The sequence below is a fragment of the Pithys albifrons genome, chromosome Z (assembly GCF_047495875.1).
Source record: "Pithys albifrons albifrons isolate INPA30051 chromosome Z, PitAlb_v1, whole genome shotgun sequence".
Classification (NCBI taxonomy): domain Eukaryota; kingdom Metazoa; phylum Chordata; class Aves; order Passeriformes; family Thamnophilidae; genus Pithys; species Pithys albifrons.
In genome coordinates this window covers 40,359,489-40,503,667 of record NC_092497.1, presented here as the reverse complement: position 1 = coordinate 40,503,667, position 144,179 = coordinate 40,359,489, and the positions used below count along the sequence as shown (strand labels likewise).

Genomic DNA, 144,179 nt, shown 5'->3' with positions numbered 1-144,179 from the left:
CCTTTTTGCACAGACTAGACTTCTGTGCACTTGTTGCTAAAATAAAACCACCCAAACCAACCAAACAAATAAAAAAACAGCCAACTAAAAAAAGACAAGTCCAGAGTCAGCTTTAAACAAATATAGGCTCAGTTTGTAATCAGATCAAGCCAGATGTCCTATCAGCTCGAATTCTTTCCTGTTTACAGAAGAAAAAAAATTCAAATACAATTCAGCAGACTAGCTACTGAATACATACATTGCCATTATTTTTAGTTCACTAGTGATTATTAGAAGGATTTTCTTCTTAATTACCTGTCACAGTTAAAGAAGTCTATGTTTGTGGATCATCTTGGAATGAAAGTCATAACAAGTTTAAATGCAAAATATAAAGCATGTTAACCTATTATATGAGAATGAATATATATTTAAAACTGCTCAAGAATCATGCAGTGCCCCTCTAAGTTTCGGTAATTTTCTCTTTCTTGGGGCTTTGAAAAAGGTCCAAGAGCAGCATAACTTGAAACTTTTGTCTTTGATTAGCTAGTTAATTTCATTCCCAGAATTGCTGCAGTAACTTCTCCCAGACATTTTTGAGAACTTTGGTTTACTTTTTCAAGTGTGTAGCTGATCCATATTTTTATCTCTAGCTTTTCAAACTTATTTCTCTCATCATTAAGATAACCTGTGTTTTTTCATGACCTTTATGCAATGAAACACTAGCATTTCTCAATTTCCAACAGTACAGTTGTTAAACTACTGGCATATAGCATTCACCATTTAAATTAAATTTGCCACAGTTTGCAGTTGTGATGTGACAGCAACCTGAAACTTTTGAGGGAGATTCCCTCTCTGTGGGAAACATCATTCTGTGGTCTGATTTGGAGCAGACAATTCGAAACTGTCAGTAAAAGTGGGTGATTTCTTGGCAGCTCTCTGCTGAACTCATCATAGAATCATAGAATCGTTTTGGTTGGAAGAGTCCTTACAGAACATCTAGTTTCAACTTCCTTGCTAAAGGCAGGGAGACCCTTCTTCATTAGACCAGTTTGCTCAAAGCCCCATCTAACCTGCCTTAAAAATTTTTCTTCATATATTGCTGATTTTAGGGACCCTAAACATGGATAGAGGCAAGTTTAGAAAGCAGACATAGTTTATTCTCCACAGGGTACAAGATAGAAGTTTTTAACTAATCAAACGCACCGAGGAGTAAAAAGCAAGAGAATTTGCAGATTGAAATCTACATAAACCCACTTATCTAATACATAATTACCAGTTGCCCGTTGCATAATTGGTTCATTTGCACAACCTGGTGTAATATGTGTCACTGTGTCTTTGTGGGCCTCTTTGAGGGTCTCTGGTGTTCTCTGATGGTCATCTAGGGAGGCTCCCCCTACTCAGTTTTGAGCAAAGTTCAGTTCAGGATGCACAGAACCCAATGCTGAGTGACAAATAAAATGTGATCTGCAGCTCTGGGTTAAACAATTGTCAAGAAGCACACAAAAGACAAAAGCTTTCCATAAACATTCAGCATCATCTGCTCTAATACACCTGATCACATCCTTTCACATTGAAGAGAGGGGTTAAAGGTGAGAATGATGCTCTAATCCACCTGATCACATCCTTTCACATTGAAGAGAGGGGTTAAAGGTGAGAATGATACTATCAGGTTCCATCTGCAACAGAGATCAAAGGAAGGAACAGGGATAGTGAATTCTGCTTAAAGACTCAGAGCTTAAAGATACAGAGAATTCTACTTAAAATACAGAGAATTCTGCTTAAAGACATCACATGCATCAGTGATTCATTGTTGTTACTCTTCATTTTTCAACATGCACTGGCTCTGTTTTAAGTACCTACAATATACCACATTCAGATTTCTTGGTGACCATGATTCTCTATTGAGTTCGTGTTTTATATTAAATTGAAAAGTGATGGGGAAGTATCATATGACTGTTGCCATAGGGAGTTCTGCCTGCCTCCGTCTTCTTAAAAGAAGATACAGACCTAAGGCAAGACCACAATAGATCAAAATGATTACACAGTTTCCTTGGGCTTTCATTCTAATTTTGGGTGTGGAGTGGACATGTGCCCAGATGTGTTTTTTTTGACAGCAGTACTAAAAGATCAAGCACTTAGCTCTTATGCAGAAAATATGCAATTGCTAATTGTTTTTATACAGAATTTCTTTCATAAGATATGAAGATATATTGGCATTTTAATTTCTGCTTTGGTTTCAGACTGGTGCAGGAAAATCATTAATTAAAATATTCTACTTACTGAAAAGATAGAATCATAGAACGGTTTTGGTTGGAAGACCATCTAGTTACAACCCTCCTGCCATGAACAGGGACACCTTTCGCTAGAACAGATTTCTAAAAGCTCCATCCAACCTGGCCTTAAACACTTGCATGGATGGGGCATCTGCGACTTCTCTCGGCAACCCGATCCATTGCCTTGCGACCCTTGCATTAAAGAATATCTCCCTAAAATCTAATCTAAACCTACTCTCAGTTAGAAATCATTTCCCCTTTTCCTGTCTGTAATGCCCTTGTAAAAGGTCCCTCTTCCATCTTTCTCATAGTCTCCCTGCAGCTACTGGAAGACTGCTTTGGTAAAAAATAAAAGAAGAAAAAAGGGAGGAATTATGATCCAAAAGCAGCAGTGCCTTCTGCTCAGTAAAAAGAGGAACTATTTCCAAGGCAGCAAAAATGTCACTCAAGGGTGTAAAAAATTAACAAAGAAAAGTTTCAGCAGAGAGATTTCAATTCTTGCTTTAGACTGCTAAAGGGAGACATCAGTGCATAAAACCCCCAAATGTGAACAAAATTAATGTTTTGCAGATATGCACATTTTTAACATGCATAGAATGATAATGATGTGATAAAGTAGTTACTCTGCATTGTAATACTGCCAGTGACAGTTGGATCAAAGACAATGAAAAAATCTGATGATGTTTGTCACAGTGTGATAAGAATCTATTAATTATCATGCACTTTTGTGCGCCAACATGTTCATATATTATGCAGCTTGCAGGAGAGTCAGAAGAGGTCTGGAACACTGGTGTATGTTCAGGATTTGATTATGAATTACTGAATAAGTGGTTGCCCAGACTGTTCATCTGCATTAGGAACCTTCTAAAAGAATTTTCACCTAGGCAATACCCTCACAAACTGGATTTAGAGATCAAGAATGTCTGGTGCAAGGAGCTTTAGTCTTTTCTTCCATGCTTGTACTGAACAACCTACTTGGAAGGAAGAATGTAGAGCACGTGTGTTTCTTTCCCCCTTCAGTGGTTATGGTCAGGAGAACTTCTAAAGGGAAAATTCTGCTATGTGGGAAGAATGAACTGACATCTTCTAGAAATGCAACCCATGAGGATCTCAAGGAGAAGTATTTTTCTCTCTGCTTCTCACTTGCTTCAGCTCTGGGGTTTGCCTCACTTCAGAAAAATGCAATGCTCTTAGTGGACTCCTGGAGAGGGATGTGCCTTTGGCCAGATATGTCATTGAAAATCTGCAGTGAAAACAAACCAGAGCCTCAAATGGAGAACTTGAAACAGGTTTTGACATGTCACAGTAGAACTAAATCTTCTGGTTTAAAGGTAAACCGGCAGGAGAAATGAACCCAACACAAAAGAAGTTATAACTGGGAGTTACAATTTGATATTACAAATAAATGCAATGATACATAGAGAAATTGGTTTTAACCTACAAAACCCATAAGTATAACCCAGCACTGAGTCACAAACAGGATGACGTTCATTGGTCACCGTGCTGAGACTCACGTGGTCCCCTTGAATCCAAAGTAAAAGGAAGGGAAAAAACCTGTTTGTGCAGATGACAGTCACAGTCCTGTCGAGGTTCTGGTCCTCCTCTGGATATGATGAACCATCCCAGAAGTCCCCAGTCCCCAAGATTATACACCCTCTTGTTTGGGTGAGAATGCCCAGTACCTCCCCTAGGACGAGGAGTTCAGCAGTAACTGGAGAAATTTCTGTATCTAGTATTGCTATCAAAGTCAGAGAGCATGACAAGACTGAGATCTGAGAGAAGCTTGCCAGAAGTAAGCAGTATCATTCCCTGAGCCAAAGTATGGATCATTCTTGTAAAACTGGGATCAGAACTTGTTCTCAACAATGTTATGCAATTTTCTATAGAGGAGGAAAAAAATTCTTAAAGAATTTTGTGTTGATAGCAGGCAAAGAGGATGATTTTAAGTATTTTTTTTAAATCAGATAGATTACTTATGCCATATTTAAAGTGTATGCAGCTTAAAGCTTTTCTGCAGGACTTTTTAGCAGAGAAGAAAGGGTGAGCACAGCTTTGTTTTCTGTGGGTATCAGTCCAGTTCTATTACCAGAACTAACTATAGTTGAAATAAATAAAAACCATTTGTTACTCTAAATTAGAAACATCAAAAGGAAAGAAAACTATTGTTCTGAGACACAGATGCATTTGGCTCAAGGGGTTATTGCTATCAGCAGACAAAAGCTGAAAAGTGGCATTGTGTTTCACTGCATGTTGTGTTCCAATAGGCATGTGAATACAATATTGCTCACATCTGCATCACATGGCATTGGCAAAACATGAGAGTCCTGAAACACTGAGTACAGAGAACAATCCGTCTTTATGTTCCAGTAAATGGAACTTAAAATTGTGGAACTTTCAATTACAACACAGAGCAGCTGATAAAAAAAGCCCCATGGCTGGAATATTACTGGCTTTTTATATTTTTTTAATTAATCTTAATTAAAAGACAAACAGCTATGGGTTTGGAGAAGGAATCTTCCCTCCAGTAATGTTTCAGAGAGATAAGCACAAGGTAGGTTAGAAAAGAGGGTTTTTTGTAGTCGCACTGGAAAGGCCTTTGAGGGACAGCAGTATTGACTGTGGTAAGAATGACACTGTGTAGTTGAGGTCCACAGCAGGAAATGAATGATCTAAGCTGGTGAGGCATTATGTACATTGGACCAAGAATATACCAGGAGTTTTTCTAAAACTAGTTCAGAGCAGATGAATACTCAACTCTCATAGAGAGAATAACAAAGAACACAGCTAGAGGGACCTTTTTGAGATTATGTAGTTCATTCCCAACCTCAGGAACTCTTGAAAGTTTGCTAGCAAAAGCCTTTTTTTCTAGAAGATGCTGCATTCTTTCTGATATAACACAATCTTGCTGTTAACCATCTACAACACCAAAGACATCTAACTCATATGCAAGTTAGGATTTATTGCTCTTCTCCTGCATCCAGGAGACACAGGGAAATTATCTATTAATTTTCTCATTGAAGCGTAGCCCTTTAAATAAATATCCCTGTCATCTCTGACTCCTGTAATGACCCTGCAGTTTTTGTTTCCAGTTGTTAATCTTCTCTGAAAGCTTTCCACTAATATAATAGAGTTTCTAGAGTGTAGAGCTCAGAGCAGAGTACTCCCACTAGAAAGGCTTTTATTCATATGGGTTCCTTAGTCTAACTACTGGTAGTCCTATTAGTACCTCAGATGATGCCATATTGTAAAAGTATGAGTTGCAAAAGCCTCTTAATCTATGGGTCATTCCATTCCCATCTCCTTTCTTGCAAAGCTGTTACATAGATGTTCTTTAAGTTGAACTTCTGCAGTTGATTATTCCCATGGAAAAATAACATTGTGCACAGATTATTGCTTTGACTTGTCAAGATAATTTTACATGCTCTCTTTCTGCCAAAGTGGGTGCAATCTTTTGCACTTCTCACACGTGTGTGTGGCTCGTCTTCACGAACAAAGATTTGGGAAGGGCTGTCTCCATGTGGGTGTGCCCTTCCAGCCTGCGCAGTGGATTTTTAGGTGAGGCTCAGCATGCGCAGAACTGGCCCCACCGTTTAAGTCCTGAGGTCCATCTGCCATGGCTGAGCAAGCTTGGACAGTGACAGGGAAGTCCTCAGGACTAGAACCTACAGCACCTGGCATTTCCCAGGAAGTCTCCCAAGTACTAATGCGGGGCTGACCCTGCTTAATTTCAGAGATCTGACGGGATCGGATGTCAGGGAGGCATTTAACTGCCTACTTCTCACACATACAAACATGTTAAATGAGCAGTCTACTCAAGGGTTTGGAATCATTAATGTGAAAAAACCATTTGATATATTTTTACACTTTGATGGTGAAAGATTAAGAGCTGAGTATGATTTTCTAATCAATTTTATATTTGGATCATGGCAGCTCCCGCCTGAACTTTATTTCTGCAATACATTTATGGAAAGGCCATGAGACACACTCCCTAAAGAGATACTGCATCTATTGTGTTTCATCATCCCTTCCCTTCCCAAACCTTCCCTTTCCTTCCCAAACCTTTCCTTAGAATGCTACAAAGCATTATAAGACTTTTTTAGCCTTTGAGGAGGTTGTCTTTAGAGGGCAATCTATTTTCCCTTACCTGTAACTTTCAGGTGAGCGAAACTGGTGTCATGAATGCCAGACGGGAATTGGCTAAGAGAATTGACTATATGACATCTTGAGGCCTGTTTCTTCCCAGTTTTCCGTGACAGAAAATTGGCACTCTGCTAGCTTTATATAAGCCTGATGAATACAGTCTCCAGAGACTTACCACATAAAACTAAATTATAGGTCCTCCAACAAAGAGCTGGAACAGAGACAGACTGGTTTGTTGGTGAAAAATATATTCTGGGAAATGGAAAGAGGTTATTCATATATACATCTCATCCTCAAGTAAGAATTGATCCCATAATAAAATCTTAGTGTAGTCTCTACTTTCATATCTTCTTGGCAGTTGTATATTTTATCCTTTACCAATATAAATAACTTGTCAGTTTGCACTAGACTGCCTTAGTGCCTGTATGCTCTGCTGTCATTTTCCCACCTGAAAGCTGCCAATAATTTTCAGGGGCTTGGACACAGAGGTTGGAAGACAATACAGTTTAAAGCAGATTCCATGGAGTTGCAGGAGCCATTTGCATATCCTGGCTTCAGGCTGTGTGCACCTGTCGCTTTGCAGAGCACTGTAGTGACATAACTGCAACACCATTACAGAAGGAACAATGGGAGAATTTTGAGTCAGGTTTTAAAGACAAGTGCTTAAAGATGCATTGAAAAGAGATTAATAACTATTTTTCTTTGTGGCTGTCAGAGTAAAGAAATATTAGGAAAGGACTATAGAGGAGATAAACAGTTTTTGTTTTCCATTTTAACTGCATATGATAACTTCCTGTTTATGTCAGAGTTGTTTCCAGTTTCAGTAATGGTTTTCACCCACCTCACCCTATTGTTGTTACTATGCTGGCAGTACAAGAACTTAGTACTACTTAATACACACAGTTAAGAAGCTAGACTTTTGTCTCTACCAAAATTCAGTTTATCAGCAAGTAGTAGTTATACATAATGTATTTTTTCTTTTAATCCAGCCCTTGCATAGTATAGGTAGTGGTCTGACACCTTATTTCCATGTTTTACTCTGCACAGACATATAAAACAAGTGTATATAAAAACTATATGACAATTATCTTAATACTCCCATGAGGCTTTGACAGAATAACTGCTTGGTATGGAAAATGGACGGAGGCACAAATTGTAGTTATGGGTATACCACTTGTGAAAGCTGGGTATTCTCTAAACGTGTCAGCTCTGGTTTCAGTGAGACATATACTTTGTATCTCCCCTTTCCATGAAAAATGGCAGTTTCTAAGTTTCAGTAAATCTGAATAGTAGAATTTGTTATGCTACTTCCTGCTGTAACCAGCAAACAATGCAGTAAAGCACTTTGTTTTGACTTAGTGGATATTCTGGCATTATCTTAAGAAGATGTTTGTTGGCTTTTTTTTTTGTTTGTTTGTTTTTTTTTTTTTGTTTCCAATATCTCTTTGTTGCCCAAGTGGTCTGTTAAGTTTGTTTAACTTTCTCAGTGACTGGCCATAAGAGAAAGGCTGTATGGAATGCTAAAATAGGTGGAGATTTGATTTGTAAAACAATTTGTAAGTTCCCATCCCTTTTTCTGTAGACAAGAAAACATGTTCTGAAAATATTTAGGCTACAGATGTGAGCATTTGAACACTTATGATTAACAGCACACATAATGAAAAATAAGTAAACTCATTGTGGATAACCTTATGCTGATTTTTTTATTAAAAGTTGCATACTTCTGCCTTTTCTTTTTTTTTTATTTCTTTTGCCCACTCTTCCCAAATACAGAAATGTGTCAAATTCTCCTTGTACCTAAATGAAAATGTTTCTTTCATGATTAGGAATAACATGATCTTATTATTAATTTTTCAATAAATATATTAGTCTTTTCACCACTCCTGTGCAGTGATTTACCCTATAGTCACACAGACTTGTTTGACTGCTGGGAAGATATTAGGCAGTACATCCCAAAATTGACAGATGTCTTTCTTGCTACTATTGCCAGATCCAGGCTGCTATACTTCCAGTTTGACCTCTGGCCATGAGGAATGCAACTCATTGTCCTATAACAAGGCTATTGATTATGTTAAAACTTACATTCCATGTTAATACTTATCTCACTTACTCATCAACAGACAATATGGAGACCTTCCTAGCTTCCTTCATGTATGCCTGCAGGTAATGCTTCATATGCCTGAATACAAGGTGACAAGGTGAATGATAGTAGAGCAATAAATAATGAAATCTGAGACCCATCCTATATAAATGCAGAAGAAACAGACATCTGAGAAAACAGAATGCAACATCTAAAAAAGTGAAATCTTTAATTGCAAAATATGTATCCCACAGCTCAGGGAATTTCTAGAAGCTTGGTCTGATGCCACCTGCTTGCAGATAGGAGCTTTCCATGTCAAGAAGTTCAGGTGTTTTGCTTCTGATCAGAAAAAAAAAAAAGTCTGATTATGTTGAATGGCAAAGGAATTATGGTTGTGGAGCCCTGGGTTTCTCTGTTTGGAAATATGAATTCTTTTAACTATGTTATCAGATTAAATTCCAAACCATTGTAGTTTACTATTCATTTTAGAAGGATGCCAAAAAATTAACTGAGAGGCAAAAGTGTTTAATTTTTAACACATCACAATGGTGTAGGGGAATGGTAGACAACAATTACAATTCACACCTTTAAATATTTACCTAGCTTGGGCTCTATAGCCTGGATAATACCTAATTTAATCTGTTTACATTCGATTGTACTTTTAGAGGCAAACATCTAAGGTCAGAGGCACTTTTATTCATGGAAGGTGCTAAACTCTATAGCTTAAATCAATGAGTACTATAAATACCCATTTTATCAAGATATAATAAATCATACTATCAAGCTTTTAGCCCACGTCAAGGTTTCGTTCATAATGTAATTAATCACATACGTATGACAGGTAGGATTTCAACTACAACATTCTTGCAAACATAGCAAACTATGCGCAAATGGTGATGGAGAAACAAATGGGATCTCCTCCAGCTCAAAAGCGTCTTCCTGACCTTCAACAATTTTGTTATTCTAGTGAGCTTACTGCAGATGAAAAAGACTTGACTGTCTACACACTAGTGTAGACAAGCTCTTCTTTTTGATGTGTTAGAGCTGTATTTTGCATTAGGGACAAGTCACCCAAGTCTTGAGACATGAACGATGTAACTGCATTGCTTTTCCAACTTACAGACTGTAAATCATAATGGTACTGGAAGGTGGGATAGGACTGGCTCACATGCAGAAAGATGCCTGGCTCTACTAAGGGTAGTTAAAAGGAAAATGGAAATTATAGCACTCTTACAGCATGATGTAAAAACACTTTCATTATAGTGAATTGAGGGTGAATATGGCATAGAAGAAATGAGTCCTTCTGTGTGAAATACCAGGTGATGGTCTGTGGTCAGTGCACACCAAGCACAAATCTTGTGTTCTGGCTGTGTGCTGGAGTTAGAGTTTCTCGGAGAGCCTTGTCACAGAGAAAAGCACTGAGATATCATAGGTAAAAGAAGCACAGGAAAACTGAATTCTCAATAAATGCAATTATTCACCCAGATTTTGCAAGGGCATGCCAGAAAATGCAGAAGATATAAAACACAGTAAAAAGATAACAAGGTTATGTTTGCTCAGTCAAAGACATATACAGAAGAGAAATTTCACCTCATCAGTGTTTCTTTTAAGGTCTTGCAATGTTTCTCTAGCTAAACTGCTTCCATGATGTGCAAGTCTCTGCTGTAACAACCATTTCTGTGCATTGTAAATGGCTGCATTTCTAGCCTTTATTATGCATCTTTATTAACATGTATGGCAATTTTTTCTTCCAAAGCACCACACAAATAAAGTATTCAGCTGATGATCCAACTTCTTACATACTTCTCTGCTCAACAAGCTTCACTAAATAAACATTTTCTTTGACTTTCACATATTTATAGTTACACATATCTGACTGTAGTAGTGACACACCTGTGACTAAACAGCAGAGGACATCAAAACTACACAGAAAACAGGGAAAATATCAATTTGGTAATGATAATAAGGTTCAATTATTTTACCAGGAGCTGATAATATAGTGCATATGCACAGTAAATTTCAGTAATCATTAATATTTGTACTCAAGCTGGTATTATTAACTTACTGAAAATTTGAAATGCACTTGCTGCAATTTTCTGTTATAGAAAACAAGCAAACAACACGACAAAATTCTCAACTTTTTCCAGTCTAGTGAATTTTGCTTTCTTTAGCAATTGTGGCTTAGCTATTGTGACTGGAAGACAATGCTTGACTGAAACAGAAGCCTTGGAGAGCAGTGAAATACAGGACATTTTAGCACTAACAGGATGAGACAGCCTTGGGCTTGCTTCCTTTTGGTGCTTACCTTGAGACTGTAAGTACAAGAAACAATGCTGTGGGACATATCTGAATTGACTGGACAAGCAATTTGTACTTCCTAAGTCAAAGTAATGTGCTCTCAACAATTTTGCTTATCCAATTTGTATCTATCACGTTAACAGATCTGCAACCCTCACAACTCTCATAAGGGAAAAAACAAACAAACCTCAGCTAGAAGGATGAATATAGTAAAATACACATAAATATTTAGAATTCAGCCCTGGGGATATTACATGAACAAAGACAGAATTATTGTTGCTGTTAGCCATCTTGTCTGGGTCCAATAAACACATTTTTACAAAACACTAAAGCTTTTATTAATGAATCATAAATAGAGACCTCAAATGAACCATGAATATTTTGTGTTTTCTTTCTTATTAGGGACCAAGCACATGGGAAATGTAGGCTGACTAAATGACGAGAGCAGTGTGGGCCTGCCAAAGAATGGCAACACAAGAGAGCACAAGATTGCAGATGTACTTTCCTGCTGATTCATAGGATACACAGACACACAAGAGGAGAGGGATTTTTACACCCTGTCTTCTCCTCGTCCATGTTATTTTGCAATCAAAAAAATATAAGTATTTACAAACACTAACTTTCATCTTGGAGGCCTCCAGGGGTCTGTCCAGGGCTAACCTACAGGCCTAGTCCACAATCACTAGCTTCTGCCTCTAAAGGTTTCCTACACGAGAAAGCATTATCTTGTCTTTGCTGAGCAGTTAACACATAGTCACAGAATATCCTGAGTTGGAAGGGACCCACAAAGATAATCAGGTCCAGCTCTTAAGGGAATGGAGATCAAACTCTCAACCTTGTGTTACAAGGACCATGTTCTAACCACTGAACTAATCTCAGGGTCACTTAGACACAGAAATTAGATGTTACTACATCAATTGCTTCAAGGTTGACTGGTAGACTTTCATATAGCACAAAGTGTGCAAGTCCTACAGATCTGCAGTTTTCATTAAATATAATGACAGACATTGCTTTCTATAAAGCACAGCTGGAAGAGGAGATGGAGGCAATGCTCTGGAGTGGTATAGGACCAATATCAGAATCTTGGACAGCAGGAATCCCTGTATCACTGAATCCTGCATAGGTTTTATGGTCAGGCTCCTTATATTTTTCTTTCTCAAGGACTTCATTCAATGATTTGGCAGTAGAGAGATGGTAAAATATTAGTCTGGGTGGGTTTCCAAAAGGTAGGAGATGAATTTCTAATCCCAAGACTATGATGTAGGAGGTTCTTGAGATGCTGTTCCCGTTTCTGGCTCGCTTCTATAATGGTGTCTGTTCAGGAGAGGTTTCAGGCCCTGAAATGGAGAGAGATGCTCACCTCTGCTTGCTAATCTGGGGCACAGGGCACATATAATGTATATATATTTTACACTTGTGTTTACCTCTTAGCTAGTTCTTGTGTATCCTGTTCGGAAAACAGGATCTGCACAGGGAGTCTAAATGCTTGAGGCTGGTTCCCCTACCTGAAAGTTATATTTTTGCAATGCTCAGAATTGTGACACCAGAGTGGCATCGTAGTGTTGTATGTGGAATGTAACAGAGAGAGTAGAGTAGCTGGTGTTACTCTACATGGAGGTTTGATTCAGGATCTATTGAATTTAGTATCTTTTTAGTTACTCTCATAGGTTTTTGATCCTACTGAATATTGGATTTTGAGATTAGGAATTTGGCTTATATACTTCAAAAATAGAGAGCTAAAAAGTGGGCTCAAACACAATTCTGAAAGGCATGTTATACAGGGATTGATATTTCTCCTTGCACCAGCTGCAGTTTCATAGGGCAGGTAGTAAGTCCAAGACTTTTGCAAATCTGCAATGACTTGGAACCACTGCTTTTGGCGAGTTCATATATTTTCAAGGCATAATACTTGAGACTGGATTCTCAGCACCTTCTGAAGCTTGAGACTCTATAAAGTGGTTAAGTATATATGCCAAGAAATAAGACAGCCACATTTTAAAGCCATTTCTGTAAAAAAAAAAAGGTAATTGTTTTAAAAGATACAGAACAATTAAGTTCTTTAGCAAAGAACTTATGAGGAAGTATACGGATGGATAAGGCAAATGAACAAAGGGTATGCATATACATACGATGGGACAAAAAACCCTCCTATGTTACCTAGATCTCATTTCAATTTATGAACAAGAGATCTAGAAGAATTATTCAGTTCTCTGATGCCTCAGTAGTTTCCAGTTACTCTCCCTCACATTAAAATCAAAGACTTTGTAAATCACCTGCAAAGTACAAATATTGTCAGAAGCAGTTCTGAAGTAGAAAGGTAACTTTTTTCACAATACTGCACGCTGTAGAAACTATAACTAAATCTAAATTAGGTTCTCTTTTTTTCTCTTTGGCTTAGCCATGTTGGGAAGTATAAGAAAACAAAGGGAGTACAAAACAACGTCCTATGTATTTACAGATTGATATAAATAGTGCAGCTGCAAATATTGAAGTTCAATTTCTACAGTTTCACCTATATTTTTCTTACATTTATAAACCTACAAGGTAAGCATAACTATTTTTACGCAGATTGCTAATGATACTCCTGTTAGATGAAAGACAACAATTCAAAGGAGAAATTAATATACAAGAAGGATTTGACTTGTCTTTCATTAACTGAGTATGTCCACTTCAGAGGTGCTTCTCCTTCTGTAAGATTGGCATTTCTCAAAACTCTTCCTCCTTTCCTCTCTTTCATTAATCCTTTTGTATCTTCTCCTTTCATATAACCAAAATCAATATTTCCAGCTAAAACTGCTTCCCAAATTCAGTTCAATGAAGAACAGAGATAGAGTGCAATGGAATAGTAACTAAATCCTAAAATCCGAAGCTTTTCTTCTCACATCAGGCCAAAAAAAAAAAAAAGTTAAGCATGAGATTCCTTTTGTAAGGTAAAGAAAAATGTTGCAATAAAATTATCGACCAGTTGTCAGTTAAAAGGTGACTCAAGGACTCTATTCCCTCCACCTCCACTGCGCTGTTTTTTTTAATTAAACTACTCTGCAATTTCATATAGTTATGTATAAAACTCAAGCTACAATAGGCACACAGGATGGCAGGAAAAGGAAGAAAAAGTACACTGTACTAAAGAGCAGCAGAAACCTTTCTGTATATAGTGCTTGATGAAACTATCACTTCTGATAAAAAACTATTTATACTTCATGTTAAAATCTAATTGCTTCAATTGTCTAGCTCACTCAGTCATGTGAATAATCGGCCTCTAAAATCAGAGCAAAAAAAGCTTTTTATGTATTTAGTTCCCCTGAAGGTTTGCTAAGGGGAGTCTCTCTCTGACCACTAACTAGTCACCAAGCCATCTAGCAGGGATATTGCTGCCACATGCCTCACACCCTCACAACAGGCAAAATAAAAATATGCTATATTTCACTGAAAACTTTATTCATATTCAGCTACCATTTTCCTTTGTTTTATTTATTTACAGTAGGGTCTTGATGAAACAGCAGTAAGATTGTCAGGGTCCTGTGCATCCTCTTAGTACTTACAAATATAATCTGAAAGTGTATATGCAGAGAGAAAAAAAATCCCACTGTTAGAATTAATGGGTTTGAAATGTTTTGATGAAATGACCTGCTATTTTGCCTCAGTAAACGCTTTAGTAAATTTTAGTTCAATACTCTTACAACATAAAGGTCTATTTTAATACTTAAGAAAAATTCCATGGTTGGGTAAAACCTAGTAGTGATTATTTACTGCAAAAACAACTTTATTTCAGGGTCTTGTGCACTTCTACATTTAGAAAATCTAAGTGTATTAAATGGTGTTCCCTTGCTAACATCATTGTATTGACTTCTTCAAGGAAATACACTGACTTTTAGATAGGGCCTCTCTTGAAAGTGAAGAAAAAAATCAATTCTTTTCCAAAATCATATAAATCCAGGTGTGCATTACTTCCATATTTTATTATAGTTCTTAGTTTTGCAGTCCTAAGGTCAGGTTTACTGGTCTATAGTGTCACTTATCTTCCCAGGAACCTTTGTACCATATAGGCCATTTGTCAGCTGTCTGGCGTTAATGTAGTCTTAACCAAGAGGTTATGCATTCTACAGTTAGTAATTCAGCTATTTAATCTTGAAATGCATGTAAAAATATTGGCTGATATTCCCTCTTTTATTTGTTTTCCCTATATCCTATTTTACTGCAAAATCAGTATAGGATAACTATTCAAACTGTCCATCTGGATCTTTCTTTATGGGGGACTTTCTGAAAGATGTAAGATTAGGACTCAAGGCTTTGAGGACTCCATCATATCTGCTACTTAATTATACAGATGCTTGCCCTTTCACTAGCCAAATTCTCAAGTCTCTTGTTTTTGGGGATGCCCAGGACTAAATCTTGTGTGTAATGATCAGCTGAGCACCCAGGTCATGTCTATGTCTATCCAAGAACTATCTTAACTATTTTTTTCTACTTCTCTCTCATCATCACGGCCAACTCCATTGGACATTTTTGCAACTTAATGTATTTTCTCTCCTTCCCTCACTGCTCTTTTCAAAACAGAAGTGTTGCTACCTGCTCCCACAAATTCACTTATTAAATAATCTTCAGAGCTAGAAGAGTTCCTTAGCATGTAAGAAACCATGCTGTAGATCTGTGCCATAAAATTTTAAATCCCACTGAGCAGGATTTCTAATTGCCAGAATATAGGGTAAGGTTTTTTCAATTACTCTTACTGTTGAACAGAATAATTAAATAGCCATTGCAAAGCTCTGCAGACTAACAGCCGAGTAAGTCATTTGGGACTTGGAAATCTGGATACCAGACCCTGTGCTAATGAGTGTTTAAAGTTCATTCTATTAACACTTCTATTTCAGAAAACCCTCTAGGTTAGTGATGAAAGTATTGAGCTAAGAGATGCACATTAAAGCTCATCAAGAAGAGGGAGATATTGACCCTATTTCTTCTGCAGCTTGGACATGGGCACTGCTGCATCTTCTTTGTTCTTTTTCCACCACCTCTCCATTTTTGCAGAGAGTAGTGATGAATACTGTGCCTCAGGAAATAGTTTGGATCTGGGATCTATCCTGTGTACCGTATGGTAGTCTCTTATTTTCATGAAGTGTCACAGCTCCTCAGATGGCAGTGCCTGCTGGCTAGATCAGGTTAATGTTGCTTCTCAGTTTCACAGCTAAAATGACTAACTCTTCCAGCATATTGAGTAAAGTTTCAAGTTGTAATTGGCAGGTAGGTAAAGGTTTTGGATTATATTAGTGGCTAGATAGCCAAGAACTACTATAGTTCTGAGAAATACGCCATTTACAACCACTGCTGATGTGGTGCACTGTAGTTCATTACAGAGGTTAAGAGATGCCCTGTTGAGCAAGGTGGGTATTCAGCAGTGGAAAGTTTCACTGCTTAACAATTTTAAGTATACCATTTATGCTCTGGTGTAATAGAGGTGATCATTTTATGAAATTATTTTAAAGATATAATCAGGTAACAATGTAAACCATGATTAAGAAACACATCTTGAGAGATGGGCTGATTGCCATGGGATGAAGTTCAAAAGGCCAAGTGCTGGGTCCTGCACTTTGGCCACAACAACCCCATGCAGTGCTCCAGGCTGGGGACAAAGTGGCTGGAGAGCAGCCAGGCAGGAAGGGACCTGAGGGTACTAATTGACAGGAAGCTCAACATGAGCCAACAGTGTGCCCAGGTGGCCAAGAAGGCCAATGGGACCCTGGCCTATATCAAAAATAGCGTAGCCAGCAGGACCAGGGAAGTGATCCTTCCCCTGTACTCTGCATTGGTGAGGCCACACCTTGAGTACTGTGTTCAGTTCTGATCCCCTCAGTTCAGAAAGGATACTGAGGTGCTGGAGCGGGTCCAGAGAAGAGCAACAAGGCTGGTGAAGGGACTGGAGCTCAAGCCCTATGGGGAGAGGCTGAGGGAGCTGGGGTTGTTTAGCCTGGAGAAGAGGAGGCTCAGAGGTGACCTCATCACTGTCTAGAACTACCTGAAGGGAAGTTCTAGCCAGGTGGGGGTTGGTCTTTTCTCCCAGGCACTCAGCAATAGGACAAGGGGGCACGGGCTCAAGCTCTGCCAGGGGAAATTTAAGTTGGATATCAGGAAACAATTCTTTCCAGAGAGAGTAATCAGGCATTGGAATGGGCTGCCCAGAGAGGTGGTGGATTCACCATCCCTGGAGATTTTAAACACAGGTTGGACGTGGCACTGAGTGCCATGATCTAGTATATGGACTGGAGTTGGACCAAGGGTTGGACTTGAAGATCTATGATTCTATGATTCTATCATCTATTAGGAAATTTTCTGAAAGCAAGATATTCCAATATGCAAGCTACTGAGAAGCTACTCAAAACAGGTAAATCTTGAAATGAGAAGGGTGACCTAGGATTCACAATACTTGCTCATCTTAAGTGAGCAACGTTTCCAATTGATTTCTAAAATTAAGAACATACAGTTGCAAAGATAAGAGTGTAAACTAATCCCGATCTGGATTCTCTTCCAATAGTTTGTTGGGTTTTTTTTCCGGTGGTCCTTGTGCACTTCATCGATCCTTTGTCATTTCTCAGGTATCAGGATTATTATTACATCTTCATCCCTGTTTGGCGACGCAGTTAGCGCTCAGTTGGTTCACTAGAAAAAATTGACTGGCAATTTAATGGCCAAAAATCACCGCTTAAAAACTTCACTCTTGAGACGTTCAGAGAATGCAGGGATTCAGAGAAAATTAAGAAAATGCAAAAGGATATTAAACAGAATTTATAAAAATGCAGATGTTCCCATTGCCAAAGAATAATAATTTTACTTAGATTACTCTAAAAAGTGGATATTTACATCCATGATGAACTGGAAATGGTATTGCAATAGTACTTTTCTTAAATGCACGAGCTGTGAGGAAAAAATCCAAGCAGCTAATTAATATGTAGCCATTATTATTAACCATTTAGTTAGAGTTAGATGCTTGTTGTTAAATGCCTATACGTTTTAGAATTCATCAGTAGTAATTGGTTCAGTTTTCAGAATTGCTAAGCACCTGATCCAATTGTCAGTTTGGCAAAATATATAATCCAAAAAGTTCCAAAAGATCTGTCACACCTCCTCCAGCTGTTTGAGATAAAATGCTGGATGACTGAGTCATATTCTTCACAGATATAGAAGAAATAAATCTGTTCTCTTGATGCACTGTTCTGTGATAAGTACATTTAGGAAAACTGGAACATTCATAAAGAAGAGTAAACTGGGTCAATCTTTTCTCATGCCTTAACAGGATAAAGGATGTTAGAGTGAGCTCATCATTACTAATTATGAATCCTTTGCTTGGACTTTATAGATAAACTTGGCTTCAGCAAATGACACAAACCCAGAATCCTTAGGAAATTATCACTTTAATGTAGCAATAAATGAACAATTCTTAATCTTCTTTTACAAAGTCACTTGAGGTAGGAATATTACACATCACTGCAGGTAGCACAATGAACAGCTTCAGTATGCTGTCACAGATAAAATGCATACAAAAGTTATAGGATGAAGAATTACAAGAATAGCTTAGTAACTTTGAAGACACTGCAGCAGCCTTCCTCTCTCAAAGGCAATGCTGGACATTCCCTTTCAAGAAAGGTGCTTCTCTTCTAAAGGCAGCTAAGATATGGATAATTTCCATTGGCCAAGCATAGAAAAATACTTGTGAAAAAAAACTACATGCACTTTTCATTTCTTAAGGTTTTTAGTGGCCTTGTCTTGTAAAACACAATGTTGTAAAAATACACTTTTTTAAAATAAAAGGGCCTAAAATGCACCAGGAACAAAAGGAACAGCACCTCTGCTTTTTTCTCTTACCAAAAAAGTTAGCAAGTAAATGAAATATTAGAAATGGGAATATTCAAAATTTATAATGGAATTCTTTTTTTGCTAAAATGTGGACCTTTGCAAATCACATTCTTTGTAAGTGTCCTGCGTTGAGCTGGCAAAACACCAACTGTCCAGGACAGAGTGAAAGGGTTCCTCCTCCCACCAACCAGCTAAGGGGAAAAGAAGAGAGAGAGGAAAGAAAAACCCTCAAAACCAGGTTTATGCTGAAATTAACTACATGTATTTATACAGAAAAGAGAAAATTAAGAGGAAACTACAATATAACACACACTTACACAAGTTATGCATATACAACAAGGAATAACTTCTCACTTCCTAATTAATACAAAGCAAAGTCTATCACACTAGATCTGTAAGTACTCTAAGAGACATATAGCAAGAAACAGAAAGAGTAACAACAAAAATGTTTCTACTTCCCTGAATGCAAACAAAATGCAAGCAGATGCAGCAGGGGCACAGCAAGGCTTGCTTCAAGACAAAACCTGGGTCACGTCCGGCTTGTACCTCGGCCATGGCAGAACTGACTAAGCTACTCTTACACACTGGATTTTACACCCTTTGAGATGATGTAGTATGGTATGGAATACAATATTATTGGCTGGAAGAAGTCAGCTGTTAGCTAGCTTAGCCCAGCTCAAGTCATCTGACAATTTCAGGCCTAATCTGAACTTTAAAGCCTAACTTCTTGGCATACTTGGCTAAACCCATAACAGTAAGTCTAAGATCTAAATCAGAGACATTAGAAGGCAGATGGTATATCAATTTTGATTTATAACTAGTGTTTCAAAAAGAGATTTTGGAAGAGCAATCCAGCATATTATAGCATAGCCATCATAGCCAAACTACAGGACACAGGCTGAGCCCACAGAAGCTCTGCCCACCCTGTCAGCCTGCTGCATAGTGGAGATGCACTGAAAAGGGGCTACCAGTAGCAGAGCTATGCTGGTCCCAGTTCCGTGTGGACTGATCCAGCCACAGCAGTCATCAGCCTACTGTCACCCATTATTAAAATTCAGAATGAACACATGTCCTGTTTTCCTGCCCTTGTAAGCACTTGCAAGGAGAATGGACTATCCCTGTATCTATCACCAAGTCCTGAGCACTCTCCATATACCCAATGTCTGATTAGCTCCCGTCAGGGATAGGATACTTACCTAAAATTGGAGACTGGGCACTGCCTCCTCCACACTGATTACAAAGAGGGGAAGTCCTGGTGCTTACAGACCTTATCTGCCCTCTGCTGCTGAGCATGAAAGTAAGGACACGTCAGCCTTTCCTCCATCTGCTGAGGACCTACCTAGATCAAGTCTATAAAAATGACAACATCTCCTCACTTGTAGGGCTGTTCTTAACTGAGCAAGTACTTACATCAGCAAGACAGTTGTTGTTGTTCAGGACTTAGGAATTTGTATTCTACACAGATAAAATCTGTTCCCGTAATTATCACTGCCATTTAATTACTGACATTCTTGCATTTTAAGAGATTCAGTGACAGCAACACATGAAATTTAGACAATTTCTTTTGTGTGCATATTGTATTTCTGGCCAAAACATCACATCTTCTTTCTGTAATTACACTTTTCAATCCTTGTGTCTCAGATTTTTTTAAACATCTGCTGTCACATCTATTTTGGAATTCCAGCTTTTTTTATCCCTCGTTACCATTCTTCCCATTTTTCTATCATAGTTGCAGCACTCCTTCACAGTGATTGCTGTTTTGTTTTCATTTCTAGCTCTGCTGCTATGACTTACTTTTATATTAAAATCAGAGACCAATAGGCAATACTGATCCACCTAAATGGCTTTTAGCTGCTTATAAAGAAATTGCTTCTGAACATACAAGTGGGCATTGTCATGCAAGTTCACATTTTGCCTCTTAATAAACAGAAGTGACACTCTACCCTCCATGTGGAAACTGTGCAACTACTTCCAGTGCTTTAGCCAACAACTTCCCAGTGTGCTTGCAGCCCTGATGTTAGGTAAGTACACACATAGATGCAAACATATTAGCAGAGTTTGTGCCTACCATACAGCAGTCACCTTTCTGCAAATAAAAATCACTACATTTCATTAGCAAATCCCACCTATAATTGCATGTCTTTTTAGTAATGTTTCCAGTACTTCAGGTACTTAGTATCTTCACCCAGAATCCACAAATACATCTGCCACTGTCTTCCAGGACAGTTTTCAAGAGTAAACATTTGAACTATGTCTACAAAATACATGTGCACACCTGCAAAGAGACACTTCTGCAGAAGCACATGAACAAACATTCACTGGCATATACATTTGGTCTGTGCAAATACTTGCCTGTAGAAATGACAGCATTATACTGAAAACAGTTGAACAATGTTACAAGGAGTAAAACTGTAAACAATTTATTTTTCAACAGAGTAATTAGGTAATTTAGGTTCACATTAGAATAGATTTATGAATTCTTATCTCTGGTGAAACCACAAACAGTCAACATGTAGTATCATGTCAATACATTAAAAAAAAGTGATTTAGTTTTACAATAAAGAGAAAATAGATAAACACATAATTTCATGGTAGATAGCAGTATTATCTCCCTTGGTCAGCAACTCTATTGCTAAACTGTCACCCAGTACATTGCAAACTTCCAATCTTCTAGATTTGTCTGGGAGATCCAGTCCCACAGGACAGCACAAAGTGTTTTGAACAGAGACATTCTTTTGTCACTCTTTTGGTATTTTTCTGCATTGGATAGCTAGCTATTCATCAGCGCAGGAACAGAAAGGATAGTGTTCACCTTCAAGGCTCGGCTGCCAGACTTCAAGGGCATGAATGCATTCTGTGATTTTTTTTTTTGTAGTTTAACATTAAATTTAACAACCTCAGAAGGAGATACACAAAACCTCCTGTTCTAATCCCCTCAAGTACAGAAGGGAACATGAAAGGAGCATGAAAAGGGAGCACTAATTAATAGCTGATTGTTTGAGAAAGCAGAAATGAGCTTTATTGATTTATTCTTGTGAATAAATACAGCCAAACCTTTCTTAATATGGTGTTTTTCACTAATGTCACATTTCTCCTATTATAAATAAAATTGTGGATATTTGCATCAAAAATAAAATCTTTGTTTCTTTTTCTGTTATGCAAAATATGCTCATAAAGCATAAATAATAAAAATCTTGGTGACGTTGAAAAAGTAATTTCCAAAACTGAATTTACTTTGTTGAGTTAGTAAAGAGCACGTGCAGAGACCTAAGATCATTTTAAACTATCAGCCATGTAGCAGCTTTACCTCTTGGAATGACAGTACTATCAGTTATGTAGCATGTGAATGGGAAGGGCAGCAGGACAAAAACTTACCCTATCTGACAAATGTAGGTAAACTGCATGACAAGTGAGTGTGATGGCTTGTAGTGAATCCTTTTCCTGCATATCTAACAGGAGAGATAAAATGCTGATTTTAATATGCAAGACTAACAGTGACTGCATATTGGGGTAAAGTGTAAGCAATCCTTGCGTGTTAGAATAAATCTAGAGATTATGAGACATTTCTAGCAAATACTGTATGAGCCTCAAGACTTTAGGGCTTTGCTGAAAGTAGCTTTAGCGTCTGTGGTTCAAAGTGTTGCATGTTCCCCATAGCATTCAAATGCTGTTACTGCACTGACCAGATCTTAAATCTGACCATGAGTCTGGAAATTGCCAGCTGGCTCCTGTGGCTCTTCCAAAGGGGACAGCACTAGAAGTTGCAGGGCTTTGGTGAATTTGCACACTGTTCTTGGAGATGTGTCTGTTAAAGGGCCTCACTGCACCTTCTAAGGGGGTATTCTGTTCCTAGTCTGACTCTTTGGCTAGATCCACGTATCTTGTATACTCCCATTCTGAACAACACAATCAACTCAAATTTAATGGGCAGACAATTGTAAGGGGAGGGACTTGTTGCTCCTTCTCTCAGCTACAATACAGCTTGATTTTTAGGACCTGTTTTCTGAGATGGAGGACCTGTATGAGTTGTTCCCTAATGTATTTATGTGAAGAATACCCAGACACATCTAGCCTACAGCTAAGAGGAGAATACAACGCCTGATGGCACTTCAAAGAAAATGATTATGCTCCTACTCCTTTAGGAGGATGTTCTGAATACAGGAGTCATTGGTCAAGTGTTTGGCTTCCTCATTTCATACTCCCTTCTAGCTCAACTCTGCACATTGGGTTGCTAATGCCTGTAATCCATATGCTTAGACTCTGCAGTGTGGTTCAAGTGCCTAAAAATGAGGAATGTGGAGGTGCAGGTAGATGTTGCCTCTCCAGTCTTCAGAGAACGTGGCTTGCTGAATACTGGAATTGTGTCTTTGAAAAGAATTTTCATTGCCAAGTAGTATATAACAATTTGATGACTTGCTCTCAACACTGGCACTTGTATTGTTGTTTCCTGAGACAGTACAGAAAGACCTCTTACCAATGTGTGTTCATTGTTCTGCAGTAATGATCACAAAGGGGAAAATGGATTCCTACTATGTCCTGTGGGTGGCTTTCTTCTCCAGAGGATAGGCTTCTGTGGAACATTAAAACTAGTTTTATGCAGACCTGCTTAAACACTGATAAATTTTCAATATTAGTAAAATAATTCTGAGACAAAACTTTCAAGATATACTTTATAAGAATTACAGCAGAGATTTCATATTTAAAGTGAGAGCTTTTACATTTCAAACTTAGTTTTGATCTTCTGAAAATGTAAAGTGCTGGTTAGGATAAGAAACCAAAGTCCCACTTTTTGCATCAGATTACTCTAATGCAGAACACATTTTGAAGGTATGAAGATGTGGAGAATAATAATTTTTTTAGCAGTAGTTTTTCTGTTGAGAAATAGTCTGGTTATCCTAACTTTTTTAAGCAGTCTACAATGTTAGATATCTATGTTTAAATGCCACTTTTCTAATACAAGAACTACTAATCTCATATACTGGGTTGCAGAGATGTCTTTTACTTACGAGGAAAAAATGAAGTTTAATTATATAGAATGGTTCCTGAATGAGGTAAGATTTTATGGGCTATGTGAAAAGTCTTAAGTTCTTTCTCCTTAAACTTAGTTTTGGTAATTAAAACTGCCTAGTCTTTTCCTCAAAAACACAGCTAACTTTTGGTTTAGTTGTAGGGAAACACAAAGCATAAAGTAAAGAAGTGAGAATTATACTTCAGAGAACAAAAATTTTATAAAACTTCCCAGGACTGTCTGGAATATCACTCCAAAGAGTTGTTCTGTTTCTGAACTTATCAAGCCAGAGCCAACTTGAAGCACAGTTTGCTTGAACAACTCCCTACTTTGACACTTTGACAAACTCTTCCCTATCTTCTACCACCTGACCCACTGGTGGTGTCAGGTAAGGTAAGTGCCGTTTCCTCTGCAGTGGGGAAGTGAGGGTAATGTGAAGGGAAGAGGAGAAAAGAAGATACTGAAGACAGGCCTAGCTAAGAAGGAAGGAGTGAGATGGTCTTCTGTCAGTGACTACTCTGTTCCTCTTCCCAAACTTGTTTCTTTAATCAGCCATCTCATAAACTAGAGAAAAAACCACACAAATACAATTAAGTGTATATTGAGTAGTGGGACTGCAGGTAACACAAAACTGAACATTGGCTTCCATTATTTTCCCTGCTTCTATTTGTTCTGCAAATGCATAAACTTCCTACACATACTAAAGAGATGACTTCTGCAGTCAGGACCACAACATACATTGACATTTGTGTGCATTATGAACGCATCCAAAAAGCTTTCGGTGTGATGATGACAAGAGATTTGAATGTCCTGTGGAAATTGTAGAGTCTTTCAGGGTATTGGGACTGTAGAAATAAATAAAAAAGCTCCCAGTTAACAAAGAAAAAAGCAACCTTACATTTTATACATGATTCCAATTGGGAGGGCTGGTGACTGGAAGAACCTACAAGGCATTTAAGATTTGAAAGCAGTAATACACACCAAATACTTGTCAACTGATAAAAGCAAAGCCTATCTTTTACATTTTGCCTAATAAGGGACCCTGCTATTAAATAATCAAGAATGAACTTTCCAAATATAACACCAGTGCAAATCTATAGTTAACTCTATTCTCATGATAAAATGAAAGAACTGGTGATAAAGTACAAATGAAAAAATATTCATTTTTAAAATGTGGGCAAATATTACTTAGAAACAATTGCTACATGAATCAAAAATGACATTTTATTGAGACAGTGCTGCTAACCTTTTCAAATTGTGCACAACCAACTTGGCAAGGTATGATCTTATAGATGCAAGTGCTGCCTCTCTTGCTTCAGTAGGTCAAAGTTCTTTAAATACTGTATTCTGCAAAGTTAAAAGTAAATTCTCATACTTGATAATCCCACACAGACTCAAAGTCAGTCTGCGCTCTTGTGTAGGGAAATAGAAAAAACTGCATGATGTTAGCATTTTAGTAATTGTACTGAGTTTAAAGTTCTGTTACAAAATTTGTTAAAGTTCTGCACTAATTTGTGAAAGTAATAAAAAGTGGTCTGATTAAACACAATGTAAGAGTCACCTGCAGAGCACCTGCATCAGCGGGGCAAAATAGCATTAATGTTGATGCAATTAGCTAGCTAAGAAATTCTTTGTAGGTGGCATTATCTGTTGATAATGATAAAAAAGCAGAGGCAAGAACGGAAGTCATGAAGTTTGCGATACCTCCAAGTACTATAAAAATACACAGAAAAGATGGGAAAGTGAATTAAGTGAAGAAATACTTGAATCATATATTTTGTGGACTGCATTCAGTATTTTCAACATGTATGAAAATAATAATTGTTTTTAGTGAAAAAATAGAAGAATCCCATCCCTTAAAGCCTCTTGACTGGACAATAGGCATGCAGTAGTTCTAGATATTTCTTAAGTTGCACTTCCATGAATGAACATCCCCACTTTTGAAAACTTTGGTTACTGACTTAGAGCTGTTATCAATCCATTGTTCTTATGTTTGGTACCCTAAATATCACGGATAATAGATGAAGGTTTCAAACTGGAGTGAACCTGCATCTTCATTGGCGATATTGCTGGAGGAGTGGAAAAAAGTGCAGATCAGTCAAACTGTATGAAATCGAAAGCAGAAACAGTAAAGCAAGCAACCTCCTGATAAGTACCTGTACTATCTATATGGAGTCATGGTATTTACTCTTCTATCCCTACCAGTGTGGAACATTACCAAAAGGTCTTTGAAATGACATGTCCAGCAGAGGTGGGATTCCAGTTAGGGTATATAATTATGTGATATCAGAAGTTGCTGGGCTGCATGTAAGAGATGTCTTTGCTGGGTAAAAGTCCTGTCATGTGGTATGAAAAAGACAGTTTACACATGTGGCTCATATGGTCAGTTTCCATACCCAGCATCTTGGCAGATGTACTGCAGTCATTTGGTGTGGTCTCAGTAAGCATTTTTATTGCTGCATGGATACCCTTGAATGATCTTGTGTTACCCTATAGCTGTTGGTGTTACCTGTTTTACTCAATGTGACTCTGGAAGGAATCTTTCTGTGTATACACTGAGTTGTGTACCCAATAGCATTTTTTTTTTGAACCAGACAAGGCTTTTTCCTTTAATGCTTTCTAAAAACTCCAAGGTCTTGTGCAGCATATGCTCTGAGAATGGAATTTCCTAGGGTTTTTTATTCCCTTTTTCATTTTTTCCTTTTTGCTACTATCTTTGAATTTTTTGACCTTTTTATGAGTGCAGAATTCTCAATTATTTTAAGAGAAGTCTGGCATTAGTAGGGGCAATAGGGTAACAGCAAAAGTAGCCTTCTAATACCTTTTATTGTAGCCTGTAGGTGTTGTATCTCCATTGCATGTTGCTATGTGAGCTTTTCAGATGACTAGCCAATAGCCATCACTTTAAGTATTTCATAGTGATTTTTTTACTCTCGAAAACACATTTTTTCTTGTGCCTGTTCCATTTCCTGTCCTGTTGTTAGTATGGTTTTGCTCCCTACTGTTCAAGAGTATTTATCTTTTTTTTGCAGTTAGAGAGTTTAGGAAAAAAATCTGTTTTTCAAATATCTCCAATGACCATAATTATCATTGTGATAATTATGAGGTCGGCAGTAACTTCCTCTCTCTTACTTTATATTAAGGTGTGAATGCCCATGCATGTAGGTGCACACACACTTATGTGTAAACCCAACCTTCTTGGCAAAGTAGAAGCAGGACCTATGATAATCAGTAAGCACAGTTCCATCCAATATGCAAGGAAAAGGCAGGGAAAAAACCCAAAACTTCCAATCCAAAACAGATAATGTTTCTTCCATAAGGGTTCACTGTTACTAGTTTAGCATGATTTTGCAGTTCTGAGCTACCATGCTAATTAATTTGTGGTACAACAGAAATAACAACTCACTTTACATGACGAATACATTTTGTTTCTGAAAAAAATACATTTATTTTTAAAAGGGAATTTCAAAATTATTTTACAAGGGAAGATGTTAGAATAAATAGCATCTTTATATTCCATCTCATTAACCAGGGCCACAGAGGGGAAGGTTTACCTCTTTAGCTCCGAAAAAGCAAACTCTCAATAATTCTTAGCTTATACCTTGAAATTGTGATGACATACACCAGGCTGCACAAAGGAACTGAAGTAAAACGCAGCTGATCATTTTTATAACAAGCTGTGTGAAGAGTATGACCTCTTGTGTTAAATGTGGGAATATTCGTTTACTCACATAATGAAACAACCAAGCAAGTAGATTAAATATTTAAAAGGTGGTAATGACAGCACTGTCCTTGCATTTCTACAAATAAACGGGATAGCAGCAGAAGAGGTATTAAAATTGGGACTTGTGACTTCTGCATGAGTCAGAGTAATAAATGCAATGATTTCCTCATATAGAAATAAGCAATCTGATATTTTAGTGTACCAAGACTTTAAAAAGATTTTTTTTCTTCTTCACAATTCTAATATAAGCTTGCTTGATCGGAGTAGATGAAGTTACAGGACAGAGCCTTGGTGACTTCTAAATAAAACATGGACATTTACAAATTTCTTAAAAAACTTTGCATGGTAAACTGGGTCATGAGGACTTTATCTTCCGGTAAAGAGAAAGCTTAAAAGAAAGTAACTTAAACATTAAGGACACAGTGTGAACGGAAAAGGAAAGATGAAACTTGGGCCTATCTAATTGTTAACTAGTTCATAAAATATATATTTTGAAAGCCTGCTTCAGCATGGCTTTTATTCACAGAGTGATAGAAGCCTGGGTTCCCTGAGGTTTTATATTTCTAAGATTCATTAGATTCATGTGCGTTTGAAAACACAGGCAAAACAAGACCAGTGAGACAGAATTATAGTACAATGTTTTTTCAAATATACAATGCAGTATCTGAAGCTGTGTTAAACAGCCTGTTCATTCTTAAAAATAAAAGCACCTTTTTTTGCTTGGGCATAGGTGCTCATGAGAACTGAATGCAATGGTGAGCATCCAAGTACACTTCAGTATAATGTCAAAATGAAAGTGTTCATGCAGAGAAGTGTGTGTGTGTTTATTCAAAACTGGGTTGTTAGACAAAACTTGAATTATCACAAGGCATTATGATGTTATGTTTCACTTATGTTCCTATTTATGAGTGCTTTTTCAAAATAAGCTATGCTATATAAACATAGTCAAGTTTAAATTTTGGTCAGTCTCTAAATAATCTATGTCTATTGTAAACCCATGATATTTACTACATTTGTAAGGGTAGTTTGATTATGTAGGCGCTATGTGTGCTTGCTTTAAAAGGTATACCTTGATTAGGAATTAAGAAATTGAAGTATTATAATAGAGCATATTTAAAACCTTTGCTAATGGCAGCATCTCACTCATATTTCTAAACTAAAAGTCATTCAGTGGTTGGAAAGGAAATTGAATGTCATTGGAGATGCAGAAATTGTAAGGATTATAAAGACAGTGCTCCCCGACTGTGGAGGGAAAAGAGAAACCTCCCTCACATAATCTCGCCTAGGTGACAGGAATAACACAGCTGTAACAAGGTAAATCACTTACCGTTTCCCTCATTCTTCCCTTAAAAAAAAATCTTTCCTTAGATAAATGCCGAAAAGAGACTTTCCCTGATGCAGACATTGCTCTGCCAAAGGGAGCTGCAAGAACGATTATTCAGTGAGAGTTTGGTAGGGAAAGGAAAGGGATGAGGCAAAATGGTAGCTGGCAACGACCTGAAGGGGCTGCACGGGCGCGGTACCCAGAGAAGCGGCGCCGGAGCGGAGCGCAGCCTCCCCGTGAGGCGCTCCGGTTTCCCGAGAGAGCTCCTGCCTTCCCGCCGGAGCAGCTCTCCAGCCCCCAGGCCACTCCCGGCCGCGCCCGGGGGTGAGGCCGCGGCGGCGGCTCTCCCTTCTCCTGCTGAGGGAAGGAGCAGCCGCCCAAAGCCTTGTGGCGCCTCGTCCGTCCTTCGGGACAGAGGCGGGATGTGCCGGGAAACGCTCCCCGCTGGGGCCGCGGCCCCTTCCTCCGGCGGCGGCGGCGCGTCCCAGGCGTCGGGAGCGCAGCGAGCCTCTCGCTGTGTTTTGCAGGGCGGCGGCGGCGCTGCTGGACAGCTCCGGAGCGCGACGAGGCGCCCATGTTCCGGAGACGGCGCAGATGTAAGCGGGGACGCGGGGGGAGCCGCGGCAGAGCCCCTTTCCCGGCGGGAATGCCCGGGAATGCCCGGGCTGGCGCGCGCGGGCGGGCGGGCGGGGCGGGGGTCGCGCGCTGCCCTCACCTGCGCGCGGAATCCCCGCGCGGGCAGGGGGACCCCGCGCGGCTCACGCGCCGCCGGGCCTGCCCCTTCCAGGTGACGTAATGCCCGTTGTTTTGGTCCGCCCGACCAATCGCACGCGCCGGCTGGATTCTACGGGAGCCGGGATGGGCCCGCACTGGCGGCAGCAGGACGCTCCCCTGCCGACCATCACGCATTGCGCAGGGTGCACCACCGCCCGCTCCTCCTGCGGCTTTAACGGCCCCGGCATGGACGCGCCGCGCCACTTCCCGGCGGGCTTCGGCCCCGACCAGCAGCAGCAGCAGCAGCAGCAACAGCAACAGCAACAGCAGCAGCAGCAGCAGCAGCAGCAGCAGCAGCAGCAGCAGCAGCAGCGCCCGCCGGCGCCGGCGCCGCCGCACTGCCAGCAGCACGGCCAGGACAAGCAGAGCCTCCTCCAGAACCAGCACCAGCACCAGCAGCAGCACCACCAGCAGCAGAGCCCATGCCTCCAGTGCAACAACTGCGCCTATTACGGGGCTGCTGCGGCAGCCGCGGGGGATAACCTGCCGCTGCTGCTCCGCGCCTCCTCGCCGCTCTCGGGCGCCTTTCGGACCCACTCCTCGCCGCTCTCCTCCGCCGCCTCCTCCCGGCAGGGCAGCCAGCTGAACGTCAGCGAGCTCACCCCCTCCAGCCATGCCGGGGCGTCCAGGCAGCCTCACCAGTATTCCCAGTACCACCAGTGCCATAGCCTGCAGCAGGTAGCCAGCCCCAGCAGCACTGTCAGCAGCGGCAGCACCCACCACCACCACCACCATCATCACCACCACCACCATCACCAGCAGCAGCAGCAGCGCCGGGAGAGCAACCCCTTCACCGAAATAGCCATGAGCAGCTGCAGGTACAACGGCGGCGTCATGAGGCCGCTCAGCAACCTGAGCTCGTCCCGCAGGAACCTGCACGACCTGGGCTCCGAGTCGCAGCCGCTGCAGCCGCCGATTGCCAGCCCTGCCGCCACCGCGGCCACTGCCGCCGGCAGCCCCGCCGCCCCCGAGATCGTGGTCTCCAAGCCCGAACACAACAACTCCAACAACCTGGCGCTCTACAGCTCCTCCGGCCCCGGCCCCGGCCAGGGAGGCACCAACAACGGCGGGGGCAAGTCCAGCAAGAAGAAGAACCAGAACATCGGCTACAAGCTGGGGCACCGCCGGGCGCTCTTCGAGAAGCGCAAGCGCCTCAGTGACTACGCGCTCATCTTCGGCATGTTCGGCATCGTCGTCATGGTCATCGAAACCGAGCTCTCCTGGGGCGCCTACACCAAGGTACCAGCCCGGGCGACAGCCAGTCCGACCGCCCGGGGAGGGGCGGCCCTATCCCCGTCCAGGTCCCGCCGTGTCCCCCCGTCGGGCGGCCAGGTGCCGCCGGTCCCCTCCCCGGGGCCGGTGGGGCGGAGCGGCCCCCGCGCGTGGGTCTCTGAAGGACGGCAGTGTCTTTCTCTTGCAGGAGTCGCTGTATTCCCTCGCTCTGAAATGCCTTATTAGCCTGTCCACGATTATCCTGCTTGGACTCATCATCGTGTACCATGCAAGGGAAATCCAGGTAAGGTTTCCTTGTGTGGGTCAAGAAGTGTTGCTGGCTTAGAAGGAGTTGCGAGGCGGTTTGTCCAGAGCTGCAGCGGTGGTAAGTACTGGGTACACCCCGGTGGCTCAGAAAGCGAAAGTGGTCTCTTCATGCCTGCCAAACTTGGTGAATGGACCTCAGCCCTAGAGACAGGGCATGATACAGTGGGAGACAAGCCAGGGAAGTTCTGCCTGCTCCGAAATTCTGCCTGCTAGTGGCTGTCACCTGCAGTTAATGTATAGAATGGCTTAGCTCTAAGCAACAGTCTTTTATTTCCCAGTGACTAAATTTCAGACTATGTGTTTTCTCTTGATAGCATGCTTAATGGTCTTCACTGTGCAGGGTATGTAATCTTCACTGCATTGTCTCAGATCCGAGGGTACTCTAGGAGAGTGTTTAAGAGAAGGGCGAAGACTTATGTTTGACTTATTTTTTGCTGCACAGCCTCTAGGAATGTGACTAAAATCTGTCAGAAAGGGTAGGGCTAAAGGTAGGAGGAACATAATGGTCAAAGCTGTAGAAAACCTCACATATACTGTCACAGGTCCAAGTGACTTAATTTTATGTCAGTTGTAATTTTTTTTGACCAAGACATTTAAAATTTGGTATTTCAGCACAACCAAAACATACAACAGACAGATTTCAAAGTTTTGAAGTGAAAAATACCCTGCTTACAGATACAGTGCTTTTTCTTTTTCAGGTTAGAGATTCCTTGAGCTGAAAACTGAAATGTCACATTTCAAGGGCAAAGAAGACTTTTGCACTGGTACCAATCCCTTAAAAAAAAATTTAGAATTGTGTAGTACTCTGCTTCTGTGCAAATGAGTGCTGTAATTTCAACATGAAATGGTACCGTAGTCCCCTATTTATGGTGATGTTATGGAAGTGTTATGTTACTGAAGACCTTTTGGATCCTGTTGTGCAGTCCTTGCAGATGCAAAACTTCTTTTCCTGGCTTAGAACCCAGTTTCTCTGCATTAATATCTAAGATATTGAAAGCTGTTTATTAATATTGAACTCAATAAATATGTGTTCTGGAGAAAGAGCGTATTTACAAACTACAGAAGGACTCATGAAGAGGTTTCTTTTTTCTGTATAAAAATGAATAGCAGTGCTGCAGTGTGGGAGCCTTCTCTGGTGTATCTTCCCACAAGTAGTGCTTCAGGCATGAAGAGTAAAGCTGAAAACAACCCCTCTGTAAACGTTTATGTTACTCTATGCGTTTTCCAGAAAGCTTTTGTGGAAAAATTTGTGGAAGATAACCAAATAGTTGTAGGTCTGTGTTAAGTATCAGCTTATACGAAGTAGTTACTCCAAGATTCAATTGTTTGGGTTTTTTTTTCAGGTAAAGAGTAACAAATTTTCCTTGTCTTAGGAATAAATCCCTTATGGATCAGAAAAAGACAATAATAAAAACCTAAAGTTGTCATTCCATTTTATTTTTTAACTGACTGTTTTAAAGAATTTTCTCATATGTGCAAGTATATGAAAGGAGCTACAAAATCATGTGACTTAATCACAGTTAATCTAGCTTTCAGTGCTGCCCAATAGCATGGAACACATGTATACCTGCCTGTAAAACAGCAATACCCCATTATTTTAGAATGAGAGGCACCAAAAACTGCAGCAGTCATGGCAGAGCCTGGAGCGAGCTGCAGCTTCAAGGGATCCTGTCATTCACGTTGAAAATGAAAGGAAGTTCTTTGTTTTGAGGAGCTTGTTAGAAGGGCATAGTACCTCCCTTAACTCATAGATATCTTCTCTCTTTTGAATTTACACAGACTGTTTTTCTGCATGCACTAGACCTTTAAAAATAAGATGAAGAGTATGTAGGGCAAAAGCTACATCCATGTGACAGTCATTAAATTTATATTACACTTGACACCTGAAAAAAAGAAGTACCTTTAAAATACTTTCGCTTAGTTACTTACATAATCTTCCCCAGGCAAAACAAAATACTGTGTACTGTGTATTGATAATGTAATGTTTGTTAAATAACCTTTAAAGCTGCCTTCGGAAGGCAGATGTGCCTTAAATTCGAGCAAACACCCTGCTATGTGCAGTAGAATGAATGAGGTTTTTACAATAGAGCCCACAATGATTGGTTGTGTCCAGGAGGACTGTTTGCACCAGCTGTTTGTCCGTCCCGTTGCAGTTCGAACATTCCTTTCTAATTATTGTCTGAAATGTATTTAAACATTTGGTGTATTTTAAATAAGCAGGAATTTGTTGAAAGAGGAGAATTTGTTCCATAGAACAGAAGGGTGCTATGTTCCGCTTGTGTGGTGTCCTTCATACTCTGGTAGAAGCAAACCAACCTAAGCATGAGTAGATTTTTCTACAAAGCATGAGGCAAAAAAGTTTTGGAAATAAATTACTGGCAGTTTAGTAATTATCACTGATGGCTTGATGAATACTGAGAAACTCCTGGTGAGCTGAAATGCTGGTAAATGGAAACCAGGTTTTCATTCTTTTCGGTAATCTTTGGCCATGATTATTGGTGGGGAGATTCAGCAGCCATGCTCGGTGATGCCCATGGGGCGATGCCTATCAGCATAGCAGGTGGCTTTAGACTTCCCATTGATATGATGCTGGTTGCATGTATGCTTTGCTTTGAAAACAATCAGCTGGTAGGTTAAACCAGACTCTAGAGTCTGCCTGTCCCAAATCTTCTGCACATTGGAAGGGAAGTTTATAAAGGCTTACTAAGATTATTCCCAAAGAGACAGTGATATAGCGACGTGAGAAAGATGAATTTTCTGCTTCATGCTTTGCCGCGGTTGATGTGCGGTGTAGGAGCTGAAGCAGTCCCAGTGTCCCGGCGATTTCCGCGCCGCCTGTTCAGCACCGCGGACAGCTCAGCGCGGAGCGCCCGGCACGGGCGGCACAAGCCCATTCAGCCTCGAGTTCGAAACCTGTGAGATACACCGCTTTATGAGCTCCCTGAACTTACACAGAGCTCTGCATCTGACAGACCAAAGTCTCCAGAAGGGTGGTAGCTGCAGTATTTAGACAGGAATAACTGCAGGAATGCTGTGTAGTCTTGTGAAACACTGGAAATGTTAAAATATTTTCATCAAATAGGTTTTCAGTGATCGTACTGTATTAAGTTATTCTGTATAACTCTAGGAATTAAAGTGTGAGCTGCTATTAATTTCAATAAATGTGAGTTAGTATTAAGAATACAATGGAAGTCCGGTGAAACCATTTGGGTTTGAATGCAAATTCATAGCTTATGTTACCATTTCCAGAACAGAAGATAAAAATTACAAGAAAATTGGTTTCATGTCCTTCCCCTTTCTAGAAAAAAATTCTAATGAACAACAGCAACAGAGTTGCAGTGATAACCCCAAAATGTATGTTATGTTTTTGTTCCATTGTTGTCATGCCTATAATGCTGTTAACAACTTGGGAGAATGAATCGTGCCTTGCTCTCTCTCCAGGCTTGTGTGGTTGTTGATTCAGTTCTTTAGAGCAAGTATTTGAAAGATCAGTGGAAAAAATGTAATTCATCATTATCCCAGTCTAGAACAGGTTTTTCTCTGACTGTTACTCTAGTTGAGAGTTGGAAGAGGTGAAGGAGAGAAAAGCTAAAAAGACAGCATGATCCAATTATCATAATTTTTGATGTATAAATTATACAATTCGTGCATAGACAGTTTGTTACTTAATACTATTTTACATAATAAAAGCAGAAGCAGCATGTAACATAGTTAAAATTGTAGGTCCTTGGAACTTACTGTTCCATTCCACATTTCTCTAGTGTGATTTTCTGTTAGGTCCATAAATAAGATGGAACTCAAGAGAGTTTTGGGTGGCAGTTCAGATGGTAAAGCTGCAGTTTTTCTACTTCTATTGAAAAATAGACGTCTCTGCCTGTCTTTAGTACTGCTGGAGATAGAAATGCTTTTTAACTCTGCACTCCTGAAGTTCTACTGATGCTTGCTTCTATTACTCAGATCAAAGGATTAAAATCAAAATTATGTGAGATTGTCAGTAGGAAGTAGTTAATGCCTTTTGTTGGGCATTCCACCCTAGCCTAGTACTTCTTGAGAGGAATATATTCGCTGGAATACGTCTCCTTTAAGGCTGGATTGCTTAGTGTATGCTTTGTGTAAATAAACATACTGCCTGTGCTGAATAATAGTAACCTGAGTAAAGCTAACCTGTACTCTCCTGGACAGCATCGGAGCCTCTTTTCTTTCTCCTTGATGCTGATGCTGTCAGTCATACAGAACCATGAAAGTTATTGGTATGTGTTAGAAGTGAATAGAAATCTTGTTTGGTTTTGTTTGTTTGATGTCTGTTGAGATTTCTAACCAGTTCTAAAATGTGTTGCTAGTTCATACTTAGGTAGAATGTCTGTGGAAAGTCTTGCAAACTCCAAGGTTAAGGTTAAGCTATTGTTTTCACAGCAGAACCTCCCCAGGCTGCACAGAGGAAGCAGATGGTTGTGAAGTGGTTGGAAAATGTTCTGCTGATAGGTTTGGAGTGAAACATTTCCAGTCTTTATTACCTTTGTAAAAAGTTATCACAGCTGAGACACCAAATGTCATGCTGAAGAACCAAAAGCGTTCTTTTCTCTGTGCCTGAAAAGTTGAAAAAATGGAACATGCTTTATCAGGTAACAGCACACATTGGTAATAAATACATATCTTGGCCTGCTTATTGTGCAAATAAATCCCTTAATACGTGATGGTAATAAACAGTGTTTATGAGAGCTTCATCATCTTATTGGCATCAGTGAAAAGTTTTTCAGTAAAAATTTTACACTCAGGAACCAAAGTTGAGCTCCGTTATAGTTTCTTGTCATAGGAAGAAATGAGTATTCTGCAGATGAAATTATTTATTTTAACTATACATTTCATATGTATAATGAACAGCAGAAAATAATGTAGGAATTCAAGGACACTATGTTTGTCAAATTAACACTTTGGAGTATTTTTGTGGAAATACTTAGTTTTGATTGTGCTCAGTACATTTTTGATAGTTTGTGTGTGTAGGTCCTGTTGATGTAGAATAAGTTACAGCTGCCCCGGGTCTTTGAGATGCAGCACTGTAATGGATATGACATGAAAGACAGGCTAGAAAACCCCTTAATAGTGGTCAATCTCACAAGGCTGATTAAAGTTACATGTATATTATGCCTCCATTTCCAACAGGCTTCATTAGAACGTAGGAGGTGTAATGAAGCACTGTAATGGATATGACATGAAAGACAGGCTAGAAAACCCCTTAATAGTGGTCAATCTCACAAGGCTGATTAAAGTTACATGTATAATATGCCTCCATTTCCAACAGGCTTCATTAGAACGTAGGAGGTGTTACCTGATGGTCAGTACACTGAGTGCATTATTGTAACGTGTGAGAAGGTGTGTTATTGGCCCTCTTGGAGGATAGAGAACATTTTTAACCAGAGATAATAAATACTCTGGATTTGTATAAATTGTATAGCTTATCAAAAGACACTGTTGTATACAATCTTAGAGTCATTCTGCATGCCTGTCTTAATGTGAAAGTGTTGTACATGCCAGGTCTTTCAACTGTGGGGCCCTCAGATTAGAAAATTCTGTCAGGTACTTGACTGCTGTTCTGTTTTGTCTGAGTTTGAGTGAAAGTGTGTCAAAAGTGACAAATATACATTAGTGCTTTTATGATTTTGGTTCTGGTTTGTATGTGATCTACTAGATGTAGTTTCTTGGGCTTTGAGTTTGATTTGAAACATATTTCTCATCTGTTTTGAGCACAGACCAGAACAGGAATGGCTGCTGTTTAAGACTTGGTAGAATTTAAAAGGTGTGTGGAAGCTTCTATGCAACTTCAGTCAGCTCTTTTCCCCCTTGATGATGAAAGTTGTCACAATCCCTTACTAGAGGATGAAATACCGCTCTGGGCATATGAATCTCCTTTTAAGATGTGAATTGTCCTTAAAAAAAGAGGCTGTAGTTGATCTTGTAATTAGCTATCAGGTAGGCTGGATATATTGGTCACTATAAAAATTTTCGTTTATTAACTGAAAATAAACTATAAAGTATGCAGGAAACTAACTTTGTGAGGAAATCTCTGCAGTTCTGTTGTAGGGAAAAGAGAGGAAAATAGAGAAGTTACACATCGTGGTAGCACATACACCCAAACAGAATATAATGTTCTTTTTTATGCTTACTTTTTTGTTTGTTTGTTTAATAACATTAATAAAATAAAATACACTACAAGGAAAACATGAGTTGAAAAGCTTTAATTCAAAAAATGTGATAGGAGAAATACTTGTCTATTGATTAGGTTGTGTAAAATGACTTTGTCCCATTATTTTATTGAAAGCGACATGAAGAAATTTTTCCTTATATCTGTCAAAAAGTCAGAAGAGACTGTCAGGAGAACATGCTTTACAGCTTAGAAATAATTCTTTTGTAAAGGGATTGGTGAAACAGGAACTTCAAATGGGTTTATCTGAACCCTGGCTTTTGCAAATTTAGTTGTTTAGTTAATATCATACATAAATATTCTCACAGTTGCAGGACATCACATACTTGTAACTTACTGATTCATTCACCTTTCCTTCTTGAACACTCCCTGCAACCGTTCTCCTCCTTCATTTGTGCAAAAATAGTCCTTAGTAAACACACTTTTATACTGACATTTTAAACACAAAAGGTTGTGAATATTAAAACTCCATGAAGGAGTGAAGACGAGTGAGTACTGACTGAAGAGATGTGTGAATCTTCTAATATGGCTCCTCATCTTTCATTTTGGTGAAAGCTGATGGATCTTTTGGAAGTAAATTCCTTTTGAGGAAGTACTAAACCTATTCATGACTGATGGAAACACTCCTCTTAATTCCATATAAAGTAAGGCCAAAGAGTAAGCCTTAAATAACTTTTTTTTAATTGCTGCTCTCAGACTTTTTAAGAGTAATGGACTCTGGGTTTTTGGTTGTTTTGTTTGTTTGTTTGCTAGGTTGGTTGGGGTTTTTTAGTTCTTTTAGTTGTTGGTTTTTGATTTTTTGGTATTTTTTCCCTCTAAAGAAACGTATTAAAAAACCCCCAACATGTTGTGTCCAAGTGGCAACTTCAAACCTGTTGTGCATACTAATTCTGTGCAGCTTTCTTGGTGAATAGGGGAGAGCTGGATTCTGTGTTGTATAACTGACCAACAGAACTCTTTATTGAATTCTAATTGAGTACAATCACAAAGTTACTGAAGGCTGCAGGAGCCACTAGGGTCAGAAACAGAGAGTTAAATAGCTGTACAGTTGTGACTCTTTAATATAATTTGTCTTGCAAAACCACTGCTTTTAAAAGAACATATCTGAAATAAAAAAAAATTAAGAAGTAAATATATGTGGGCTCATATCCATAGATTTTGTTGTCACCTGTGAATAAAGAGCTTTCTGAGATTTCTTATCTGTATTCTGCAACAAATATTTTGCCTTGTGTTGTTTCAGACTGTAACTGTGTATCTTCCATAAACAGGTATACGTCAGCTCTCTGGTTTGATAGGTAGGTGTAAGATAGCCTGAAAAGAAGGAAATGCTTCTGTAACAAGTATTTATATTCTAGTTTTCATTGTCAAAAGGAATTAACTGTACAAATCCTCAGATTTTTTCCTGTTACTTAAATAATCATATATGATATTTTTATGAAAGGGAACACTGAGACCAAGAGTTCAAGTGTGGTGAAAGTAATCTGGGCATAACTAGATTGAAAGTTTAGGTGTGCCATTCTTGTAGTCTTATGCTTAAATCAGTCGTTTGTCTTATAAATATGACACTGTAGTTGCCATCCAGCTAAGCCTATAATTTTCAAGAGTTTTACTCCTGCTTAAGCGGATGTCCCAAAACTGTAATGTAAAATGAATACAGTGCTCTACAATGTGTTCTGATGAGATACTATTGGAAATGTTTATGAAGCATTTTATTCGTAGAATCATAAAATCATAGTATCTGTTGGGTTGGAAAAGAACTCCAAGACCATCAAGTCCAACCCTTGGTCCAACTCCAGTTGGTTTACCAGATCATGGCACTGAGTGCAACGTCCAATCTAAGTTTAAAAACCTCCAGGGACTGGGAATCCACCACCTCTCTGGGCAGCTCATTCCAATGCCTGATTACTCTCTCTAGAAAGAATTTTTTTCTAATATCCAACTTAAATTTCCCCTGGCAGAGCTTGAGCCCGTGCCCCCTTGTCCTATTGCTGAGTGCCTGGGAGAAGAGACCAGCCCCCACCTGGCTAGAACTTCCCTTCAGGTAGTTCTAGACAGTGATGAGGTCACCTCTGAGCCTCCTCTTCTCCAGGCTAAACAACCCCAGCTCCCTCAGCCTCTCCAGTCCCTTCACTATTCCTATTAAAATTGTTTATTCCAGCTTTCAAAGCTCTGCAACTTCTGTAGCATTACTACAGGTGTATACAGCCATTCACACCTGCCCTACTTCTGACCTCTCATAATAGTGCCTTTCACTAGAATAATACATTTTGTAGCAATTCTTCATCCTCAGTCACTTAACAAAAGTTTCAATCTAGGTGGAGAGCAGTATTTCTTGTTTTTTGAAGGTTGTTACACTTTTAAGAATATGATCTGTTGCAGTCAGAGAATAAGGTATGTCTTTAAAAATAAAAATGGTCTAGTAACTTTGATTCAGTCTGCACCATTGCAACTATAAAATCGACATACATAGAATTTGAGTATAAAGGTATCCCATGACAGCTACTACGTAACATGATCCTTATCTGAATGGTATCAAGGGTAAAGTCACTTCACACTAAGCTTAACTTCTTCTTGTGTCCTTATTCAGGTTTAAGCTTCATGGTAAAAGCCAGTAATTTGAATTCTGTTGTGATTTTCACAGTATGACAGATTAGAGTAACTAAACCTTTGTGTGGTAGGGTAGGCAAGTGTCCATCTGATTTATTGCCAGTTAAGTTTCAGTATGGTTTCAAGACAGTTTAATGGCAAAGTGTGTAAAAAGGATGTTGCTTGAAGACTACCCATGGTTAGTCTGACTTTCATATCTGGTTGTCAGATAGAAAAATGTTTGGTTCTCAATTGTTATGTGCAGCCGTGTGTGAATAGACATTTGTCTACCTCCCACAACAGAATGGGATGCAATGGAACCAGATGAGAAATTTAGCAGTGTGGCTGTCAACTGGTAGACCATTCTTTCCTCCTGTCACTTGACAGTTGGAAGGAAAATAAAAAGGCAGGCATGTTTTTCTTATATCCAGTCTGTGATCAGAGATGTCGGCTTATCCCAAATTAATGATTCTCGCATTTTAACTTTTCTGTGTGTATTGAGGCTGGTACCATCCTATGTTAATTGCTGAACATCTGAATTTTTGCTGCCGTGGTCTGTCCCACTGAGCACAAGAGTTGTGAAAATAAATCTTTATAAGATAGCGATGATAAAGAAGTTGTCAGCAATCAGTGCAAACTTATTTCGTGTATTTGATTTGCAGACATCTTTGAAAACCCAATATCTTTGAGGACGGAGCATCTTACATACTGTAAACTGGACAGATTTGATAAAGCTGTAATATTCAAATAATTAGTGGGCAACAAAAAGAACTTTGTGTGCTAAGACATGTACTAAGATTATTTTTCTTTCCTGAGGAAGCAGCTGCAGTCATAATTAGTAGTGATCAAGTAAAACAGTACTTTACCTATAAAGAAATACAGGTAAATGCCTCACAGTTTTACTTGCCAGGATGAATTACAGAGGCATTTCTTGCAGGAATCATAGGATCATTTAGGTTGAGTAAGACTGAATGCCTCTAAACACTTGGCATTAATGTGTGACTATGTTTATTAGGATTTTTAAATACACAAGTACTTCTAACTCTATTTCACTTTTCCTTCTGCACAATATATTCTCCCTTATTTAAGTGGTCATGCTCTAGGGCAACAAATACTTAGATTTTGTATTTCTGTATTTGGAGTGGTTTTGAACATACACTTGAATGGAGTTCTGATTAAACTGTTTCTGAGACAATAAAAACACATACAGGGATTTTATAACTCCTGTGATGGTGATGTTCACTCATCCTTATTGCTCAAATAAAAATGTAATCACGTTTTTTTAATTAAAAAAAAAATCAAACTTATGCAAGTACTTGAAGTATTTATGTTGTAAATAAACACTAAAGGAGGAACTGAAAAGACCGATTCTTGTGTATATGTTTCCCTACCAGTCATTCCTTAAAAACAAGTTCCTTAGTTTAGAGTCACTCTTGTACTCCTTTGGCAGAATTAATGATTTTTTCACCTTATCTAGCCTCAGATTCAGTGTTTCCTCCTTTAATTTCCGTTTACCATGCAAAAATATTGCAAGTTTCTTAAGAAAATGCATCCTTCTTTTTAATTGGTTCCAGTTTCCCCAGGAGCAATGAAACTGAGCATCCCTGAAGAGAGTGAGGCTTCTCTCACAGTGGCAGATGGCAGCTGTTTTGGGAGATGGTGTTTCTTTGTGCACTGATCTGTAGAACAAATTATTTTTAGTACCTAATGAAGAAAAACAAATTCTAAATGAAGAATTGTAAAGTAATTATTTAAAATTAACCACATAAATATATTGAAATGTAGATAACTTTCCCCAACAAATTTTGATTCCACCCGAAGAATATAGTATCAGAGTTACTTTATTTCTGAGGTACTTGAAATGGAGAAAAACATAACACAGACCATTATGTTTCTTAGTAAATACATTCTAATATTTAGTTCTGCAAAACAGCAGTTATTTTGTGGAAAGATGTGCTATGTTCTTCATATATGAAGTTTTGGAACTGCTGCTTCAATGCAAAACTAAAATCGCCCCTTACTTTGAAGTCAGCATTTCCATCCTCATACTGCCAAAGTTCAGTATCATAGTTGAAGCAGACCTAAAAGACTAGAAGAAATTTTTGAAGAGTTTTTTGTTGTTGTTGTTAGAGATAATTTTATTAGCCTGGTTGTTTGTTCAGTGTGGTCATGTGTTTATATTTGTGAAAGTGAACCTGAGCAATCCATTTTCTTGCATCTTTCCCTTTTAGATGTAGTAAAGCTGGCATAGTTAATGTTCTGGTGCATTCTTGCAGCCTGGAGAGTGAGCCAGAGAGGCCAGCAAAAGCAAAGCAGCATGCCTGGCAGCTGGTGGAAGCTGAACTCTCTGAACAAGTTTTAGTGTGGCTAGGTTAGGTTACATGCTGAAATGTTTTCTGATGCTGGCTACATGTCAAAACCCTTGCTCAGTCCTTAGGTTCCTGGGTGGGAAGGGATGGGAAAGCTGATACTGAAAACTATGTATCTTTTTCATCCCTTCATCTCTTGTCAATTGTATGAACTGCTGTTGTGAATTGCTCTGAAGCATCTAGTGTATTCTTTAGTAAACTATGTAGTAACATACATGTTCTTTTTATTTTCTCTTTCTACCTTGCTTTTTAAATGACAGAATAACTATTAGTGTGGAAAAGATTAATGCTATTTTAGTGAACTGGTCACATTTTCCCAGTTTGTATGTTTATGCAGGAGAACTATCTCAAATCACAGAATTGTTAGGGTTGGAAGGGACCTCTGGAGATCATCCAGTCCAGACCCCTGCCAAGGCAGAGTCATCTGGAGTAGGTTACACAGGAACATGTCCAAGAGGGTTTTGAATGTTTTCAGAGAGGGAAATCCATGACCTCACTGGGTGGTGTGGCCTGGTCCAGTGCTGTGCCACCCTCAGTGTAAGGAAGATGTTCCTTATGTTGAGGTGGAACTTCCTGTACTTTATTTCCATTGCTTCTCATCCTGTCACTGGGCACTGCTGAAAAGAGTCTGGTATCCTCCCATCCTCCTGTTGACACCTGGGTTTGATATATTTGTATGTATTGATAAGGTCCCCTCTCAGTCTTCTCATCTCTGAACTAAACAGGTCCAGCTCCCACAGTCTCCTCTCCTCATCAGAGAGTTGCTCCAGACCCCTTATCATCTTTGTGGCCTCCACTGGACCATCTACAGTAGCTGCCTGTCTTTCTTGAACTGTGCAGGCCAGAACTAAACACAGTACTCCAGATGTGGCCTCACTAGGGCCGAGCAGAACAGGAGTATCCCCTTCCTGGACCTGCTGGCCACTCTTCCCAATGCATCCTGAGACACCATAGGCCCTTCTGGCTCCCAGGGCACACTGTTAGCTCATGGTCAACTTGTCATCCACCTGGACTCCTAGGTCTTCTCTGCAGAGCTGTTCTCCAGTAGGTCAGCCTCAAACCTGTGCTGGTACTTGGCATTATTCCTCTCCAGGTAAAGAACCCTACACTTGTCTTTATTGAACTTCAATAGGTTCACTCTGCCCAGCTCACCAGCCTATCAAGGTCCCATTGAATGGCAGCTCAGCCTTCAGATATACCAACCACTTCCCCCGTTCTGTCCCTTCTCTGTTTTTATTATTGTACATAAGTTATATTCAGACCTTTGTTAAGTCATGCTTCTTCCGTATTTGCCTGGAGAACACTATTCACTATTGACAGTCAAGCCAGGTACAAAACTTTTGGGAACATCTGATGCTGGATGGAAGCCATCTGCAGGCTGTAACTTCAGGAGCTTATTCTCATTGCTTTTAAGCAACTGGAGGAGGTAGGATCTGGCATAACAAAATAACTATTGAATTAAGAATATTTTTAAAATTAAGAAATACCTTTCATAGACATTGACTGAGTAGAAATTCCTGATTCAGCCAGTTAATTTGAGTCACTTACTGGTTATTCTGCTGAATATCTGAAATGAATAGAGTAACCCTGAGTGGTGAACTTTGTTTAAAGGTTCATAAAAATTCCTATAACTAAATATCCTTCTGTTAGTTACAGATCTGAGGAAGCTCAGCTGTGATGATTCAAGCACGAGTCCAAACTGAATGATGCTATGAGGTTGTCTTGTGAAATACCTTTTTGATAATGAAAGTGAAAAAAGAAATTTGGTTTCACATTAATTTTGTTTACAATCAGGTCTTTCTATTAGTAATAGTAAGCTAATTGTCTAATTACTTTGATTTTTTTAAAATGCTGATAAGCTTGTGAAGATGTCTTGGTTTGATCTGTGATTATCTCTGGAGGTTGTTCTTCTTCATAGCATTTGCGAAGAAATCCTGATACTTTGGGATGACTTTTTCTTTCTTTGTAGTCCTTGGATTTCAGTTCTTAGTACTATTACTGGCATACAAAGCTAATGGTATTTTCAGAAGCATCCCGCCTTCTTTGGTCCCTGGAGCACGTATATATATATGGACAGACCTATATGAAATGAAATTACATACATCCCAGTAATTGCTCAGTGCTGTAGTGGTCCTTTGACATTGTGTGCTGCTGAGGGGTTAACATCATAAGTTCATAGTTACTTGAGATAAAGAGTTGAACTGAAAATCTGGCCAGCACCATTTCAGAATATTGAGGGATGCTTCTGAATATCTTCAGAGAGAGAAAGTTATAGAAAGAATAAGTGCCAGTATGTCGTTTAAGCCAGAAGGGAAACATGGGTAGGCAGAATTTAACTTTGTGTGCTCCTGCAGATTTTAACCCTATGTTAGTGTATTTGATCATAAATTCCCTTCTATCTAAAATAATCTCTGTGGGTTTTTTTGTAATAATGATCTGAGGGACAGAGACCGATAAACTTGTTAAGAGCATTATTTAACACATCCCTGTTTTCTGAAATGATTATGGTTATGTGTGACCTGTCAGAGTAACCAAGATGTATTGTTCACATGTGTTTTAATGTGACGTTTTTGATACTACACTTCTGAAAATATGGTTCCCAAAGTCTATAAATGCTCTGTGCCTCTTTTACACATCCCTTCCTGAGATAGTATTTTTTAAATGTGTGCAGTATTTGAGAGAAGCATTTTCAGCCTGGTTAGCCACTAGGACACATTAACAGGAAATTTGCTTTACATGCATTGATGTACAGTGTTTATAGCAAACTATTAGTAATTTTAAAAAACTAATATTGCACAGAGATGCAAAATTTATATAAATAACATTTTTGGTGCTGAAAGTAATTAAAAGATTTTTACAATCTGCTGTTTAAATTGGCATGTTTATAAGCAGGAGTGGTATATGTGTGTATGCATGTATATCTGGAAGTAATAGAGCAGTCTAGCTCCCTCTTTTGAGTGAACTAAGCGTGTTTCGCTTGGTAGATACCTGTACCCACAAATCTTTGTGTATCCATTTCTTATGACCTACTAGAAATTTTGACTTCAGCTCTGGAGGTGAGAAGCACTCTGGCAAACATAAGATAGCTAATTCTTCATGTAATTTTGTGAGAAAAGATACTATTTGCCATGTGTGCTTTATATGTGCTTTTTGCCTCATGACTTTACATATGCATTACACACACTAACGTCTCTGATCTGTGGCATTGTATTTAGGATGAGGAGTCCAGCAGCTCCTAGAAACTCCTGTGGGCTCTCCAAGGTCAAGCATAGGCCTTTAGGTAACTTACAGACCATTGGATTACATGCCTTCTGATGATGTAAGAAGGTCATTTTCATCCCCTAGTTGGAGGTAACTCTGTAAAGGCCTGAGATATCAATCTCCCATCACCATATGGTTTTAAATCATTTTTACTTAAGGGGTGTTGTGGGATAATAACTTGGCTGTTTGAAGTAGTGAGACAAAAGCAGTATCTTCTTCCTTCCTGAGTACCATAATGACTTTTTTTTTGTTGTGTAAATGATATTTTGGACACTCCAAACTATAGAAAAATATCTGGTCTAAAGTTTTGGTAAGTCAGCAGTCCCAGGGGCTATGTTTTGCTACTCTGAATCATAGTCCCATCAGTTCTTTCATAAGGTTTAAGTGGCTCCAGTATACAACCATTTCACATTTTCATTCTTAAATTAAACAATTGCAACAATTTACTTGTGAACAAAGTTGATTCCATTTCTCCAAGAAAAGCTTCCAGGACTCCAGCTGATGCTGCTTTATCACTGTTTATTCCTTCCTTTTTATTCCTGTATTAATGTATTCCCACAGCAGAGTAGCAATACAGTTTTCAGATTTATTGTTTTACCTGTAAAGGCATTTTTAAAACAGGGCTAGTTTCCTTGTCCTTTGCATTCATCGACAACCTGTGATAGCCTGCTATGAATGTTTTGATTTACTAAGGATTTAGAAAATTAACTTCTCTCCTTTTGTTTTTGTATTTGATGGAGTGTCTGGTCCAATTTGTCACTGTATGCAATCTGTCTGCTTTGAATGTGTTTCTTGTTTTTTACATGTGATGTTACATGAATGTAACAGGTTTTGTAAATTTACACATACCTATATAAATATCTATGCTGTTTCATTTATTTTGTGTTTTTAATGTGTGGCATTACAAAAATGTAGTTTATTTGAGGTTAAAGATTGATTCTATGTGTTATATTTACATACCATATACATAAATTACATGCATACATACATTACATACATACATACATAGCATTCATATAACATGAATGCATTACATAATTCCAAATGAAAATAACTTTAGAATTTTTCATACAAAGCATAGACTTAATAAAAGTATACGAGAGTTCTGTATTTGAAGAACCTGGCTATATACTAATGAAGTATTTGCATTAAACACTAAATAATTACAAGAAATTTCAAATCTGAATGAGCATAACATCTGTAACCTTGACTGGAGTTTGTCCTTCTCTGCAAAGTTCAGAACTCAAACCTATAGGAAAAGATTTCTCAGTTTTATTATGTTCTCTTTTTATTGCTAGTATCATTCTCCATTCAAATGGGAAGTAGTATCTTGAAATTAAGACATGGTTATTATAACAGGATTAACTGAAGACATCTAAGTCTGTGTGTACATACCCTTTAAGTTGTGTTGCTCAGCTGTCCTTTCTCTTTTCCATTCATTTATATTCCTCTCTTTCTGAATTGGAAATGTACCTAGCCAAGCACACAGGCATGCACAAATACCTCTGTATCTTCCAAATTAAAAGGGAAACTTGCATTTAGTAGCTTACATAATTGCAAGTATATAAAGTGTATGTGAAATCCTGCACTAATTTCTTTGTAATTTTCCTATGTCCAAACTTAATTGTTGTTCACTTTGTTAGAAGCCCGCACATGCTCTAGAGTGTTTGATATCCATCATAGACACAAAGAATTGTAAGGAAATCTTCCTCATAAATGTGATTTTGAAATGTTAATGTTTTCATGAAACAGAAATGTTTGTTATTGAATCTCTGGTCCATTGTGACTTCTGGTGTTTTCTGCCTTTTATGTTTTCACCTCCTAAATCTCATTATATGACAGCTGAAGATGTTATCACTTTAAAATATTATTCTCCTTAGAAGAAATTAGCACAGCTAAAGTCAAGGGGAATTGATAAAGATGTTCTGTGTCTATAGGCACAACCCATTCCACTGAGCTTTGTGGAGAAATTTCTTTATAAGTAGCATGCTGTTTTTTCTGCTGACAGGTGAATATGTTATCAAGTATGTATTCCATAATGACACCTCAAAGTTTTTTAAAAGCTTGATAAAACCACATGATCTTCTGTGAAAATTATAAGATCAGATTTTAATGCCTGTGTTTAACTCAACATTCTTCTTATCTTTTAAATTGAACTAGTGCTGGAGGTACCATTTTTCTTAAATTGCCTTTCTGCATATGGGATTCATTTTGAAATCTGTGAAGATGGTATGTATAAAGGCAGGAGAAAAGACCATTGCTTTTTTCAGCAGATTTTGAAACTTTATAACATTGCCAGTTTGACATATATTTGATATGTATCTTACAATTGAAATACTGAGATGTATTGTTAATTTATCCTTTTTTTTTGTCAACCCACATAGCATTTGAGAAATGTTCCTTTATATCTATTTTTCAAGCTGGTTTCAGTCAATCTGTATTCTGGATGTTCTAAATACCTGTATCTCTTCATAACTGATATATCACTTCTGTGATCTGACTGACAGCGTTTATGGCTAATTATAAGAATCAAATGCACTGGAGCCTTACCTTACTTGGAAATTTTGGCCCTTCATATCAAATAGTGCTTTTGCTAAGTGCAAACCACCACTGTTTTGGTAAGACATACATACATAAATTGGCCTTACAGTGTGAATTCACATATGTAGTATGCAAAGCTTGCAGAGTGACCACACATAAAAGAAAATGTATGTCTTCACGTGTGTTCATCGAATGCATTTCTTTGGCTTCAACACTGAGTGTCTTTGTCTTCAATGATATTGCAGTGGAGTTAAGAACTATATGTAAGTTTGGTGGCTTGACCTTGGCCAGCTGCCAGACCCCCACCCAGTCACTCTTTTGCTCTCGCTCCTCAACAGAATAGGGAGAGAAAATAAGATGAAAAAGTTTGTGAATTGAAATAAGAATGGGGAGATCCCATACCAGTTACTAGCATTGGCAAAACAGGTGCAACTTGGGGAAAATTAATTTAATTTATTGACATGTAAAAGTGGAGTAGGATAGCGAAAAATAATGGCAAAATCTAAAACACTCTGCCCCACCCTCCTGCCACCCCCAAGCTCAACATCTTCATTCCCAACAATTTTATCTTCTCCTCCATGAGTACAGGAGGTATGGGAAAAGGGAGTCCTGTCCACAGTTCCTTCTTACCCCTTCTTTCTCCTCTTGCTTTTCCTGTGCTCCATTGTGGGTCCTCTGCATGGTTTGCAGCCCTTCATGGTAAATCTGCTCCAGCATGCGTCATCCATGGGCATTAGTTCTTGTAAGGAGAATCTTCTGCAATGTGGGATCTCTGCAGGTGAGGTGACAGTTCCTTCAGAAAACAGACACCTTGCTCTGGTGTGGTCCTCTCCACAGGCTTCAGGAAAATACCTCCTTCATCATGGTCCTCTCCATGGCCTTGCAGGAAATCTCTGTTCCAGTTCCTGGAGCACCTCCTTCCTTTCTTCTCTGACCTTAGCATTTCTAGGGCTGTTTCTCACACTTTTTTTCTCTCACTCCTCACTGCCTGGGCAGCATTTTGCCCTCTCTTAAATATGCTTTCACTGAAGCACCATCAGTTTCATTCGTGAGCTCAGTTATGTCCTGTAGCGCGTGCATTGGGAGAGCGGCCTCTGACCTCTTCTTGCTGGCACCACCTGCAGCCATCCCCAGTACCAAACCTGTCACCATCACAAACTCTAGTAAGATGAAGGAGGAAAGCATAAAGGGATAAAACGAGGTCCACAAAGACATAGCATTTATTTTGGTTTGTTGTGTTCCTTACTATGGTTAACTTATTTCTTTATGTATCAGTTCAACCACGATAAAGTTAATTTGTGGTTATTACTTCTCTAAACAATTTGAATGGGGTAATTTTATGCAAGACAAACCTAATATATTGTGAGGAGGATAGAGTGTGTTTTCAATTGCTAAAAAACATGTACAGAGAAATCAGGCTTGTATTTTTAAACTCCTAAAAGATGGAAAGGGGCAGAGGGCAGTGCAGATGAGTGTTTTTTTTGGCTGTGTATATAGTATTTAGCATGCTGAAAATACTTTTCTTGCATTAGGGAGCACATAGTGTACTTTGCTTCCTGACCCATTTTTTTTTTTGATAATCTAATTTTAAAAATCCTACCAAAGTATTTTTATTTCCTATCACCTATTTACTGAACAGCCTTATTTGATTCAAACTATAGTTAAAGTGATGAGAAGGTCTTCTGTCATTGAGATTGTATCTTCTTTGTACATATGGGTTATGTTCCTCTAAAGATTTGCATATTTGCAAGTTCTGGCATACCTCTGCTCTCTACTCATGGCAAGTATTGTTTGATTAACTATTTGTTTAATAAATCGTCAGAAACATAATTTACTAAATGGTGTGAAATGTTTTAGTACCTTTATTCCTGGGTGGCAAGCTCAAGGTCTTGATTGTGCAACAACCAATACGTGCATTTAATTTTCAGCTACTAGTGAACATCACCTGACTGCCTAGGGTCCTCTGATGTTTGCTGGCCATTACATTTCATGTTTTCACCATGAGATACCATTTTGAGTCTTTGTGCAGTTTCTTATGTAGTTTTGCATTTTACACTGGTCAGTACTGGGGCCCTAAAAACAACTTGGATAGTTCCACAAAAGCTATAATACCACCTTGGCTGAAACAGCAATATGTTGTGCAGGCTTAATATTGCATGTTAGAAACTATTTTTAGTTTGTGATTTAGATATCCATACTGAACACACTTAAATACTTCAGTTTTATGAACTTAGAGTAACCACTGATTTTGAATGTACAAGTCTTAATTGGTCCAGAGCATTTTTTAATCAAAACTTACAATTAAACAAAATATGAGAAATTCTTTGCAAATAATATATGATCATTCAGTTTCATGCACAGTTTTAAAAATAGTGCACGAAAAAATTAATTTTGCCTTAATGAGAGTTACATTTCCTTTCATAGTGATGTAGTAATGTCATTTTCTGAAATGACATATTTTTCCTTTTTTGATGGTCATTGGCCGCTCTGAAAACTATGGTATTTTAAAATGGAATTATAACAAGTTTTGTTAATTATGTACTAAAGTTAACCTTATATTTTATTATTTCAGTTGTTCATGGTGGACAATGGAGCAGATGACTGGAGAATAGCCATGACTTATGAGCGTATTTTCTTTATCTGCTTGGAAATACTGGTGTGTGCTATACATCCCATACCGGGGAATTATACGTTCACATGGACAGCCCGGCTCGCCTTTTCTTATGCTCCATCCACAACAACAGCTGATGTGGATATTATTTTATCTATACCAATGTTCTTAAGACTATATCTTATTGCCAGAGTTATGCTTTTGCATAGCAAACTTTTCACTGATGCCTCATCTCGAAGCATTGGAGCATTAAATAAGATAAACTTCAATACCCGTTTTGTTATGAAGACTCTAATGACAATATGTCCAGGAACTGTACTGTTGGTTTTTAGTATCTCATTATGGATAATTGCTGCGTGGACTGTCCGAGCTTGTGAAAGGTAAGATTGTTTTGTTTGTTTAGTTCTTTCTGTCTGTCTTTTACAGTAGCATTATGATTTGATTTCAGTGTTTTGATATAACTTAAGACAGTTGTAATGGGGGGGGGGGGGGGGGAGTTTTTGTTGTTTCTGCCTTGTTTCCTTGGCTGAGGAGCTGGAGGGAGGTGGTTGAAGTCTGGTCCCTCCGGTCCCTGGTGGTTCTCCTGTCCTGGGTGAGATTGTTTCATTCTTGTTCGCTTTTCCTTGAGGTTTTTAATTGTGTTTGTTTTGATTCATTTGGTTTCTTTAGGTTGGGTTGGTGTCTTCCCTATTTTCCGGCTAATCAATCCCCTTTTCTCCCTTTCCCTCTCCCCTGGGGGGTGGGATCCTATGTATTGTGTATACAGTGTGGTTTGTAAATGTTAGTAAACATAATTTATTCTTTTTATTCAGTTCAGTTTCTTTAGAGTGCGTTTCTTTTCAGTTTTTTTTTCCTTTCCTTTGCTGGGAAGGTTCTGGGAGGGGGAAGGGGGGGGCCAGTCCAGGGTTGGCAACAGCCAGGCCAAACCTGCGACAGACGGTGGAGGGGTACCATAAAATGGTTTTAAGAGTAATTGTTGGTATTTTGCATTGATATCAATTTTCATTTATTTTGTTTGTAATATAATTTAGTGAGGATAAAACAGAAAAAACAGTCAATGGAAAATGGGGGTTAGGGGAGAGCTGTATTGTGCTGTAAAAAAAACAACTAAAAAAGAGAAGTTCAAAATATTTTTAAGAAGTTGGTAAAATCACTAATGGAGAACAGGCAACACATGCAGTAATATATATCTTTCTTCCCCTGAAAATCAGAAAACGTGCATTTGAGAGCCAGACTTCCATTCATTTCAGCTATTTTTCCAGCCTGCCCTTACCGCAGACTTCAGTGTAGGTGCAGAATAAATGCCTATCAGCTTGAAATTTAATTTCTCATAGATTTAAGAAAAAAAGAAATTGTCTTCTGATTGGATGGAATTGCTTAGGAATATGAGCTAAGTTAACTCTAAGAAGACAATTCATTTGATTTTCTATGAAAGATTTAATGCCTGGTACAGCTCTTGGATCCTGGAATAGATTTCTCCTTACTTAAACTGAAAGATCATTAATATATTTAAGGGATTTCTGCTACTAGTTGCTGACGGTTTTTTTTTTCCTGTTCCTTTCTGTGGAGAGTTGCTTGTGGCATGTAGTGGATTTAAACCAGCAGTTAAAGTGGCACTCAACTGGTAATGCTTGTGTTACTTTTGTAACTCTTTGCATTACTTTTCAACTTGTTAAAAACATATGATCGTACAAACTCAGTGTGGAAATCATGTTGTTGTAGTTTTCTTGTCAAAATTTCTAGAATTGTGGAATGTAGTTTGTTACAGCAGATGCTTTATATCTATGTTGTTTCTTCCTATTACAGCAAGACTATTAATTTAAGAATGTTCTGAAAACACCATGTTAAGAATGACATATTACAGTTTCAAAACGTTCCCCAAAGTGGCAGGAGAGGAGCACCCTAGATTTTAACTCAATCTGTAGTAGCTGTATTTTAATAAGCATGTTCTTATTTCAGTTGTATTTATCTTCTGTAAGCATCTCCTCTTTGTCTCTTAGTACCATTTTTTTTTCAATAAAATTGCTGCTCAGGAATTCCTGAGTGTGTACTCAGGCATTTCCCAAACTGTCATTTGTGAAGTCACTTTGAGTAACTTCAGCATCCATTGCTATCATAGTTTTACATATAACTGGTGGTGGTTGCTGTTGTTATTTAACATTAAATAATCATTGTATTATTAACTTTTTCACGCATGTGCATTCAAAATAAGTTTATAAAGCTTATGCCTCTTACAGTTAAAATATTAACTGCTGTCTGATATACATTTGTAAAACATATTTATTTCTTTTATATAAAGATGGCAGGACAACAAATTGTAGTATATAATACTAAAAATAAAAGAAACAAAGGCCACCTCACCCGTTTTCTAGTAAGGGAGAGAAAAGACAACACTCAAAGAGTTTCGATTTTTTGAGTTGATTTATATTTAGAAAGTGATGCAATTCTGCATCACTGTGATTTTGGGAGGAAGATTATTTATTTGGTCAGGTAAACTGAGTTCAGGGTTGCAAAAAGCTGAATTTTTCTTTCATGCTCTGCTAAACTAGTCATGGATTTTCCACATTTTAATTTGCAATTGCCATTCTTGAAGTGACTGTAATGGTTTGGACAGTAGACTGGATAGCTACAGACTCCTCTAAAACTGAAACAAAACAAAACTAAAAGCAATTTAAATAGAGAAATGAGCATTAGGAGTAATATATCCCTAGTATAATTACTTTCTGACAGTGGAGTCCATTCCAAGATTATTTTCCTTTACAGTAAAAAAAAACCCCATTCTTCATTTTATGTTTCAAAAACACTAAATGGGACATATTTTAGCTTTGGGAATTAGATACTTACATCATTCATGCTAGTTCCACAGCCACTTTTGTATGTTTTGCCTCAGATTTTTCTTTGTGGAAATATGTGTTTTGCAAAATTAATAGTACTGGTTCTGGGTTCCAGTTACTAATTAGTTCATCAAAAACATATAAACCCATGGCCCACAGAGTACATTCTAAAAAAAAAATGGTTTTGGAAGGAAACCCCTAAACTCCACACACACTGGAGAGCTCTGAACACTCTGCCATCTGCAACTAAATATCCCATTTTTACATAGTTGGAGACAGATACAATAACCATTTATCAGGAGGACAAAGATGGCCGCTGAATACTTTCTGTGCTATGTAAAGATCATAGTCCTTAGAAGATATCTCCCAAGATCATTATGGCTTTGATATGCTCAGTAGTTAAAAGTTTAGTTTCCAAAAATTAATTACTTTCTTCCCTCAACTGCTTTTAAGTTCATTTTTGACTCAGCTCTACCTGGAAGGATTTTTTTTTCAATAGGCTATTTTATGTACAAAGAATGATACTGAAAATAAATGTTATCATAGGAAGGAGTATTTGCTATTCCACTTGACGCTATATATGAAAACATAATGAATTTTGAGAGACTGAAATTAGGAATTTGGTTTGATGAGGGGTGATTTAGGTTCATGAACTATGATGGTGTTAAATGTTTCTCTGCATCACTGTAGCACCAAGCTTGGCAAGCTTCTCTTGCAGAGTAACTTTACATAAAGGTTTACCCTAGTGGTTTTAGTATTTCATCAGTATATTGAATCGTTTAGCTGACCATACAAATTTGAACAAGATAATGGTGCTAAGACATAATAGATTAAAATATTAACATTTTGGAATGGAGAGGAAAGATCTTCATTTTCTTGCACATTCTCAGTGAGGAGGGGAAATCAAAGTAGGCAGTGCCCTTTACTGTGAAAGTTGGGTGTACTCAGCAAAGCTGTTGCTGCTGAATGACAGCCTGATTTTGAGATTATTCTTCAAAGTCAGGATTCTCTTATTGCAAGCTGTCCTGGGAATAGAAAGGGAGATTTGGAAGCACTGCATTTCATAGTGAGGAAGGTAACATGAAAGAGCATCATTGTCCATCTCTCTGAAGACAATCCTGTAGAGACAGGTAATGTGCTGAGCCAGGCAAGTCAACTGTCTGAATAAAGACTTCATTGCTCTAATGGTCATCTGACTGATCACTTGATACACACTGAACTAAGACAGGACATGTGGCTTTCTCTGTGCCTTCATGTCTGTATAGTTAGCTCCCAGAATGCTAATTATAGCAAGTGACACTTTGGGTTGGTGAGCAAGGTATTTTCCAGGATTGAAGTTTAAGGTCATCCGTGAGGGCAGAATGTGGTAGAGATAATGGTGGTGGACAGCCAACTGAGTGTAAATGGGTTGCTGGGGCTGCAGAGTAATTTAGCTGAGGGAACCTGTGGCGAAAAGGTAGGAAAAGCATGAAATGTTGCTGCATACACAATGCTAGAAACTCTTGATGGTTTATTGTTTAAATTTTTATGTCTGTTTTGAGGGGAAGATTATATTGCATAAGTTTTAGTATTTGTCTTCTGATTGCAAGCATCAGTATATTGCTGCCTGTCACATATGCACTTCATAATGAAAACCTAAATTTTTTGTTAGCTCTTACTCAACAGATGCTTGTTTTTCTAACATCTCTGAGGCACATGATCCAGAACACTTATGAATATGTTACTTTCATATATGAATTATGAGCCCTGCAAGCAGATTACCTTTTGTGGTCTCCCATGCAGATCTTGTTACTAAAAATAGCTCTGTGCATGGTCTCCAGTTGTTTATAGCAGTTAAAATAGAAAAGTTTGGTTCCTTAAGAAAAAGAAAGTTAATATATATATCAGCTTGTCATTGAAAAATCTGACAAATTTGCTTCTCTCTTCTGTAGAACTGTCTCTACTGTGAGAAGTGTGCTGCTTTTTAGGTTATGTGGAAGGTAGTCACTCTTGTTCATCTGTTATTTTTTCTGTGCAAAAGAAGAACTTTGTTTTCTGAATGCATAACAATAATGTGCCTGTGTATCAGGACAATATGAACCACATGTCCCCACACTACTTTGCTGTACATCCAGAATAGCTTTTATCACATGCCCAGAGTTACTGTGGATTTGCAGCTGCAGATCTGAAAACAGAATTGGATTTTCTTCTTCCTCAGAGAGAACGTTTTTGGCACCATTTTTGGTTCTGTTTGTACCTCTCTCTAGCTTCTGGCAATGAAGTCAGTTCAGATTGAGTGGTTTGTTTAGTCAGCATTTCTTTCTCCCCTCAGCTTCAGCTCAGAATTCTTTCCTTGTTTTAACAAAAACAAAACAAAACAAAACAAAAAAAAAACCACCCCCCCAAAAAAAAAAAAACAAAACAAAAACAAACCTCAAATAAAAAACACACAGGAAAAGAAAATCTGTCACTGTGAAGGTGAAATCCTTTTTGCTTTCGTTTTCAACAAATAAATATCTGTCTTATTTCTTGGAAATATGATGCCATCACAAAGTTTCCAGTAAAAGCAGGTTACACAGGACAACTGGGATGCAAATGTTAAGAATTCATTTGATACAAGCAAGTGGATACACTGATACTTTCAGTTGTAACTCATTCAGGAAAAAATGTTTCTTAGCTATCTAATTTCCTCTCAGTATGTATTTCAGTTCTTTCCTTGTCTTGAGGACCTTATTTGACATTATACACTGCATGTAGAGTCCCAAGGCCCCACTCCAATGGAAATTGCTTTCAGCATTCTCTGCAGTGCTAATGTGAAGAAAAAAAAAACAAACCAAAATCAAATCAAGACGAAAAAGCCCCAACAAACCAAAAAAACCCAACAAAAACCAAACAACAGAAAAACCCCAAACCATCACCAAAAAACCCCACCCAAGCAAAAACAACTCAAGCCTGGATATTGAATTTTAAACCTATTTTTATCCTCAGAAGGTCAGAAACAATGACATATTTTTATTATTTTCAGTCTCATGACTGTAAACAGATCAAATACTGTTTGTGTATGGACTGTTTATCATAGTTCTTTACCTTCTCTTGGCTCTCAGCTCTGAAAGTAAATGTCCTACTTGCAGTCAGGTTTTTCCAGTGGTGGCAAAAGTTAACTGTTAAATATTCAAAACAGCAGTGAGCAGTGATGACTCATCATCACCCTGACTTGCACCTGTGCTGTGAATGAATGGTTCTCTACCTACTAGGCTTCATTCGTGGTTTTGCAAACTGACTGTAGATTAACCTGTAAATGTTAGGTTACTCTTTTATAATATTTACATCTCAAAGCAATTCATAAGTGAAACCAGATGTAACTGCATTTTCATTGCAATTGTTACCAATAGACATCAGACCAATCATTTTATCAAATAATGAAGGCAACAATGGAGTCCATCATGGAAGTATTTTGGTAAATATCTGACATGCATAACCCAGATCCAAAAAAGAACAATTGATTGAAATAAAAAAATTAATTTTCTAGGTGTATCCAGAAAGCTTAGTAGCTAAATCATGTGTTCTGCTGCTTGAAGGCAAAATAGTTTATGCACATTTAAGGGAGGAAGCATAAGCACCTATTCTAATGCATATGTAGTTTGATTGCTGTTCTTTTAAATTCATGTTTTCCTTTCCTTAAAATAATGCTGTTTGTGTATTCTCAGCAAAATAATTTGGGGAGTTTAAGTATTCTTCAGTCTGTTTGGGTTATTTGAATTAGCCTTATAAATATGGGAAGTAGCAATAACGTGCAGTGACAGTGGATATAGTCATTCCTTCACAAACATCTATCAAGCCAAGATAGATGGATGCTTCTCTAGTCCGAAAAGAGTAGACCCAACTTTGAGAAAGGTAATGTGAAAGACAACAAGCTAAAAAAGAATTTAAAAAAATCTGCTTGCTTACTGAGAAAAAGATTTTGTATATGTTTTTCAGGGTCACCTAACTAGACAAGGAGAACTTTTTTGGGGAGTTAAATTCTCTCTTATTTACAAAGGATTTATAGGTATAATGGCTGTAGGACTGAACAAAGTGGAAAAGTTCATGTATAGTTCCAAGAATGGTGAGCAAAGTGAAAACTATTTCTCTAAATGGAAAAGTCTGAAGAGAGTGAAAATACTTATGGAGGAGTACTTGCCTGCTTCCAAAGACAAAATTTCTTTTTTTTCCATTCATGTTCTATCTGTAAAATGCAATTCAAGGAACAACTTTCATTCTAGTCAGTAAGAATGGTTGTACACACTCCAAATTCTTTCAAATAAGAAAGCAATTTATGGAAATTTTTGTATCAGTACTTCATTACTGGATGCAAAGTTGCATCCTCTGATCCTTGTATTTTTAAATATGTTCATTAATTTTATTCCCATATTTTAACCAACCCTTCAAACTATGCAAAATATTTTGCTTCAAAATGAGTCAAAGCTATCTGCCATAATATGTCAAAGGCAATCCTTGGAAAATAGTCATTCTAATGCAAAAGTCAATTTCTTGTCACTTCAAAGTATTACTTGTTTCTCTGGTAGTTTAATGTGTTTGAATTTTTTTTTGTTTGCTTCTTGGTCTGAGTATCAGGGCACAGTGAGGAGTTTAGTTTATTGTTATCACTTCAGTGCTAAGAAACAGACAATATGCTGACTGAACTCTGACCTTAGATATTGAAGAATTGTTTTTATTGGGAATTTACAATTCTATACTAAAAATTCAAATCTATAAGATCAATAACAGTATAAAGGTAGTGTTAGAGAATGGCACAGTTTAAGGGTGTTACTGATTTTATGGAGGGAAATATGAGGAGGTGCTTTTTTAATATTTTACATGTTCTTTAATTTCCTTTTCTGTGATCCTCCCCTTCTTAAATTGTTGTGTCATTGCATACGGATTTTTTTTTCTTAAATAGTTCAAAATCAGCTATAGTTTTTACTACAGCTGTTCTTGAAATAGTAAATGATCTGCAGAAAATCGGTACTAAGTAATGCAGAGGCATCACACTTGTGGCCAACCTATGCTTACAATGTCTGCATATAATTAACTTATATGTGGGGAGTAGAGCAAATCTTTATTATTGGTAGGTCCCATAGATCTTTACATATTTATAAAGTAAACTAAAAATAAACGGCGGAGAGAAAGGACTTCACCAACAAGGTTATGAAGTTTATAGTGAAGACCTTTTATTTCACACAGCACACGGTTTATATAGGGTTAGAGGTACATCTTATTGGCTAAAAAGGTCTCACCCCAACACCCTAGAACTTCTAATTGGTTAAAAGCCTATCTCTCACAAGTCCAGTGTTTGTATTATCTCATCCTGATGTTTTGAGGTCCATGTCCAGAGATCAGGAAGGCAGTTGAGACGTTCTCATGAAAACATCTGCAAGGAGTGACCATCGCCTAACGGACAAACAGCAGGTGTGTGTCCTTGCAAGCTGAAATATCTGCATGATTCTCATGGAGCTGAAGCAGTTTGGATTGCTCAGAAATTCACTTTTTGCAAGCAATCTCACAACATATTTACAAGTTACTTCAATTTTTATCGGGTAATTTGTTACTGGTTTTTTTATGCAGAGCTGAAAAAGCCTTTAATTGAAACTACTTATTCACATGATCACAGTGTCACCTTCAGTACAGTTCAATTATGTCCCCAAACCCATAATCCCTATGGAAACATTTGATATTTAAACCTGTGGCAAAGTGTAACAACAATTACAGAGCGCCCTGACTGTGTCATGCTGCAGACCAGTGACGAGTGAGGGAGAACGTCCTATCACTATCCCTTTCTTGGTATTATTGAGAATATATTAAGGTTAGAAATGTCATCTTCCTTCTTAGCGGGAGTGGAAAAGGGCACAGTTCTGCCTTCAGGACTTGATCGGTCTTGCTGACTATAAGGAATTAATGCTGCGGGAAATAGGTGCAAACAAACTGAAGTGATGTGTATGGCAGGGATTAGGGAATCTTACCTCAACCTGATACCCTCTTGCATCAGTGTGTGAGAGAGGCATGCTTGTTATGTGCAGCTTTCTCTGAAGAGTCAGGGTAAGGGTTGTGTCTATCACTTGCCTTTTGTTCCAAGAAACTCACCTTTAGTATATCTTCTTTTAAGTGGTTTTATGTATTAAAGGTTATTAGTCAAAGGAAAAGTGTCAGAGTGGTAGAGGAAAACACATTTTGCCTTCTAACTTCATTAGTGGCAGGGCTCTTCCCCATTTTGCTACAAAACCCTAGGCATGCTCATATCCTGATACTAGTCTTTTGGAAAAACTTCAGTGGTGTTTCTGGACTCAAATTCTGACTGCTTTTCATTTTTTTTTTATACTGATCACCTTGGTTAAACTCCAGCTGGCAACTCAGCCTCACACAGCCAGTGACTTTTCCCCATGGTGGGATACCCTGCATTCTAACATTTGAAGTGTGTTTTGGACATTTGTATTTGGGCAGCTGAATCAGAAGGAATGCATTCATTTTTTAAAGATATTTGTTCTCCTTTTTTCTCCATCACTATCAGTGTCTGTGTTCCTGGGATCTCAGTGTTTCACTGATATGATTTTGGAGTTAGGACCACAATGTATGACTTTCTTAATCTTTTAACTATGCAAGTGTTGGTGTGTGTTATCAGTACACTTATGTTTCCCAGAAAAAACCCCAATGATGTTATACTAGTTTAGAGCTTACAGGCTGATCAATCAAGAACATTCCTCAATGAGAAAATGGAGCATGAATCTATTTGCAGTTGTTTTTTTCTAAAACAGATTGATGTCCAGTATTTCTTTTTAAGCCTTTTTGTGCGATAAATGAAATCCATGGTCAGAATTCCTATGGTTTTCTGCAAGAGTGGTTCACTGAGTTGAAGTATGTTAATGGAAAACTGCGGCCATCAGTGCAATATGAATCTTGGATTATTTAAGTGGCAAGCTTCTGTGTTGGGGGTTGTCTTTAAACTCTGTTTACACACTGCTTAGCACAACAGTATCCAAGAATAGCACTTACATTATGTGCTATTGCAGTACTAATAAATGTAATAATTTCCAGTGAGGATAAAAGGGAGCTAAACTCTAAAAACTGGTGGTGTTCAGATGAAGACAAATGCCTTCATGTGCTGATAGAGCAGTTTAAGAGGAACTGTTCAGTTTTGATCGATGCTGACCGTGCTGACAGCTTGTGCTGAGAACAGAGCCCAGGCAGGAATCTCGCTGGCCTGGCAGGGTTGCTCTCGCTGTGTACGCACTGCCCAAGTGGAGAAGCCTGAGGCAAGAGCCTCTGTGGTCTCACTTGCAGAGGTGAAGATAGGTTCATGTCAGTTTGGGGGTGGGATCTTAAGGTCCACTATCTGGTAGGGTCAGTGAACTTATGCTCCTCTTAGGTGTGTGGAGGCACTGTGCACAGCACTGTGCTGCAATCTTACCTAAGGCTGAGCTGGAAAGGCCTGGCACTGAACAAAGGTCTCTGTTCTGTACTTTTCTATAGGGTGTTTGTGGTGCAGGACTTAAATGTATCTTTTGTTACCAAGCTTGACAGCAAAACAGACCAGTCTCTAATCACTGGGAAGGTGCAATGAAGGTAAAAAGTACTCTGAATGTTCCAGAGTAGCAGCTACCTGAATAGGATAAGAACACACACAGTAACAGTGTGCCAATGGCACTGGACTACAGCCTGGTTTGATACCTGTGGAAGCCAGTGAGCTTAAAGGCCTTTAATGGGAGCTAAAATGATTGCATCCTGCCTGTACAATCATGCAAATCGTGCCAAGTTGTTGGGATGAGCCTTGGGTACAAACTTAAGTATCAGTATCAGTAATTGTATACAGCTCTGAAAATAGGTTTTGCAATACTCGGAAGTAGGGATGCATGGCAGAAAGGCAGCCACTCTTACTGGCATCAGTGTGCATGAAAATGAATGTTATCATCGCCCTGGAATGTCTATCTGAGTGTGCTTTTGTGCGAGAGAAAAGCAAAATGGGAGAAGGATACCTGTCAATAACTGTGTATAAAACAGTAGGATTGGGGGGGTGGGGAAAGTGGATTGGTTTTAAAAGTTTTATTTATTCCATTAATCTCCTAAATATTTACTAATAATTTTTATTGACTTGCAAAAGACTACTTAAAATGTGAAAATAGCAGTAAAAGTATATGCTGTCTTTGAAACAATAAAACATATTGTACTACATAAACAAGAAATGACAGAATTATTAAATCTGTAGTTGTGAACCAGAAGATTTTTAATGTTAATGTAGTGTTCTATGATAAACGTGGTTACCTGGAAGTGCAAGCAAATTACTCATTTAATATAAAGTGAATGGAATTCATGTTGTGGATATGCCAGAACTGCAAGATTGTGTCCCTGTCTTAGAAGTGCAAGGATATATTGTTCACCAGGACTTATTTTGTTACGATAATGTAATAAAGCAGACCATAATCTTGTTAAAAAATATTTTTAACAATTATAAACTTGAGTACATACAAATGTTGTTCCATGGCATTTGTTTTTTCTCATTACACTGTTTTAGGCAACTCTGGAGTACAAAGCAGAAAAGTTTTAAAAAATTAGGAATTGAGAGTTGTGTGTAAGACAGAATAAATGAACTTAATTTTTGAAAGATTAGGATTGTATATAAGACTGAGATACTAAAATTTAGCTTTTCCAGAACTGTCTTTACAACCCAGGAGTTTTCACTTACTACACCTCTGCTTCAATATTGTTGTCTGTAATGCTGTAATCCCTCTTTTGTGTGCAGATAATTGCAGGCATCTTCAGCAGGTGTAAAGGTACTCTACAAGCAGGGTATGTGCAGCTTGAAAGTGCAAAACAATTCTTACTTACGATTAAGTAAAGCACCCAAAAGCTTACCTGTAATTTAGTGAACTACTAGGCTAAACATTAGGACATTCACCATCCCAGTAAGACACCAAAAGAGGCTTTATTGGCCATACAGGAGAGAGCATTGAAGGTCTGGCCTCCACGGCCTCCTTTTTATGCTGCTGCGTTGTGACCTCTCGCTATGCTGCTGTGGTATTGAGAGACAGAAGATCCTCCCTGGCACTGGTAGCTTATGCATATCCATTTTGGGACACGATTAAACGTTTGCATCTTGCTACTTGAGCAGAATAGCTCAACTTTGATTTTATTTCATCCTTGTATCTTTGGCTGGGTGTTTTATAGGATCAAAGGCAGACTAAGAAAGATATAAAGGATACAGTTTTAAAGCAATGTGCTTCTGGTCATTGCATAGTAGAGCAAACAGTTAAGCAGAGATGTGACTAAAAATCTTTAAAAGTTTGAGACTCTGGACAAAACCTACATGGTTCAATGTGTAACTTGGTGATCTCACACTCTCATAAACTAAGTTAGCTTGTGCCATGAAAATCTTTGTTCAGGTATGGATACTGATTGAATAACTGGCTTAATTATCTAAGAGTTAATAGTTCTGTGATATGGAAGTATCATTTTTCAGAAGACTTTAACCAGTGCCTAATTATTATCTTCAAAGTCTGTGATCCTTTCAATAAACACAGAAGAGAGACCTAGCAGGTGTGCCTTGTGTTTGCTTGCAGAAAGAACTACAAGCCAACAATGATTTTATCTCCATAGTTTCCTTTGTTTTAGCTGTCCTATATGGTCTGGAAGTTTTTTAAATGAAACAAAACATCAATCATCAGAATACATTGTTGCCTTAGCTGCTGTATAAATTTTAAACTGGAGAACTTTTTTGTAGAAGGAAGCAACAATATTTTAGCTAATTGCAACTTAATGCCAATTGAGGGGAGAAGAGGATTTTGGCTGAGCTTCTTTTCCTTTTTTTGTCTTGTTTTCTACTGCTGTCACCTCTATAGTAGGTATAGAATGTATATAGGTCATGAGTTCTAAATGGGGAAAGCTGCTCCCTTGGTCAGCTTTGGGAAAGCGCATGGCAGAGCATGAAAGGTATTTTGGTTAATAATTAGTCGTGTCAGACAGGTCAGTCACTTTGTTTCGAATTCAATAGTTGGCACTAATCCATCTGAGACAGAAACTTAAACACAGGTTTGTAACACATGGGACTCTAACTGCTGGGCTTGTAGTGGGGTAGGAAAATGTTGAGTTCACTTCTGGTGCAGATGCTGGTTGGAAAGTGCACCATCAAACTTCAGGCTTGCTTTTGCTGTTTACAGAGGGATGATGTTAATCTTTGTACCATGTCCTGCAGTCACTGCATTCTTTATTGGTATTGGATAACCTAAATTTACCAGTTTGTAGACACTGTAGTTTATTGGCCTGAACTGAGAATTGTCCAGAATGTTTTTGTTTCTGACCTTAATGTCAGTCCAGGGACTGGATTACAAGTTTTTGGGCATGCAATGGTACGTATGGGAAACAACTTTGCAAATTACTTATATTAAGTAATAGCCTTTTAATAAAGACAATTTGTCTTTAAATTGCATTTTGGAAAGAAGATTCTGGATGTTGTAATTCCTTAAGTTAAATGTGACCTCTTATTATTTTATACTTTAAAGAATGGAATAGATGTAACTGGCAAAGCTTTTCACAGTCTGAAATCAGAGAGGCAACATTGCCTGAAATCGAACAGAGATTTCAGATCAAGTATTTGTGCCTGAATGTCTTTTCCTTTTAACTCTGCTTTTACTCATTCATCTTATCAGAAAATCATCTGTGCTGGTTTAAAGGTAAATCAGCAGGAGAAATGAACCCAACTCAAAAGAGATCATAAGTCAGAGTTACAATTTAATAAAAATATTTCAATAAATGCAATGATACAAGGAGAAATTGCTTTTAACCCACAAAACCCAGAAGTATAACTCAGTACCCTGGGGCACAAACAGAATGGTATTTGTTAGCCCCTGTGCTGAGCCCCATGTGGTCACCTGACTCCAAAGTAAAAGGAAGGGAAAAACGTGTTGGTGGAGATGATGGTCACAGTCTGGCCAAGAGTGGTGGTCGCAGTTCTGTCAAGGTTCTGGTCCTCCTCTGGATCTGACAAGTGGTATCAGAAGTTCCCAAACCCCAAGATTATATACCCTCAGGATCAGGTGGGAATACCCAGTACCTCTCTCAGAGCCAGGATTTTCACAGTGGGTGATTTAGTCTGTGAGTTATGAAATATTCCTGTAAACTTTGATCCCATTAGCAGACATGACCCCTCAGTCTGGGTGTGAAGGTGCTAATACCACCTCAGAAGGGAGTTATCACACCTGAGTAATTGGTGTGAAGACCTCATCTCACAGAGTCCTTTAACACCCAGCTCACACCCTGAGGGGTCAGGTGTGCCCTGGGCAGCTGCTGCAAATGGTCCATTGTTAACAGGTCATTAGAAATGACGTAGAGGGTGTAGAATACACAGCTTTGATCACACCCCCACTGTGATAAACTGGTCCCAGCTACTGAACTAGCACATCATCATACACCTTCTGACTAATGAGCTTCTGAAATTGTAACCCCAATTGTTTAAACTTCAATGTTAAATTGCAGTCTTTCACAGTTTATTTTTTCCAAGGTTTTCAAAAGCAAATTATATGTTACATTTACTTAATTTAATACCAAAGGTACTTGTCAGGTCTCAGTAATACCTGCAGCACTAATTTTCTTTCTTTCTTTCTTTCTTTCTTTCTTTCTTTCTTTCTTTCTTTCTTTCTTTCTTTCTTTCTTTCTTTCTTTCTTTCTTTCTTTCTTTCTTTCTTTCTTTCTTTCTTTCTTTCTTTCTTTCTTTCTTTCTTTCTTTCTTTCTTTCTTTCTTCCTTTCTTCCTTTCTTCCTTTCTTCCTTTCTTCCTTTCTTCCTTTCTTCTTTTCTTTCTTTCTTTCTTTCTTTCTTTCTTTCTTTCTTTCTTTCTTTCTTTCTTTCTTTCTTTCTTTCTTTCTTTCTTTCTTTCTTTCTTTCTTTCTTTCTTTCTTTCTTTCTTTCTTTCTTTCTTTCTTTCTTTCTTTCTTTCTTTCTTTCTTTCTTTCTTTCTTTCTTTCTTTCTTTCTTTCTTTCTTTCTTTCTTTCTTTCTTTCTTTCTTTCTTTCCTTTCCCAAACCTAAAAGCATTTAACAACTGATAATTCTTGATAATACTGCTTTTAGAGTGGTATTTGCTTCTTGCAAGATCACATTGGTTGCCTTCCTTGTTCTTTATGTGCTGGGAGGCAGAAGACCTGCTGATGCAATCAATGTACCACAGCAGGACACTGTTGACCTTCAGTGATTGTATTTCTAATGTCAAGGAGTATGATATCACTAGGTTTTTAGAAAATGAGATCTAGCACAGATAATAGGCCAAGAAGCAGATGCTGTGTCCTGATGTTCTAGTGTCTAGTGGGACACACAGTAAACTCTACCAGGAATTACATCTTCTATCAGTTCATTTTCTTTTTTTTTTTCAAAGGAAAATAACAATTAGACTGGAATAATGTTAGCATGGTTTTAGTGGTATCAACCCTAACACTTTGCTGTTATTAAGGAAAGTAGCAATAGCATTCTTGATAGTATAAGAAGAGAGAAGTAAAGGTTTTAGTGTACCAACAGAAGTATGCTAAATATATACAAATAATTTATGAAGTCACAAAACCATTAGAAAGTGACATTTTTAGTGTCAAATTGTGTTATTTAATGATACAGAAGATGCTCTATTTATTTGAAATAGAGAGCATGAAATAGAGACTCTAGCATCCTACAGTTCTCTTGTGATCTTGACCAAAATCATTTAAGTTCTTTGTGTCTATTTCATGCAGAGAATTGTTTGCTACTGTTGTTTGTTGTGATGTCCTCACTCTGAATAACAAAATTATTTGAACTTAGGGAGCAGAAAGTTTTATTAAGCCATGATCTCAGTGCTGATGATTTTACAATATTTCAAATTATTGTACAGATAGAGGTGCAATGCTCATTATGAGGATCAAGGTGAGAGATGTGAAAACAGAGGACATATTCTTAATTCTGCATGCTTACATTTTTCTTTCACATGCTTCTGGGAAAGATATTCAGAAAACATTGGCTGTTCCCTGCAGAAGTCTGTGTGGCTGTACCACAGCTCCACACTACTTCTCCAGTTAGTACTACAGAACCTAAAGGAGAAACTGACTAAAGTTGGATGGCATGGAAAAGCAAGACTCATGTAGATTTCATGTATTTCCAGGGGGGTTTAATCCATGTCTTGGAATTCTTTCACCTCTTCCCCTTGAGGGACTCATGACTGAATTTCTGGAACTCAAAGGATGTGTTTAAAGAAAACCAAGGTTTTTTTCTTTTAAAGGTGAAAGATAATTTTACTTTTAGTCACAGAATTTCCTGAGTTCTCTAAAAGGTAGCACTCAAATGTAGTCTTAACTGTTACAGGAAAATTTTTCAGTGTATACATATATACAACATATACTTGTTTAGAAATGTTTTTTATGAAACTTTTATCTGCAGAGATACAATTTTAGGTATAAAGTGTCCTGTTCTCTACTAGGATGAGACAAACATTTTCAGTTCAGTATCTAGTTTTATTCTTTCTTTTATAAACCCAACATTTTCTGATGAAAATGTTTATTCTTGTATTGTTTATTCTTTAATATCATGGACTTTTGCTAATGGAATAAGGTGTCTGTGATCTTCAAGTTGGTTTTCATTATTCATTTGAAATGAAAGGGGGAAATACCCAAAACAAGTAGTCCTTTTTGGTGTCTTTTGTGATGATTTCAAACTGTGGCATTTCAAATATTGTGTATGAAGCAGGACAGATGAAGCAGTTAAGATACCAGAAAAGTTGTAGCTCTTAAGTCACATGTGGAGTTCTTAAAAATGCCTATAATTTTACTTTCAATTGGATTGAGTTTCTATTGTATATGTAAAGTCTTGCAGAAAGCCTCTTGTGCCAAATAATTGAATGGAGGAGGATTGATAGCTCCCTAAGTGCAGCATTCTTCTTGCTAGCACTAGACCTGCTCATGCCCATTGTACTTCCCTATGTTTATCCCATCTGTGAACTCATCTCAATTCTATGGTCAGGAGAGTGCTATAAATTAGACTTCAAGTTTGGTTAACATTTCATCTTCCTGCTTGTACTCCTTGTTGCAATTTAGTACTAATTATGTTGACATGCTTTATGAACCATTCCACAGTCTGAAAAAAAAGGTAATTAGTAACAGTTAAAATTAAATCTACTTTTCATAGTAAGCCAGTATAGTTGCAGGCAGCAGGCCTAAATTCAAATGTTCCTGTTCTGTACATCCTTAGTTAAGCATGACCCCTGATTATGTGCTTGCCTGTCTAAATCTTGACCAAAGAACTCAGTTTAAGTATGAAAGTTGCATAGTTAAGTCACATAGTAAACAATAGGCAGTAGATAATTTCTGTTTTATTAAAGGATTTTTCCAACTTGTTCAACATATAGATTCGAAGACACATGATACAAGTGAGATGGTGCAAAATGTGAGTTCAGTTGCCACACTATCCAGACTTGTCCCCTGCATTGCAAAATAGAGTGCTCTTTCTTGGTGAAAATGTCATCTACTCAAGTCCCTTCACAACAAAGAACTTCATTCTTTTTTCAGTGCTTTGTTAAAATCAATAGAAATGCGGTCAGTCTTGACTGAAGGTCAATATATTGGGCAACAAAATGGTGTTGGTAAAAATGAATACATCAGTGGAAAGTATTCTCTCATGTTCATGGTCTTTAGGGAAACTACTGAAAATTCCATTATTATCATCACCAGAGTTAAGCATGACATGCACACTTACTTTTTGAAAGCCTGTCTGAAACAGTTGTATTCTCTCAACTTGCATTTGCCTTGAGAAACTTGCAGCCCAAAGCCATCCAATAGTTGATTCATGTACACATTTACTCCACGGTAAAACATATGGCAACAGAGTCAGAAAAATGTCTTCCATGTAAGTAATCTAACCTTTCTCAGTCTGTGTAAATGGATATCTTGAGATTAATCACAAAATTTACCCCAAAGTGTTTCTCTAGCCTTCCAGTTGGCTTGATGAAAAGAATAACATTTAAAAAGGGAGAATCCTTTTTTCCCCCCAAATATTGACAATCTCATGCTGAAGTTTCATACATAAAAAATAAATGGAAAATATTTATGTTACTAGTGTTTTCCTTGTTTCATTTGCCATTTGGCAATATATAGCTATGTTTTTATACTTCATGTTTCATAACATTAAGTGTACTAACTGTTTTCAGTACTTCATTAACAAACTGTTAGTGACATCTGCTACAACTTCCAACTGACTCTCAAAAGTACACAGACTTTGGGTTTGGAATTGTCTTTATAAATATTCAGTAAAATCTGTCTAGTTTCAAGCAGTGTGACTTAAAGAAGCTGAAGTCTAGATACAGCTTTTGTGTTTAAAAAGGAAATTTAAATATATTCAATGAACAAGTTCACTTCAGGCGATTTAAGTTAAACATGTTACTCCAACAGTGTTCATGATGCAGGGTCTGAGTCTACTATGAGGTAGTCAGTGAAATCTTTTGTGCTGACTGCAGACTTCTGCTCTGATCCAAACTTAGTAAATTCTGTCTAGATTTTTTAAAATGTTGACTTATAAGGTGCTGTGTTATTCAAACCAGCTTTATCTCCAATTTATCCAGAAGATACAGTTTGGTATTTTGTTTTTTTATTTCCAAGGGAAAGGAAATTGGCTTTGGCTTTTTTTTTCCTTTTATTTTTTTAATTTATTTTATTTTTGTCATCTGTTTTCATTGTCCATTAGATTAAAGAATATCCATATGTTGGTAAAGTTGTTGAAAACCTCATAGAATTTGGACAAAAAAACCCAAGAGGAGGCTTTATGGCCATGACCTTGTACTTCATTACTTTTTATAGAAAGCAATGCATCAGCTTCTGCTGTAGAAACCCAAGATATTTAAAAATAGTGATTTGAATGGTGATAAATGAAATTAGTTCCATAAGAGAGAAATACCTTCAGAGTGTTTAGTTTGTTAGAAAGTCTTTTTGAAGAATTCAGCATAATCTTTGCTGTATCACTTCCTCTCCTACTCTTTTCTCCCCTACTAAAAAAACTTACCTAATTCTGATGGTTAATGTCACAAAAAAAAAAAAAAGGATGGGCTTGATTTAAAGTGTATGATGATTAATTCTATTTCTAATTTCTAAAATTTCTGTTTCTGAAGATTTTTTTTTCAGCAAATTACTTGAGATTCTTTAGATATAATTTGGTTCTGGTGATCGCAATTAGAAAAAAAAAACAAAACCAACAACTAAGTTTTTCCTCCTCCCAAGGCGGGCTTATGTATAAAATAGTAACAAGGTATCTCTGGAGAAAATGCAAAATTCACAATAAGGAAAAATTTTAGAGGGGTTAGAGTTAGTTGCTAGTGAATATAATGGATGATTCACAGTAGAGCTCATTAAGAAACACTTTGATTTTGAATGATTCTTATTTCTATCATAACACAGCTTTAATCAATGCTGTTGCATACTTTGAAAAATTAAAGCAAACCTGAAAAATAAAATTTCCTCTTATTGTGTTGACAAATTTCAAATATTAGACTGTGTAGAAAATATGGCTATAAAAAGGAAACATACACACATCAATATATCTTTAAAATAAGACTAAAAAGTGCTGAAAAATAGAAATTTTCCCTCAAGCTTGCTTATGTCACTTCAGTTTCCTTCTTTTATATTCATCTATTTTAATATTATCTTAACTATGTATTTATAGTAGCCTCTCTTATAGAACCGCTTTTGGTAAAGATTATATACTGAACTACAGAAAGAGCAGCCCTTGGACACTTCATTTTATTTCTAATAGTCAATGTGTTTGCTGTCTCAGACCTTCCTGGATTGCTTGTTGCATTTTGCTTTTAAAGCAAAGTTAATGTTTACATGAAAGAGTGTGTTAAGGACTGGTTCACTTTCTGAGCATCTGTCCTAAACCTTTCTGTCAGTATCTCTCTCCACTGGATTAAAGAATCATATTCTCTCCATTTTGAATTTAGTTGAAAGTTCAAATAGCTTCAAAAATTTATGCTGAGATACTTTGACAGCCTGTATCCTAACAGGTAGAGCAGTGAGATGAAGATGTTGATGTGATTCAGTAGTGTGCTTGAGAAGAGCCTTAGAGCAAGTGCACTCCCCATGGTCAATGCTCGTCATTAAACTGATGAAGTGACAAAAGGGTATCGGCAGCTCTTTTTCCTTGGCCTTGTGGAAAGCCTGATTAGCTGCTGGCTCACTAGAAATTTTTCCATGTTGCTTCATGTGTGGGTACTGAGGCATTTAAGAGGCTATTTTGCTGCTTCAGGACAAGCCGCTATTTTTGGCAAAATGAAGAATTTTGGTGTTATGCAATTTTAGGATGTCTAATTTAAGAGATTTATTTTTAAGCTGTGTGTCATTAAAGAGGACTGAGTTCATTAGTTCTTAGCTGGAGCTTTGAACATGTGGCTTAATCAAACTGTGAAGGATGGAGCTGAGAGCTCAGAAGGTGAAGACCACCAAAATAGTGATAGGCTACAACAAATATCTTCACTTCCTTCAGGGAGTCTGTCAGAGAGCTATAAAAAATTAAAATGTGATATTTCATTTTCAAAAAAGTGAGGACAAAAATTGTATGACAATAAAGTATTTTGTGCTGTGAGCACTATAAACCTGAAGCAGAGTTGTCCTTTGCATTGGAAAAGGTACTAATGTATTTTTTGTGAAGACTAAAATGTCAAATCATGATCATGGATTGTGGAGCACATTGTAACAAACACATCAAAATTCATGAATAAGGGTTGTTCCAGACCATTCTGGTTTGCTGATGATTGGTACTCCTCATTCAGCAACTAACAACAACCACTAGAGTCTGCGTGTGCCTCTTACACTTGTGCCATATGAAGCATGCTCAGTTTTTCTACAGAGTCTGTACATGTATACAGAAGTTGGAAGGTGCTGGAGAGTTGAGTTTTTAAAATCTAAAGGCAGCCTTTTGAAACATGAATACTCTTTTTATTGGTGACAGAATATTATTGAATGTAAACAGAGCTGAGAAAAGGTGTATTCCTGACTCTACTCTACAGTGTGAGATAGATCTATCTGAAAGAAGTTGGTATGAATGTAATAAAATATGTTAGTCCTAATACTTAAGATTAAGCAAAATTTTGCACAGAGGGTAATTAATATAAGATTTTTGAAATTAGAAGAATTCAGTCTTGTAATCTTCATGACAGCTTCAGCTTTTAGTCCTAGCTTTCATCTCTGAGAGACACAAAGGTGTTCCTACTGGCCTTAAAATAAGCCATGTTTAGGCAAAGTGAACCTGATTGTTTTCTAAAACAGTCAGATTATATGTTTAAAAAACTATGTTGCAGGCAAAGCTCGTTCAGGTTTCCAGGAGTTAAGGATTTTTCTATAGCTTTACAGTTACATTTGTGAAGATCTTTAGCATTATTCATTATTCTATTATGTCACAAGTATGTCAGAAGTAAATACAAGTTTAAATTCCCAAACAAACATTTCATTATTATGCTTCTAAATGCTGAAGAGCAGAAGCATAACTTTTTATATTTTTTAATGTTTCATTAGCTTAGCACCTTTATTAGTCTGTGTCTTGCAGGAGGGTGGGTGTATTTCTTCATTGAGGCAAGCAAAAATTCTTAAACAAACACTCTCAAAACTTTGATAAGACATATTAGTGTTTTCATATAGTCTAAGATCTTCTGAATCAGTAGTTATCACTTTATCTGCAAGATTACTTTTCTGTACATTGATACTGTGCTGTCCTATCTTTGCTTCTATTCTTTTTAGTGGATTACTGTCTGTAACAAATGTAAAGCTTTCCCAGTTTCCCAATACTTGCAGAATCAATTCAACAGATTCTCCTTAACACTCTTAAACTATTATTGAATGTAAGTTAAAAAAGTCCTGAAAAAAGTCAGATACTTTTAAGGAACGTAAACAACTTTGTGCTTGTAGCTGAGCGACTTCTTTTGGAAAGATGGAAAATCCTTCTACCTACTGTGGCTGCAGACAGATAAAACGATTTAGCAGAACATCAGCTCTTTACAGCACCAGGAAGATGAAACAAGACTTCTACCAGTAGAGGACAAATAAAAGCTTGACACCCTTTGAATAAATGGCAATTATTTCTTATTTCTCTACTGGTTACCCATTGACCAAAGTACTGGCAGTTGGGTATCTGACAGCAGATAGGGGGTTTAGTAATTTTATGTCTTCACCCTTATGTTTAAAATGCAACTTATATTCAAGAATATTGATAAAATTTCTTTAAAAGTGCAATCTCACCCTTCCAATTTTATGTGATTTTTCCCTCCTCTATCTTGTTTTTCTTTTAGATTATTTTTTTCATCCACCTTGGCTAATATAATAACTTGTGCCACTTATGTAACGACACTTCACATTTCTTGGTTTTATTAGCTTTCTAGAAATAGCCTGTAAATACTCTTAGCAGAAAAATCATTAACATTTTTGACAGTGACAGAAGAAATCCAGGGAGCTTACACTCATCCACTATGGGTTGGGTTCACAGCTGCTGCTGCTTTGAGTTGATCTGTTTGAAAATCCGTCATTTGGTGTGGTGTTCCTTACTTTTATGAAGCAGTTTTTGTGACAAAACATTTTATCTATTGTTCATAAATATATAGGGGACATCAACAGATGTGTTAGAAAAAAGACAAGGACAGGCATGCGTTTTTTGAAGCTGTCCTTCCAATCCTAATCCTGTCAAGGCAAGCAAAATTTCTGCCATTGACTTCATTATGTTAGGAGTCAGCCCCATTGTTCCTTCCAATTGCTGCTGAGGTTTTGATTTTTTCTGTCTTTTAAAGAGGAGAAAGTGAAAAGGAATAAAAAGACCTATCATCATCACTGTATTAACAGATAAAAAGCTGCCAGTACCTACCATCTAAGACTAAAAGGCGCTTAGTAACAGAATGGCCTGATACCGTGGGAGAGCTCTAATGGTTAGATCAATCAGTGTCTCAACAGAGTCTTGACAAGTTTCTAGTTTAATGCACTGGGCCTGTTTCCAGCTGTTACTAATCTAGAAGTTTTTAAGGTTTGACAAAGCAAAACTCAGCCTGGATTGCCATTGTAGTACTGGCCAGGAATTTCTTCATGATTATGGTAAAAGCAGGAGATTTTCTTCCCTACAAAAATGGTCATCTTTTCAACCATTTTTAGTTCTTTCCTTGACTTGTTCAAGAAAGCAAAAGCAAAGATGACAAAGTTATTAGAGTCTGTGCATGAAGGCAAGATAAACTGAAATGAAGCTGCTAAGTGTGGATTGATGCACCAGTGGTCAGGCTTAATGTTTTACTTGATTTCTCCTTTTTCATCCCTTTATAAGAGGAATGTGGTTTAGATGTCAAGATGTGAATGTGTAGTAATTGTGTGCGGCTGAAAAGCACATGTTCTACCAAAGCAAATAAAACACCATCACATACGAACATGATTCTGAAGGGAAGCAGTACTGAAAGTCATGATACCAGTAGTGAAACCAATAAAAAAGGACTGCTGTTTGATGAAGAAGCTGAAATACTTCTTCAACAACCAAAGCCACTGCAGTATTGTCAGCTGAGGACTATATTTGTGTTTTTCTGAGTTTTCTGAGTTGTGAAATTCCCACTCAGTTTGGCATGAGAAGGAATCAACCCATGCTATTTTTGCACAAATAAAATCATTCTGCTATTTTTGGTTTAAATTAGAGTGTGTCAGGACTTATGTGCCTGTTGGTGAGAATTGGTTAGTGGTATTTCACAGGATGATGATTACCTGGTGAGTAGTGTGTTCCAGCTGCAGCACCACCTGCCTGCTAGCATATTCCTTCTTATAAAATGAGTGTAATAAATAATTCTTATGCCTGTGTGACTTCAGCCAATGATTTTTTTTTTATTTGGGGGGGAATACATCGCTTTTCTAAATGACCTTTCATACTGCTGTTATGTAAGGCTGAGTGTTTATAGCTGCAGTTTTAACAGTTAAATACAAGTTCTTATCTTCAAATGACTCACTGTATTTCTAGTTCAAGTTTCTATTGACTAAGAATAGTGGGCTTTAAATATTTAAATCAAAGTAATTGTAGTGATTCTAGTTTTAAAAATCCAAATCTTTATAAAAGTGAAAACCTTTATCGAAATAAAAAATAATGATGACAAAGCTTCTATTCTGGACTTTGCTTGATTTGTTTTGTGTAAAACTTGTTGCTAAAAAGAAATCTTTCCAGCTGCCTTTCACAATCGAGCTGGAATGTTTGTAGTGGCTTATGATGACTGACAGTGAGCGAGACAGCTCTACTCCAGCTGTTCACATGGGTGACTTTTCTCCTCACTGTAATGTCCATTGCAATTGGTTCTACTGGGAATAGTGTCAATAGTGAAGTGAAAGATAGAGTGGTAGGAATGACTTTTTCGGGTGTCCTACTGATTTCAGAGCCTCACATTTGAGCTGCTCTTACAGAAAAACATGGGAAAGTTCAGCTTCTGCTGTGTCCATTTTATGATTTCCTGTATAAGTGAAGAAGTTCAGTATTTAATGCTGGGATAACTTTGAAAGCAAGTAATAAAAGGTAATGGGTTACTTTCTTTCCTTCTCAAAAGAAAGCAATTGACATGCCTCCAGTGTTAATTTTTAGCCGTTTAAATGACTGTACAAATAAAATGCGGTAATTTCTACTTTTTAAAGGAATTGCATTTCCTGCTTTGATATAGATGTAATAATTTCTACATGATTGTGGACACAGAGTAGCAATAGTCACCCCTGGTTTTGCTCACTCAGGCTGGAATCCCAAGTGACAGTGATGCCTAGTGTAGAAGAGCACTTGGAACTATATGCTGGCACAATTGTAATCTTATGAAATTCAGAACAGTGTAAACTTACCAGAATTGCTAACCACAGAGATTCAGAAATCATGAATGAGGTTCCAAAAAATACAGGACAAAAGCAAACCACCTTTCTCTGAGTCTAGCGAAGAAGTGATGGGATTATCCGGACATTGACATCCTTTTAGATTGTCTCTATTTTACTTAGTGATTTTTAACTTGAGAAGTCACCCCTTCAAGTTTCCCTATACAGTTTCAAGAGGCAGTTTTTATTAAAAGATGATTTTAGACAAATTAGGTAATTTGCATGTTTTACCATGCTTGAACAGTTGAGGCAGTAGGGAGGGCACAAAGTACACTTTGTATCTTAGTCACAGTAAAGTTGTTCATAAGCATTGGTGATGATTTTTAAATTAAGCCTGCAACATTTGATTGCTGAACTAGAACCTTAAAATCACGAGCAGGTGAAATCCAGCAGTCCTGAACTAACAAGATGAAAATATTGGAAGAGGTCCTTGAAGTGTGCTACCAAATATGGATGCAGATGGCTTTAACAAATAGTTTGTCTAGGGAACCTTAATTGTCTCCATATCTCCAATGAAATTTGAAAAACTTCTGATGTGCTTTTTAAAATTTGACCCAATGTCACCTTCATTAAAGAATCTTTGTGTGGCTTGTATGTTTTCTAAAATGGGTAAAGGAGGATAACTGGATAAAGACTGCATTATCTTTTCCCTGTATTGTTCAAGTCTTAAGACTTAAGACTTAAGACTTTTGGCATTCTTTATGTGAAACTGAAATTTATTACTGGAACTCAGTAAGCTATCTTTGAATGTTCTGTTTTCAGTCCTATTAAGATGTCTATAGGTATCACTATGTAGGGCTGAAATTTTGTAAGGATGTAACTATTTGGACAAAATGTAGAAAAAAAATCAAAAGCATTGCATTGTATTTTCATCATCACAGGAAAATCTGCTTTTTATCTGAAGTATGGAAATGGCTGATTTCAAAGTCCAAAGAGAGGTATTAAAGAAATGTATTATAAATATTTATGTGAGCATTTATTAGTACTTAACTGATTTGTTAGCTTTAGAATATGTTGTGGTTTTAGTGCCCTTCTGTGAAGCTCATCTAGACCCTATGGGTCATATCATTTGCACAATATTCTGTAGGGACTAGCATGATAGATGCATAGGCTTTCTTCTTGCCTCCTAGGTGAGATGGCTATGTTTCTCTCCCTGTATCCATATATTTCACAGCTGTAATTTGCTAATTTTGTTAAGTGAAGGCTAAAATCCATAAAATCCATAATGTTTAGTGTACTTTGGAAAAAAAACCCAACAATGCCAGATTGGTGTTTGTTGTGCAGAGCTCTGTGGCATAAGCTAAATCAAGTTTGCTGTCATTTTTTTACTAAGTCTTGCTGTTGTGGTTATCACTACTTTTGTCACTGTCATCCTTTAGGCTCCAAATGTGGGCTTCTACTACATTGTTGTAAGTTTTTTTCTAGGCAGAACAAAAAAACCCCTTCAAAAACTTGTATAAAGTGAGAGACAACACTGATGCCAGGAGAGATAAAAATACAGGTGAAATGTGGAACAGACTTGTTTGGAGTGATTGGCGAGCGAGCTCTCTGGTCAAAGAATTTCTACATTGTTGTAATTATCATGGCATAGGTGGGACTTTGAAGGCGGCCTTTTGCATATATTTATAGTGAATATCTTACAAATGAGAGAATATGGAATTTCTTGAGAGTGCCTGTGTGCTTGTTCTGCATTCTTGCTTCGTCATGGAGTCTGCAGTCCAGAAAGGAAGAAAACAAGCAATTATTTCAGTTACAGAAAGCAGGTTGTTCACGGATTTGTGAAGTAATTCATTAATGGCCCTCCAGGACCCACTGTAAGACATGGATTTAGGGACTGGCTAAAGTAATACCCTTGGGGAATCTAACAGCATATAGTTAACCTTCAGGCTTCACAGCAGCTGCTGGGGTGATTGCAATCGTGAGTCTGCGGTGGTTGCCACGGAGAGTCTCTGTGGCAGACCTGCTCTATCCAAGGAGCAAAATTCCACCTATCTTAGGCTGTGAATTTTTATCCTCCTGGAGTGAGTGGTGACAACAGGTTTTCAGACCTATAATGTCCTTCTGTCTTCACAGTCTATTAGGTATGTATGTCATGTGAAGACAAGATTATTAATCTGCACTTGTTTTCTTTGAAAGCAAAAATAAACATATTCAATACTGAAACTAATACAATAAATTACACGTATTGAAATTTCACTTAATAGCTGACTTTAAACAAAAGGTTAGTTTTGCTATATTTAAGGTAAAGATCTTTTGATTATGAGAAATACAATAGCATACTTTTCTATTTATCTTGAACATGTAGGTGGAGAAGGTAGACCATAGGTTGTCCAAGTCAGCATTTACAGATATTTTATTATTAGATTTCTGATTATAGACTTGCATTTAGGCCAAGGAGATGAAGATTGCTCTGCTGTCTGCTTGTGCACTCAACGTTTTCTCACTTTCATGTTTGCCTCAGACTGTAGCAACTATAGTAGACTGGTGCCTTACACTACTGCACAGTATTAGCAGGACCTGTACTGCCGATGAGGATATTCTATTAAAAAAAAAAGTCAGTTTTTTTAAATAATAATAACTAAATACTGAATTATAAACCATCACAAGTATTTCTACTACTGGTTCAATTTTTATACCTTCTGATTTGTTACTGCTTATGTAATTGCATTTGAGTTTTTTTCAATTCCTTATAGCTATTTTTAAAAAGGACATAGAATACAAGAATGCTCATATGACCAGTTAATACAATTTCTTTCTGGCAGCACAAAAGTTTAACCAATTTTTTCATGATAAAGAAATTATTTTCTTCTTCTTTTCAGATACCATGACCAACAGGATGTTACTAGCAACTTCCTTGGGGCAATGTGGTTGATTTCAATAACTTTTCTATCCATTGGATATGGGGATATGGTACCTAATACATACTGTGGGAAAGGAGTCTGTTTACTTACTGGAATCATGGTGAGTGAATTTGTTAATTGGATAGGAGATTGCATTTGCTGCAATTAATCCCAAAACTTTGGTAGTCATAAAGAAATACATATTTGTTGGCTTGCAGAGTATATATACTTACTCAGACCATTTCCACAGTCTTTCATTCCTGGGAATAAAATGGAGTTTTCTTCTTCTTTAGAAAAAAATTAGCAGCTGTGTAATGAAATGCAGAAAAACAAATTTCCACCCTGCCATAATTCATAGCTTCAGAAACAGCAGTAAAGTCTTTCATTAAATGTTAAGGTATCATATCATTTTGATCATCTTTGCATGTGTAATTGGACCAATACTAATAATGAATCTTCATTTCTGACTTTTGTTTCTTAAAATTAAGGTATTCACGAACAAAGAAACGTGATAGTGACTAAACTCCTAAAGCCTTTTGCTTGAGTGTAGCTTCCTACTCTATTTCTTACAAGTCTAATAACATTCTATCCATGACATTCCATTGCTTTATGTGGATTTATGTTTTGCAGTTTGCACCATAAGAGATTTTGCTGCCATTGATACCATGCAGCAGTTGTTAGGTCATGCATATTCAATATGTATTTAGTAAGTTTATTTCATGTCTGGGTTTAATTTTTCGATATTGCAGCATTTGGTCAAAGTTAGACAAGAAAGTAAGGCAATGTATTATAACATCTGGGAAACTTATGTGTATCTACAGTAAATCAGAAGTAAACAAGTTCAGTACTGCCACTCTTGTTTGTATCAACTGCTGTGTAAATGTCCCTGTCAATGAGAAAGGCAGATTGAGTGTCATATATGCTGTATATAATAAGATACGTACTTGCTTCTGAATTCTGGCCATTGATTATAACTAATGCAGCTCCAATACCTACCTCTTTGGGATATATTGGGATTATGGCTGAACGAGATGGTATCAAATCATTGCCCCTTTTTAACAGTTGTTTTGGTAAAATTCTTGTTTGTACGTGTGTATTTTATGTCCAGAGAATAAAATAGGCAAATGCAGTTTTGTAATGTTTTTAAAGATTTTTTTGCAAATCCTTTTTTAAGAAAAAAGAAATCTGTTAGGTTTCTGGTCTTTGACCTTTATTGGGAAAGACTTTCAGTAAATTTTGTCAATGGTGGCAGATGCTTATCTCCTTAAATACAGAGCTTGTAATGCAGTTGGAAAGTACAGGCTGAAAGCAGAAGAATGACTCAGAAGGCTTTTTTAAAGGCTGTTGGCTGAGCTCAAATCTGCCATCTTCTGGGGTATTTGGCTTTGCTCCTCTTTGTTAGATTTTGATGCCAGAGAGAATAAAATGTGCTCATAAATCCATCAGGAAAAGAGATGGAGAAGCAGTGTATATTGCCATGGGGATGTCCAGAACAGGGACAGAACCCTGTTACAAACCTTTCCTTCTTCCCAGGCACTCTTAATTAAGAAGCTAGTGCTTGAAGGTGTAGGTATAATTTTTTTTCACTCAAATTATTCAAGACTTTCCAGAATGTCATTATGAAAAGGTATTACACAGAAATCTAGGACCTTCAAAGCCCTGCAGAAGTGCAATGAGAAAGTGGTATCGATAATAATCATCTCTCAGTTTCATACTAATGCATTTTTGCTAGTGCAAATAATATCAACAGCTGGACTGTTATTTTAAATATCTGTGGTCAATTTATGATTTTATTATGATGAAAAAAAGTAAAAATAAAATCATAAAAGCATAGTACAGATTATTGCAAATGTTATTTTATATGCTTGTAAATGAAGCACACAGAAGTTGAAATAATACGATGGATTTGTCATTTAAGTTATGATAGCACTATTTGTATTCAGATTATTTCTGACAGTTGCTTCCATGAACAACTAAAGTATGGATTTACAAATACTGTTTTCACACATGGCATTTCTTTTTCACAACTGATAGACTTGTAAAATGTATCTGTGATAGTTTCTTCTCAGTGATCATAAATTCTGCAGCTGCTTTGGAAGCCCAAAGGCTCCAATCAGCATCTCACAGTAATGAGGTTGGGATAAATATCTCCAGAGACAGATATCATTCTTAAAAAAAATGATGGTAGCTAGTATGTGATGATAGGTAAAACAATACTGAAAGCCTCACCTCTAATTACATTAATGTCATATTTGATTAAAAAATTATGGAGCAATAGGAAAAAGCTGGTAAAATTGTGAGGTTTTTTTATTATTCATTTGTTTTGTTCTGTTTTCATAAAGGATCTGAGAGATATAAAGTATGAAATAATGGGCGTAATAATGAACTCCCATCCTAACCTGCAATAGCAAAATGCTTATAGGTCATCAACATCATTCTTTAAAACCAGCTATTCTTTTGAAGCTTGTACAGTAACTAAATAATGTTTTTTGTGGAAAATATAAGATCCTAACTAGTGATTTTTATTTCAATAGGAAGGATTGGTGCTCTAATTCAAAGATGCACAAGGATAATTGTTGAATGAATGTAGCAAAATGAAACTGGGTATGTGATTTAAAGAAGGAAAGTGTAGTTCCTTAGCCACTGTTGGATTAGTGTGATCAACAACAAATACCGCTGAGTGTTTGCTTTTGGGTAAGGTCCCATTAAAAAGGATGGAAAGGAGAATAAATAGAAATAGTTGTGAATACAAGAGTAGTCGCATAGACCACTAAAGGTTTAACACTGGCTTTGTGGAACTGGTGGCCCGTGGAGGTCTCCTTTGGTGAAGGAAAGGCCCAGGTGCCCTGCCTGTCCGCCCATTTCTGCCTCAGGAATTACTTTCTGTGCAGTAAAAATGGAGTGCTCAGGCTGGACCCTGCCTATCACCACAGCCTGGTAAGTGGACTTTGTGCAGTCTGCTGGTGGCATCAGGTTGTGTTGGCTATTGGAACTGTAACTACTATGCTCTTAAGACACCTGTTAAAGTCTCATCTTTTAAATTCTACAAATGTGTACTGCTGATAAATAGGAATATCTTTACATATATTGAAATTATACCAAAAGGAAGAATGCCTTGAGAATTGCTGAGAGTAGGAGAGCAAAGAAGTCTGATTAATGTACTAGGAAAACTGGGAAAGAAAATAATCCTATGAACAAAGAAGGCAAATAGTGAAAAAATATGCACTGTCATATTGAACAATATACTTTTTGATCTTGCCAAACACTTAAATAGAGAAACCTTCATAAAAATACTGGCACAGCATAATACAAAGATGAGTTAATGCAGAGGCACTTTACAGACAAGTTAGAGTGAAGTGGATACCTCATCTCAATTACCCGTCAGTATTTTTCCAATGAGATTTCACTAGGCAGCAGTAGTAGATTATGGGCCAGGTGGACAGATGTCCTTTGCCCTATGTATACATTAGGTGGGTCTGCAAGAGTGTTATGGATGGATAGAAATACCACTGCTGTCACTGTTATTTGAACAGGAGAAGGGGAAATGCAGAGACCCATGGCATCTTCGCCATGCACCGTGCAGCTCGTTGGGGTTATGCTGCTACTGAAGACACATTGCCTGGTAATTAGCACACACCCAGGCAGATCTCTCAGATCCTCATCAGTGGGGGGTCTCAGGTACAGGTGGAGGACTTTGCTTGTGCAGTTGGAAGGCAGAACTTCATGCATAGGCCGCACTTTCACCTTCTTAATGGCCTTTTGGAGTTACAGCCTTGGACTGCTTTGCAAAATCTTCTTTGCTTTATGAGGAGAATAATGAAGTCAGCAAAGATTTAAAGATGGTCAGTAGAAACTGGTAAGGAGGGGGGGAAACTGTGAGAGGATATGGGGAAATGCATAATTGTGGGCTGTGAGAGGGACAGTAGTTACAGAATTTTGTACGCTTATGTAGTTATGCAAGATTAAATAAGGGCAATCCATTCTTCCAATTCCAAATACAAGGATCTGTTGCAAGGTTTTAGAAGGACATTTTTCCTTTTATAGTTACAGCATTATGTAGTGAGCTGGTACGTTTATTGTATGATGCAAAGCTTAGGATGCAGAATCTTTCTGCAGAGCCACCCACTAACACTTAGAAGCAGAGACCTGTAGGTCAAACCTGTGTTGCTACAAATAAAATGGATGAATTGCAATTGTTTTGTCACAGGTTGGTTGGGTATAGCTTCATGAAGATTGCTTTAAATGAAACAGCTGTTATTTCTAAATGTCTGCCCTGCTAATGCTGAAATTATAGTTTAATTGTTTCTATTATTGAAGTAACCTTCAGAGATTGTTAGGCCTATGAAAGAAACAAATTAATAAGGAAAGTTTCTTAAATTTATGCAAGAGATATGGATATGATTAAAGTTTTTTCTTGCAAAAAATTTAAGAGTTGTCTTTTAACTACAGGATTTGAACACTGCTCACATAGATGAAGAATTCCTGTTAAAGTAGTTGCAGTGCAGTCAATATATGCAATCTGGCTTTAGAGATTAGTTTATTAGTTCTAAATTTTGAATCAAAAATAACCAGATCTTATTTTAAATCTTCTCATGCTGTGGGTTTTAGTGTCTATTGGAAGTCTGCATTTAAATCTAAACAATCTTTGCTATGAATCATGAAAAAATGATGAGGATGAGGTGTTTCTCCTACAAGAATAGGGGACTCTTCATCATCAAGGTTAAATTGTGTTATTTGTGCAAAGTTTTGTTACAGACTCAGCCTGATCTTACCAGCAAATACAGAGAACTATAGAGGATCATGGTACCCAGAGTAGTGTAGTTTTTAACTTTATGATTTTTGTTGTTAGCAAAATCTGAACTGTATCATCTTTGAAATTTACTAGTTACAAGTTTGCAAGAAAAAAGGGGGAAAAGGTAGATTCTAACTGCATAGTTAACATTGTCTGCATGTCTTCTGGGATACATACTGAAAAAGAGAAAAATAAGGTAAATATCAGATTTGAACAGTCAAATATGAAAATTACTTTATAGAACTTTCTATGGATAATGTACAAAAAGTTCATAAATTATTTTGCCTAATAACATTGTGCGATTTTATGAAGACTTTTGTTTATATTGTTTAGTTGTGTAATGCACTGGAGAAACATAGTTGTTTACAAAACCCAGAAATGTATTTCAAATTAAACTCTAAGATCTGAAAAGATATGATTAATTCTAGTCAGAGCAATGTGATGAATAGTTTTATGAGAGGAATTTCAAAAATCTAGAACAGTGCCTAGTTTTTACTTCCCTTAAAATATCAAAAATGTGAAAAGCTTTTCATACAAATTGATAGTGTCTCAGTTCCATGTCTCAGATATATGTTGGAATTAATTTCAAGTGGTTCCAATAATTCAGTAATAAATATAAGTGACATCAGGCTTTGAAACAGATTGTCTTTATTCCTTATAACACAGTACAACCTAAGTAGGCAGTGTTTTGAGCAGAAATTTGTTATGGAGAAGACAGTTAATGATGCTTTAATTCTTTGGAATGAAGCTCTTAAAGGTTGGGCAGCTCAGAAATTCTTCAGTTCTTGCACTATTGTTGTTCCTGTACAGAAATTACAAAAATGGAAACTTTTGTAAGGAATATTGTTTGGGATTATTTTATGTCTATGGTTTGTTGAATGAAATTTCTAACTGAAGTAAAGAAAAACAAATTATCAAAATTGAGTTGAGAAGCTCCAAAAAGCGATCCCCAAAGTAGTGGTCATTAGGGTAGTAATCTGATATATGAGAGAATGTCAGAGGCTCCACCTCCATTTGAGGAAATAAAATGTCCTGAAAGTTTTAACCCTCTTTTAGAATTAGAAAAATTAAGGGAAAAAGTCTTCTTCATAAGGTTTTTAGTTTGTTCCAGTAGAGCAGGGAAGTTTTTGAACTGTGAGAGGACAAAGGAACTGTTTCACTTAGATGCATTTCAGCAAGTTCAAAGGCAGTTAGTTCCTGGGTAGAATGAGTAGCAGTTACCCCATGATATCTTTGTTTGTGTAGATATAGTGGAGCTGATGACTGTTACAGCAAAACTTCTGTTTTGTTTTGAAAAAATCTAATTTCGTCTGCAGTAACTTCAGATTTAATACAGCAATTTTCATATTCTTTTACGTGTAGTCTCATGGAACTTAGTTATGTACAACCTGGGTGTTGGACAAGAACATCACCGGTAGCCATAATCTCAAATTACAGAAGTAATATTTCCCATCAGCCATGTAGGCTTTTGAGCCTGCTCATTTAGGGAAATCAGACTTCACTTCCTTGCTCCGCAAAAAGGTTTTTTGCACAGTGGCGTAAACTGTTCTGAAGTCCAGAGATTTTTAGCTTTATGACCACTGAAGCTTTACCAGAAGCCACCATGAAACATTCAATTGTCAGCTCTCTCCGAGTTAACACTGCTATCATTTATAGATTCCTCTATAGAAGAAATATTGTCATCATGTTATAAATCATCATGTCCTGTGCTGAACCAGACATCTTTCCTAGTAGCCAGCCTGCATTACTCAAGAAGCTTAATTCACCCTCACTTACAAATGCCCATAACTGTGTGCAAGAGTATTTAATCAACTTCACATTTATACACAACATTTATTGCTCTTCATAATTTTTATTTTTGCAACATTGCTAAAAACCTTATGGACTAATTAGAAGCAAAGGAATCTGCTCATCTACTGTTGTACAGATCAGAAGTTTAAGTGTTGCAATAAAAATCTGGATGTGGTGCAACCAAACTCCACTGAAGACAATAGTAGCCAGGCAACTATGGAATATATGAAAGTATAAATAATGCAAAACTATTTTAGGTCACCCTTTTGGCTGAGAGGCATAGTTGTTGTCATGTTCCTCATCTTACTTTGTTTAAGTCTTGCAAGATTACACATCCCAGTAAACAATGACAAAAGCAAAACCACATTTATATAGGACCATTTCCCTAGTCTCTGTCTGTCTTGTGGATGGATTCCTCCCTCAACTTACATATTGCTTGTTTTGAAGAGGTTATTTTACTTCAAGCAACATTTTTTTTATTATTATTTTTCCCCTCCCCTGGTGGTCCTGTATGTCCACCTTTTAGAGAGCCAAATGAACAAAATACCTGTTTAAATTCTCACAGGATTTTCATTTTATGCAGAGCAGCAGGAGGAATGTTGTGCCTTTTCTGGTGCAGAGCTAAATTTCCCACCAGAACCATATGTCTGCAAAGCGGACCTTCTCTCTCCCTCAGTGGACCCCAAGGGAAGTGAGCAAGAAATGTGGCAACTGCCTTCTTTCAGCTACAGGCAAGTATAGCAGGACATTTTTGTGACACCAACACCACTAAAGACTGCACTTCACTTCCAGTCCAGTAAACCGAAGCTGCCAGGAGACTTTTAGCTGAGGCACAGATAGACAGTGTTGCTTCTTTTCTCACCAAAAGCACCCTCCAGGCATGTATATAACCTTCAGGTGGTTGCAGAAATGGCTCAATACGCTGACATCTTGTAAAAATATTTTGCAACCTTATCATAGAAAGAACCAGGTGAGAATGCCAGAGGCATTTACTCAGAGGAGTACAGGATTTCTCTACTGACCAAATTCTGCTTTCAGTACTAACTGAAAATGCAGCCAGTGCTAAGCGTTATTTCCCTTCGGTAAAAATTGGAGGGTTAGAAGCTCCTCTCTGGTTATCCCCAAAACTGGACCTTTACCAGAATGTTAGGTGTAAATGCTAGACTTCACTTGAAGTCTGAATCCTGCAGTTTTGCAATCACTGTATTGCACCAGTGTGGAACTCTTAGTCTTAGCAATTGTGAGTGGTAGTAAAAGGCATGGTCTTGATCCAGTTTTCATCATGCACTTTGGGAAACACCAGCTTTTGCCACTGCCTGCAATGGTTCTGTCTACTGTGGTTTACTGTAATAAAAACTTCTCTGTAGAAACTTTACATTAGTCAGGTTTGGTTCTGCTGATAGCAGCAGAAAGCTCATGGTAGGCTGCATGAGTGAAGAGAACAGAGGGCATCTTAGGCATCTCAGCTGGTATACAGTAGATGTGTTGGTACATAATTTTGGGAATCCACAGCAGGATCTGAAGGAGAAAAAAAGGCAATATCAGGTCTAGTATGTTGTGTACAGTATAACTGGATAATACAGACCTACTACCTTTATTTATTGTTATTTATATTCCTGTAGCACTTTGGGACTCTTAACACTTGATCCTGTTGATACCAGTACTGTGAAAAGACAGCAGATATAGTCCAAATTTCCTAGCAGTTCACAATCCCCATAGAGCAAATGGGATGGGGAACAAGGAGGCATTACATAAAATAAGAACAAGTGATCTTGGCATAGCAGAATCTGGTGTATCTTCACAGGTTGCATAAGGTCTTGTAGTAAATAATATCCTAGAAAAGAATGGGAGGAATTCTAAAGAAAACTATAGATTAGATTTGTATATGTTTCGAGGGAGCTTTTCCTAAGTAGATGATGAAAAGGATTTTGTCTGAAAGAGCTTATTAGAGCTCAGATCCATGAGGAGTTATAAACTGTTGCAACTGAGGGCAAGGGTTCTGTATGTGATGCCATAGAGAAGGGAACACAGTACACAGTAACAGTAAAAATGAGAGGCAAAGGAAATAACCATTGTAGCAATTTCTGATGATTCCGAGACAATTTGCTTTGTTAAACCAGTAATTCATAACTAAGTGCCAAGAGGAGAGACTGTGCAGACAGACAGGGAAAATTGCAGTGTATGATGCCTGAGGGTAAAGTGAAAGATAAGAGCAAGTACTAGTTGCGTGGTGGTTTTTTGGTGTTTTCTTTTTAATGAGAGGCATGTTTCAGCTGCTTGTTCTGTTGCTAAATTTAAAATATTACTTAAAATACAATTAATTTCACCTTTCTTCTTGGATAGCATGGGCTTGATATCAAGAAGTCAATGTCTGATTACGTAATTTTCTTCCCTTCAATTTAGTCTATTCTTCCATTCATTTTTTAAGGAATATCAATCATAATTTAGACTTGTGTGACTGAGAAAATGATTAGCCTACTAGTGTTTAACAAGTACCTAAATATATATATTTATGAGTCAAATGTCCACATACACTTCTTACTTTTCTATCAGGAAAACTCATTTTGGATTCTAGGCATTAAAGAGGGTGCTTGAAGGGTAGCATTCACAGACTCTTGCTTACCTGCATAAGAATTTGAACTTTAGGCATCATTCTTTGTCATAAACATGAGCAGCATATTTAGAATTAAAGATGCAAGGAATGTCCTCAAATTGTTTGCAGACACAGCAGTTTTCATAAAGGACAACAGTTAAACAGATGGACAATCAAGGAGAGTTCTGTCCTGTGTAAATGGTTGTAAACCTTATGCTACAAGATGGTACTGCTCACAGGTGCAAGTTTTACATCACCATCAGAGATCTGGTGCCACTTTGCAGCCAAGAGCTGGTTGTTTTGCTCGCCTAGAAGACTGTGGAGATATATATATGTGTGTGTGTGTGTATATATGTATTTTTTTATTTTTTCAGGCTTCTTGTATTACTGTAGACTAATATGCAACATTTCACATCAAGCAAGAAATATTGTGCATTCAGGATGAGATCAATGTGCTTCATCTTCCAATCCATGCAAATAGCAAATGAGCATTGCTTATCTCATCACTGGAGTCCCGATCTTGTTTTTTTTTGAAGGAAGCCTATTTTTAAATCTGTGATCTCTATGGGCTTCTCCTTCTTCAGTAGATAAACTGGTTCAGGTTGTGCATGGTTTCTGAAAAACAGAAAAATTCAGGTACATCAGCTTTTAAAACTGGTGATTGCAGGCAAATACTTGATCGCAGAGTACTTGAAGGTCATCACATTAATGGATGGTTAATTCTGTTATTTCCTGCTTTCATTAAATGAAGCAACTGAGCTTCAAAAACCAACTTTGGCTTGACCATTTGCTTACACTGCATGTTTTGTAATAGTTTCAGTTCTAGGTGCCCTTAAAATCAGGCAGCTTACCAAGTCAAAATACAGTACAAGAACTCTGTAATGCTAGAGGTGGACAGGGGTTTGACTAATGAGTGCAAATTCCAAATAGGCTGGTTTGATACTTGAAAATATATTCATTCCTTCCTTTTTTATTTTCTTCATGTTATATTTAATTCCCCTTAAAGTTAAGCAAGAGCTTGATGCAGTGATTTGCTTGATTATTTACTTCAAAACAGCATAAAAGGAATGATGTTGGAAATTACAAAAGTCTGTAATCAAATATAAGACTGTAGAATTTTATTCTCTAAAAAAATCTTCTTGCAGTTGAAAGAATTATTATAGTGCTTTTACTTACACTAAATAATTTTAATAAATAAGTAGCTGGTGCATTACACAGTATTGATAAAAGAAAAAAAGCCTGAGCATATGAGCTGAGCTGCTGATCTTCATGTGAATGAGGATATTTAAAAAAAGGCAAGTATTATGCGTAAAATGCTACCATTTTAAAATAACTGTATAACCTCTATTTAATGTCTACAATTTTGTATCACTCTCACTTTATTTCTAACAATGGTAAACTCTTTGAGAAGAGCCATATAATATGGCAGAGCACTGTAACATAAATTATTAATTAGCAGTATGTAGCTTAAGTGGAATTTCCATAATTTTTATATGCCATTATAAGAGGTTTTTTCCTTCACTATGCAGTAAAATGTAAACAAGGAGATACTATAATGCTTTCAACTTTTGCAGAAATACAAAAAGAGGTCATTTTTGTATCCTAAGATCCCATCGTATAGCAGAAAACCAAGAGGTTTAACTTAAATCTGGATTACTTTGCCATCTCAATAATCTGTTATGGAGACGAGTAAGATAGGTGTGTATATACACCATAGAGGTGATTGTCATAGCTTGCCAGTGATAGTGTTCTGCTGCTGCAGGCAGTGTATTTCATGTGAGACATAAAGCTACTGTTTTTGACAGTGTTTGGCCCTTATAATGCTGTGTCACTCTGAAAAAGCATGAGAGTTAATCGCAGAGGCTGGAATGGTTTCACCTCAAATCAAACTCCTTTTGGCTGTCACCATTCCTCTAGATTTTTTGATGAGAACTGGGAAAGGATGGTCTAGTATTTCTCTCCTCTTGTAAATTTGCATAAACAGCTGCTTTGTGCCAGTGGGTCTGTATTAATGAGCTTGTTCCATTTTAGCATTCTTGCTGGAAGCAAGCAGAACTCCAGTTATGTCATTAAATCAACATCTGACCCTGCTTTCCCTGACATAATGGACCAAAAGAGTTTGCTTTTTTCTTTAGGTTCTTGGTATTGTATGGAGTAATTTATTTTTTTATTTGCCTACGGGGGTCTTCTGCATATTAGCATTTCCCTTGACAGGAAGAAGACCTAAAAAGTGCTGTCTGTTCTCTGGGAAGGTAGCACATATGTTAGATCATCTCCTGCCTAGTCCTCTACTCAGAACTATTAAAAATGGGCTGTTTAGTAGTATCTGGAGAAGCAAAGGAACTTTTAGCCCCATTTTGACTTATCTCATAGAGCGAGCAAGACTTAAGTAACTTACCATGAACTTCTGTATACACAGGATTGCAGAACAGAGGGAGAGAGAATAACAAAGCTTAGAAGCTTAGTATTGAGGATAGAAAAGAAGCAGGAAATGCAGCAAAATTACAAGGGAATCATTTGAGGGAATGATGAAAGCTGTTGCAGGTAGAAGCTGCGCTAGGTGACAACTATTTGCAGAGAATTAGGTGCTTGTAAAGGAGCAGATGAGTTTCCTGGAACGATCTGCCAGGGGAATAGAAAAATAATTACTTGGAGACTTTCACAAATTTCATTGTATGCCTCAGTAAGTGCCCAGAGAGACAAGATTCATTTTTTGAGGACACTATGTGAATAAGGATTTCCAATGAGTTAATTATTTTGCCATCTCTATGTGTTAATGGAGTTTGTATTTTGGAAGCTAGATTAAGAGATTTCCTCTGGATTTTCTGGAGAGAGTAAAGCAGTTATAGACTGGAGGATAGAGAAGGAATAAATTTATGGGAGAAATACGGAATGAGTAGAAGGAAGCTCTGTGAATGAAAAATGTGGTAGACTTCAATTTGCAGTGTGAAATTGCTTTATCCTAGAGAGTAACTGACACAAGTGCAATCAATAGCAGCTATGTTGGAATGAACCTGCAAGGTAAACACAGCCTTGTTTATTTAATGAGATTTTTATATCTTTTTAAAAAGAACCTGTAAAAATTTGTTAATCAAAAAATAAATGCTAAGGCAGCAGAATTTATGAATAATGTAAAGTAAATGATACCTCTAGATGTGTATAATACACACTGGTTCTTACTACCTAGCTCATTTTAGCCTCCTTTCCTTTTCATCTCACCTCAAAAAAAAACTTGTTTAAATTTGTGATGCTGATAAAGACATTGTCATTTCAAAGGGACAGGCACCTACTGTCATTGGCAGGTTGGGAACATGCATGTCCATGTGAATGCATGCATGTGCATACATATGCACAGCACAAATTAGAAAAGTGGTATTTTCTATCCAAGTTTTGAAGAAATTTTTAAGTATGTGTGCTATTTTAAATGGTAATAAACTGAAATAATATAGGATGGGATTGCTGAAGGACTCAGAAAACAACGAGAAAATATTAAAGTGATTAAATAATAATTTTATTATTGTGTTTAGGCCCTAAAATACTAAGAAAACTTTTTTTTTATGTGGGTGCTAAACACTAATGTAATCTTATTCTTCTTTAGCAATTGCCATAACCTTGAGAAAATTTTTAAGTACAGGGTATTTTGCATTTATTTACTAATATTCTGGGGTTTAACGGTTGTTTTGATCACCCCCTTTGTTTATGCACTAGAACTGGGAGGTGTTCAAATTTTCAACCCCTACAGGGAAAAAAAAATGGTAGAACTTTTAAATTATGTTGCTCACTGATTATTTTGATGCTTTGACAGTTTACCTACCTGTGATTACTGACTTTTCATATTACTCTGAAGTGAAATAACTGCAGCATGTTCACTGTATTTACCAGGGATGAATCACCTGATGCCTGCCATACTTCTACAGCAAAGGAGAAACTTGCTCTCAAAACTCTGCAAAATGCAGCAGTAACATCTTGGGGGTTTGTTTTATTGTTTTCAGGGTGCTGGGTGCACTGCACTGGTGGTAGCTGTGGTGGCAAGGAAGTTAGAACTTACCAAAGCTGAAAAACATGTGCATAATTTCATGATGGACACCCAGCTAACTAAAAGAGTAAGTCACACTTTATATTCACAACTGAAAAGGAAATGTGCATTAATTTATTTCTGCATTTGCTCTAAGTAATCTCCTGCTTGGTTCTCCTGCTGAACATTGGTGTGATTTTGAAAGAGTAGAAATTGAATGCCTTGAATTTTTCTCTGAATTGAGGGCAACTGCAAGTTCTCATGAAATTTTGAGGATTTGAATATTCTATAGAGATTCCTTGTAGCTGAATGATAATTGACATAACCAGAAGTTAAATGCAGTGAAACTAGACTGTTACATTCAACTAAAAGCTTCCATGTGGCATTTGGGAAGAATATTTATTTTTTTTTTTAGGTAGCTAAAACAGTTGAAATATCTGATACATACAAGAATTTCAAGCTATGAAAGAAGTTCTAAGAAAACAATTTATTCTGGGTTTGTGAGGATGACAGTCTTTTCAGTTGCTTTTTGTAGTCAGCACAGGGTTTATTTAGCAGCACACAGTACTGAAAAGCATTGAAAGATGTTTGAATGTAATATTTTTAGAAGAGATTATTAAAAAATAGAAATCATGAGTGTTTATAAAAGTATTTAAAATGAAAGAAAATGCAGCAAACAATGCAACAGAAATCCTTATTTACTTAAAGAAGACAGGTCAGTGTTGAGTGAACAAGAAAACAAGTAGTAGCTGCACAGTCCACTCAACTTGTTTAATCTTCATTATTGAGAAGAGCCAATGTGAAGACAAAGGTCTGTATACTTAAAACAGGAACTCAGCAGAGTTTTTCCTTGCTGATGTGTGCAGAGGGATGTCAGTGCCTGAGATGGAAACAACGGTTCTGCTCTGGGCAAGGAGGAGGGTGGCTGCCTCAGCACAGCTCCCTCATTGCTGCGTTGTCACACGTCCCTCGCAGAGAGAGACATGTCATGTCTTCACATGCTCTGGTGGTGCTGGCTCTCTCTTTTCTGTGCTGATCACCACTAACAGCCTGGATCTCCTTTGAGCAGTCACAGTGGGAAAAGACTAAGGATGAGAGGAAAGGCAGTCCTACAGGTATAGAGGGTGTCTGACATGAAGTGTTTTTCTGAGCTTGTTGCTCTGCAATTCTGTTACAGTCAGAACTATTTGTCCCTTCCTAACACAGTCACTTTTCTAGTGTAATCTGACAGCTGCCCTCAAAATATAAAACAGAAAAACATTTTGTAGAGATTGACCAGATTTGGGTCTGATATTCATTTTTGTCTTTTAAAGTTTATTTATTTCATCAATTCTTCATATAAATCTAAATATCAGTCTAATACTTTATCAAAGTGGCTCTTTGGTAGCTTCAAACTCATGAAACTGAAAGCACATGGTAAGGAAACCAAGTAAACAAACCTGAGATGCACATCAGGTCATAAGTCATTGTGCGGGTGCTGGAGAGCTTTCCTCACAGCCCAGAGATAGCCATACCTTGTGGAAGTGCAAGGGCTAGTTAGAGATTGCAAGGAGTTCTCTAAAATGTGAATGTGCTTCCCCTGAAGAGAGGACCAGTGTTCTCCAACACTTACAGGTACAGGGTGGGGACCTCTTGCTGGGAATTGCTATTGCATGACATCCCTGCAATGCGTTTACTTAGATACTGAGTTTGCTCTGACACTGCAGTGACTGGAGTGATGTGAAGCTGAAGGGAGAGAAAATAAAGATGAATAATAAAGACATTTTTCCTTTGCCAGTTTCCTAACCATTGTGCCACTAATCAACATTGCATTGAAATTATTTCTATGTTGTTTTCAAGCATTCTTGAAAAATCTGGAGGGCCTAAAAAATAAATGTAGGTACTCTTATCTTTGACATTTTATGGAAAGCCTCATTTAAAAAAAATGAAAGCAGTTGTGAAATAGAACTCTTCCCATGTTAATTGACAAGATAATTTTTCATCTCCTCAGAGAATGATAAAAAAAGAAACAAGAATAAATATGTTTAAAAAACCAACCAAACAAACAAAAAACAAACTAAAAAAACCCACAAAGAAATCCCAAACCACACACACAAAAAAGCCCTAAACTGTTCAAACAGCTCTGGAAGTTCAAAGACTGCTAAGTTGCTAAAATAATGAAGAGGTACTAAGCACAGAACAAGAAAGAGAATTGTTATGATCTGATTAAATACATTTAATTACTATATAGATAATGCATTAGTATTTCCTCTCTATAATTTTTATTGTCATAAATGCCAAACAGTGCTAAGTCTTTGAAGAGGGAAAAATTATTCCTGGATGCAAAAAAGACTTGATTGCAATATCACATCTATAAGTAAGGAAATTGCTCAACAGTCCCCTTAATCCAGTTACTGCTTGCTCTCCTCACTGCTGCAGCATCTTGATGTATCTACTTTCCACAGTTAAGGCAGCATGTTAAGAGCTCTAGAAAGAGGTTATACCAAAAAAGTGAAAGCAAAACACAATACTACTTTTGTCAGCTTGGTGTTTTTCTTCTATTGAACAGGTGAAAAATGCAGCGGCCAATGTACTCAGGGAAACATGGTTAATTTATAAAAACACAAAGCTGGTTAAAAAGATAGACCATGCAAAAGTAAGGAAACATCAGCGCAAATTCTTGCAAGCTATTCATCAGTAAGTACTATTTTGCTTTGATTTTCCTCTCAAGGTTTCTCCGTTAGTTTCATTCTCCTTCCTAGTTAACTCTCGGTCTCCGTGTCCCATCCTGCCTCCTCTCTTCTCTCTCCTCACCATTCCCTTCCCTTCATAGAAGGTTGTTCTTTGGGTTGATTTTTCTCTTAAGAATAAGACAAAGATAAGGTTTTACTATATTAGCTGCTTACAATAAAAAAAGGTATGCTGGCTGTTTATGTCGATATAAACTTGCTAATGTTCTTTTAGAAGTTTCCTATTCTTCTTGAATTATCTAAGACTTTTTTTGTTCTCTGCTGCTAAGACTATCCTTTCTTACTACTCATTTGATTTTAGGTAGTAAGATGCAAGCTACAATAGGCAAAAGCAAATAAAAAAACATTTTCTTTGTGGTAGATATTTTAATATTTTAAAATCAGAATTGTATGATAGAAGAGAACCTATAGTATGTATGTAGTGTTTAATGAAAAGAATATTCATCATCATTGCACAGCCCAACAGAGTTTAGTTGTGTCTCTCCACTATGTATTCTCAGTGAATGAGATCAAATGTTGGTATGTCAGCTATGACCATGACACCTGTTCTAGAGAATGGGAGTATATGCCAACAGTCATGTGACTTTTGAGCACTGCTCATAATATTCAATTGAGTTCATCCTCTCTACCTGAGGAAGCAAAAACGAGCCTGAGACCTTAAAAACAATAGTAGGATTAACCTCCAGACTATAAGTATTTATTTAACATTTGTATTACATATTTATCATAAAACACATCAAAACCAGCAGAATTTCACAATGGTTCATTTAGTCTCCCTTGAACTACACAGGAGAAAGGGAAAAAGAAAATAGATACTTTTCTCAACAGGAGCCAAAATTATTCTCGTAGAGTGGTCAGAACATATTTTTCTGTTCTGTTTGTGGTCTCCATCCAACTTGTGGCAGCCATTTGTACAGTCTATGAAATTAGTTCTTATGAAATGCAGGAGAGATGGGGATAAATTATTTAAGTTTAATTTCAAACTGATGGTTTCATAACTTACAAGTGTAAATCTCTGTCTAAGCCAATCAGTGAAGAGATGGAAGCAAGCATCCATCATGAAAAGAACATCTATGTGTCATCTGGCAGGAAAGACAGGAAGGAAAGACCAGGTTAACACATGCAACATTAGTAAATTTAGGCTAACAGTAATTCTTTCTCTGTTTCAAAGTGACGTTTTAAAGCAAGGGTAAGCTTAAGGTATGAAGTGTTCTATAAACCTTGATTGCTATCTTCTATCTAGCAAATTTGCAGGAGTAAATGCTACTGTACTATTGTGGAAATACTTAAAAAAATAAAAAGTCAACAAATGTTGAGGCATTTTTATGTGGATATAAAAGGTATATTTTTGGAGTTTGGTCATTCTGTTTAGCTTAAAGGATTGGGAGGTGGAGAGGAGTTGGCAGGGTTTCGGGGACAGAGGATGGCAAGTCCTGCACATCCTTTGCTGGGCTTGAATCCTTGATTGCAAAGGTTATTCTTTAACATTCTAACCTGGCTGTTTATTTTGTCTGTGTGTGTGTCTGCGTGTGTGTCTGTATGTGTATGCACACATATGTTTGAAGAAGAATCTAAAAAGCACAGCAGGATCAATCTCCAGTGTTATATATCATTCAAGAGCTCTGCAAGATGTGTAGTATTGTTCTGCACCAGCCTTAAAAAATAATTAATTAATTAATTAGGTGGAGTGAAGAAGGTGGCAGCAATAATTTTTTTTAGTCTGTGACTGCTAGACTTTGAATAGCTATATTAATCATTTCCCTCTTTCCTTTAGCACTTTGGACTCTAGTCCCAAAATTTTTGTATTTAAGAAAACAAAGAAGCAAAAGATAATTTTCTCAATATGCTGAAAGATGCATCGTGGATGAAAACATTGCCCTAGCAGTTTGCTTTCTTCCTGCTGTAGCTGAGTAGATGTTTGCAAATTAATATTTTATCCCTTTGCGTCTTTGAACTTTTCTCAAGTGACTTACAGGTTTTCACATTTCTGGGTTCTTAAGTTTTGTTTCATCCCACTCCTTCACCTTTCTAACCATTTCATTGGTGACAGAAATAAAAGGGGTTTCACTGCAGGGCCAGTTTTGTAAAAGAAACCAGAGCATATCATTTTAACAGTCTCAAAGTCATGGTCACAGCTCTAAAATGCCTTCAGCTGGTCTGAGTCTACTTTGCTTCTCATGGACACTAGATAAGGTGAAGGAGAAATCTGAATGATAACATGAAAAGGCATGTTATGTATTGTATGAATAAGAAAATATGCAGATTAATGGGAAGGTTTGAAGATATTGCCAGTTCCTTCATCATGAATGCAAGTGAGTTAGACACCTCCTTAGGCAGCTATTGATTGAAAGAAGTAGCACCCCCTAGGACTTTACACCTGCTGAATCAAGCCCACTGTGCTCATTTGGTTGTTTTAGTATATTTTACACTTTGTTCTCTTTTGTTTCATTCTTTTTTTCAACAAAATGAAAATAGAGCTCGGAAGTAAGTGGTATAAGCTATTTCTGTCTAAATTTGCAGAATTTACCACTGTCTGCATGCAAAAAATAAAGTTTTAATTTGTGAACTTCAGTGGTCTGATTGCTACCATGGAAACGCGATCCAGAGTCATGATCTTTTTCTGTGATAAGTGATGTTGATAAATCAAAATTTTCTCTTAATGAATTTAAGAATGGAAGTCTGATGGTTTTCTTTAAATCCAGTTGCTGCAGCTAAAGACTTGCCATTACCTACACATTCTTAGAGCCTGTCATGGGTGCCGGGTTCGTTACCGTGAAGAGTTATCACGCTGATGTCAACTGCTACATGTATTACTAAAGCAACAATGGATTTCCTGGAATTTGAAAATTATAATACTAGTTGTCAGGCAAATGAGTCAATGAATCTTAAGAAAAGTAGAAAACACATGTTCTGTAAATTATTTGAGAGATGCTCACCAAAACACTGGGGTTGTCATTTTCCAGTCAAATCATTACGTGCTCTGAGTAATTATTCTGTTCTGAAATTGTAATGGTAAAATTCCATGCCTTGGAGACTTCTCCATATTTTTTGCTTTAAAAAATTTCAGCTTATAGCCTCTGAAAGCATCATTACTACAGTTTGCATTTATGTTGTGCTCTGAAAAAGCCTTCCAGGAGAAGAAGAGCATATGCTATTCAAGTAACAAGCTGTTGAAATGCCAATGTTATGCGAAGAATTCATTTCTACCTTGACAGAGTTATTTCCATTTATTTTTAAAAGATATTTTTAAATTAGAGTTCACTCTCCACAACTTACGGTGGTTAGCCTAGATATGAAATGAAATGCTTGTAAACAAAAGACATGAACAAAAACTTTCTTATTTTGGAGTATCTGCAAGAAGGCTTTCTTTAAACTAGCTTTCTTAGTAATATGATCATTGACAAATGGGCAGAGAATGCATTAGCAACCCACCTGCCACAAAATGCTGCCAAGCTTACTTCCATTTGACAGCTAACCAAATTCTTATCTTGGCTGGCCCTTGACATACTAATAGACTGAAATGGTATCTTGTCACATATTGTTTATAAATTGGTATGTTGTTTTCGAAAAATGCTATTTCTTGCTCAGAACAGCCACCAGGAAAGTGATTGAAAGTCCAAGTATTTATCTGCTGTGAAATGTTGAACAAATGACTTGTACTTAAGGAAGAAAATGCATCTACAAACCACTCCTCTAGTAGTTAATTTGGAGAACGTGGGTTTTTTATCAGGGTACAGATGAGAAAGGTCATGTGTTTGTTTATATGTTTATATCTTTCAAAGAATATGGATACCTAATAATAATGCAGATGGGTACACATCAAAAATGCAGATGGGTACACATCGAAGGTAAAAAAAACCTCTTGCTGCTTCTTCAATAGTTTCTCAGTGCTGTAGTTTAATGAGTGCATTGAAAAGGAATGTCTGATACAAATTTAAAATGTAATCATATTTAGATTCACAAATCATCTCAGAAAATCATAAGTATTGGCAAGTATATTGGTTATTTAGCTGCTGGTCAGATGAAAATTCTGTTTAAAGTAAGGAGAAACTCACTTATCACTGTATTTCCATCAGGTTGAAACACTTGCTAACCCAATCCATTTCCGACAGAACAGGGCTAATACCTGTATCTAGTCATGTAGGCATGGGAAGATTCTTGATTGTTACAACAAGAATAACAAAAAATAGTTGTTCTATATTTCTTCCTATATCTACTTGTCGTGATACTGAGGCTTTGAGGAATGTTTTGGCTTTCTTTCATGTAGTCTGGATAAACTGTTATCTCTCTTTTTGGACTCAACTTTGACCATGGCAAATGGTATTTTCAAGGACATCACATTTCCTTGCTCTTTCCTTTTTTGCGGTGTTGAAGAAGCATGCTTCTCATCATAGCAGGCACATGCCCTATTCTGATTCTACACGAAGTAATCAAGGCATTGTCCATGCAATTATTTGCTCTTGTAAGTTCTGTGCATGCTCTTTAGAAATTCTAATACAACAGCATAAAAAAAAATTCTGACTTACAATTCCACTTTTTAGATTAAGAAGTGTAAAAATGGAACAAAGGAAACTGAATGATCAAGCCAACACTTTGGTGGACCTGGCAAAGGTTAGTAGGCAGTTACTGTTGTTTTAACATTCATGCTTTCAAAATTAAGAGTTTGCAAGTGAAAATGTTATGTATAATACAAGCAGATATTGTTAACAAGGTTATTGTTTGTAGCAAATGAAAATATGTCTGTGTTTTGTGGTAGCATCTATTGAATGAAACATCTTATATGGCTCTGACCAAAGTTTGAATGCACTGTATTTTCTTTTTGGACACTTGAAAAAGACTTCAGAATTCAGAGGCTGATCCTGAAGTGACTGCAGTGGTCATGGTAAATGCTGAACTGTGAGTGGGTCATAGTGGTGTAGTGCTGAGTAGTAGAGAGATTTGCCAGCTGGTGATAGTGACTGTGCTGTCAAAGACCATTGTACACAGCCTCTACCTAGACTTGGAATTAGAGTTTATCTATTGCCTTATGCAGCATTGACTTTGGACAAGTAAATGTAAATCTGCATTTATTTAAGTTTTTATAATGAATAATAGCTGCTACTTTGCCAATATATCATAAGACTTCATAATCTTTTTTAAACCATTTGAGTTGAGGTTAAAGAGGCTATTTCAGTTGCAAACTACTTGTTTATTGTTGCTGGGATTTGTCATTATTACAAAATAATAACTAGACAGCTAGACGTCTGAGCTCATAGCTTTTTAGACTTCTCCTTAGATCTCAATATTTAATAGTTTCCATGGTCTTAATTTGAGGCTACATTAGAGGCATTAATGGACTTTTCCTGAGGATTTCTTGTATACCTTTTCATTTACGTCAAAATCCTTATCAATATAAAGTACATCAAAGCAGAGATTAAACTCTTCAGTGTTGATTCCTCTCTTGCTATACAGAACCACCTGACAACTTCAGCTGTGAAAATACAATTAAATGTAATGCTTCTGGCAACTAATAATTCTAGCAACAATATATTGTAGACTATTTCTCTTTCATGAGTTATGCCTGAAACAGGAGGCAGAGAAATGGGTTATCAACACTCATCTCGTACTGAAGTGCTTTATGCTTCAGGCAGTCAGTCATTCAATTAATTTTTCTTCCCTTTGGATGGTTTATAAACTTCCACCAGTTTGTCTACTGGATTACATCCAGTTTTGACTCTAATTAGCTGAAGTCTCAATCTATAAGAGGCAGAAACTCAGTTATTATTTTTAATCAATTGCAAGTCTGTGAAGTAACACATTTCAGATTATGTTTTTATTGACCAAAGTACACTCTATATACTTGCTGTAACCAAACAGTGTTTTGTAGAGGGCATATAGATTAGGTATTGCAGAAATAGACACGCCTACAATTGTTTTTACTCCTTGCACAACCTTTCAAAAACAATCCACCCATCTACTTTTGCTGCCAATTCAAGAAAATCTGCTCAGTTTAAGGAGAGAGCAAATAAGCAACGTTTGTGTTCTGCTTAGAAGAATTAAGGTGTTTAGAATCAAGAACAGTCAAGGATGGTGCACAGCTTTGGAGCCTTCAGTCTCCTGATGACTTACACAAGTGATGTCTCAGAAAGCTCAGCCTGGTGCACTCCCAAGCACCTGAATTTTCAAAAAAGGTCTGATCTTTAATTAATTTAGACTTTGACATCTAAAATGCTACTCAAAATATATTACATTTCTGCTCAACATATTTAGTAGAAAGCGTAGTCTACTGTAGTTTAATCTACAAGTAAAATTACTTCCTAAGACTAGATACTATTATAATAGTAATGTCCCTTTTTTTTGTGAGGAGCAAAACATTTTCAAACCCTGGTCGAGTTGTGCTACTTGTTACAATACTTGTAAGGTCTCTCTAAACCTTTATTTACATCCTTCTGCTTTCAGACTCAAAACATCATGTATGACATGATTTCTGACTTAAATGAAAGAAGTGAAGATTTTGAGAAGAGAATTGTTACTCTGGAAACTAAACTGGAAACTTTAATTGGTAGCATTCAAGCTCTCCCTGGACTGATTAGCCAGACAATCAGCCAGCAACAGAGGGAATTCCTTGAGGCTCAGATACAAAATTATGATAAGCATGTCGCCTACAGTGCTGAACGATCACGGTCTTTGTCAAGAAGAAGGAGATCATCCTCCACAGCACCACCGACTTCATCAGAGAGTAGCTAGAAGAGAATAAGTTAACCGCAAAATAAAGACTTTTTGCCATCATATGGTCAATATTTTAGCTTTTATTGTAAAGCCCTATGGTTCTAGCCAGTGTTATCTGGGTTCTGATGTCAGAATCCTGGAAACCTGAATACGTTTTAGGCCAAAATGAGTTGAAACTCTTCCTTTTTTCCCCCCTCCTCCTCTCAGATGCACAGTGAATGCACCTATTACTGCTATATTAGATTGTTCTTCCTGTAATTTCACTAACTTTTTATTCATGCACTTCAAACAAGCTTTACTACTACAGTACTTAATGTAATAAAAAGGTTAATTTCTGCACATAGTTGCTTGGTTAGTTGGACTTAATAACTGAAAAAAGCTCACAATCAAAAGGTCTAACTGAACCTCTAAGAAACAAAAGTGAAGCTTAATAATTATTTCTCAGTATGAAAGCTAATTGTCTAAACTGCTTGCAGTGGAGGGGGAAAAATCAATATTAATCTGTGTGCTGTATATGTATAGTCATTTTAAAAGGTCACCTACAACTTCGATTTCTGAAGTGATTAATTTAAAAGATAATTTATCCTAGAAAATAAATAATGGAGTAATCTATGGGGATTTTTAAACCTTCTTAGGGCTTTTGTTTAACATGCTTTGTTACGCACACACACACATAGGTAATACATATATACTTATGTATATGAATTTATTTAAGGAATGCCTGTGGCCATGATCTTTTAAACGGACTATTTGTAAAGCTACTGGTATGCAAAAAGCACAGGCAAAGTTCCTCTTTATTTATTCAGTCTCCCAACTATGCCAGGTAAGTATGTCCAGATCAAAGCATCACTTTCAAGCCTGAAGTCTCCTAATAATGCTATTTTGGTCGTAAAGTGTTAGGTTGCTACTTTCTCCACTCTCATCTTTGTGCTTAATGTTTCTGGAGTGAATGACTGACACATGGACTTGCAGTGTACACAATTGTGTGATTGCAGCAGAGTGTTCTGTTTGTGTTATGTTTGGGCAATTCCCATGGTTGCTGCTAAGCAATCAAGCTTCGCAAAACACCTTTAGCAATATTTCCAAAAATTTATGTAAAAAGGCAGCTGTAGGCAGGAGTTATGGCACTCTGGTGTCTGTATTTTATTTTCATGCCAAAAATAAGGTCTCCTACTTTTATCAGAAAAAAAAAAACAACCAACCAACCAACCAAACAAAAAAACCCCAAAAACCAAAAAAAACAAACCAAAAATAAACCAAAACAAAACACCAACCAAATCCCACCAAAACACAAACAAAACACAAAGCATAGTGTATGCACTTGTGAAAAGGCTCTGACTGACTTTTTTCCTGGTTTATACTCCAGAGTAGCAAAACTAGGTAAGCCTAAATGCTCAGCACATGCAATCTGCATTCACAATTCCTAGTTATAAACAGGAAATTATTTGGCTTAATGAAATACTTTTTAGTACTTGCTATTTATGAAATATACTAGTCCAGTCTGCCCTGCCCCTGGTTTACAGACAAGAGTGACACTGTAGCTAAACAAGTAGACTTTGTTCACTGTTTCAAAGGAATATTATGTATGCCTAGAAGTAACTGACTTTCATGTTGAAGGAAATGCAGATTGCTCCATTGGACACTGAGTTCTGTTCAGTAAAAACAGGTAGAAAAGAGTGAAGCAGGAAATCTTGCTGGGCCAGACAGAAGAGATGTTTTCTCCAGCAACTGAAATTCCCAAAAACCAAGTGCATAATCTGAAAAACAGCAGACATTTTATGCCCATTTAAATTAAAGAATCTCCCTTTTCTGGTGCTAAAAATGTATAACTGATGAATGTAAGTGACATCCAGAGGCACTGCATGTTTATGAAAAGATGAAGAATTTCTCAAGCACTTCCTATGTCCTTGAGAAATATTATAACTTTGCAGTATTTTCCCACCTAGAGCAGGACAGTTGCATGTCTTTGATGTGCCTTATTTACAGACTGTGGTATTTTGTGACTGGAAATAACAAGCCGTGTGAATAGTATTTGCAGTTCTGATTTTGCTTTTATGAAGTTCATTTGCAAGTGAAAAGATGGATATTATATAGCACTAATACTTTTCTCGTCCAGTCCTTAACTAGATGAGATTGTGAGTGGTCATGAGTGGTCAGCTTTACGCTGCTGGCAGGACTAGAAGTAGTCATTAATATTAATGGCATTTAATAGTCAAGTTTTAATACTCCTTTTTTCTCCTTTTTTTTTTCCATGTGTTTAATTTAGAATACTTTTCCTGGCATTGAATGTGAAATACACTTGCTATAGCTTGAATACATTCCCTTTTGTCCTGTCAGCTTGAACTAACTCTTTCATTGTTTACAACATCTTTTTTATATATGCAAGACCCTTTTTTTTTCTCCTCTGAATAGTGCACCAGGGTTTTTTAAGAACTGTAGCTCCACTGTGAAAACTCTTGTCAATCTGTCAATATGAATTAAGATCTAGCTATAAGTACTGACCTGGCCATTTCTGTTGAAAGACCAACTGTCATTTTTGACCTCTCAATTTCTTTTACACATTAGGACTCAGGAGCCTGAACTTACTAAATTCTTGCAACAGCTTTATGAAACCATGAGATGCATCAGGACTATCCCCATCAGTAGTGTTCTGTAACAACCTGCCAAATTACTTTGCATTTCTTTCTTGTTTTTAAAGCAAATAACAAATGACAACACTATGGAATATGCCGCTTCCATGTTTTAATTTACCTTAAAGCTCACTACAAATATTTTATCTGCATTTTCAGTACAGATGATTCTTTTCTTGTAACACCTGATTTTAGAAAATGCTTCAGTGGTACATGTGAATCTGGTACATGAAAAGAAAGATATAAACTTCTATTCAGAAAAGCACAAAGCAGTCTTGGTTTGATTTTCTTACTCCTGTCACAAAACTTTTTAATCTTTCCTTGTTTGAATTTTCTCATACCACAAATTTCATTACTGAATTTTTATTTCCAAAACCTAAAGTCCTTTACTGTTGTCAGCATATGAGCTCACCAAAAAGACAATATAGCATTATGACAGATCTGGAAAATTGCTTCTGTACTTAAAGGTAGATTTTTCTCTGAAAGAATGTTTATAAATGACAAGAAACCTTTTTCAAAGCTTATGGCATATTTACCATGTTACAGTTTTAACTTCTTGCACCTCATGCCTTAGTTTCACCAATAGTAAAATTCAGCTTTCAGTTCCATTAAGCTCCTCCTTTTCACTGCATTCCAGACACCAATTCCATTTATCAGTTTCTTTGGAGTCTGGTTGAGACTGAGCAAAGATACCTTGCTTGTAAGGACTGAAATCTAAGATCACAAATAGTCCTATTCACTATGCTTAAAACTACATGCATTGAGTTAAATAGTACTTTTGTGTTAGATTTAGGTTTTTTGCAGGATCAGAATAATACATTCATATATGTTATGCTTGCAATTACACTACAGGTCTTAATTCTGTAATTCATTACCTGTCGTAAGCCTGCACATCTTTTCAAACAGACATATGCTACTCAGCTTTTCTTCCCACTGTTCCATAAGAATTGATCTGATATGGAGAGAGATTCACTATCTAAAAGTTAAGAATCGAGGTTGAGAGCTTTCTTTGGCTTCCAGAGGTCCATACCTTTCCTTGTGAGCTATTTGAAAACCACGGTTTCCCAGACTGGGTCTGAATCACCATCATCATTAGAGGTTAAATATAAGTGATAGGCATACTGTTTTACAGAGTGTAAAACTCTTTCCATGTCAGATCACATGTGAACCTTCAAATTGATATGCCACACACTAAAAGGATATGGAAGCATAAGAGAATAAATGTTTAAATGTGACTGTTTAAAATGCAGAATAAAATCTATTACCCATATATCAGTACTTAAAATGAAAATTGTCTGACTACTCTTTTCCCCTAACTAAAAGTTACAAAAATGCTAAATAAATTTTATCAACAGAAGGAAGATTTTTCTGATTATTGTGTTCTTTTTGTCTGTCAAACTTCTCATTGTTCATACCCTTTAATTATTAAAGTGCTTGAAGTCTTTCTGCCTTTTTAATAGACGTTCAAAATAATTATTAAGTGATCAGAAGCGTCAAAGTAAAATGGGGAAGATAGGAAAGAGCTAACTGCTGCATCTCATTTTCAGAAATGCACCTCTGCATCAGCATATCTAACTACTCAGACAGAAATGGACACAGATTTTAGTCAGCACTCCTGGCTGCCTAGATATGAGCCAGTTGTAACCTGGGAAAAACAGTGTCATAACTGTTCTGGAAATTTATGTGTATGGAACTTTATGCAGGTATAATAAAATTAACCTACATCTGTCAATTAGGGTTTATGAATCTCTTCCTATATCTGCAGCACAAATGCAGAGAAGACTGAGCTATAATTGTATTAGCCTTTTTAAACCATGCCTTTTAAGGGGTACATGTAAGGATCTTTTCTCTCTCCATGACAGAGAGTAAAGAAAAAGAGATTCTTAAGAGATAATTTGCAATCAGGTGTGGATAGGTATGGCTCTGGCCTGCCTGAGTGTCTCACTGCACATCAGCTCTGGTCCAGAAACAGCAAGGTTTTACTCACTCCAGGAAGAGCAGGTTTCTCTCACTAAAAAGTGAGTTAGCATAGCACTGAGCAAGTAAGTCCCATCTCTCAGGAGCAATCTGGTGTGCAACATAATCACAATTAATAGGAGAGGAGAGTTGTGTTAATTTATGTAACTGCTCAAGACCCATGGCTTAGCATAGCACCAAGCCCAACACAGACACTTGACTCCCTGCCAAGAATTGCTTACAGCTGGAAATGGATGGAGCAGGTGCAGCATAGGGTCTGCTGGGGTATGTAGACATGTTGAAATGCCAGAATTAGCATCACCATACTGCTGTATCACTTTATTACAGGCTCTATTGGGTCAATAATTTTCAGGCCTTTAATTGAAGAAGGTTCTCCTATGGAGGACTGCAAATCCTCTGTGCATATTGGAGGATATGGAATACTGCTTCAGTGAAAGAAAAAATATAAGCCACAATCTTGAACCTCTTGTGATCTAACATGGCAAGTAACCAAATGAGATGGAGAAGGGAAGCATCAAATGCTTTAGGCTGACTTCATTTAGATTCACTTAAACCCGTTAGTAGCTTCAAATATTTAGGAGAATCTATACTGTTTTCAATTATACATGAAGTAAGCTACAAGCTTTTAGTTAGATTAAAAGGTTCTACTTTATGCCTATTCTGACCTATTGCTCCCTTTCTAACCTGAATTTCCAAGTAGCTTGAGTGTAAAGAAGAGATGCATGTTCTCCTATGTGGTTTACAATAAAGCAGGTCTCTGAACAAAAGAGCATCTCCAGTCCAGATAAATGATGAAACATCATAAAGCAGCAGAAACAACAGTGAAGTTCAAACATTTGAGTAGGTGAATTGACCAGTTAGAGGCTTCAGAACTTAGAAGAGGTTTAAGCGAAGCCTCACTCCATGTCTGAAATACATGAGAACCAATGAAAAGTAAGACTGTGCAATTATAATTCCTGACAATGAATATAGGGACACACAGTATGTGTTTAATATTATTGACCAACTTATATGGAGAAGTAGTCAAACTATTACAGAAATATGAGGGCGGCTCATCACATATATATAAAGCAAGATTTTTTTTTAACAAAAAATTCCAAGCGCTTACAGAAATGTGGAGAAAACCTAGAATGTATTGTGCTGGATTATTGTCTCAAACACAGGCACCTAGACTCCAGATAAGTTGCAAGAGACAAGGTTTCAAGTGGTCTCAAGCAAAAATCAAATAAAAATTATACCTCAGGAACAGTTTGGAACTTAACAAACATCACTATACAACGTGCTGGGTAGCACAGCTCTGCACAAAATGAAGTGTGGCAGTGCTCTGCCTCTCAAAAGTGACTGTGTCCAGATTCCTGATAAAGAAGTGTCTTGGGTTGAGCTGGCAAAATGCCAACTGTCCAAGAAAGAGTGAAAAGGGAAGAAGAGGGAGAGGAAAAAAAACCCCTCCAACTAGGTTTATGCTTAAACTAACTACATATATTTATAGAGAAAAGATAAAATTAAGAGAAAACAATATAACACACACTTACACAAGTTATGTATAACAAGAAATAGCCTCCCACGCCCCAGTTAATACAAAGTCTATTACTCTAGATTCATAAGCACTCTTAAAAGACACCCTGCAAGAAAGAGAAAGTGTAACAACAAAATGTTTCTACTTCCCTGAATTCAAACAAAATGCAAGCAGCGGCAGCAAGAGCAACAGGGCTTACTCCAACAAGACAGGAACTGCACCACGTTCAGCTTGTACTTCGGCCATGGTGGAACTGACCTAACACCTTCCACTGCTGCACTCATATCTTAGGTTTGCGTCACCTGGTATGAAATATTTCATTGGCAACCCAGTCAGGTGATAGTTGTCTCCCAATCCACATAGATTCTCTGAGCCTGCTAATTTGAGGCCTAGGTAAAATCATTACAAGAAGTTGGAACTGTCCAATGATACGCACATGTACCTGATGTGTGTAGGAGAACAAGAAATCTATATGAGAATCACTCTTTAACTTAACCAGCAGTTTCAAATACTGTGGCATGCTAGGTAACATTGTAGTAACAATCAGAGCTCCAAGATTTAATTTTGACAAACATCAAACATGCATGTTCTTTGGTTAAGAGGCCTCTTGATGGTGCATGCTACTCCCTCCATTGCTCAACCCTTTGCTCTATGCATTTTCCTCCAGCAGCTGCTGGGCAATGGTAACCATGGCTGCCTCTGTCAGCATCCCTGGTATTGATCTGAAAGGCAAGGTGGTCCTCGGGTGCTTGAGAGGCCACTAGCCCAGTGCATGTAACAGAAGAGAGCAGATAGCAAAACCCAACCTGCCAGCAGTAGCAGCCCATAACCTCTGTTCTTCCTGCATCACTGTATCGCTACATTCTTCTATCTCTTGAATGTTATTACAGACTGAAAAAAGCTTTTCCTGTCACATCTCAAGTATGATACGACCTCACTTGTGGCATGCCGTGCCACCACTGTGAAGAAAGCACAAGGTCTGCTGCTCCACTGTGAGCACAGACAATCCTGTGCCACTTAGCAGGACCCTCTCGAACAATGACACACTTTCACAATCAAAATCCACAGCACTCCATCAGCACCAGTTATCAGGATTCAAGGGGAATAAACCTAAGAAAGGTGTTCTGTCTTGTCAATGAGATTTAAGAGCTTGTCTTCTAAGTGGTTAAACGTTAAATATACTTAAAAAGTTAAAAAAAAAAGATGGGTGGGGAGGCAGAAGGGGTGGGAAATGGTGCAAGGAAAGGTGTCAATTAGCTCAATCTGTGTTGCCTGGTGTTCAGTCTCTCTTGTGCTATATGATGGTGAGACAAAAGATGCAAATTCTCTCCTTACCACATGAGTTCATAAGACAGTCCCAAGGCTAAAATGTTCTAGCAAACCACGTACGCAAACCAGCGTCTTCCTTTGAAACAGAGCTTTCAGTCAATGTGTCTAATATGTATGTATATGTATGGCCAGACTTCTTGAACACAGATTTGGGAAGGGCTCTCCCCACGTGGGTGCCCTTCCAGCCTGCGCAGTGGATTTTTTAGGTGAGGCACAGTTTGCACTGAACTGGCCCCACCGTTTAAGTCCTAAGGTCCATCTGCCATGGCCGAGCGAGCTTGGACAGTGACAGTGAAGTCCTCGGGACTGTCACAGCACCCGGTACTAACCGGGGTGACTCTGCTGAGCATCCCAGATCTGAGGGGAATAGGATGGCAGGGAGGCATTGAACTGCCAGGGGACGGTCCCCACTGAGACTCGAACTCAGGTCCTTGGGATTCAGAGTCCGGAGTGCTCTCCTTTACACCACGGGACCGCCATGTGGCTAGTAATAATGAGTCAAACAATTATTTTGGTGGTTTCAGCCTGTTTGAATCATCTCCTGCCGCAGGCCTCAGCACCCATGGAGGATTACATTGACTTCAGGCTGCTCAGCTGACACCACTGCCACACTAGTTCCACAGACATGCCAGAAAATATCTATGCCCATTGAATTCACCTGGTCGGCAGGTGCTGTAACACCTTTCGCTGGCAGTTCAGTACCCTCATATAGGTCTGGAGATAAGAAGCTTTCCCATGATTTCCCAAGCTACTTTGAAAGATAATGGAAGAATAGCTGGAAGAGTTTCTACTCTTTCAGGCTTTTAAGTTGTAATCCACACACTAAGGACGCTGTTCAGTTATTGAAAGTGCAGTAGTGGGAATTCAGGTCATATTTCTTTTCAGTTATCAGGTGCATAGGAAGCAACAATAAAATTGTACATAAGAAATAGGCTGCTTTTCCAGAACTTCTATATTCAGGGTTATATTTACTGCCTTGCTACCCTGTTTTCTCCAGCCTATAAAATGTATTTAGTAATTCAGTTACACTTATTTTCAATTTGAAGCAATTTCTGTAATACAGCAGCATGAAGTATGTGCATTTCCAGAATTTCAGATACTCTTTTCAGTTGAAGGGAAACAGAAGAGAGATGGGCAAGAAGCAGGCAGGCTTTCCAAATAATTTTTGCAATGAATTTCAGAAACATAAAAATAGGACAGAGAATGTTTTATCCTCAGCTAGTACAGCCTACAGCCTCTCTATTAGTGGTCTATGTCTGACTTGTGCTTCGGAGAGCATGTTCACGTATGACAAAGAAAAGAAATGGGCCATATCTGCAGATGATGCAACAACATCTGGTGTCTGGTAGCAGCACAAGGGCATCAGTTTGTTGCCCACACTTCATCCATGGGAACATCTACTTCCCCTATCAGCTTTCTGCTCAAAGATCTGCAGCTGTAGCATCCAGTATTCAAAGAGGACTAGACAAAAATAAATATGGATAGCTAGACTGATACAAAAGAAAATATTTGCTTTTAACTGTTTAATATTTACCCTCTTTTTCTTCTGCATTGAAAATATGAAAAAGGAAGAAATATGAAGAACAGTATTATTCAGTAGAATGAGCTTATTTCTGTGACATTTATACATTAAGCTTTTCCTAAATGACAAGCAAATTGGCAAAGTCTCTTTTTTTTTTCAAGCTTTTTACACCCTTCCCCCCCTCCCCTCGCTGCTTTGATCTTTGCTTAGTGAAGGTAAAGATATTGTCAGACACAGAGGCCTCTTATAACCTTGAAAGCTGGTGGAGAAAACACCTCTTTATGTCTGTATGAAATGGTGAGATACTAGCTGGTAACATTTTCATGATTCAGGATATGAAGTTCTTCCTGATGTGACTCATGCTATTTGCCATCCAAGGAGCTACAGAATAGCATACTTCACAAGTAGTTTCTCAGTTGTTTGAACAGTTCAGGCTCAATTCAGCTGAGCACATGATAAATAGTCTGAGTGCAAGATAAATAGACTGAGTGAGCAGTAAGGCCAGGTAGGAGGCAGCTGCACAAAGGACCCCAGCAAATAATGTGGTGATTTGATCTTGTGAATGAAGAAACATTTTCCCAAGAATGTGGTAATTTGATCTTGTAAATGAAGAACTATTTTCCCACTACTCTGTTTAATTCACTTAAACAGAGTCAGAAGCTTCCCTGAAGCTGTCTGTATTATTGCTCCTAGTATTTTGCAAGATGACTGCCAGAAAATCTTGAAAACCCTAAATTCGTTTATGTTGCAAGCCCTGGCATCTCTGCTACGTAACTCCCATGTCAGAGAACTCTGAAAACAATGAAATTATTTATCCAAAGTAATCGATAGGAAATACCACCTTTTTCACTGAGATTTGATTTCTAATCCCTCAGGGATGGATCTACACCACCCACACCTGTAAGTTGACATTGCCTTTTTTTTTTTCTTTTGGGGCAGGGGGAACATTTAAATTAATCCCAAAGCAGGGTAGCAATGACATTCATAGGAAAAATAATCTTTTATTTCTGCAAGGTTCAGCTCCCTAATTTTCTCTATGTGCTCAGATGATTCAAGTATAAAGATACTTAGAGCAAGCACTGACAAGGAGATTTCTTATCTGGCTCCTTTCTGGGAGCATGCTGTCACGGCTACTCATTCATCAGCTTTATTCTTCCAGTGACAGGATGCTCTTCCCTAGAAAGCAGGAAAGCTAGGTCTAGACCTCTTTAGAGAGTAGTAAGTACATATTTCCCTACAGTCTCTTCATATCTTATTGGCTGGGAAGAAACCCATTGCAAATTTGTGCTTTACTCCTTCCTCTGTCAGCCAGAGGCTTACATGAGGCAACACCATAAAACAGTAACATTATTTAAAAAAATGAATCTGTGTCTGGTGGGGTTTGAAAGCCAAGAAGGTAGATAACAGGTCAAAGATGCAAGTGCCAGGAACAGTTTGAGAATTAATGTCATTGTTAAATGCTTCATGTGAAGACAGTCCTAGACTTTTGCTATCCCCAGCTTTGTTTTTTGGGAAAGAAAGGGGGATTGAAAAAACAAAGTCTCTAGCACTTTTAAAAGAGGAAGCAAAAAGATAATTGCTTTAAAAGTTCTTCTGTAAAAGAAAGAATGAATAAAAAAATTGCATTTCTTCTAGAAATAATACAATGATTCTAGACTTTTTGGAGATTAATCCAGATGGGAGCCAGCACTAAAGATGGGCAGTTTCACCAGCTGCCCTACCAAACATGATGCTTTTTCTTTCTGATAGCTGCATTGTACTGTTGGCATTCAGAAGAACTTATAATGTCTCCAGCACAAGAACTTGCCAATACTTGGGTCTTTATGGGGAAAATAGACACTTATCTGTGGCAACACACAGTTAGATTGCTGTTTACCTGCCCAAGCACTATACTTGAGCACAGTAATATTCCACAAATCAAGACTACCTGAATGTATTCCATCAGCCTGCAGATCATCAGAGAAGAGACTTCTGCTGGCAGGTGTTTGTATGGTGCCTGGATACACAATGCTGTTCTTTGACTGTAGCTGACAGTACCTGGCCAGCCTGCTTACCTGCCCACCTGTGCTTCTTACAACAGTGCTTCAGCCCTGAGAGGCATCAGGCATGTGCCATCTCAGAATCAGGCCCATCAAGTTTTTTTAGGCACTTTTCCACTAGAGTATTAGATAGTCAGTGACGATTACGTTAACACAAGCCAATGCCTAAATTCCAGATGTAAGTGGTGTAATTAGAAACTTCTTTATGAAACCCTCCTACAGTAAGGAAATAGAGGTATTTACATGAATCAGCAATGTGCTGTATTGTATAATTTTGTTGTTCTAGGAAAGCAGATTGGCTTAAAGGGTCACAGAGAAGACTGCTTACATTCTATTACAGAGCACTGACTTTAACAATAAAGGATATGTTTGGTTTGGTTTGTTTTTTTTTACTGTTACGTTCCACCTACAGCAGTTAGCAAACAGGAAAGCAATGTTAAAGTTGTTTTTTACTATAATATTTTATATTATGCTATACATGGGCAAAACCTGGCACACTGGTTAAAGTTAGATCATATGCTATTTGATTATGGTTATAGGAAAGTTTGGTCTGATCAAGGGTAAAATTGCTTAGACAGAAGAGTTGGAACAAATGAGTTGTTAAACGCAAGAGATTAAAGACATTAACTCCCATTTTAGTGCTTTCTCACAGTAGGATTTGAGTGCTTGTTGTCCTATTAGTGATGAATGAGGTTATAAAGAGCTGTGATTTAAGAGGCAGTAATGTAACAAGAAAAGCTTAACTCCAAGAGGAGGGGAGTGATGCACCCAGTGAACCCAGAGAAATTCTACTTGTTAAATGCCTAAATCCTTTCCCATTATCCCAATTTACCTCCTCATCTGTGCTTATCTACACATTTTTCTTCTAACCATCTTTCCAACTTGGTCCCCCAAAGCACCATCTTTGTATAAGGATTTAATTCTTGCTGTTATTTTCCAAGATGCTTTAGATGCCAAATCAAGGTCAGAGTGTTCCAGTAGATGGTTTGACTATCTTAGGACAAGGTATTAAAACTACAAGTTGAGTTGGGGTTAAACGAGGTCTCTCTGAACTCCCAAAGCATAACATAGGAGTATAACATAGGACTTTTTGTAGTAGGCACACAAACAAAAATGCTAGAAGAATACTTGATTATACACTAAAACAAGGGGGGAAATGATAAACCAGCACTGTTATTGCTGTTTACATCTCACTTAAAACATTGCAAGAATTTAATGATATATAAAATGCCATAAGTGATTTCTTTTACAAGAGGTTCTACTATTTCAGAGGTAATTTGTAACATATAGCCCTTTGGGGTTAACTAGTTATTTAAAAAGTAGGGGGATTTTCTGCTAAAATATTTATGACACATTATTGTTTGCAACTATACTACTACACTCTAAAAGAAGTATGTGGGAGAAGTTGACATGTTATGCTTCTCCCTTCTTTCAGATTTGCCTTATTTCAATATCTCTTAAATCACTAGTGAGAGATGAACACTGTGGTTTGAAGAAGAAAAGTCCATGCCTAAAATATGTTGTTTTTTTTTAACCTGCTGCTTCACTGTTGATGACCTGCTTTATTTTGGACTTTCTCACACTTTTTGACTGTATTTTTTTAAGCTATGACGAACACACAGAAGTCTACCCTGGTACCAGCAGCACATCAGCTGATCTGAAGTCATGCTTTTGTTACTTGATACCTCATTTTTCAAAATTCATTGGACTACAGAAAATTTACATTCCTCTAACTTTAACAGGTTCCTTATTGGTTCTATAACAAAGACAACCAGAGGAGAAGTATATGGTATTCCAATAACACGGAGCAGATAAGAGTTGGAATTATGGGAAGATTTAAAAAGCGATTAATTTAAAACAAAACTGCAAAAAACCCCACAACAAAATTATTTTGGAATCAAAATCAGTCTGCTTTAATTGTAGTCTTTTAAATAGATTTCAACAAATGATAGGCAAAATTTTTAGTGGTTTAACGGGTACAGAAAAAGAAAATACTGCATCTCACCTTGTGGTCAGCAGCTGAGACCCAGTGCTGTTTTACCAGTAGCAGCTACAGCTTTTCAGCTCTGAATATTTTTATTGCTTTCTGTGTAGTAATCCATCCAGGTTTTAATGGACAAAAGGATTCACCCTCAGCTCTGTAGAAAGTCTAGTTAACACGACTACTGTCAGCACTTTACAAATTACCTCCTCCTTCACTCCTCTCTCAAGGGACTCTTGTTTTCACATGTTGGAAAGGGTTAAATTCAGCAGCTGCTGCCCAGTTGCTAACTAGAAATACTCTCAGTAGATTTTCAACTGGTTGTTACTAACTTCTAAAAAAGTCAGGTAGTGCCTGGAGAAGAACACTTAGAACCCTGTATAAGTGGGGTTAATTGTGGGCCTTACCATATTTTAAACAAAGACAATGCAGCCATTCCCTGACAATAGTGGAGAGAAAATGAGTAAAAATTAGCAGAAAATGGTGCACCCAAACTTCAGTTCAAATATAGATATATGCACACTCCCATATATAAATCAGTAGGGAATTATTACTTAAAAGAATAAATAATTTAAATTTAGTATTTAACTCTCTAAAACACCTCTATTGTTGAAAGATTAACACACCTCCATTACTATATAAATTCATCTTCTCAACTAGGACCCATAAAAATTTTGCATATTTTCACCCTAGATCTTCATGACCTGTTATATCTTCAAAAGGAACAAAGTTATTTTGCTCCATGTTTGTTCCTCAGTGCAATCAATGGGAAGTACACCACTACTACAGCTTCTGGCGAATAACGGCCATGAATGTCTGTTTTGTGATGCAGAGTTCCCAGAAGCTGCGAAGCCATCTAACTGCAGAGATCTGGAGGACAGGGGTAATCCATTGAGCATCACATCAGCTTCTAGCACTAAATTTCATTCTATGTGGGTAGAAAGACAAATGGAAAAATAAGGGGAGCTTTTCAAATGTATTCATGGTAAATACAGTGGTTCAACAGTATGCTGGTACAGGATTGGGTTGTTCCTGGAGATGCTGCCTTGTTGCTTTAAGAGTATAGAAAATTGGCAGAAAATAATGTCTCTTGTATTTCAGGTGGTGCTCAGAGATCAGAGGGACTGGAGGGACTGGGCTTCGTTTCTGATTATACTCAATTCAGCATTATCAGCCTGGTGGAGTCAATAGAACTTGCACCACCACAGAGTCACAAAAGGTAAAATAAACACTCTGGCATTCCTCTATCTGCTGCTGCAGCAGCAGAGGCTCTATGACCTTCACTGGAGGGTCTTTGTGTGCATTCTGATCCCCTCAGCAGACCAGATTCTCAACAAGGTTTGTTTTGCATGCTTAAGGAGGAGTGTGGCTGTTGTCTGGGACAGAGGTACAGTGCTCTTCTCTGCCTCATTGAATTAACATCAGGCTGTGAGGTCTCCGCTTCACTCCAGACATCATTCAGTTCTTAAGCCTTCCCAAAGCCCAGTGCAGGGCAAGTGAGGAGCCCAGCTCATCTTTTTCTCAACCAGACATATCTGTGACATATGTGGAATGCATCAGAGTCTCACTAGTTTATAACACAGCTTTTCAGCCCAGAATTATCTAACCACATAAATACTAAAGCATACGAACTTTGGCTCATGTACACATAAAGAAGTCTACTTTCTGCTCTCAGACTACATTTACCACTGATCTTTTGACTTTTTCTGAGTATAATGTGATATTTGCTATCAATTCTATTTTTTAAGGTTTGTATGTTCACTGTTATGGTAGGACACTCTCCATCATTTACCAACATTGGTCCCAGATCATTGGAAGTTGGCAAATGTCACACCAATCCACAAAAAGGGCTGCAAGGTGGACCTGGGCAACTACAGGCCTGTCAGCCTGACCTCAGTGCCTGGCAAGGTTATGAAGCAGATCATCCTGAGTGCAATCACACAGCTTCTACAGGATGGGCAAGGGCTCAGACCCAGCCAGCATGGGTTTAGGAAGGGCAGGTGCTGTCTGACCAACCTGATCTCCTTTTATGATCAGGTGACCCACCTGGTGGATGAGGGGAAGGCTGTGGATGTGTCTATCTGGACCTCAACAGAGCCTTTGACATTATCTCCCACAACATACTCCTGGAAAAGCTGGCAGGCCATGGCTTGGACAGGGGCACTCTGTGCTGGGTTAGGAGCTGGCTGGATGGCAGAGCCCAGAGAGTGCTGGTGAATAGAGCTTCATCCAGCTGGCGCACAGTCACCAGTGTGTCTTGGGTTCAGCTGACAAACTGCCAACTGCCCCATACAGATGTCAGAGCTTCCCTCCTCCCACCGAGAAAAGGAAGGAAAGAGAAAAAAACCTTCAAATTAAGTTTATGCTTAAACTAACTATATATATATATTTATACAGAGAAAAAGTAATACTACAACATAACACACACTTACACAAATTAGAAATAACAAGAAATAATGTCTCACTCCCCAATAAACACAAATCCCACCATTTTAACTACAAATCACTCCAGAGAACCTAATCCCCAGAGAGACAGACTAAAGCAGAAAAACTAAGAACAAACATTTTACTTCCCTAAGATAACATGATGGTGAGCCGGTGCTTTGGGCCTGGGCCTCCTGTCCCTCCTGGGACAGCACAATGTGTTCTGCTGGGACAACAGCTACAAAGGAACTGACCAAGCCACTCCCACACTGGCTCTTACCCCTTTTGAGATGATGTCGTAATATGGTATGGATACAATAGAAGAAAGCTGTTAGCTGGCTCAGCCCAGCTCAAGTCAGCTGACAGTCCTAGGCCTACCCTGAAATCCAAAACCTAAATTTAGGCCCACACCTAGCGAAACCCATAACAAGTGGTGTCCTCCAGGAATCAGTGTTGGCACCAGTTCTGTTTAACATCTTTATTGATGATTTAGATGAGGGAGTTGAGTCCACCATTAGCAAATTTGTAGATGACACTAAGTTGGGTGTAGTGTCGATCAGCTGGAAGTCAGGAGGGCTTTGCAAAGGGACCTGGATAGACTGGAGAGCTGGGCTGATTCCAGTAGGATGAAGTTCAATAAGGCCAAGTGCCGGGTCCTGCACTTTGACCACAACAACCCCATGCAGCACTACAGACTGGGCACAGAGTGGCTGGAGAGCAGCCAGGCAGAAAGGGACCTTGGGGTACTAATTGACAGGAAGCTCAACATGAGTCAACAGTGTGCCCAGGCGGCCAAGAAGGCCAATGGGATCCTGTCCTGTATCAAAAATAGCGTGACCAGCAGGACCAGGGAAGTGATCCTTCCCCTGTACTCTGCATTGGTGAGGCCACACCTTGAGTACTGTGTTCAGTTCTGGGCCCCTCAGTTCAGGAAAGATATAGAGGTGCTACAACAGGTTCAGAGAAGAGCAACAAGGCTGGTGAAAGGACTTCAACACGAGTCCTGTGAGTAGAGGGTGAGGGAGCTGGGGTTGCTTAGTCTGGAGAAGAGGAGGCTCAGGGGTAACCTCATCACTCTCTACAACTACCTGAAATGGGGTTGTAGCCAGGTGTGGCTTGGTCTCTTCCTCCAAGCAACCAGCAGAAGAACAAGAGAACACGGTCTTAAGCTCTGTCAGGGGAGGTTTAGGTTGGATGTCAGAAAGACGTTCTTTACAGAGAGAGTAATCAGGCATTGGAATGGCCTGCCCAGAGAGGTGGTGGATTCTCCATCCCTAGAGGTTTTTACGATTAGACTGGATGTGGCACTTAGTGCCATGATCTAGTAGTAACGGTGGTGTTGGATCAAGGGTTGGACTTGATGATCTCAGAAGTCTCTTCCATCCCAGTTCATTCTATGATTCTAGGATATGTCAACCCATGCCTGCTAAACATCACAGAACCACAGAAAGAATAGGTAGTGAAAGGGATATCTGTTACGCAACTGTCTTTAGCCTGACAAAAATATCAAAGATTTTCATTCCTTCCTTCCTCATCTCCACTCTACCAGATACCCTAAACATGTGTTTTTATAGGATAACGAAGCCCACCACTATAGTAGTGCTCTCCTAGACACTTACATTCAATAACCATGCCTTCAATAACCATGTCTCCATCTTTGCTATGTGTTTCTCTGCATGCACATAACTGGCAAAAATTTGCAAGTATTACTGCTAATTCTCAACCTTTTGTGCATGTCTTGGCAGTCGTGTCTATCACATGAGTAAGTCTACATTAATCATATGTTACCCCAATGCAGAGGTTGTTCACTGCACTCATGCATGCAAGAACTAAACCAGACAAAAAGTTTTTTCCCCCCAAATTAACATTAGCTCTTCATTGGAAATAAAAAGTCTTGCAAATATTACTTTGGCATATCAGTTATCGAGTTCCCTTTTCAGGATTCTTTTTTCTTAAGAACATTTATTAAAGAGCCCAGTTCAATCAATCTGAACATCTGTCTGCCTTTTATTTGTCACAGATTGAAGAAAAAATATTGACAGGATGATGCTATGCAAAAAATAATTGTAGAGAAAAAAATGCCAACAAATAAACCAAGTTCTTGGTAAATACAAAGTACACCCTGATTTTCCTAAACACATAAATAAATTTGAAATAAACTTTAATGCTGTTACCAGGAGTTAATATTAGCTTTATACACTTATGTGGTCATACATTTCTCTGTGTGAGTTTGTGGAAAAATACTGAATTCTTCATGTTGGCCTTAAAAAACTCTACATATAGCTCCTAAATCTATATGCTAGTACATAAATAGCCAGCTTAATTTTAGAGCTTGGAGAATGCATTAACTTCTAGCAAATTTCCTGATACTTCACATATTGTAATATTATAATGCATCTCTAAACAACAGAATACCCCTTGAATTTTGAACATCCTATCTGTTTAAACTAGTTGTTTTGTGGGTTCTGTGTAAAAGTGAAACTGCTGCTTCTGCTGTAAACAAAAATACAGTTGTCTAATTTGATCAGCCAACTGCAACATATTTGGCTGCCCTCTCCAAACAGTGAAAATTGAGCTGCATTTGAATCATCTGCTGTTGTTGTTGCAACCCTTTTCATGGGAAACATTACCTTGCCAGCTAGAAAGCAGGATACAAGGCTGGCTATCATCAAATTTAATGTGAATGTCCAGTGATGGCAAACACAACAGCGAACAACTGGGCTTATTTCATTGGTGGCCTCTCATCCCCTCATGCATTAGTATCAAAGACAACCTCAGACAGTACAACATATATCCAAAGATACTCAGCTTGTTCTCTTTACTGTCTGCCACCAGTATAGAATATGATATCCTAGACAGGTTTCTTTCAAAATGTTACAAATTCCACCAAAACCTTCTTTTAAATTTAAAGAAATCCCATCTAGGATGAAAAGCAGTATATTTTTAATTCCTAAACAATCTTCTCAGAAAAGATATGGACCAAAATCTTTATCCAGGTCTTCCTTTTCCTATATGAAATAAGAAGAAAAATATAACAGGGTGCTTTCAGACATGGGACCTTTGTGAAGGGGGAGGAAGGGAAAAGGAAGACAGCAAAACCAAAGCAGGTTCATTTTAGCGCTGCACTTCCAAAGTTACACATCAACAAGTGTAGGTCAGGAATACTGTATTTCTTACAAAGGTGCAAAAAATCATAGTGTTAAAAGATATACTCCTTACTGGAAGTTGTTCTATCTTCCTAAACAAGTAAGTCATTTAGTCTAAACATTTTTTAGGCAGTGTTATTTCTGGGCATGATTACATTGGAATAGTAATTCATTTCTGGTTACACTGGCATGGAGTTCCTTTGGAGACTCTCTTCTAGCAGAAGAGCTAAGCCTTCCATAGCCTCAGAGCAGGCAGCTAGAGGAAGAAACACCCACTGGGAAAATTTGGCCTTAAAACAAACCAGAAATATAGCCTCAGCCCAATGCAATTCTATCTTGCTGCTTTATAGTCCTGATCAGATACTGGTGCAACTAAAGGCTTTGGTCTATACTTATTGAAGATGAGAGTCAGGACTCTTTAGGAATACTGTGTGTGCCATTTACAAACACATGTGCCCAACAATAACTGGATGTGTTGTAGGGATGAATGAAGTGCATAACTGGATTTGATTGTCTTGGATGATAGTGTTTCTGGCATGATCTGCATCCTCACAGGAAGACACAGCAGTTCTCCATAGATGTGGAACTTCAGTGGATACCCCTGCTGAGCAATACAGCTTCTGGTGCTGAGGTTACCTAATGAACGCAACTTCTATATGTGTTAACTGGCTTGTACTGTAGTCTTCATATAGACAAGGAAAATAAACCTCATGAGTGAGTAATACATTTTGATCCTTTACCTCTGGCCATGGTTTGAGTCTTAGACAAAACTCGTGAGTTTGTTTTGTTTACAGCCTCAGCATCATTTTTCTCCAAATCTGCAGTAGAATTAAGAACCAATAGGCTGAACAGTTAGTGGAAAATTTCTAAAGAGTATCAAGATTTTGGTGGCTACTATTAAACCAGTGATAATGGCCATTTCACTCTCCTTTGTGAATATGGAAGCACTCACAAAAATTAAATGAAATAGCATGACTGCTGCTTAAGGACAGATAACATTGAATAGCTAAAAATAAATTTTTTTTGAATCTGTTTTTTTGCATCCAAAATACTGAACAATCTGAATTACTTTGTTTTACCACCTAAAAGTTCTTTTATGGGTTTTGTGAAGAGTCTGTAAAAATCTCCTGGTTTATGATTAAGGTCATCAAGTGTCAACAGGACTTTCTTTTCTGAAACTCTGATCACAGATGGAAGGTAAAAGTTGTTGAAAAGGCAAGCTGTGACATAAGGAAGATGAAAAGATTCATTAACAAAATGCAGATGATGATACTGTAAACTGCTTCTGAACTATCTTCACTTATGATGGGGAATTCTTTGACCCAAGTATAGCTTTATCTTTTCTTTTACCTACAGGCAAGTGTTGACTTGGATACAATGAAAGGCATGTGAACATAAACATGGTATCTGAAATTAACACCTATAGCATTGAAGCTTAATTCATTTTCAATGAGGTTTGAGGAGCAAGTAAGTGAAGATGGGCAGTGAGGGGATGTGTATAATCATGAGCTGCAAAAAATACTCCAGCTGCTCACAGCACACCCATGGGAAGAAGCTTGCAATTAAATTATTATACTACCAAAAAACCTTTAATTTCTTAAATCCATAGTGCTGTAGTACACATTAATTTCTGCCAATACACTGAAATTTCAGAGAAGTTTATCATGGGCAAATTTATTGTGAGAGCACAAGGATCTCTTCCAGCAGCTGCCTGACTACCACTTACAACAGCCTTCTAGACCAGAAAACTGAGCCTGGTTGAAGATCCAAGTACTTCTTTAAACTTGGTATTAACAGCATATCCATTTGGGGAAGGGAAAACTTAAATTAGGTTGCTATAAATACGGCCAATACCAGTGTCATAAGGGAAAGTTCAATTAGCTCAGACTGGTCCCAAAATCATATTCTGAAAATGAGATCATGATGAAAGATCACTTTTTTTTTCTTTTTCTAAATTGGCCATCTTCTCAGTAGCTTGGAGGGCAAGCTCAGCAGTGCCAAAAAACTGGAGTCTTTTCTGGTAAAATGCAGCAGCTCTTTGTAAGGGCTTGTTGAAATCACCATGAAATTTGAACTATATTGGAGGGAAGACAGTGAAATAAAATAGCCTGTAATGAGCAGCTGTGTCTGAGGAGTTCAGCTTCAGTGCTTTTAAACTGCAAGCTCTTCACAGAGAGCTTTTTCCAGCTCCAGGAAAGAATTCTCTCAATACCAGGGTCAGAGGAATTTTTAAAGCTTCCCTGGGTCAGAGAGCTCATTTATCTGTTTTGATTTCTTGCTAACTCACCAGACTTTCAAGCACTGATAATCACTCTCTCACTGGTAAATGACTGAAGCAGCCAACTCACTATCAGGAAGACAGCACTTGATCTATTTTTAAAACTCTAGGATTGCTTACAATGCAAGTCAAACCACCTTATATATCATCCTCTCTGCTACAGAGGACAGAACCAGGAAGTCCCCTAAATGTTGCTTTTCCCAAACGAAGTGAAAAACAGATGACTATAAACATTGCAAAGGATTGCCAAATTCTGAGCCTTTGTGTGTGTGTGTGTGTGTGTGTGTGTGTGTGTGTGTGTGTGTGTGTGTTTGTGTGTGTGTGTGTGTGTGTGTGTTGCCACTACACATTTACACACAATCACAGAACACATTACTTTACAGACGTTTTCAGATATGCATTTAATACAAATAGGAAGCTTTTTAACTCATAGCCCATAATATTGGCTTTGTGGTACACGCAAGAAATTCACTTCTACAATAAAATGTGCAAAATTGAAAGCAGACATTTGGTGAAGGTCAGAACTTCTTAATGACACATCTGCAGAGACAAAATACACCCATATCCCATAGAGCCACCCAAGAGCAGCTGTTGCACTCTGAACAGTAGCTAGCTCATCTGACACAGCTTCTCTATTCTGTAGCAGCTGGCATATATAGGGCAAGTGGAGATTCATAACCATTTTAAAAAAAACACACATAAAGCCATTTAGAGCTCAAGCTACAAATTTTTTTTATGCAGCCAAAAAGTACCATGTGTGCTTACAAGGTCTGCACAGATTTTGAAATATTTGAACAAATGGGGTTAGCTATGCTTGGTTAAGGCAAATGAGCAGTTTGGGCCCAACACTGATTTGATGTGTTCAAGAAACATAGAACTTAAATGGGATATGAGCAAACCATGCAGGTCTACATAGCCTCCAAGACTCTAGCATTAGTCCTTTCTCTATCCTTTTCCAACTCAGCTCAAAACATCAGCTCGTGACACAGTGAGGCTGCTCAGCTCTCTCCCTGCATCTGTGGTAAGATTCCCAGTCTTTTGGTCCCACCAGCCAGAAAGGGGGCACTCAGTCTGCTGAGTTCTTCAGCACTCATCAGAGAAGACATTGGCCTGCTGTCTGCAACCCTACTAGCAGTCTATTCTGGTCATATGCCACAAGCTATGACAGGAGAAGAGTTTGCTCCCCAACATGAGGGCTGTGCCTTCTACTGGGTGAATTTATAGCAAGATGTCATTTAGAGAGATCTCCTAGCCTCCAGTGTTGGTTCATCACAGCACTCAAAGGTAAAAGATTTGCCATCAAATAATGATAGGTAACACAGTGGAAAAGCAAAAGAAGAATGGTATTTTCTCTTGACCAATTCAAATTGTCCTAGTGCAGCAAGCTGGGGCCAGTTTATCATTGTGTGGGTGTGACCAAAGCTGATTTTAAATCCTCTATGTAATTTCCCATGAACTGTTAACAATGGACCAGTTGCAGCAGCTGCCCAGGGCACGCCTGAGCCCTCAGCATATGAGCTAGGTATTAAAAAAGCCTGTGAGATAAGAGCTGTGATAACTCCCCTCCAGGGATTCCTTAGCACCTTCACACCCAGCCTGAGGGGTCATGTCTGCTAATGGGCCATCAACAATTCCAAAAAATACCCCATGACTCACAGAGTCAGATCACGTATTGTGGAACTCCCCATCCTGGGGAACATACTGGGCATTCCCACCTGAACCAGAGAATATATAATCTTGGGGTTTTGGGGACTTCAGGAACCACTTGGCAGATCCATAGGAGGACCAGAACCTCAGCAGGAGGAGACCACCACTCTTGACCAGATTGCAACCATCAGTTGTACCAACAGGTTTTTCACCTCTTTTTACTTTGGATTCAGGAGAACTACAGGGTCTCAAGCACAGGGGCTAACAAACCCCACTGTGTTTGTGCACCAGGATGTTGGGTTATACTTCTGGGTTTTGTGGGTTAAAACCAACTTATCTTTGTGTCATTGCATTTATTCCAATATTTTTTACTAAATTTTAACTCTGATTTATAATCTCTTTTCTGCTGGGTTCATTTCTCCTGCCGGTTTACCTTTAAACCAGCACAAAATCAAATCTTACAAACCCTTACAAACACAGAGCTGTCAGTGTAGTATGATCATAAACCCTGACCTTCCTTCTTTCTTGGTATTTTGGTACTACATCAGGTCAAAAAGTGAGGGGGAGGAGAGAGGAAACTGAAAGATGAGAGTTTACCCTTGGGAACTATCAAGTTCATTGGAATATAACACAAGAGGTGTTTTCCCCACTTATAAGATGTTCCATCTGAACAATTCACAGCCTTTCACAGTCAGTTCTCACAACATGGCACATATCTGCCTGTGTGGGTGTCTCAAACTCACATGATACCAAACAGTTAACATGATAGCACAGCATTACGATCAAAGCAAAGCATTGCCTCTTTCACATACCCACATAAAACCTCCACCCCATTACTGCAGCTGCTCTCTTCTGTTCCTTTCTGTGGTTTGGTTTGCTAGAAGAAGTAGTGCCAGAAGGAGCTATGAAAGGGAAGGTTTCAGAGGAAGACTGTGTGACTGCCACTTTCATTTTTGGAACTGGAGAGCAGATTCAGCAGGAATGGAAGCAGGGAATCACAGAACTCCATTTGGTGGCACGTTATACTGGAATCAAGGCAGTCAGCCAAGACAAGGTTAAGAATTTTCCATTTCTAGTACTTTTTGCATTACAATGCTCCTTTGAGAATATAATTTCATAACACATGCTTATTCTGCTTACTTCTAACTGAGCATTTGGAACAAATCAACTTTAATATCCTGTCAGATAAGTGGTTATTTACAATATTCTTTCCAGGTCCATAATCTATATATAGTGCAATTTGTTGAAAGATAAGTATAAAAGAGAACCCATGAAATATCTTTCTACTGTGAGCTTGGGGCTGTTTAAATTTAAAAAATTAAGTGAAAGGAAGTTTTTTTTAAAATGCTTTAGGATGTCAGGGCCCCATGTGAGGAGGGGACACTGCAATCTTCCACCGTAGTTCTCAAAGTTTAGCTGCCTCTGTTCAAGGCTGGCTCTACTACAGTGCAGCCACACAGCCTTGGATGAAACTCCTGTGTAAACAGCTGTGTTGTGAGAAAGTGCTGTGTGGTGACTCATGGAGCATTTCTTCTGCCTTGGCTCGGGAGATGCATTTAAACTCAGGCTCTCAGTCCTTGGTCATTGCTTGAGCCATCTTGCAGACACACACCTCTTTGCCTTCCTCTCTATTACCTTGGCCTCCAGCATGTGTGGAGCAGCTGGTCCCTGATAAAGACTGTCCTAAAAACAAAACAACTTTCAAACCAGAGGCATATCAAGTATCAGCATCACCAGCTTATCTGGAGGACATAGCAGGCTACGCCTTCTGCAGTTGATTTTGCACTTTCTTTTAGGGATGCCCACCCTGAAGTGCTCTAAGCAGCTGCTCTCCTGCCCTCCCTTGACTACTTTCTTTCACAAGACTAACAAGAAGGCAGCATGCCAGAGGCAGAAAGCAGGACAGACTGGTGGATTCCTTCAGAATTTATTCATGTTTCAGTTGGGGTGGCAGGTGGGGAAATCCATGAAGAGCAGATCTTTCTTCTCATCCATCCTGTAAGACTGCATGCCAATCAGCCTCTGCAATCTGTGTGGGATCCCAGGGCTACTCAAAAACAGAAATCAGGATGCACTGGACAAAGTATAAGTCTCAATTTTTCTCTGCTTCTGGGAAGGGATATTCCCTCTCACATATTTGTTCACTGCTGCACTGCAATCCCCAGGCATCAAGTTATTGTAATTTTAGTTCCGTTTTCAGAACATGTCAGAAATATCTGAAAATGCTCACTGAGAAATTATTGCAATCATTCCAGTGAATTAAGTGCCTATTTGGGGATTTTCCTTTCTTCAACTTGTGGAAACTGTCTATGCAGGAAAGTCAGGCTAACACAGACCACTTTCAAAGTGCTGTTGATTTTGATCACTCACTACTTTGCTGTTCACTTTCATAGAGCACAAGAAAAAATCAAATATTATCTGGGTCACAGTCTTTGCTTGTTTTTATGATACTGAGAAATAATTTTTGGTTGAACAGGAGGAATAGCAAAAACTCTCATTCTTCTTCTCTCACCCAACATCTCTGTTTGGATGGTGGGAATTTTTTCTTTAAACAATCCCTTCAAAATTTATAAATACATAATATTACATTGGCAATTGCTTGGGAGTTTCTTGAACTAGTTGTCATGTATCTTTCTAGCATGTGAACTATCCAGTAAAAGGGCTTGTATGGCAAGCATGTAGTTTTTTGCTTTTAAAAAATGTGGCACCCTATTCCATAATCATACAAATTTCTGCAAGTTTCTGGCATATAAATACAGCTACTCTGAGCTATCTTTCAAATTAAACTTTTTTGGTTTACTCTAATTTTTTTCAGGAATAAAACTTTTACCATCTAACATTAATTTTTCAAACAATGCAACTCTCTATGTATATTATTTATGTATTGTATTTTAGCATTGACTTGTCATATACCACTCACACTTGCATACCAAAAGAAAACTGTTTAAGATATTGTGCTGGTTTGAAAGTAAACCAGCAGGAGAAACAAAACCAACACAAAAGAGATTTTAAGTCAGAGTTACAATTTAGTAAAATATATTACAATAAATGCAATGATACAAAGAGAAATTGATTTTAACCCACAAAACCCAGAAGTATAAACCAGCCCCCTGGTGCACAAACACAAAGGGGTTTGTTCGCCCCTGTGCTGAGCCCCATGTGGTTCCTCCTGAGTTCAAAATAAAAAGAAGTGAGAAACTGTTGGTGCAAGTGACGGTCGCAGTCTGGTCGAGAGTGGTGGTCTCCTACTATTGAGGTTCTGGTCCTCCTCTGGATCTGACGAATGGTTCCCCAAGTCCCAAAACCCCCAAGATTATATCCCCCAGGTTCAGGTGGGACCACCCAGTACCTCCCCCAGGGCAGGGAATTACACAATGAGTGATCTCACTCTGTGAGTCATAGGGTATTTGGAATCATTGATGGCCCATTAGCAGACATGACCCCTCAGGCTGGGTGTAAAGATGCTAACAACTTCCTGGAAGGGAGTTATCACAGCTCTTATCTCACAGTTGTCTTTCACACCCAGCTTACATCCTGAGGAGTCAGGTGTGTCCTGGGCAGCTGCTGCAAACGGTCCATTGTTAACACTTCTTGGGAAATGAATAGAGGGTGTAGAATACATAGCTTTGGTCACACCCACAGTGATTAACTGGTCCCACCTGGTGAACTAGGACAGATGTTAACTGTATCATTGGTAAAATTACACTATTATCACTGGTAATAGTACACACATTACAATCCTATCCTGTCATACATACCAACTTTTTCACATGTTTTGGGCAAGATTCTGTTTTCAAAAACTGATGTATGCAGACAGGAGTCCAGCTGACAGCAACACTGGACTCGAAGGCCTGTCACTGCTGGTCCTTAACCAGAAGTCACTCAGTGTTACTAAAAGCAGTTCTTAGTTCCATGATCTTCCTATTCTTTTCCACTCCATCTTATTCATTTTCATTTAACAAAATCATCTCATCTGTTCCCATACTGTACTCTGTCCTAGCTTTCCTGCTTTCTCAGCAAATTCCTCTAGAAAGCACCCACCACACTGCTGCAAAAATTAAACAAAAATACCTTCCTCATCACTGCCACCAAGTCTTACACATGCTGTATTGACCACAGACTGGCTACTAGTTATTAATTTTAGTTTGTCAGATTACCTAGCAGGATAAGCAAGGGTTACTCTCCAGGAGTTTTTAAGTCATCATAGCGATTACAGAGAAAATGACTTTGGCATTGCTGCTGCCCCACACCTTGGTAGCCAAAAAATTAACTTCTTGAATGGGGGATTTTGCAAGACTGTGCATGTCAGCCTTATGAAAGTTCAGAAACACAAGATCAGATCTGCCAAAAATCTCCCGAAAGTCCAAGACAGCAGGGCCAGAAAAGTCTCATGTTTTTTAACATTGTTGAGCCCAGTTATTACATAGTCTTCTTCAACCCTCCTGAAAATCTTTGTTGTGATCTAAGGTTAATTGAGTGGCTGCAGGACTAAACCAAATGTTACCCCTCTATTACATTAAAGCATTGATTTTTCTCACTTTAATTAGCCCCAGAACATTCCTACTAAGGCAAGATACATTACATATAGAATTAAAACTACCAACAAGGTTTATTTAACATGCAAATAAAGCAGTGTTGAATATAGCACAAAAGTTCTGAAGGAAAAAAGCATTTAAGGTAGGCTTTTCACTTCCCTTCCTAAACCTATGCTTAAAAAAATAGGAAGTAAATCAGAGCCAGGGATTTTTGGGGTTTTTTTGCTCAAATGCTGCATGTAGAATGTGGTTGCAGAGCATAAGCCACTGCTTCATGGAACAGTGGGGCATTTTTTACAGAACTTTCTACTATTTCCCTGATTTACGCTGAGTCTCAGAACCACTGAAAGTCTACTTTTCCGGTCAAAACTCTGTGTGGGATACATGCCAAAAGAAGTCAGGCACCTGTAAACTTGTTGTGAATGGATTTCTACCTGCAAATAAGGTAGATATAAATCTTGTTCCTTGAAGATACATCCTTTAACTTTGAAATCTGCCACCATCAATCTTCTTCCCCAGAAGAAAAAAATCAAAATAAAACCAAACCATAGAAGCATCTTTCTCCACAACTGTATCTATACCATCTATATTTATATCTATATAGATGGTATAGCTATAGTTGTAATTAATTAAAGGACTGTATTTTACTGTACCAAGAAAAGCCCAAAAGAATCAATGGGATGACAAGCTGCTTTTCAATGAAGAGTGTCTGATAGACAATCTCCTGTTTTCCTATTTTCTCCCATACCATCTTGGCTTAGGGTGTACATATAAATACACCCTTTTCTGGGGGAAGTACACACAGAGTGGACAATTTTGTTTTGTATGAATGATGATTTTAAGGTAATTTGCACACTGTAGAATTGGCTAACATACTTAAAAGAAGACCAACCAACAAACACCAACCAACAGAAGGGGATCAGGAGGTAGTGATATGAGCTTTATTTTGGAAATTAAGAAAATATCTCCATCACAACATTAGTCATAGTCAGAATCTGAAATGGAACAAAAAAAATTAAACATCAAAAGCATTCTAAAATGCAGGCATTTTTCGGTGTAACTTAAAACACCTTCTACAAACTCCCAGCAAACAAAGTATCATAATGTGAGTAATTATTTTGGTTTAAAATGGAACTGTTACTGAATTATTTTAAATCACCTTAAGGGAATCCATCTTGAAATAACCTGATACTAACTGAAGAACACTTCTGACCTCTTCAAACTTACCTGAGTCTGATGAGTAGAAGCCACAATTATTAGAAACAAAAGTCTCCAGGCTTAAAAAAATGTTTCTTTACAGAGTGTACACAGCCAGCAAATAATTTGTGCAGTTTGATTCAAATGACAGTAATTTGCATAGTTTCATAGTTCAGTAAGTTAGCCCATGGTGCTGTTAATGCCAAGGTCTTGAGTTTGATCCCCATACAGGCTATTCACTTAAGAGCTGGACTTGATGATCCCTGTGAGTGCCTTCCAACTCAGAAAATTCTGTGACTCTGCGATGTAATGCATAACCAAAGTGCCTGATCAAAATGGAGTTTTTTTCCTGTCTACTTGGCAAAGGCTTGCCATTTGGCTCATTGTTTGCTTTGGCTGCTCTTTGTCTGCTTTTGCCTCCAAGACACTGTCTCTTTGCTGCTGAAAAATATCACATTTTTCTGGCTTCTTGTACCTGCTGCTCTGATTTAGCTTGCTGCTGTAGTTGAAGCTGTACTTGCAATTATATGACAGCCTATCGCTTCTCATAAATCGTGAATTGCTTGGTTCAGGTGATTATTCTTTATCTCCAGTTTCTCATACTGGTTCTGCAAATCTTCCAGGATGACCTGCTGTTCCTCCTCATCTTTCACTCTCACTCTCAGAAGAATACTTCTCGGTTTCACTTCAGCTATGCAGCTAGTGACTGTATTTCAGCTGTTTCTTCTTTCTATTGATCTATTTCTTCCTTACCTGAGCCAATCTGCCTCTTCAGAATTTGCTCTATAGCCAGCAGTTCTCGTTCTGTTAAAATCTCATTCTCCTGTGTGAGCGGAATATTTACAACTTCCTCATTCTCACTGATTTCTTCTTTGGAAACATCTTCCTTTGAAAGACTAGCAATTTATTGTGCATCTTTGCTTAACACTCCTGTCTCTTAGCTTCTCTTAGTTTCCTCTTAAGTGCTGTTCAAGATTCTTTCCACCTCCCAGAGTATCTCTTCTTCAGATAAGTATTTTATCCCTGCCTGCAAGTCTCTGTGTAAACAGTTCAGCAAGAACTCCTGTCATTTGATTTTTTTCTTTGATGTTTTTTGTGTTTCTGGAAGTGCTGATGCTGTTACCATATTTGACCAGTGAAGAGGTTTGGTCACATAGTTTAGGGTTACACTTCCAAAGAACACTTGAAAATGTCTAAAAAGTACATACAGGACACAATTTCTTCTCTGGACAGTAGGGCTGAGCACTATAGAATTCTTCTGGATGTTCATTTTTGTTTCCAGTTTCCTTTCAACAACATGGTCCAAATGTACAATCAGCCAAGACATTAGGAGATAGTTAGATACATGCTGGCAACTCTTCTGGCTGCCTCTGTCACTCCCAAATTTTCTCAGCTTCCCTGCTCTATCCCTAGGCATCTTCAAAGCAGGGCATTAGCTCTTAGGTAAGCCAATTTTTAGGCAGTTATCATAGTTACTGTTTTAGCAAGTTGGCTACTTTCATGGGCTGCTTTTAGCTCAGCAACTTTTGATTTTGTTCCTGAAGCTCTGTAGACACCTTCACATTCCATTTCATGCTTCTCTACATAATCTATATGGTCATGGAAAACTGCTTTCAGGAATGTGCTATCATACACGATGGTTCTATTTACCACATCAGGCAAAGGAATGCTAAACACAGATCTATGACTTGGAACATCCGCTTGAGATACTTTTGTCTTTTGAATTGGCTTTTTCTTTTTCATCTTCTCTGCCCAGACTTTTCCAACACCTGCTGCAGGTGATCTTTTGTCTTCTTCTTGTTATTTTTGTCTTCCTTGTGTTTTTCATCTTTGGGGTTGTTTGTTTGGTTTTAATTTCAAAATACTTTTTCTTTTCTTTTCTTTCTTTTTTTTTTTTTAAACAGATGGTTTTTTTGGAAGGCATTTATTTCCTTGGACTGCTTCAACTTTGAAGGACTTTCAGAACCATCACCAGAACTGTCCTCTTGAAATGCAGCATAACCTTCTGTTCTTTTTTCTTTCTTCTTAAGTTTTACTTTCATCATTAGATACTGTATCTGGAAGCTCACACAAGCTTTCATGAGGCAGTGAAGGCTCACTGGTGTGGTACCATCCAAGGAATTTTGTAGGACTGATTTCTTCAGAGCTAGGAGTATGAGCAAGTCTCCTCTGTGTTCTATCTAATGATGTTTACTGGGGCTGCAAATGGGAAGCAGGAAGCACTTGGTCATTCTGGTTTCCTGATATCAAAGTGAAATCTTCTACTACCTGTCAATGACTCTGTCAAGGACCTGTTTGCTGGGCCAGCAGCTGCCCCTCAGCCTCACACAGGGCCTTGCGTCACTCCCCATTCCAGTTCTGCCACCTGGCTACAAAGATGGATAATGGCCTTGAGGGGAATCCATATATCCATATGATGACTATCTGAGGTCACTTGATTTGTTCAGCCTGGAGAAGAGGAGCTGAGGGGAAATCTCATTGCAGTCTTCAACATCTTCAGGAGGGGAAGTGAAGGGTCAGGCACTGATCTCCTCCCTCTGGTCATCAGTGACAGGACCCAAGGGAATGGCCTGAAGCTGTGCCAAGGGAGGTTTAGATATTAGACAAAGGTTCTTCACCCAGAGGGTGGTTGGGCACTGGAACAGTCTCCCCAGGTCACAACAAGCCTGTCTTGAGTTCAAGAATTGTTTGGATGATACTCCCAGACACATGGTGTGATCACTGTGGATGGTCCTGCGCAGGGCCAGGAGTGAGATTTTAATGATCCCAGTGAATCCCTTCCAACTCAGAATATGTTTCTGTGCTTCTGTGGTAATTTCTACCAATCTCACCTCCTTATTTTCTCTTTGTTTGCAAGGCACCTATTAATACTGAGTGTAATAATCCCACTAAAAGTGTGGATCATACTTTCCAAATTTTTGTAATAGCTTGAAGCCACCATCAGCTGAAAAGCAAGTTACAATAATTTGGTGTACCTTTAGGGAGCAAACCTGCTTTGCATGTAGCCAGTGGAGACAGGTTCTGACAGGTCTGACTTCTTTCATTTAAAGCAGCATACATCCTGCAGGGAAATTTCTGAACATACTAGTTGCTGTTTCTGATAAAATTTTTTTTCATCTACATAAAATGTTAGAAATTAACATTTTCCTATCAGCCCTCTAAATTCCCTGTTTATTTACAAAATACAGATTACAGTTTTACAAAACCATCTGTAAAACCAAATTTTTGTTTACACAAATTGTTTGGTTGAGTTGCACACTCAGTACTCTGGACTCCCAAGAAAGATGTAGGTTCATTTCTTTTACCCAGCCCTCATTGTCCGCCCACTGAAATATGCACCTACACACAAAGCAATCACTGAATTTATAAAATCTGAACATTGTAATATTCTTTCCCTGCCTCATCTTTTCCCCTGTACTATCATTATTTTACATGGTTGAATAATAAGTCAAATAATCTCAATTTTTGAATCTTAGCATTAACCATCACCTTTAAGGGGAATATTATCATGAATGATAAATAAGAAAGACCAATTTTATATTGAAAATCTCTATAGATGTTCATTTCTGTTTTATATTTGAATTTAAGTGTTAATAAAGATTGATTTTTAGGGAAAAAGAACAGAAAAGGAAATTGTTGGAAGTGATAAAAACACTCAAAGCACTTATAAGAATTGAAAACATAAAGTAGACCAAGACTATCTCACAATTTTTGTCTAAATCAGAAAGAAAACAGTATTCTGAGCTATTTTATATGCCTGTTGGAGAACAGAAGATATGTACTGTGGAATCCTTTTCTCTTGCAAACTTTCTTGAAAAATTATGTACTTCCCATATTTCGTAACCTATTTTGTATGAATCATAAACATTCTTGCATACTTGGGAAACAACACATATCTTTTTCATTTTAAGGTATGAATGGGTTCTATTGCCATTTGAGGAAATCCAGAAGAGAAGAAATATCTGGTTTCCATCACAAAGAGCATACTCTTTATTCTTCATCAGTCTGACTGAACCTAAATCCCTTCTACATAAAGTAGTTGTTTCTGAGAAATAGGTGCATATTTGCTTTTTGTTGCACAACTATTTCAATAGAAGTAAAAATGCCTGCAATTTATGGAGCTGAACTGAAGATACAATTTCTGAGATAGTCTTTAAAGAGGACACAAGAGGAATTATACCATAATCACAGATGTTAGTACTAAATATTTAATTAGGGAAAGACATGTTTTGCTCTCTGTCTTGTATTAAATGACTTTACTACCAAACTAACTGAATAAACACTCCTACAGCAAATTTTCAAAGAATTATGGAAGAGATTAGTAGGTTGATATGAATGTTTTCCTCTTACATACTGGTGCCACTATTTTGCAAAAACAGCAGCCCAGATGAGCAAGCTGTGGCAATATGAGTGTTCCCAGAGTCTGAAATTGGCCTCCTGAAAAGCTCAAAATGGTACAAAGGCCTGGGCATCGCCAAACAACACCCTCATTATTAAGCAAATAAGCTTAGCCAGCTAATAGTTAAATATAATCTATAGTGCATCAGACCACCTTTGATATTTTCTTGAGAATTCAATAAAACATGTAGAAATATTTAAACCTAAACTTGCATCACAGTATTTCACAAATGTGATATATGAAACAAAGCTTTCACTGGGAGCTATAGGCATAATGTTGGCTGCTACCAAGTTATTTCACCAATTTGAAGCCTTAGATGAACAGTTGCAAATATTGTGGAAGCTGAAAGGTAACAACAAGCATTTCACGACACAGAACATTCTTTTTAGTAGGACTTGACCTCAGTGGCATCCATAAGAATAGATAAAAGCATAAATATAAACATTTCTGTCCTTATTTCTGCCTATTTTTCAGATTATCTCCAAGGTGTAAAATATGACCGATTCTTTGGATCAAAAAATTTGATAAACTTTTGTTAAAGGTCCCTTTATTTAAAAAAAAAAAAAAAGCCAGCCCAAAATCTGGCAGCTTGTCATTGCTAATATTTAGGTTGTTAAATGCCATACTTTTCAGCTTAAGCTTATTTCTATTTTTAATGCAAGCTAATGACTTCATGCTTACTGTAGTTCCATTTCTTGTATAGTAAGTACTACATCTGCTAATACTAACAAATATTGTACTTACTTACAAGAATAAATGCTTCTTAGTGCTCTAATTTACTGTCTATTGGAGTATTTCCAAATTGATGATTCTCACTAATGTTAATGAAATGGTAAGGTGGCATCCAGTGCCAGGGGAGGGTTTGGCAAAAATGACAACATAAAGTAGTGTATTCTTTCATCATATATGTTGTTAAATTTAAAAACGCAGCTCAAAGAGCTAACTAAGCTAATTATGGCATTTGCAAAATTCCAAAGTTTTACTTCTTTGCTGCATAATCACCACTCAAATTCAGTTTTGTTGTTTTTCTTTGTTCATCATGATTTCACATATTATGTTGTACGAAATTAATCTGCCTCTCTTTGCTAAAAACAAATTTTAGCCATTGTGAAAAGTGCAGAATAGTCATCTGTATGAAGATAATGTATAACAAGTGTATATGCAGGTATTAAAGCATGACAGTTCTTAGAGAATTATTTGTAAGTTAGCAATAAATTTTTCTGCTGTACATCATTGTGTTCTTAGAGTTTGTTGGGACTTTAATTTCTCAGTGTTCTGCCATCTAAATTTGCCACATAAACTCCATAAGTGTCATCAAAGAACTGCATTCAGACCAGCAGAAACTGTGATCTGTGCAAAGTAGGTGTTCTGGGGACCTAAACATAACCTTGAATAATGTTTTGCTTCTGCATCTCCATCAGTAATTACAGAAGTTCTAGACTTTCACAGACCTGTCTGGGAATAGTAGTCCCTGCCTGAATTTTTGTATGCCCTCAGTTGCAGAAAAAGAAGAGTTTCTAAATGTGCTTCTATCTGTTTAATGAAATGCCTATGGAAATACTTGGAGAATAATGACAAAGATAACATACAAAGTACTTATGAGCTCATATTATTATTTTTCCAACAATAAACAGGGACAGTCATTATATTCAAAACACCTTTTCTAGCTAAACAGAAGTATCTGCTGAAAGGCTTTCACCTGAGAACCCTGTACTTATTGTACTTCTGTGAGAACTACTAACTGCACTTCTGAGAACTACAAGAAAGGATCATACTATTTGAGTACAGTCTCTGAGCTTCAAGCTATGCCTCTGAAATCCTGTTTTCTTTGAGCAACATATAATTTGTGTGGCTTATCACTGTACACAGTTTAGAGCTGGTATATATATTCTGTATGTCATTATTTAGTTTTAGGGTGTATAAACATTTCTATTTTCCCTACAATATTGACATAGTTCTTTAGGAAAGAGACCACAGAAGTCTCACAGTCTGTCTGTGTGTAAAAGTAGGGCTTTGAATTTATGGCTAATGTGCACTGCCTGTTTTTGCTGGTTAATTGGAATGTATTAGAATAAATAAAAAATAAAAAAGTCAGATACTCCAAGCCTGGAAATTACCTGCAATATTAAAGAACATCTTTTGCACCTATACCTGTGTGGTACCTGCCTCTGCACAGTTTGTTATATGGTATTCTGGGGAGTTTTTTGGTTTTGAAGATCTACCACTTTACTTGGGACCATATTCCACATGCAAGCTAATGAATTGTCATGAGCTATTCCTCTATACTGTTCGAATTTCATATCAATTTTTTCAGATTAAGCAATTCTCAGATAAGTAGATCTGAGCAATAAATGGCACTTTTGCCCAAGAGAATAATGAAAACTGCTTATCTTTCAAATTCCTTTGGGCAGAGGTTCTTTTGCATCTATGGTTTTCAGTGGCAAGTGTGGTGGGATCTAATCTACAGCTGAGGTCCTATATAATGATGCAGTGCAAATTAAAAATTACTTAATAAAAGAGCAACTTTCAAAGTGACCAGGTGTGTTACATAAGGTAGTAATTTTCCACCAGAATGTTTTTTTTTTCATTTCTCTGAGGAAGTTTGATCAGAGAAACAGAATATTTTGAGTTGGAAGGGGCCTAACAAAGTTCATCGTGTCCAACCTTCAGCCCTGCCCAGGACTACTCCCAAGAGAGTGGCTGGGAGCATTGTCCAAATGCTCCTTGAACTCTCTCAGCCTTGGTGCTGTGACCACTGCCCTGGGGAGCCTGTTCCAGTGCCCAACCACCCTCTGGGCGAAGAACCTTTTCCTAATATCACACCTAAACCTACCCTGACATAACTTCAGGCCATTCCCTTGGGTTCTGTCACTGGTTACCACTGAGAAGAGATCAGTGCCTGCCCCTCCTCTCCCCTCATGAGGAAGTTGTAACTGCAATGAGGTCTCTCCTCAGTCTTCTCTTCTTCAGGCTGAACAGACCAACTGACCTCAGCTGCTCCTCATACAGCTTCCCCTCAAGGCTCCTTGCCATCTTTATTGCTCTTCTTTGGATACTTGCTAAGAGGTGAATATCTTTTCTACATTGTGATTCCCAAAACTGCACACAATATTCAAGGTGAGACCACTCCAGTGCAGAGCAGAGCAAGACAATCCCATCCCTCAACCAGCTGGTGATGCTGTGCCTGATGCTCCCCCAGGACACAGCTGGCCCTCCTGGCTGCCAGGGCACCGCTGACTCATATTCAACTTGCCATCGGCCAGGACTCCCAGGTCCCTTCCTGTGGCACTGCTTTTCAGCATCTCATTCCCTGGTCTGTACGTACATCCAGGGTCGCCCTATCCCAGGTGCAGAATGTGGCACTTTCCCTTTTTGAACTTCATATTGTTGGTGATTGCCCAGACCTCTAATTTCTCGAGGTCTCCGTGCCTTCCAGGGAGTCAACAACTCCTCCCAGTGTTGTGCCATCTGCAAACTTGCTCAGTATCCCTTCCAGTCCTGTGTCCAAGTCATTTATGAAGATGTTGAAGAGCACAGGGCCCAAGATGGAGCCCTATGGAACCCCACCAGTGACAGGTCACCAGTCTGACGTCACCCCATGCACTATTACTCTCTGTGCTCAACCTTGAGCCAATTGCTCACCCACCACGTGATGCATTTATCCAGCTGTGGGCTGGACATTTTTTCCAGAAAGATCATGTGAGAAACAATTTTGAAAGCTTTACCCAAATCCAGAAAGATTACATCAACTGTCTTCTGTGTCATAAAAGGAAATCAGTGAGTGGTGCACTATCTACAGTATGCATACCAGAATTATAGCAGAGGCTTTGTATGTCTTAGTGTTATTGTCTTGAGTGTTCAGCTGTAGTGCACTTGTGGGGAGTTAACTTAGCCAGTCTGTGGACCCCCTAATGTTTGAGGAATTGATATGGAGCAGGTTAGAGTGTATTCTTGAATGAAAGCAGTTTGCAGTGCTCCCCTAAAGGGGAAGAAACCACCTGCAGAATGCAGGAGACCTTTTGACCAGTAGAATTCTTCCATGTATGTTTGCCTCAGCTGACTGACCAATTGTGGGATGACACGGTGTGGGAGAAAGTAGATAAAGGTAAAGTTGTAACAAAGAATAAAGTCCTTTTATCCTCGGTGTAAGCTTTCTGGTCTAACTGCTGCCTTAGCCGTCTCTGCCTCCTCGACTGCCACTATTTTACCATACCTTAAGAAAGGGCAACCCCCACACCTACTCAGTGATGTGTGACTGGCAAAGCACAAAAATTGGCATGGAGAATTACTTAAGCTCTAAATTTGACTTATAAAATCTGTAACTCAGAATTAACAGTTATACTTTGACTCAGCAGTGACTCAGCAGAATGATTACTTCAAAGCATAATGAAAACACATTTTAAGCATTTATGATAAACTTACATTAAAAAAAACCACAACAAAAAAAACCCCAATCAAATCATATCCTGTAGATAAATTTATTGTATTCTATAATTTCTGGATAAGATGAAATATTACTCCTATTGATATCTGAGAAGAAATATAGACCATTATTCTTTTGTAATTGTTCTTGCTATTCACATCCAGAAACTCTTGTAGTTATGTAGTAGCAGCTAACTATTCAATATTGCAAAATAGTTTTACTGCAAGATTTCTACAGTGGTTGAACAGAATCAAATGATGAATTATAAGATAAAACGTATGGATAATCTGGGCCGCTATGTATCTTCTTAGGGCCTTATACCATGTGGATTAAAATATGTGAACACTTACAAAAAAGTACAACATCACAAAACAGCAATGGAAAAGCACCAGAGGCATCCAGAACTAGGAGGACTCAAAGTAATTTCAAGTATGATTTCCTAATCATATAAAGAGAATCAATTCCCTGTCAAATCTGTTCTTCCCAATCATAATATGCTTGCGATTAAAATAAGTCAGGCACAAGAATCCCCTTCCACAATACTTGCCTAACAAAAAGACTTAACTGGTGTAAGAAACAGAAAGTTCAAATCATCTGACAGTGCTGACTACCATTGCTCTACAGGCAAAAAGTCTGATGTTCACTCATGTCACCTTACAACCTAGAGTGTTAGGTATGTGTGCAACACAATTTGCTACAGGTGTAGCAGGTAATAGGCAAATGCTCTTTTAAGAGCAGTAAAGTGATAGGTATCTTTGCCAAGTTTTGCAAAGGATTGCAGGTGTGATTTTGGTATCCTGTACAATGCATGTCTCTTTCAGCCCAGGTCTGGCTTTCTGCAGCTACTTCTGCTTTGCCCCAGCTTGGTAGTACAGCCTCCATCAGCAGGCTGGGAATCCAGCCAATGCCAACAGTGGGTTTAGCCTCCTCTACAACGGAAGGCTTAGCTTTTGGGATTATACACGAGGGGCCTGAAGAATGGAAGATTGACTTGATTTGTGACAGAAGAAGTTATTAGGGTCTCTAAGATAAGAAAAAGAGAGAGAAAGAAATGGGAAAAGATAAAAGTCAGATGTCTTACAGTCACTATGTCTAGAATATTTTGCATTCCTTGAGGTGAAAAATAGTGATGTGAGACTTGGGGTATCTAACATCCAAGTGAAACATCAATGAAAAAGTGAAATACTGTGACCCTTATCTCCCCCAAAGAAACTGGCTCCATTTGAGAGCTCTGTCTTTTGAACTTCCTTCAGTGGAGTTTTTTAAAGCAAATGACCAGTGATTCTATGAACAGTGGGATATGTCCCCATGACAGAAGTATAATCTTTTAAATATGATTCATTCATGATATATCTTGAAGTCTTTCTCCTTTGGGAATAATTAGAGGAAAACCGGAGCAGAATGTCTTGCAGACACTGGCTGTCTAATGCAAGCCATTCAGCAACATTATCAAGGACAGTATTGTACACACTGCAGGCTCTTTCTCACTTCTCATTCAGACAAGGAGAATGCTACATGCTCACACTGCAATGTACCTCTGGCAAGGCAGAGTGGAGCACTGTACCTCTCTGCTACCAGCTATGACTTGGCAGCATATAGGCATACATTAAAGCACTTCCTGTCATCAAGTGCATAGCTGAGGTGAAAGTACATTTTTTAATAATATAAAAAGAAAGTCTTTCAAAAGGAAGACTTTGTGAATATCTGGCTCATACTTTATTTCTTCTCCCCTTTCAATGATAAATGAAGGATGGCAGGGCTTTTTCTGAACTAAATATTTTTTTAATATTCAGGTGATATTTAAGGAAAGCTTTTATTATGAAGATAGCACTTCTGGACAATCATGCAATTTTTTTAAAAAAACCAAATCTGATTACCATCCACAACATTGTTTTTTAAATTTGCTGAACATAAAGTAATAGGATTAATCCTGAGAGTTTTTCTTTAATTACAATGAATGAATTGTTAAAGTGTTAGAAAAGTTATTTTAGATATTAATTCTGAGTGCAAAATATACAGTTAGATTTTAGTTTCTGCATGTACAGCACAATCTTTGAATTTATTTGTAGTGTTAGATCAGTGGTTGTTTTTCAGTGAATTCAGATATAATGTTCTCATCAACTTCTACATGGACGCTTGTACATTTTGAATACCTATAATATTACCAGAACTATATCTGTCACCTGATGTTCTCTGCTCTGATAAATAGGATGTGAAGAAATTACTTCAATTTGTCTTATCTTACCTTATCTCAGTATTTATCTATCTCCCTCTCACTCTTGTCTTAATGGCAAGTATATTCCTTGGTAAAAGGGATGTTCTCAAGCACCTATGTATTCTAGAAATTGTTTGCAAGCAGAAGAGGCTGAAAGGGCCAGGATTCAGCTGTGTTTGAGTGAAAACAATGTTGAGTATGCTCTCATCACAGACATTAGACTTTGCTTTGTTCCTCATCCCACATCTATGAGGCAAAATTAATGTCAATGCAAGGATTAGACCATAACAGCAATTTTCAGCAATATATGAATATCTAGAATGCTATCAAAGTGCAAACATACTTGTGTTCAACTGAATGGCTAGAACTGATAATTAATGACCTTTATTTTGCCAAAATAAGTGAAAAGCATATTTTTACATCTAGAGATACAGAATTGTTCAGTACAGGAGTATCACACTAAAGTCTTCTGGGTGAGGAATTGATCTCATATACCTCTGTTATTTTGCTTCTAGGTCTCTATTATGATGCTTTAGGAAAAAACTAAAACAAACCAAAAAAAGCGCCCCAAAATAATTTTCATTTCTTATGGAAATGATGTGAATTTAAGCTTCAGAAGTTTACCCAGGTTATGTCTATTTGAAATAATTCTGAACTTCTGGCAGTTGTGGTCAATGGATCTACTCAATACTACAAGCACATCATTAAATATGATTAACCTCCACCGCTCTCAGGTTGTCAGTATCTGAATTAGATACTTCTGAAACACTCAGGAAATTCTTGAGGTGGGTAAAAGAAATTTATTCTGAGTCTAAAATAGCTTTACAATGCTTTTCTCTTGATGTATTGAATTATTGTTTGCATCCTAAGTAGCAAAATTCTGACAGATGAGAATTTGATTTACAGTCATAATTTCTGGAAACAAAATAGTAGGAAAAAATGTGCCTTTTATGTTCCTATTATTTAGGATTTAAGAGCTTTAAAATACCTAATTTGTTTATTATAATTTTCTGAGAAGGAGATTAGGGTTTACTGCATAAATTAAAGTATAAATGAAGGTTTTTGAAAAATGTACTCATCTGACCTAATAAAGAATAGAATAAAGACTTTTTGCTTTGTCCTAGCTCCTGACCCTAGTAGGGTAGATAGGATAATATGGGTTGTAAGGACAGGAGATGCTTAATATCTGTCTGCAGAAAAAATGCTTTTAAGAGGATATTTGATAACTGAGGCCTCTTGAGATGCCCATTGTTGTAGTTTGGAATTATTATGTAAATTCTCTCCCCACCAGCAACTCCCCATACCATTAGTTAACAAAAGAAGTAGCTAACTACTACCAATTCCTTCATGATTGTTTTGGGTGGGGGAGACTGGGGAAAGAGGGGTTGGGAAATGGGCTTGGATTGTCTTTTTCTTTTGGTTCTTGGGGACTACACACGGCTCTGGTGGTGTGTGTGCTACTGTGGGAGAGAGGCCATTGCTGCTGCTTCTTGCTGAGCCGCTTCATTTTCTCCTCGCCACGGTTGTTCTCCTGGTTTCTGCATTTGGGGGTCCCAGTCTCTGCTCCAGTCTCACCGCCACCTGCAGCGTCACGGCCTGCCTGCCCTGGCTGGGGCAGCGACCTGGGAGAGAGAAGTTTGCAGCTGCTTTCCAGGACATGCAGCAGTTCATCGCTTCCAGTTTTTCTTCTTCATTTGGGACAAGAGACACAGAGACAGAGACAGAATTCAACTGGGAACTCACCCTGCAGCTGGTTGGGCTGTGACACTGATACTGCCTCATAAGTGTAAGCCTTCTCCCGGAGGAAACTTGCTGGCGTGGGGGTTGTTGTTGTGGGGGTTGGTTTTTCTTCTGTGGCGTTGGGGAAGCGGTTTTGCTCTGGTCTGTTTATACTTATATCTATACCTACGTGTATATATATGTGTATATATATATATATCTATATATATATAGATATATATATATAGATATATATATATATATATCAGTTAAGAACAGTTATCCTTCTTGTATCCATTGTCTGCTTAAAGTTCCTTTTCTTAAATTTGATAAAGAGTGGCGTGATTATTGTGGAGGAAACCCCCCTCCTCTGCTTGTGGGTAAACAATTTGGTTTTTGCCCCTCAAAAGGAGACACCCATAGCTGTCCTTGGACCTGCTATAAGAAGACTGTGACTTCTTAAGCAGAGAAACTTTGGTTTTAAAGTAACTTTGTTTCTTTTCAGTAAGAACTCTTTAAAAATTTCTTATTTTCCTTGCATTTATTTCACTCTGGACATTTCTGAAACTTATGATTAAATTGTCTATTTACTTGTTTTACTCCTGATCTGTAATATGAAAGATAAGGGTTAGTAAACACAAGACATTATAAAAATGAAGCTATTCCTTCACTATTGTTTGGAAGTCATGCAAGAAAACAACAATTTTGAAGATAAAATTTGATGATAATGTGCTTGATTTAGTTCTTTAACCATTGAGTTTACTTAATATTTCTCCAGTTCATTATAGATATTTGAGCATTAAGATCTTAAAGTATTTTTGAACAGTATCTAGAATTGTAAGAATCTTAGGACAAAATCCCGAAACAATTAATTTTCATTCTAATTCTGTGTAGAGGCCTGAAATGCATGCTGGTTAGAAGCCAGAAAATGGCTGAAGTTGTCAGGGACCTTACCTTTGGAGGTCACCTGGTCCAAACCCCTACTTAAGCAGGACCACCTAGACCCAGCTGCCCAGGACCATGGCCAGGTAATTTTCAAGCATCTCCAAGGAGAGAAATTTCTCAGCCTCTCTGGGCAACCTGTGCCAATGCTTGACCACTTTCACAGTGAAAAGGTTTTTCCCTGATGCTCAAAGGAAACCTTCTTGTTTCCTGTTTAAGCTCAATGCCTCTGGTCCTGTCATTGGGCACTATTGGAAACAGCCTATCTCTGTCCTCTTTGCACCATCCTTTCAGATATGTTGATGAGATCCCCTGAGCCTTCCCTTCTCCAGGCTGAACATTCACAGCACTTTCAGCTTTTCTTCCTAGGAGATATGCTTCTGTCTATTCATCATCTTGGTAGACCTTCACTGGAGTGTCTCCGGGATGTCCATGTTTGTCTAGTGCTGATAATCCTAGCAGTTGCCACAGTACTCTGGATGTGGCCTCACTAGGGCTGAGCAGAGGGGAGGCATCACCTTGCTTGATCCACTGGCAATGCTGTCCCTAATGCTGCTCAAGATACCATTCAACTTCTTTGCAGCAAAGCCACATTTCTCATTCATTTTCAAACTAGTGTTCACCAGGACCCCCAGGTCCTTTTCTGGACTTATTTCTCCTCAGGTGCAGTTTTTTGCACTTTTGCTTGTTGGACTATGCAATGGTCCTTGAATTCATTTATTGAGCTTGCTGAGATATCTCTTAAGTCTTACTTGCTCTGCTAAAGATTCAGGTCTTGCTTGTTAAGGTCTGTTTGAGTTCCTATTTAGAGTAGCTATATCCTGGGAATTGACATACTTTTAAAATCATTCATGTATGCTGTATTTTAGTGGATCTTCAAGGGAAAATTAAAAATATAAATGAACTGAAAGGTCAGTTTAAATACAGTGAGTGCACTTCAAGAGTGTTGAACTTGATTCAAAAAGAGAAATGGAAATACTCAGTGAAGTGCATGACTGACCGGTATTTTAAATTAAAATTTTAAAGCTTATTCTTCCTTCTCTATTCTTTCCTCTGTTCAGCACATATTTAAACTATTTTTCTTTCTTATATGGGTGTCCATTTGACATCCTACTTAATTATGTCAAACTGGTATCAATTAACTACATAAAGCTTGTGATATTCATTCTAGCACTTAGAAATTATACTACTCACTCTTCACAACAATTTTCTTGTGTAATCTATAAAGGTGGAGTCTGTGATTTTTCTCCTTTGAATGCAGAGAATACTGGGTTGGGTGCAAACAGTCTTCACAGAGAATCATCTGAACATCTTGAGGGATTGTGATGGCAGGCATGGACCATGTGGTCCAAGCATCAGATATCACTGTGCAGTACTGGCATGTACCCTGCTGTAGGCTGAAATAAACTCACCACAGGAGACAGAGCACAGCTGGCAGGCAGTGGAGTTCAGGCTTTCATTTAATAATAGCTATGGCTGTGCAATAGAATTTTTTCCTAAATGCAGTGAACACAGGATTTCTGGGGTTTCTTTCCAAAAATAGTCATAGATGGGA

At 37.9% G+C, this 144,179-nt stretch overlaps 1 protein-coding gene and 1 pseudogene across 1 annotated transcript; one reads left to right on the top strand and one right to left on the bottom strand.

Moving 5' to 3' along the window:
* Positions 1-29,469: 29,469 nt before the first annotated feature.
* KCNN2 (potassium calcium-activated channel subfamily N member 2) lies at positions 29,470-104,731 on the top strand. Its single transcript, XM_071581243.1, has 8 exons — positions 29,470-30,687; positions 30,869-30,964; positions 50,516-50,934; positions 78,057-78,198; positions 91,246-91,356; positions 93,817-93,944; positions 98,539-98,608; positions 100,436-104,731. Exons 1-8 carry the CDS (start codon positions 29,470-29,472, stop codon positions 100,721-100,723), a joined length of 2,472 nt encoding a protein of 823 aa, XP_071437344.1. The 3' UTR covers positions 100,724-104,731.
* Positions 104,732-129,256: 24,525 nt separating this feature from the next.
* LOC139685026 (ralA-binding protein 1 pseudogene) lies at positions 129,257-131,157 on the bottom strand (annotated as a pseudogene).
* Between the last annotated feature and the right edge of the window lie 13,022 nt (positions 131,158-144,179).

Excerpts from the sequence above, each read along its gene's own strand:
- KCNN2 (XM_071581243.1), top strand. The coding sequence starts at position 29,470 with ATGCCCGTTGTTTTGGTCCGCCCGACCAATCGCACGCGCCGGCTGGAT. Across the intron at positions 78,199-91,245 it reads GTTTACTTACTGGAATCATG|GGTGCTGGGTGCACTGCACT; the intron begins GTGAGTGAATTT and ends TATTGTTTTCAG. Across the intron at positions 98,609-100,435 it reads CTTTGGTGGACCTGGCAAAG|ACTCAAAACATCATGTATGA; the intron begins GTTAGTAGGCAG and ends TTCTGCTTTCAG.